Source organism: Equus quagga, chromosome 6 (genome assembly GCF_021613505.1).
Source record: "Equus quagga isolate Etosha38 chromosome 6, UCLA_HA_Equagga_1.0, whole genome shotgun sequence".
In the NCBI taxonomy this organism is placed as follows: Eukaryota; Metazoa; Chordata; class Mammalia; order Perissodactyla; family Equidae; genus Equus; species Equus quagga.
This window is the reverse complement of record NC_060272.1, coordinates 74,211,149-74,355,327: the sequence shown is the minus strand read 5'-3', so window position 1 is coordinate 74,355,327 and position 144,179 is coordinate 74,211,149. Positions and strand designations below refer to the sequence as shown.

General features: G+C 42.7%; 3 protein-coding genes across 3 annotated transcripts; all 3 read right to left on the bottom strand.

Moving 5' to 3' along the window:
* Positions 1 to 15,905: 15,905 nt before the first annotated feature.
* On the bottom strand, positions 15,906 to 21,230 carry CDX2 (caudal type homeobox 2). The gene is made up of 3 exons (XM_046663715.1): positions 20,696 to 21,230; positions 17,057 to 17,202; positions 15,906 to 16,172 (listed from the first exon to the last, which is right to left on the bottom strand). The coding sequence occupies exons 1-3, from the start codon at positions 21,228 to 21,230 to the stop codon at positions 15,906 to 15,908; spliced, it is 948 nt and encodes a 315-aa protein (XP_046519671.1).
* Positions 21,231 to 29,307: 8,077 nt separating this feature from the next.
* URAD (ureidoimidazoline (2-oxo-4-hydroxy-4-carboxy-5-) decarboxylase) lies at positions 29,308 to 38,034 on the bottom strand. The gene is made up of 2 exons (XM_046663695.1): positions 37,860 to 38,034; positions 29,308 to 29,953 (listed from the first exon to the last, which is right to left on the bottom strand). The coding sequence occupies exons 1-2, from the start codon at positions 38,032 to 38,034 to the stop codon at positions 29,469 to 29,471; spliced, it is 660 nt and encodes a 219-aa protein (XP_046519651.1). The 3' UTR covers positions 29,308 to 29,468.
* An 8,562-nt stretch (positions 38,035 to 46,596) lies between these two features.
* FLT3 (fms related receptor tyrosine kinase 3) lies at positions 46,597 to 124,608 on the bottom strand. The gene is made up of 24 exons (XM_046664717.1): positions 124,357 to 124,608; positions 98,713 to 98,834; positions 92,394 to 92,596; positions 88,856 to 88,971; positions 84,487 to 84,616; positions 82,550 to 82,677; positions 82,087 to 82,226; positions 81,836 to 81,989; positions 80,613 to 80,781; positions 72,318 to 72,421; positions 71,516 to 71,624; positions 71,068 to 71,246; positions 70,173 to 70,276; positions 69,956 to 70,088; positions 69,762 to 69,866; positions 66,467 to 66,577; positions 65,411 to 65,564; positions 63,440 to 63,522; positions 62,480 to 62,607; positions 59,567 to 59,689; positions 57,118 to 57,229; positions 54,547 to 54,646; positions 53,955 to 54,060; positions 46,597 to 47,113 (listed from the first exon to the last, which is right to left on the bottom strand). The coding sequence occupies exons 1-24, from the start codon at positions 124,397 to 124,399 to the stop codon at positions 46,991 to 46,993; spliced, it is 2,979 nt and encodes a 992-aa protein (XP_046520673.1). The 5' UTR covers positions 124,400 to 124,608; the 3' UTR covers positions 46,597 to 46,990.
* Between the last annotated feature and the right edge of the window lie 19,571 nt (positions 124,609 to 144,179).

The window sequence follows — 144,179 nt, the reverse complement described above, 5'->3', positions numbered from 1 at the left end:
TATAGCCCACTCCTTCCTCTGTGTTCCGACCTACGGTTCTGAGATATGCTAGGCCAAACAAATGTCTGGGGAACCATATAAAGTATTTCCATACTTTTCTAAATATTTCCTTTTTCCATTTTGACTTTCCTCTAATAGTTTTATCAACGCTATAAATACAATATAGAGTCTTGTGTTTGACAAGGGCTCGGTAAATAGGGAATGACTCATTCAAGGAATGAATACAAGAGTGAATTCAATATAACTAGCATTTCCCTTCTTCGCAGCCTGTCATTGATGCTTCTCACTGTTTTCTCCTTGTTAGATTATAATTTTCTGACACATTTGCTTCCCTCTTCTTTTTCCTCCCCTGATGCAAATATCCTCCATGGATTTCTTTATACTTTTCATTTTATCCACCACTTTTGCCCTCTGATCCTCTGTAATACAACCCCTGGTGAAATTTCAGGAGACCTGTTTAGATTCCCCATTTTGGCTACATCAGTCATGTTTTCAAAATAACTCCTCATACGTATGGTATACTACCACTTATCTCAGAAAAGGGGAATATGAAAAAATATGCATATAGCATGATGACATAATCAACAAACCAGAATGTAGGCTACCCCCATGGGGCACATAACCTGGTTTCTTCAACAAATAAACTGTAAGATTAAAAAAACAAAGAAATTGAGTTAATCTCTATTATCGATTAACAAAGCCATAAAAGACATGCCAACCAATCGTAATTTGTGAACGTTTTGTATATCCTAATTTAAACAAATAAAACTATGAAATAAAAACATTTACAAGACTTATGAGACAATTGTAACTTTGAACACAGACTAGACATTTGATGAAATTAAGGAATAACTGCTATTTTTTTAATTGAGGTATAGTTGACATAACATTATATTAGTTTCAGGTGTATAACATAATAATTAAATATTCGTATATATTGCAAAACGATCACCACAAGTCCAGTTAACATCCATCATCGTACATAGTTATAAAATTTGTTTTTCTTATCCACTTTGTTTTTAAGATCCACTCTCCTAGCTGCTTCCAAATATGTAACACAGTGTTATTAACTATAGTCACCATGCTGTACATTACACCCCCAGGGCTTACTCATTTTACAAGTGGAAATGTGTGCCTTTTGACTTCCTCCACTCATTTACCCGCTCCCAACTCCCCACCTCAGGCAACCACCAATTTGTTCTCTATATACATGAGCTCTGTTTTGTTTTTTGATTTTTTTTAGATTCCACATAAAAATGAGATCATATGGTGTTAATCTTTTCCTGTCTGATTTATTTCACTTAGCATAACGTTCTCAAGGTCCATCCACGGTGTTGCAAATGGCAAGATTTCATTGTTTTTTATGGCTCAATAATTTTCCATTTTCTTTACCCACTCATCCATTGATGGACATTTAGATTGTTTCCATGTCTTGGCCATTGTGAATAATGCTGCAATGAGTGTGACGGTGCAGATATCTTTTCGAGTTAGCGTTTTTGTTTTCTTTGGATAAATGTCTAGAAGTGGAATTGCTGGATCGTATGGTAGCTCTATTTTGAATTTTTTGAGGAAACTCCATACCGTTTTCTATAGTGGCTGAACCAATTTACATTCCCACAACAGTGCACGAGGGCTCCCTTTTCTCCACATCCTCACCAGCATTTGTGATTTCTTGTCTATTTGATAACAGCCATTCTAACAGGTGTGAGGTGATATCTCATTGTGGCTTTGATTTGCATTTCTCTGAGGATTAGTGATATTGAGCATCTTTTCATGTGCCCATTGTACATCTGTGTCTTGTCTGGAAAAATATCTATTCAGATCTTCTGCCCATATTTGAATCAATGGTTTGAGTTTTTACTATTCAGTTGTATGAGTTCCTTACATATTTTGGATATTAACCCCTTATCAGATATATGGTTTGCAAATATTTTCTCCCATCTAGTAGGTTGCCTTTTCATTTTGTTGATAGTTTCCTTTGCTGTGCAGAAGCGCTGTTTTTAAGGGAGGATAATAATAAAAGTGTCCATATCTTTTGAAGATACATTCCAAAATATTAAGAGATGAATTGATATGATATTTTGCATTTTCCTCAGAACATTGGGGAGATGGGAATGAAGCTAGGTTGGCTGTGAGTCGATCATCATTGAAGTTCAGTGATGGGTACAGGGGAGTTTCTTATACTTTGTCTTTTGAATGTCCTTGAAATTTGTCATCATAAAAAGTAAAACATAAAATATTGTTTAATACAAAATAAATATAATTATAGAAAATCCGAAAAATACAGGAGAGTCTAAAAAAAAAGGGAAAAACCAAAACCGCCCCTAATACCACAGCTGTGATTCTCTCCCAATCACTCATGTTTTGGTACATTTCCTTTCAGTCTGTATTCTATGCACGTATGTATAAATACACTTGTGTGCATGTGGCTATTTTAAAGCAAGACCACGTGTTTTTTACAGTCCTTTCATCAAGAAGTCGAATATTTGTCTTCCCTCCTTGAATCTAAAGGGTTTGTGGCTGCTTTGACCAATATAACATGGTGGAAGTGACTCACTGTGATTAGGTCGTTAAAGGCCGTACAGCTTCTGCACTGTTTGCTGGGAACACATGCTCTTGGAGCCCTGAGCCACCATGTAAGAAGTGATTACCCTGTGGCCGTCAAGCTGTGTGGAAGCCCAAGCCACGTGTAGAGATCAAGTGCAGAGATTCCAGCTGACAGTTCCAGCTGAGCCTATACTCTGAGTCGTCACAAACAAGGTGCCAGATATGTGAATAAGGAAGCCTCCAATGACTCCAGCCTCCAGCCACTCAAGGCTTCCCAACTGAGGCCCTAGATATGGCGGAGAAAAAACAGCTACTCTTCCCTGTCTGAGCTGCTGACCACAGACCCCATGAACATATTAAAATAGTTTTGTCTGAGGTGGTTTGCTACACAGTAATAGGTAAGAGGAACAGAATTGAGTACCTAGACGTAGGTTGCTGCCATAAAAATTCCTAAAACATGGCATTTGTCTGGGAACTGGATGGCAGTGAGAATTGGGAAAGCCGATGGTGGGGGCCTGAATAAAGTGAGGAAAGTGTTATCGGAACTGAGGGAGAGAAGGCATTTTTTATGTACTGGCAGAATGCTTGGTGGCACTGTCACCTGAGGTAGCGTGGAAAAGAGGGAATTCGATGACTTAACAAACTTAGTGGACAAGGTATTAAGGGCGCCACCAGCTTATTCTAGCTGCCTATGTAAAATGCGAAAGGATTCTGTTTTCAAGTAGAATTAAGAGGACATGTAAAGGGCTCAGCTGGGACTTATCCAGCAAGGGATCCTCAAAATAAGAAAAGACTTCTGAGCAAAGATCAAACCCAGAGCACTGTCAAGAAAACATGTTTTCAGGAAAAGAATGAAGCCAAGTGTGTGACTTTAAAGCCCTTTGTGGGACCTAAGAAAGGTATAAGGGGTGCTCCATAGACTGTCTCAACTCAACAAAAGATTTTGTCAAGGTAGACAATATTTTCCTCTACCCTCTTAGGTTCAGTGCCTGGGGGAATTCGAATTTAACTGACGAAAGATAGATTAACAGGAGAAAAAGAGCACAAATGTCATTAATATTTTACCTGCATGAAAGTTCAAAGAAAAGAAATGAAACTCAAAGTCACTAGATTCAGGAGCTTATATTCCATTTTAACAAAGGAAGGGGGGTTTGAGCTTCAAGATTTGAGAAATTGTGGGGAAGTGACTAGGAAAATCATGAAGGAGATAAATGGCAGGTTAAGGTTACTTTAGTGAGGTTTTTTTCTGCAGACTCATCTAAGCGCTGACTCCCCACCTCCATGATGAGTTGTGCTCCTCTTCCTGGTACAGGAGACGGGGATGCCTTCACAAAGGGAAAGTTATGCCCCATTTTGAGACAGGAAAGGGTAGGGCAGAGAACTCTCCTTGGATCTGCTGACTCTCAACCGCCTTCAGCTCAAAATAATCTTTATGCCAAAGAGGCATATTTTGAGATGGCTCAATTCGAACCTCTTCAAGCCTTCTAGGGATTTAGGGCAAGGCTTACAAATAATCTCTTTTAAACAACAGGGCTTCTAAAAATCTTAAAGACGTTGCACAACAGCCTCGTGGGGGCTCAAAGTAGGGAAGGGCTTATCTCAGAGAGTTGTGGGCAGCTTTATCCAATGGAATGGATTTTCATAAATTAAAACATAAGAAATCCACAGAGATTTTAAAGGAATTATATTCAGCTTGGATTGAAAGGAACAGAGATAGTACAAAATGAAATGAGGCCTCTGGCTCCCCAAACTTCCAGGCAGAAAGCAGGCTGAAAAAATCGCAAACACTGACTACTTTTTATGGAAAAAGGAAGGATGACTCAGAGAATGACAACAAAGGCCCAGAGGGCAGAGGAAAAAGTCCCAGATAGTCACTCCCAGGGAGCAGGTGGAGTCTTAAGCCATAAGTGGGCAACACATGCTCAGATGGATTCCAGAATTAATATAAATCAGTGACTCTGAACTTCCGTTTTCTCCACTTTGGAAGAGGAGTCTGTATAGCAGTTATCCTTTATCTGTCCCACCATTGTATGTTGGGTCTACTTGAGGGAGAAGTGGCAGAAAACTTGTCTCCTTAATTCCTAAATTTTCAGATCAAGAGGAACCATACTCCATCACTTAACTCAAAGAGCCTAATATCCACCTGGACCTGATTTATCCCATGAGACCTGGACCCTAATCCCAAAGTCTTAACAAGATGAAACTTTAGGAGGAGAGAACTTGGATGTGTCGGAATGTAAATAATACGTGGGCATGGGACTAAGTGTGGCAGTTTTAAAACATGGCTGCAAATTCTTTGATAGTCCTCCCATAGAGAGGTGGATTTATTTCCCTCCTCTTGAATCTGAGAGGGTTTGTCACTGCTTTAGTCAATAGATTGAAAGTCGTGGCGAAAGTGACACTATGTGACTTCTGAAGCTAAGTCATAGTAGGGCCACACAGCTCCCATCTTGCTCACTGGAAACACAAACCTTTAGAGCTCTGAACCACGATGTAAAAAGTCTGACAACCCTGAGGCTCCCATGCTGTGAGGAAGCCCAAGCCACAGGAAGAGAAATTCTGGTTAAGGATCCAAAACGAGCCCATTGTTTGACTCATTTCAGCCTAGGCACCAAATAAATGAGTGAAGAAACCTCTGGATGATTTCTGCCCCAGCCACTCAAGTCTTCCTAACTGAGGGTACAGACACCGTGGAGTGGAGACAAGTCTTTCTTGCTGTACTCTGTCCAGATTCCTGACCCACAGAATCCATGAATGTAATGAAATGCTTGTTATATGACACCGAGTGTGGAGTTGTTGGTTATACAGCAATAAAAACACTGCTGTGTTAGCTTCCTGTGGCTGCTACAACAAATTAGCACAAACTTGGTGACTTAAAAGCACAGAAATTTATTCTCTCACAGGTCTGGAAGCCAGAGTCCAAATTTGTATCCCTGGGCTGAAACCAAGGTGTGAGCAGAGCCACACTCCGGAGACTGTAGGGGATTATCTGTTCCAGCTTCTTCCAGCTTCTGGTGGCTGCTGGCATTCCATAGCTTGGGGCTGCATCACTCTCATCTCCCAGGCCAGCATCAAATCTCTCACTGCTCCTTCTTCATATCACTTGTGTGTGTGTGTGTGTGCGCGTGCATGCAATCTACCTCTGTCTCTTGTAAGGATACTTGTGATGGCCTAGAGGGCCCACATGAAAAATCCAGGATGATCTTTTCATCTCAAGATCCTTAATTTAATCATATCTGCGAAGACTGTTTGGGGTGGGGGTTTTTTGGTGTTTGGTTTTGACTTTGGCTTTGGTTTTTTGGTTTATTTGGTTTTTTTTGCCATACAAGATAACATTCACAGGTTCCAGAGATTAAGACACAGATAACTTTTAGAGGGCCATTTTTCAGCCTACAGCTGCATAGTTACAAAAGATGATACTGTCTATATTCTTTTGTATCCTGCTTTTTTTGATGTATGAATCAAAAGGAGTAAGTACTCCCCAGATCATTAAACACTCTGAAAACAGCAGCTTTAATTGTTATACAATATTCTATTCAATGGGTATATCATAATTTAGTTATGCAAACTTTTAATGTTGGACACATTTCCAACTCACTACTTCTGATTATTTCCTTACATTAGTCCTCGATGTGGAATTACTGAACTTAAGGAGTGTGAGCATTTCAAAATTTGTAAAATGCATTGCCAAATTGTCATCCAAAATATATTAATTTACAATCTTATCAGTATGGGAGTTGCCTGTTTCATCATAACCTCACCAGCACTGAGTATTGGATTTTTAAAAGTTTTGTTATTTGATGATTTTTTTTAGAAGTCTAGTGTTTTTCTTATCATTTTGCATTGAATTCTTTATATATTAAGGATAATAATCCTCTGTCATTTTCATAGCAAATACTTTTCTAAATTTTTTATTTGCTTTTAAGCTTTGGAAATGACATTTTTGATAGCTATCTATTGTTTTCTTTAGAATTTCTCACTTTGTCTTTATACTTAGAAAGTCTGCCTCATTCAAAAATCCGACTCAATAGTGGTTGAAACAGCATGGTGTTTGACGTCAGAAAGGCCTGCCTTAGAATCTATATTATGTGGATGGATGTTGGTTGTTGCAAAGATTAAATGAAATAATTTAAGTTAAAGAATCCAGCACAAGGCCTGGGATGTGTGAGAACTCCATTAAACTAAATTCGTGACCATTTTCTGTCCCCTAGATTACCAAAAACTGTAAAGATAACCTCTAGTGCAAGGAGGCTATGGAGAAAGGGGAGCTCAGTTACGGGCACCTGTGATGGTAGTGTGAATTGCTAAACCCTTTTGGAAAGCAATGACTATATTTATTAAAGTAAAAAAAAAAAAATGAGCATTTTCTTTGACTCAGCATTTCCAATTTAAGTAATCTATTCTTTAAAAATACTAAGATACGAAAAGATATATGTAAAGATATGTTTACCTTTGCACCATTTATAAAGCAAAACGCTGACAACAAGTTGAATATCCTTCGGTATGGAATCAGTTAAATAGTAAATATAGTTTTTTTTTCAGTCTCTCCTGACTAGAATGTAAGCCCTCCAAGAAAAGAGATTTTTTATCTGTGGTCTTAATGCTGTTTTTCCAGCACCTAAACTATAATAACCATTCAAAGAAATTGCTGACTAAGTGAAGGAGTAAAATTCTGGTATATCCAAATTTATAAAATGCATGGCCATTAAAAAGAATCAGTTGGATTTATATGTAATGAGTCTGGATTATATGTAATGTAATGATATATTATTCAGGGATAAAAGCGAGTCACAAAGTAAAGTACGACGTCTTAAAAAAAAAGAGAGAGAGAGAGACCGGAAGAAGATGATATGCAGTATATGCTGTGTAAGCACAAAAACTCTCGGATGATATGGACCAGGGTGTTAACATCGGTATCCCAGAGTGGTGGGACTGAAAGAATGGAGAAATTAACTTTTTTTCACACCTCTGCATTATTTAAATTTGTTGGAAAAGATTGTTTGTGCAAGCCCTTAGTTTGCTTTATCTTGTAAAGGCTTAAACCAAACCAGACCTTGCTATGGGAGAGAGTACGTTTGAATCCTTTGCCCGCGCGTTAGGAAAAAAGTGTCCTCGACACTCTTAGGTATTCTTTTCACGGTATCGGTTTGTAGCCTTTTCTAGTTCGGCGTTTGTTGAACGCTTCACGCTCCCGCACCGTCCCGCCCCCACCTCTTCTTTGTTGGCTCTGCCCGCCCCCTCTCTGTGCGTGTCCCTCCCGCCACTCTCCCGGTCTCAGGGGCCTTAGAGCGGACGCCGGCTGCTGTGTGCCCGCCCGGTCTTTGCGGCGCTCGGGGCTCCTGCGAACCGGAGGAGGACGCGCCTTACCAGAGCCCGCGGCCCAACTGGCCTTATTACAGCGTCCTTATTTCCGAAATGGACCCCAAACTGCAAGGCCCATCGCCAATTAAATAAAAAATACAGGAGGAGGTGGAAGAGGAGGCAGAGGGGAAGAGGAGGCGTTGGAGAAGGCCGTGCGCGCCTCCACCACTATTAATATTAACTTTTATTAAGACTTGGCCTTTCTCTGCCGGGCTTCACAAAGCAGGAAGTCAAGGGCAGCGCTGCAGGCCAGGGAACTGGCAGGCGGAGGAAACCTTGAGTCAATTATTGAGCCGGGAGCCGAGATTAAGAGCGAGCCCGCCCTCGCCCGCTCCCCCTGCTCCTCGCCCCGCACAGGGGGCCCGGTCCGGCGTCAGCCCTCCCCGCCACTACTCATTTCAGCTGGAAAATCCCCGGGCCCTGCGGAGGGCACACCAGGGACGTTTCTCCGCTGGGAGGCGGACCCGGGAGAAAGCGCGACGGCGCGGCCGGGCCAGGAGGAAAGGTGGAGGTCCGTTCACACCGCTGTTCGAGGCGACACCCCTGCGACGGACCCCCGGGCCCGTGCCCTCTGCCCGGAGGGGCAGCCGAGGGGGCGGGAAGGGTCTCCACGGGACGCCCCTCGCCGGCTGGCCTCGCTCGTTCCGCTCTCGGGTCCGCGGCCGGGTCGGGACGCAGACCGCCGTTCCGCCCGCTCCGCCGGAGCAGCAGCGCCGCCTGCCGGGGCCCTGGCGCTCGCTCGGCCGCAGCGCAGGCGGAGACCCGCCGGAGCCGGCGAGGCGGCGAGCGGGGCCGCCCGGCGGAGGGCCGAGCGCAGCTCCCTCCCGAGCCCTCTGCGGGAGACCGCCCCTGCGGCCCGGCTCCGCACCGCCGTCCCCTAGCGGGCGCGCCCTTTAAAACTCGTGGCACGCTTCTCTCTGATGACAAAAGCAACTGTAGAAACCAAGCTGAGCCAAAGAAGGAAAAGAACGTGCCCGGAATCTGAAGGCGCGACTTCGGGGCCCCGGCGCGGCGGGGCGGCCTCCCCAGCGCACCTCGCCGGCCCCGGGCTGCGCTCCCGCTCCCCGCCAGAACTCTCCGGGAGCCCCCGGGCTGAGCGGGAGCGGGGCCGTCGGTCTGACACCGGCTGGCCAGGCGAGGAGCCGGCCGGGCGTCCGAGGGCGGGAACGATGGGGACATCTGCGCCCCGGAGGCGCCGCGGAGCGCTCGGGGAGGCACGTGGCGCCGGGCCGGCCGCTGACCGATCGGGCGGCTGCAGGGCAGGGGCGACGCCGCCGCCGCCGGGGCCGTGGCCTCCCTGATGGCTGCGGCCGCGCTCAGATGCCTGATGCGGCCGAACACTTCCCCCAAGCCCGTTTGAAACAACCGGCCTGTTTGGGCAGGAGCAAAATTTTCTTGTGTTTCTCTGTCTGAAACATTCAAGGACTCAGATCCAGACACTCATTTCTCTGAGGCAGAGGTGGGAGGTGGAAGTGAGCTAGCCCGTTTCGTCCGGCTTCAGGTTTGCGGACGTAGCGCCCAGCTTTATTCAGTAAAATCAAGTCCATCGAAAGCTTTACCTGCTGAACAGCTTCAGACGGCACGATCATTTGGTCGTTTAATTCACTTGGTCATTTGGCCTTTTAGTTCTCAATTCTGGCCAAATGTCCACCCAGGAGGAGCAAACATAACCTTTCAAGACTCTAACCCTGGAAATGAGAAATAAATGGTTTTCTGTGGACTTAAGATCATGACCAAGAACTGTCGTTCTGAATCAGTGTCTAATATGTACAACAATGTATCACCAACAGATATCTGAACGTACAGAGGTGGTGGTATAAAATTCACAGGTCTGGTGAAAATTGTAACAGGAACAAATGAAAATAGAGGAATTTGGATTTCTGAAATTTGCGTTTTTAATAAAGTGGTTTGAGGGGAAAATTGCAGTTTTATTTTATTATTATTATTTTTTTGGTAGGGAAGATTAACCCTGAGCTAACATCTGTTGCCAATCCTCCTTTTTTCGCTTGAGGAAAATAGTCCCTGAGCTAACATTCAGGCCAGTCTTCCTCGACTTTAATGGGGGACGCTGCCACAGCGTGGCAAACCCCGAGTGGTGGAAGCAGCCACGAACATAACCACTATGCCACCCGGCAGGCCCACATTTTTATTTCTGTGTGTGGATTCTAGACAAACACTCTCTTTTTCTTCTTCCTGCCTGCTTCTGTGTTGTTATTTATTGGACAATGGTCCCTTGTTCTTGCTTAATTAAGTCTTTCTTCTGTTTCTGGCAATGCACATACATTCTATCATGATTCTGCCTAAAAAGGAGGGCGGGGGGCGCTGAAGACAGAACCTGTTGAGTTTTGTTGTAGTTGTTGTTTTTAATACATTAGATACGCAGAGTGAAGGAACAACGCACTGTCTTTCATGAGTAAAAGAGCCTGCCCAGGTCATTTTTAACAACTCCTATCTGTGGTTTAGGCACTTAATCTTTGTCACTGATTCAACTAATCGTCAATAAGTTATAATTATTTAAGTGCCACACAACAAGCAATTGTATGTTTGTGCTGCAATGACTTTAGCTCCTACATTGTTTTACACTGTTTGCTTTCCTGAGGTTGTAGAGGAATTTATCAACTGCTACTTGTATAAAACCTCTTATTGTCATACTGCAGATACCAAGTGTTGTGATAGCAGACTGTCAGTCCTGAAAGTCCTGAGATAACACGTGAACAATTGGAAAAGAATTCCTTTCCTAGAAATTAAAACAAATATTAAAATGCACCAAATGCCTGGGTTCCTATTTACCAATAAAATATTGGACACATAAACCTGATACATGACCTGAATATTATTTTTTAAGTAAATGTGTACGTGTGTGAAGGGATGGTTTGGTACCATTTAATCTCAGAGAACTCTTCTTCATGAATCAAAATTGGTTGTGTTCTACTTTATGGATTAGATATCTAGCACAGAATCCCCAGGATCCTGCAGAAAGAAGAACAAACTGGTCATTGAGCTTTGGGGCTCCGGCAATTTAGTTGCTATTATCTGTCTCCACTGAGGTCAATGACAAATTCCAATTTGGAAAAGCTGTTGTTAAAACAAATGCCATGTTTGGGAACCCACAGGTCACCTTTGTGTTTGCCCCCACCTTTTCTAAGCTGGTTCTTCCAAAAAGAATGTCAAGGTAAGTGTTGGTATAGTCTCTGGGACTGACATATTCTATTTTCCTGATTTGGAATTTGAGAGGTTTTTTTTCTAGATCTAATTTCATAACCTTCAAGAAAGTAATGATATGAGAAGCATATATTCCCTCTGGTTTGTAGCTAAGTAAAGAAGACATTTAGTGTTTGTTTGGGCCCACTATCAGCTCGTCCCACAGTTGTCAATAAAACCTACCTGGTTTCCTAAAATTGTATTCATCCTTCTGAAGAAAGGTAGGAGGTAAAAGGAGAAAATTGACCAAATGTAAGAATTATAGGGGTTGGAAGTTTGTATAGTCTAAATGTGATTTAAGAAAATAATTTAAATGTTCACTTTAAATATTTACAAGTTAATCTACATCATTTAGCTATGAATGTTTTCCTGATCCTTCAAAGCAAAACTAATTTAACACAAGATCTGCTGTCGTTTCAAAGTAAGGGAAAATCATGGAGACTAGAATAAAATGTCTACCTTAAAATGACTTCAAGGGATGAACCAGGCAGAAAGAATTAAATCCACAGCAGCTATCCCAGAAGAGTACAGAATTGATATTGAAATGTTGGGGTGGACATTGTTTCAAAATAAGAAACTTTTAACGCTATCTTGTTGGAGTATCTGCCTCTGCCTCTTTTGGCTAAAAGTGTCCGGATGGAGTTTCCCAGCTACGTCCTCAACTAAGCTGACTTTCCTGAGTATGACTAGAAGTGTTGGGGCATATGCTTTCTGGTAGATGAAAGGGCAAGTGAGCTGTGTGTATCAGTAACAACTTCACCTCTGGAATGTCAGTTCGTGCTTTGACTGGAGATTCTTGGCAGATACCTAGGCAGTGGAAATCAAGACACAACAGACTTGAGGCTATTTTGACAAAGTAAGCAAAGCTGAATGCATTAGAAAAACTTCTGGGAAGGGGTTATTGTATTGTGATTTGAGAAAGTATCCTTGTTCGAAGGATAATTGGACCCTTCTAACGATCCTAGAGCACTTTGCAGAAGATGGTCATGATAAAAAGAAGCAGTAGTTCCAGCCGGCCTGGTCGTGTAGTCCTTGAGTTCATTTGCTGGTCCCATCCCAGGTGTGGGCCTACACACCGCTCATCAAACCACGCCATGGCAGCATCCCTCATACAAAGTGGAGGAAGATTGGCACAGATGTTAGCTCAGCGACAATATTCCTCAAGCAAAAAGAGAAAGATTGGCAACAGATGTTAGCCCAGGGCCAATCTTTGTTGCCAAAAGAAAAGGCAGTAGTTCATGTCATTGTTGGGGTCTAATCATCAGTGCATGCTATAACTTGCATTCGATTACATTACTCACTTGCTCCCCAGATTAGGGATGAGGGAGTGGTGGCTCAGTGGTCGTGAACTTCCCAAGGTCATTAAACTGGAAATAGCAGCCTGTCTCTAAAATAAGGTGCAAACAGTGCCCCTAAAAAGCAGATAATCTCTTCTTAAGATTCTGTAGCTGGGATTTCTTTATTTCTGCTTGTTGCCTTCTCTTGTCTTTTCCTGAGTGGTTGTGAACAACAGCAAGAATATTGCTGTTTATGCATTAGGATTTCTGCTTAAGATTAGTTTTCTTGACTATGAGGGCCTCTTACTAGATATTATCAGAAAGAAGTGAAACTCATTGAAACTTTCATTCCTTTCATTAGCAGTCCATCTCGTTAACTTTATTGAATGAGCACATTAAAGCCGTGAATTGTTTATGGGGGTAAAAAAGGACTCAGGCTGTTTTTTCTCCGTATATACCTTTTTTGACATGACTTCCACAATACTGGTACATTTCCTCCCCCCCCCCCCGTATTTATCCTAAGTTCTCAGTCTTTCCATATATTAAGATCGTACCCACATTACTGTAATTTTTTTTTGAAGAAACATCTTGTGCAAAAAGACGTTTTGAGAATGGTGGCTACCTCCCCCAAATTGGGTTTTCTTAAACATTCAACAGACCCAGAGTCTCCCGCGCCTAACTTAGTTTGGACTGAGTTTCAACGGGCCGGTGATGCTCGTGGGGAAGCCTCGGCCTGCCCCAGTTCGGAGCAGCCGGACCGGCAGGCGCTGGAGCTTGCACCCTCCCAGCCGGCGAGGGCGGCACCCCTTTCCGGGTGGGCTCCGAGGTAAAGCGGAGCGCGGGCCCCAGCTCTTCCCAGAGCGCGCGCGCCCCCTAGCGGCCGAGCCAAGGACTGGGCGCCGGGAGGGCCGTGTGACGGCGGCCACCCCACCGACGGTACCCCACCGCCCGGCCGGCGCTCGGAGACCCGAAGTCAGCCCGTCAGAAATAAACCCGGGCGTCCCGGCGCCGACCCCAAGCTTCCTGAGGCTGTGCTGCCCACGCGCGCCAGGTCCCCCTGTCCCCTCCGGCTTGCTCCAGGGGTGCTGTCTCGGCGCGGGCAGCGCGGCGGCCTCAGCGGCCGGCGAGGGCCCTCGCTTCTCGCCGTCGCCGCGGCCTGGAGCCGGGGCCGCAGCTCGCGCTCGGAGCCGGGGCCGTGCGTTTCCGAGGGCGGCGGGCGCCCTCCTCCGCCCGGATGCGCGCGGGCCCGCGGCGGGCGTGGGCGCGGGGCCGAGCCCCGGGAAGGGGAGGAACTTGTAATCGCTTGCAGCAGGACAATGCCGACTTTTGAACCTCTAACCACTAAGCAAACAACCCTTGTGCTCTCGTTCCACTGTCCAAACAGGGTTTATTGACAGGCGTTTCACAGCAACGCGTAGCAACCGCGGCGGCGGCTAGGGGGCGGGCGGTGGGCTCGGCCGGGCGCGGGGCCCGCGCTCCCTCCCGGCACCCACGCCCCGGGGGACGGGGGACCACAGCCACCGTGAAACGGGACCCGCGCCTCCGCAGACCCCCACGCGGCTTTCCTCCGGGGGGCCGCGTATGCCCCCGAGGGGCGGGTCAGGCGCTCTCCGTCCGGCGCCCCTTTCTCCATCCGTAGCCGGACGCGCCCCCCACAAGGGCCGCGGAATCAGGGAGCTGCTGCAGGGGGTGTTATGTCTCGAAGCCTTGCTCATCCTCCCCAGCCCTCAGGGCACCTTCTCCCTCTGTTGAGGCGCTGATTAGGCTCGAAGGTGCTTGTGGGGAGACCGAAATGGAGGGCAAAGCCCTCTCCCTCGGGCCCCGACGGCAGTGTCCACATCGGCAGCTTCCAGAACCAAAACCTCAAGGGCAGCAGCCCAGTCCCCAGCGGATCGGCCAGACAATAGCACCATCACTAAAAGGATGTCCTTATACTGGCCCGGGAATTCTTGTATGTGGGGCTAGGTGGGCGGGAGACGATGGGACAAGGAAATGGCACAGAACAGGGCAAGGAAGGGGTGGAGGCACAAAGGGCTCAAGGAAACGCCCAGCGATTTGCAGAAAGACTATGTTCATGGAACTGTGGCCTCGGGAAAACAGAAAATAAATATTTTTACTTAATGCTTATGTTTAACTCGCTGGATTGTGGGGGATCCCTAGGGAGGAGGGCATCGCTGCTGAAGGGAATGCTTGCAATCTCCTCAGTGTGGATGTGAGGAGATGCTGAGGGGCTCTCTCACCTCCACCCCCCATAACTCCTGGCAGCTGGGAAGCAGCTGACCATTCAGATGTGCATTTCGCCCAAAGGCACCCCCAGGAGAACCATACATTCCACAATCCTAGGCTGGGCTCCGGCTTGGGGGCAGGGAAGGTCTCAGAAGCTGCTCCCTCGGGCTTCTGCCGCTCTGGGGTAAAATGAGGTTGTCCAGATAACCTTCGCTACCCACTCCCTGACTTTTCTAATTCTAGCTTGCAAGTAGAGAAGATACTTAATTCCTTAAAAAAATAATAATTCCAGACAAAATCTGAAGACAATAAATACAGAATCTGAAATCTGGAAAGCTGGTTTATCTCTTTTTCTTTTTAGAAAAAATTCAGCTGTGTTCAAATACCCCCCACTTCCCTTCACCATATCACTTCTCTCCCCGTGGAGCCAGAGGCTTTTTAAAAGCTGGCTTGGATGTTACACAGACCAACAACCCAAACAGCAGCAACAACAACAACAAAAACTCCCCTTCTTCATCAGCCCCAAGATTGTGAAAAGGACAGGAAGTCCAGGTTGGCTCTGGCATTTATAGCACTGACATACATTCAGCCCAGAGAAGCTCTGGTGACAGGCTTTCTAAACAAGGCTCTGTCCTGGGCCCCCTTGTCAGGCCTGGAGTCCAATAACCACCCCCTCACACCATACAGCACACATACACCAGCCAAGCCTTTCCTGGTCTGGGCAGGGAAGAGAAGAAAGACAAAGACCTGGGGGTTCTGCAGTCCTTGGTAGGTCCAGGTTTCTATCTTAGCTGCCTCTGGCTTCTGCAGTTTAAATCTTGCCTGCCCTTGAGGCAGGAGGGGCCAGCTGGTCCTTGGATGGTGAGCAGGCAGTAGCCATCTTGGCTCCAAGCATTGGCGTTCCCTGGAGTGCCTCTCTGCTCAGCTCCCACCAGAGATGCATCCTGCAGAGTTTGGAGGCAAAGAGCTGGGGAGGTGGGGGCTGGAAACCTGGTCTGTTTAGCCAGTCTAGGCATTGCTTCTGCCAGTACCAAACAAAGCCCCCATCATTTACCCTCTCCTCGGGGACAGAAAGAGTCAGACCGGAAAAAATCAAAATCTGGGAGAATGTCTTCCTTGAGGCCTCCAACCCCACTTGTCTTTACTCCTGGCCCCCAGTTTTTCTCTGAGAGCTGGGTAAGTTGGTGTACATTTGTGGGTGGGAAGGGAGGGGTCTCTCCTGAAGATTCTAGCAGAGTCCATGCTCCTCATGGCTCAGCCTGGAATTGCTCTGCTGCTGCAGGCCACTGTAGGTCACTGGGTGACAGTGGGGTTTAACACCCCCCCGGTTGGCCCCAGAACCCCAGGGACAGAGCCAGGCACCGAGCCTTGGAGGGAAGACACAGGACTCAGGGGCTCCGGGACACTTCTCAGAGGACCTGGCTGCGGCTGGGCAGGCTGTGGTGCAGGCGGCGGCTGCTGTGGCTGCTGCGGCTGCTGCTGCTGTTGCTGCTGCTGCTGCAACTTCTTCTTGTTGATTTTCCTTTCCTTCGCTCTGCGGTTCTGAAACCAAATTTTAACCTGGAAATGGGAAGGCGGAGAAAAATGGAAAGTGATGCAGAAGAAGTCAGGGAAAAAAGGAACAGCATTCAGCACCAGCACCACTATCTCCCTCTGCAACCAAAGACAGAGGACCCCCAACCCTTCTCACAGCCTTTCACTGGATACCCCGACACAGCCGAGTGCTGCAGCCCCCCCCCCCCCCCAGCCCGACTCAGCCTCATGAAGGGGGAGCCTTCCTCCCTCCTTGTTCCCTAGATTTCTTTCCAAAGCAGCCTTTATCTACAACTTCACTGGAAAAGTTCAGAGTCTCAGAACCAAGGAAACAGAAACTGTAAGGCCCTTTCCACACAGAGCAAGAGGAGGCCAGTGCTGGAGGGGCTTCAGAATGGTAACCTTTGGCCTCTCAAAGCTAAAGTGTAATGTAATACTCCTCACCCTGAAGCTGAGAATGAGACTTAATGTGGGGCTTCCTGGCTGTGCATCGGGTTTGTTTCTCCTAAACTATGTAGAGTGTTCATAAGCCAAACCTCACCCCTCTAGTTTTTATGGGCAGGTATTGGGGTCTTATGTTAATTCTTTCCCCAGGTACAGTGCTGGGCACAAAGAGAAAAGATCTTTAAATCTTTATTGACCCAAATGGAATTCTGGATTAAACTAATACTCAGTTTTTTCTTGGACCTCCCGGACCCCCCCAAAAGAGAAAAAAATATTCAACATCAAAAAGAGACAGAGGTGAAAGGAGGCTTTTAAAAAGCATTCAGAAGGAAAACGCTCTCTATCCTTTTCCTTTGCTCTGCCCACAGAACGAGGTGGGTTCCCGGGCCCAGCTCCTAACTCTCTGGCGGGACTCCCCCCTACGGTGACCGGTGACCGGGCCCCAGAGGGAGCAGGACAGTGCCCACCTGCCTCTCGGAGAGCCCCAGCGTGGCAGCCAGCTCAGCCTTCCTCCGGATGGTGATGTAGCGACTGTAGTGAAACTCCTTCTCCAGCTCCAGCCGCTGGTGGTCCGTGTACACAACTCGGTATTTGTCTTTCGTCCTGGTTTTCACTGTGGAGGAAGGAGAAGTTGGGGCTGAGCACTGCGAGGCCGCCCATCAGTCATGGGTAATGACAAACCTCCCTAACCCCGGGGCCATTTCTCTTCCTCCACCGCCCTGGGGGGCCGGGGCTGGCCAGTTCCTGCCTGTCTGACAAGACCCCCCAGAGGGTCCTGGGGTGGGGGGTGTGGGGCTATCTCGGACAACTAAACTAACCTTGGAGTTAAGCAGTTTTAAAAAATTAAGGAAAATTAAAACGTCATACACACAAAAGATAGCAGAGCCCAACTACCCTTTTGGTAAAACAAAACAGCACTGAAGCGGCGGGGCCCAAAGGCAGAGGGGCAGATCAGAGTCCCGGAAACAGAGACTTTCAGGCCTACCAGAGAGGGAAGCCCACGCTGAAAACAGCTGGGACTCTGGGTACACGTCCTGGGAGGGGGGTTACTTTCTGGTTGCTTTATTAGAAGTGGAAAAGGGGGTGCGGGAGCTGCCAGGTTCCCTCAAGTCACCAGAACCATCCCCCAGGTAGGGTGGGCCCATCTGGTGGAATTCTCAGCTGGGGTCTGGCAGGCAGCAAACCTCTCCCACTGGGGACACGGTACACCGGGCCCACCCTGGTTTGGCATTTGGCACTTTTTCCCTTTGAATCCCCCCGTTCATTTCTGCGGCAAACGCTGCCAGAGCTATCCTGACCGGTGATCTACGCTCATTGGATTGAGTCAACATATTAAACCTCGGATTGATTGTTTTACTGAAGGGCCTTGACAAATAGTGCCGACGCAGTCGGAGCAGGCCGAGCCTGGCGTCTCCGCCGGCATCGTCCCTCGGCAGAGTGCTGGCCAGGAGATGTTCCCTCCGGGCGGCCCCAGGTCAGGGTCTTCTTGCACCAAAACAGGTTCAATTGCCCAGTGCCCGGTGCTACAGGAAGATCTAAAGGGTCTGGGAGTTGCTTGGAGGTGTTTAATGCCCCACAGGCCGACTTTGTTCAGGTAAAACCCTTTGCAAACCACAACAAAAGCGCCCTGGGAAGATACAGGCCGGATCAGAGGGAGCTCCCCCGAGCCGCTGAAAGGGGAACACAGTCGCAAACAATGCAGGACAAGGCGATCTTATCAAAGAAAAGCCCTTTCAATGCCTTAATAACAACCGCATTCTGTTTGAATTACCACTACTGAGCAAATGGCGGCCCCGGCTTTCATCCCCCTCCCCGCCAGGCGCATTAACATAAACACGGCCGGCAGGCGCATTTGAATGGGCTCAGCGGCCCCGACCCCGCGCCTGAGAAAGGACAGGGAGCCAACGCGTCCCCGGAGCCTCCAAGCGTGGGCGCGGCACACGCGTTAACGCTCAGACCCACTCGAGGCTGCCCGTGGAAGTCGCCCCTCTTTACAGACGAGGAGACTGAGAATCAGACTAGGTCACGCAGCCCGTATAAGGCGGGGCTGGCACTGGAGCCAGGCTGGAACCACACAGGACACCTCCAGGGCTGGGGAGCCGCGCAAAGGAGTTCTCTGAGCCGAACTCTCCTGTAACCACACTCGCCTTGGGGTGCTAGGGAGCAGATGTTTCTCGGGTGCTGCCCCGTATCCTGGATGCGCCGGGACACGCAGTGACCGGGTCCCATGCGCGCACTGCAGCCCACGCTCCAAGGGTCACGGAGGCGCCCCGCACCCCCTGGGAACCAAGAAGGGGGCTGGAGGAGGGGAGAGATGAGAGGGACTTGTCAGAATTCATTATTGACTGCGAAAGTCACCACCCTCTTTCCGGGCCCTAAAAGAGACAATGGCAGGGCTGGGAAGGTGTATATCAAAGCAGGCCGGGCCAAGTACCAACCCCCCCTCGCCCCTTGACAGATGACGCTCCGCAGAGGAGTCGGGCTCCGGGCCCGCGGGCCGCTGGCCTCCCCACATTAACATCACAAGGGCGCCCGGCGCCGACTGCGGCCTTGCCACCTCCGCGCGGGACTTCACAGCGTCCTCTCATCTGCTGACCCCGCGGCCTGGGCTCCTAGGCTCCCCTTTCTCTACCCCCACCCGGGCTCCTGCCCCGCGGTCACTCTCCCGGGACATGCCAAAGGTCTCCCTTAGGCCGCCCCACTCCCCGCCAGGTGCGCCCCAAGGAGGCTCCGGAGAAGGAAGCCTTCTTTGGGAGCGCACTCTGATCAGACGAGGGCGCCTCCTCTTGGGGAAGCGACCAAGCCGAGGTTCCGAGGCTGGCCCTGTGGCCTTCTCCCCAGGCGGCCGCATTTCCCACCCGGACGATCCCCGGCATGTGCCCAGTGACGCACAAACCCGATGCCCAGAGACAGCCCCTAACGGCTGCTCTTGATTTATACGGCTGTAATTGGCTATAAACCTCTGCAGAGTGGTCATAACCTGCATGCATGCCGGCCGGGCTGGGCCAGAAAGGAGGGCAGAAAAAAAAGCGGAAGTGTAGAGAGCTGGGAAAAGGACTTCAGGGAGTAAAAAGGGGACGCCAATAGGACTCTCTCCACGGCACCTATTCGCATTTCCTTTCCACCTTGACACACATCCTGACACCAGAAGGGGCAGACCCCGAACCAATGAGCCCCCCCCCCCCAAGTCCGGCAAACCTAGGATCTTTGTAGGGACATCTCCTGAGCAAGCTTCTTGAACATGCACGCGTGTACACACACAACCCCGAGACCCTTGAAAGGAAGCTTTGGGAGAAAAGATCCCTGTATGGAGCAGCGGCTGACTCTCCACCAAGGTTTCCTTCCCTTCTCCCTCTGCAGACACGAGAGGACTCCCACGGCTTCTTGCCCCTAGCCCTCCAGCTTTCGATTGTAATAGCCCCTTTGCAGATCAAAGGTTCAAAGACCGGGGCGCGCCCCCTTCCCCTTACCTCCTGGGGCCAACACCTTCTTTGCAGCTACAGCAGCTTTGCCCGGTCTCCCTACTTGCTGTAGCTCCGCTCCCTGAAGTTGGCCGGAATGGCCAAACCTGGCCCCACGTGCCGCCTGGACGCCTTCCTGGCCCCCCAGGCCACCACTCTTCTTGAGTGGCTCAGACGGGGAAGGAGGGCGTGGAGAGAAATAGTCTAGAGCCGGGGGCGGCGGAGTTCGAGGCTCCCCCTTCCCGGCGGCTCGAAGCTGCGCACCGAGCTCGCGCGGCAGCGAGCGAGGAGGATGCGATTCCGCTCGCGTGCAGCCGAGCTACACCGACATGCCCGGGAGTCTCCCGAGTGTTCGGACGGCAGGAATGAGGGGCTGTTGGAAAGAGGAAGCGACTACTCTGCCCTAAACTGAACGCGGGTGGAGGCAAAATATTCAGTCCCGACCCCCACCAGCCCAGGTGCAGTAGCTAGAGGGGGCCCGAGGGTCAGAGCCCCCTGAACCGGTCTTCCCGCCCCGCCCCTCCGGGCGCGCAGCTCCGGGACAGCCCGGACGGCCCAGGACGCGCTGGCCACACAGCCTGCCCAGCGGCCCGGCCGTCCGCGCCTTCCCAGGGCGCCCTCCTGCGGGGCGCGGCCGCCGCTTACCTTGGCTTCCGAGGGACGGCTGCGCGGGCTTCCGCATCCACTCGCACAGGTTCCGCCGCTGGCCGCCGGGGGACAGCTGCTCGGCGGCGGCGGTGGCGGCGGGCCCTGGAGGGCCGGGGTTGAGCGTCTGCAGCAACCCCGAGGCACAGGAAGGCGCGGCGGCCGGGTGGTGCGGGTGGTGGTGCGGGTGGTGGTGCGGGTGGTAGTCGGCGGGGCTGCTGTAGCCCATGGCGGCGGCCGGAGAGCCCCCGTTGAGGCCGTGCGCCACGGCGTTGGCCGCTGCACCCCCCGGCGCGTAGCCGTTCCAGTCCTCGCGGAGCGGGGCGCCGTAGGCGGCGGGCCAGGACGGCCCCGAGGACTGTGCGCTGTCCAAGTTCGCGGCCGCGGCCGCCGCAGCCGCCACATGATAGCCGCCGTAGTCCGGGTACTGCGGGGGACTGACGAAGTTCTGCGGGGCCAGGTTGAGGCTGCCAGAGTGGCGCACGGAGCTGGGGTACATGCTCACGTCCTTGTCTAGGAGGTAGCTCACGTACATGGTGGCGAGGGCCCGACAGCAAACCTCACCATGCTGCCTGGGGACGGACGCTGGAGGCTGCCCGGGGGAGCGAAGGGGAAGAGGCGAGGGGGCGTGAGGAGCAGCGGTGGCTGCGCCCCAGCCCGCGGTGCTCGGCTGGCTCCTCGCGGCGCTTCTGCCTCTGAGGCGGTTCCTCCCTCTGGCCTGCCTCCTCCCTCCCTCCCTCCCTTTCTTCCTTTTTTCCTCCCACCTCCTTCCCACTAGGCTGCAGAGGCGGGGAAGACCCGCCACAGGCTGGCGTGCAGAGCCCCAGGCTGGCGGCCTTACGTGATTAACGAGTGTTTACAAGACTTTATTAGTAATGACACAGACACCAATGGCTGGAGACGTCGAGGCGCAGCGCGCACCCTGCGCGCAACCCCCTGAAACACGATTTGCATTTTAAAAGATAAGGGGGGGGGGGAGCTTGGAGAGGACAGCGACTCTATCCCGACTAAATATTCAAACCTTTATTGTCAAGAGCTTCCTCCTTCCAACCTGGTGCACTTTAACCTCCAATCACAGGTTCAAAGAATGAAATCAAGAGACTTGCAAAAGAGAGGGCGAAAGAGCTATCTTGGTGGGAATCTGTCTTGGAGACTGAGGAGTTGTGTCTATGCATTTGCGGGGAAGAGGGGTGGGCGGTCACGAAGCTCTTTCCATCCCAAAGGGAAAAGCAAAGGGAAGCCATTGCTTTGATGACAACGTTTCTGACCCACCCGAGGTGACGAGCGGAGCCAGAAGAGATGGGCCGGTTCCTTCCCGCTCTGCGCGCCTGGCCAGAACGACCGTGCGCCCCAAACAACAGTTACCCAGTCCTTTCTTTTCTTCCCCAGGGAAGCCACTGGTTCTCCGCACGAGATAAATTGTGACCCCAGCTTCAAGCTGCATCTCCGAGTTCATCTCACGTTTGAGATTTAGGTTAAATTAATGCAATTGTTTTAAGCATTTACATTCAAGACTCAAAAGTAAACTACAAACCAAGGAACAGTGGCAGAAGTCAAGGTAGTTAGGAGGGCAGAGACGGAAGGGAGCAGGAGGGGAGAGGTAGAGCGCGGGTAGCGTTTCTTGAGCAGGGTACTGGTCACTGTGTGTTGTGAAAATCCAGGGTGTACACTTATATGTTTAGTATACTTAAGTATATGGTTAAAAATCAAGGAAGAGAGGGCCTAGACTTTCTCCTAATAGGTACCTAGGTATTTATATGTCTTAATACTTTCTCCTTTACAAAGTAAAACGTCCTTCCAAGAAAATTGTTTTTCATCTCCAGGGGATGATGGGGGAGCCATGGGCAATTGCTAATGATGGCTTCTGAAAATCGCCCAGTGGGGAAGGGTTGAGAAAGTATCCTCCGTGGTTTTTGAAACACTGTGTCCACAGGGCCTGGGGTTGGAAGTGGAGGCCTGTTTCAGGAACTGCTGCAACAGGAGCACAGGGCAACCAGATTCGGCTTCTGCCGGTGTCCATCTCTGTTCAGCGCCTGCAGGGAGACAGCCCCGGTTGCCGCCTGCCTTCTCCCCAGCCCAGAGGCGCTGCCAGACTAGGATCTGAGGATCCCAGGGGCCGGGACCGGCGGGCCGGGCAGCCTGACTGGGTGGCTTTGAGCGCTCCCGAACCAGCGGGTGCTTGCTGCCCTCCGCCAGATCTGCACTTGTCGGTTCTCATTGTCAAGCACTCTCTGGTATTTGTCACTTCATCTTGTCATCCCTGGAGCTCTTTCCAGTGTGCTTTATCTCCCCTGATCGGGAACAAAGCTGATGTTGTCATCCTCTCCATTTTACAGATGACACCCACCAAGCTGTATGGTGCAGAGAGGCCAAGCCAGAGCAGGATCAGAACTGCAGGACCTCCTGCTTGCTGGGCCCTCCTGGCCTTGTGTTTCCTAAGGAAGAAGGTTAAAATTGGGGCTGGGTCTGGGGCAGCAAGCTGAGCACTCAAGAGATGGAATATCAGAGCAGGTCCTCCATGTGGCCCCCCCCCCAGGCCTGGGCCAGCCAGCTAAGTGCCATCGGACCTCTCCAGAAATAAAATAGGAAATAAATTGTAAACCCCATTACAGAACTCAAATCACCAGGGGAGGGAAAGGGGTCTGCAGTCCTGATGGGGCGGGAATGTGGGAGGTTAAGTAGTGGGCACTTGGGACTTTTGATCTAGCAAACATCTTCCTCCTCTTCCTGGAGACACAATCCCTCTTTCCGTCCCCCCAACCCCCTCCCAACCCCCGAGCTCTGGAAGCCGAGGCCCAGGCTAGAGCCTGTGTCTTCGGAATGTGGGCATTCTTTGGAACAATCACTTTATTGGGGACAGCCATCCCCTCCGCCCTGCGGTGGCCGCTTCCTGCGTTTTTATGGCCCAGCCGCCGGCCGCTGCCTAATTGTCCCGGTTTTCCAGCTGTGTCTCTGTGCTCTGCCCCGGAGAAAGGGCTCTGGCCTGCCCGCCCAAATGCTTTGGGAGCAGCCAGGGTTGCTCTGGCCCCAGGGGTCACGCCAGGTCCAGAGCTGACCCTACCACAGGGAAGCCTGAGGCTCACTTGGGGTGCGAGGGCTGCAGATAGGAAATCATGGTGAAAACCAATCGGTTTCCTTCATGAAAAAATGGGCCCACTGGCAGTGGCATGGCCCGCCTATGGTCCTGGGGTCTGGGCTTTTTGGTGAGGGGAAAGGAGCCAATAATGATGTCCTTGAACAAGCTCCTCAGAGCAGAAGTGTCCCCTCACATCCGGGTTGCCCTCTCAGCCAAGAGAGGGCCCATCTGGGTCCCTGGAGGGGCAGAGTGGTGAGAGCAGTCAGAGAGAGTGGAAGGTGGCTGACGGGAAGGGAGTCTGGGTGTCTTCTCATCCTGATGGCTTACCCCCTGGCAGGTCTCTGTCGGGGGTCTGTCTTCTGGAGGCCTGCTCTGGGTGGGGGCGGCTCCTCCAGTGTCTGGGTGCAGGTATGCAGCCCTGGAAGGATGCAGATGCCACCTGCGTCAGGACCTCAAGCAGAGCTTTCTCATTCCTAGAGCCAAGGTGCTTAGCAGCTTTCTTAGAGCCTTTTGGCCTGAGCCAAGAACCACCTCAGATGGCTGTCCCCACCTCCGCAGCTCAAGGCTCTCTTCCAGCCAGTACCTGAGGCCCTTAAACGGCTGCTCTGCTAGAGAAGCCTTCAGCAAATCACTCTGGAGAAGGCAAACTTGTTCGGGAAGCTTGGGGCTTGGGTTGGGCTGGGGCTGTGACCCCACGGAGCCAGTGCTCGAGTAGGCTTTAAGGGCCAGAGGTGGTAGGAGGAAAGAGACTCAGGTAAATAAAGTGTCAGGAAGACTACAGGGATAGCCATGACTCGACTCGCTTATAAAAGGGACGTCTCTTTGTTACTGACAGTGTAGAGGCCATACCACATTCCTCGGAGGGGGGTCTCATCTTCCAGGATCCCAGCTGGTAGCAAGGGCACGGGCACAGAGGGGGATGGGAAGCAGGAGACTCCGGAAGGGGCGGGCTGCTCCTCTAGGTAGACACTCCTTGAATCCACAGATCATTGACAGGGCTCCCTCCCTGCTCAAAGGTCCTGGGTGTTTGCTGCAGCTTGGGGAACCCTGCTTTCCCCCATATTTGTGGCTCCCGGAAACTGGGGAGCCTGTGATGCTTGTAACCCAGATAGGGCAGGCCATCTCTATCCACCTTAGCGTGAAAGTCTACTTTCTTTTGGATCAAGGAAATGATCCAAATAGTGCAGCCCTTCCAGACTCCCTCTCCTCCCCTGCACAGGAAACCCCCACCCTGCACTGACCTGAGTCCCCAGGATAATTAGGCAAGAGTGAGAAGGAAGAGAATGTTGTCTGATAAAATTGTTCAGCTTGGCGACCTGCAGCGCTGTGGAAAAATGACTCGATCTCTACTTAATTTGGAGTTTGGGGAGTTCTTCAGCCACTGCACTCAATTGGCAATCCCCCCACACAAAGGACGGCTCAATAATGGGTGGTTTGACCCCGACAAACCCACTCTGCACTGCCACAGCCCACTCAGCTAACATCTCTGGGAAGGAAATCAATCGCAGTGTCCTTTCTGTGGGGCCTCCCCGAGTCCATGGCCTGCTTAGCCCCATCAGGCCACAATGGAGCCCAACGTGTTCAGCCTGCACAGCAGTGAGGGGCCGCAGCTGCCCAGGCTTCCTTCACTGGAGCAGATGTGTCCCTGCCCAATGGGGTCAAGAATGTTTCCTCCCAAGCAAACTGAGTGTCTGGTCCTCTCTACCTGAGGAAAAGCTCCTGTGTTTGTAGGAAGTCACTGGTGGACCAGAGTTTTATCATTTGGGGACCAGGCGGCAGGAATGTGGGGAAGACAGCCACCTCGCTCCTCTCACAGAGGGACCACCATGCTTTCTGATCCAAGGCAAGGAATACATTTTTTTCCTGCTCTTCCATCTGAAATCTATTCTCAAAGCCAGAAGACCTAGGAAAATAAAGAGCCTCAGGACAGGGGGTGATATTTGGGTGCAGAAATCTGGCTTTGCTCACTGAGTGAAAGTTATGGAAATAAATGGTGATTGCCCATTTTCTTCCTTTCTTCTGAAATTAGAGTCCGCGGACATTGTGTGGGTATTGTATAACGCACTCTAATTCTGTGTGATGGGTGAGCACAGAGAATGATTTAAAGCCCGAGGAGGGAGGGACTTGGGGTCTCATCCCAAAGGAAAACCCTTCATGCTGGGGAGAACCAGGCTCTTAGACCAGCAACAGCTAAAAGTTACCACATGGCTTTGATGTGGAGGACCCTCAGTTACCATTTTTTCACTCACCAATGTCTCATGCCCAAAGCGACCTTTATCATATGAAAATGTGTTCCTAGGAAGCCCTACACAATAGGCTTTATGTGGCTGAGTGAAGGCGCTCAGATAAAGGGTCAGCTCTCCTTGAGTCACTGGGCCACTAGGAAGCTCATCTCCCCAGAGGGGAGACAGGGGACTTAGTTGTCCCTGTAGCATTTCCATTTTATGAAGGAGAAATCTGAGGCCCTGAGAGGTTGGGCGACTTTCCCAAGGTCACACAGATAGCTGTTCCAGTTACTAAAATTAAATGAGCTACTACAGGTGCATTCTTTGCAACCCGTAGCAGTCTGTACAGATGTTAATCATTACTAAGGCTGCTGGTGCCACCCTGGAAACAGTGCCTCTGCCACTCGAAACCCACTAGCATGATTCCTGGAATCCAGACTCCCCACCCCCACGCTACACGCCAAATAGTACTGGAACAGTCAGGCTCTGCTGGGCCACGGTGCTGACTAGTTCTCACATCCTATTTCTCCCTTTCACAAGCATGTGCTAACTGCAGTTTATGAGTTTATTGAATGGTGAATTTTCCATAATTTCATCTACTTTTGTCCTGCAGTAAATACTTTCTGAAAAGAGCTCTTCTCTGTTTTTGAGTTGGAACCGCAGGTATGCTGTGGCGGATCTCTGAAAATGTGTCAAATTTAAGATGAATAAAGATTATTCAAAGAAATCGTGTTGTCTCTTTCCCCTTCCCTTCTTCCCGTATCAGTGTCCATAGACATCTTTTGGACACACAGACCAAAAAGCCTACCTTTCTGGGTTAAGTAAAAGAAGGCCCCCGTTCAGTTTCCCGGTTACATAGGTAAATGCCAAGCTCGGATCGGGTTCGTGAATTCCTAGCGGGAACCCTCTCGGGTCCTTTTGCTCACAGCACTCGCTAGGCTAGGCTTGGATGTTTTAAGGGGAAGCGAAATTCGGCTAAGCAGCCCACCACCTCGGGAGTGTGCATGAAGAGGTCGAAGGGTTACGGAAACTGAAATCAGCTGTACGTTCTCCAACTCTTCTTAGCGTTGCCATCGTGCTTTTTTAACGAATTAGTAAGTAAAGTATTAATTATTCACCCTGGAACCTGCGGGGACCATTTCTGCACGTCCCGACACTCGCTGGGCGCGCTTCGGGCCACCCTGCCGCCGGGGCTGGTGCGCACGATGGGGTCCAAGTCGGCGGCCACGGTCCCTGCTATCGGGGTTTGTCGCCCGCATCGTGCGCACCGGAGCGCAGAAACGAGAAAACAGGCGGAGGCTGGCAGAAGCCCAGGGCGTGTCGCTGTTTGAGTTAAGATGTGGCCGGAGAAATCTGCCCTGCCGAACCTCGGCAGCCACAGGGGACCCGCCCGCGCGAGGAACGGCCTCTGCTTCTTTGCTCCTACCGAAGAAGAAAGCAAGACCCAGCAGCTTTTGCCAGGGCCCTTCCCAATCTGGCGCCGACGTCCCGTGCCCGCCATCAGGGCTGCAATTGCTCAGGCGTCTTTGGAAGAGGCGCTGGGCTACCAGCTCTTGCCCTCACTTCAGCCCCCAGCTCCTTTGAAGGGGCGGATCTAGCGTCTTCCCCGACCCGTACCGTCTCCTGCAGAAATAAACCATTTCCCCCACACGCTTTGAACCGTTGAAATGTAACTGTGTAATTGGAGACATTCAGATCGTGCTTGAGAGGTCCAGATCACATCTACACTCCTAAAATTACCGCCGGGAATCTTCGCCCTGGGGATTCCTACCGATCTTAGGCTGAGCACATTTACATAAAGAGCCCAGACTCTGCATTTTGTGGCCCATCTATCTAAGAGCTGGGCTCACCCCAGGGATGGACAGGGTGCCTTGAATGCGGTGCATTAGTCTGAGTCTCAGGCTCAGCCTGAGAACACCCTCTTTACCAAGCTTCAGGTTTCTTGTGTGTCAGGAAAGCCCCCCAGTTACCCTGACCAAAGGGAGACAGGCGTCGAGCTCCAGGCCCAAGGGGGCCCAGCGTACAGAAACTGAGTCATTGAGCTCCCTTTGTGGTGTGCACCTGGTGCTCCTACACCCAGAGAAGTCGTCTGGCCCAGGCCCAGGCCCAGGCCCAGGCCCAGGCCCAGGCCGAGGAGGCCCTGGCAGGGGTCTACAGGGACTCTAGTAGCCACAGCTCACCTTCCTGGCACCCTCCCCCACCTCCCTGCCTCCCAGCTTCTGGCCTTCTTCATAGCATGGACCACCTGTAAGCTGGGAAAGGGGAGCGAGGTTCCTTGATTAAAATTCCTGGTGCTACCACGGTGGTTTCTTTTTGTGGAATTCAGCCCCCAACCAAGGGGCGACTATACAACTTTTATGGAAAGGTTTTCTTGCTGCCGTTCCTGCTGCTAACCCCACCCGGGTTGGACACTCATGGAGGTTCTTGTCTTTGAAAGGGCTAGCTCTGCCTTCTCTTCTTACTCTGCGTTGAAGAGACAAGTATGGCTTGTTTCTCCTCTGCCAACAGAAGCCTAATTCATGTCTGTGAGGGACCATTAGACTTTCCAGTGTATGTGGCTGAAAGAGAATGTGGTGGGTTTTTCCTGTATGAGTGGGCATTCTGGCCACCAGGGCAGGGCGCTGCCCAGTCCGCTGGGGCTCTGGAGCCTCAGGGTTGACGAGCTGCCCAGAGCCGGCCTACTCTGGCCGGGAAGATTTCTACGGTAACAGATATTCCTTTCATTATCGCTTTAACAGCGCTGTGGGGGTCCATTTTCATCCCAGGGGCCACAATACCCAGCGCTACTCAGTGAGTATTGTTCAACTATTTTTTTGTCATATATATATAACTGTTGGGTTTCCCGGGGCAGCCTGAGGTTCTGATGAGCCAACTCTCAGGGGCCGACATCCGGAAGAGACGGAAGGCAGCCCGCCCCTGACCTTCAGGCCCATCCAACTCGGAGACGCCCCCACTCCCACCCCTCCTCTTAGGAGCGCCCGTAGCAGCTACTGTGCCCGCCCCCCGGGGGCGCTTTCCCACGCTGGCCCATCGCGGGGCTCCCTCCTGCCCACCGTCCCCCACACGGCCTTCCCGGGGGCCGCGGACCGAGACCAGCGCTTTGCTTTCCTCATTCGGCTCCTGGAGGAGCCCCAGGGGGAGAAAGCCGCTTCCGCCCCCGTGGAGATGTCGGGTGCAGCAAATGAGGTGGGAGAAGGAAAACAAATAGCCAAACCGTGGAGTAAAAGATTCCTTTTCCGTCCGTTTTGCTTTGCAGCTCGGGCTTAGCAGAGAGGGTGGGGAGGCAACAAGGGCTGGATAAGCGCTTTGGAATCCACAAAGGCTGGTGGTGTCAACAGGCCGCAAAGGGAGTGAAGAATTGAAGCAGTGAGCTGGATAAATCGGGGGCAAAGCGTGAAACTATACAAATATTTTGGCAAAGCGTGAGCGTGTGGGTGTGTGGACAAAAGGGTTCGTTATTCGTATGATTGCCTCAATTCTCCCCTTCCTTTACGCGCGTGTGTGGACGCCGTTCCAAGCTTGCGACAGCCTCCAGCCCAGGGCGCACAGCGCCGGGCTGCGGCCCCCGCGCGTCCCGACGAGCGTCCGGCGCCCCGGGCTCGCGCGGCCGCTGCGGCCCGGCAGGGTCCACGCCGAGGAGGTCCGCGAGACGCAAGTGGCCGATCTTCTTCACCTCGGCCAGGGCGGTGCGCAGCTCCTGCGCGGGCGGGCAGTGCAGCCTGCGCGCTAGCTCTCGCGGCACGGCCGCGCGGTCGCTGAGGCGGGCCGCCAGCACGAAGGGGAAGCCGAAGCGCGCGCGGTACTGCGCGTTGAGCTCGGCCAGCCGGAGCCGCTCTTCCGCGCTCAGGCTCGTCAGGCCCGCGCCGCTCTGTTCCCGCTGCGACTCGGCGGTGAGCGTGCCCCGCTGCAGCTCGCGGCCCGCCAGGTCCGGGTGGCAGCGCAGGATGCCCTCTTGGCCTGCGAAGAAGCACAGACACGGCGGGAGCGCGTCACCGCGCCTGCTGCGCTCCGCGGAGAGGGCACAGAGGGCTGCGTGCAGGCCGAGCCCGGCCTCCTGCCCTGCCCCGAAGAGGGCTTCCAGAGGGAAGCAGGGGCCCCAGGAGGTGACGAGGGGCAACAAGGGGTATCGAGGAGGCGCTGGGGGGCCCATTGCACCCGCCTCTCGAACACATCCCGAAACTTGCGCCCCTCGGTCCCCGCTTCGGCCAGGACCCAGGGGCGGGACGGGAAGTGACAAGTTTGTCCTTTGAGACCTTGGGGCAAGAAGAGCGGAGGGGAGAGGTCGCTGAGGCTCGGAATTTACGACTTGCTCGGGAGGGAGCTGGGACGCGATAAGGAGTCCGAGGGTTTCGTATCTTTTCAAAGTCCTTTGCTCTCAGAGGGGCTTTGATGTCGGAGAGGGCCGGACGCGAGGGCCTGAAGACTTCCTGCAAAAGCCGCGGAATGGGTTTCGTTCTGTTCCAAAGGAGAAGAGCCAGGAGAGTCCATAGGGATGACATGGGGCTGACAAATAAATGCCCAGAATTTTGTGACCCTAAGTGTGAGTTCTGGGCTCCTGGAATCAGGCAACCAAAGAGCCTTGCAGATGATTACCTGCAAAGAAGCCCTCTCTTCAGCAGGAATTCCACAGCCCTTCCAACGAACGTGGCTTTCCTCCGTTTAGGAAAACAGTGCCCACTCACCACCCACCCTGTCTGAGGCTCATTTCCCTCCTCCACCTGCAGATCCCAAAGAGACTGCAGAGAAGAACGTTTTCTTTGAAGACAGCTTCTCATAATCTCCTCGGCCTAAAATTGGAAACCCCTGGGATTGTAAATACCCTGATCCAGGTTTTCCCTGAGACATTCCCAATCACTTTGCTTAGCTCGCTAAAGAGGGAATTAGGATCCTCAGGGCTGGGCAAGATCTCAGATATGGTAAACAGGGGGCCGTAATCCACACAAGGAGCATAATGACACCTAACTTGCTGAGTAGTTGTGAGGATTAAAGACAACGCACCTACCTAAAACACAGCACCTAATGCCAGCGAGCCTTCAGTGAACAGCCGTTATTATTAATCCTAGTAGATGCTGGGTAACTGGACTGAGACGTGGCTGGAAGCGTTTGACTCCTGCACTGGGAGTAGGCATTGGGCTCTACTGGAAAAGGGGATAATTTAACCCCCTTTTAATTACCGTATAAGCCTCCCCTTACTCAAACCTTACAGTTTCTGCCCAACTAAAGGATGATTGGGATTGTTCCAGCTAAGGCATAGACCAGTGTCCTCAGAAGAGGGGAGGACTGGGGAAAGATCTGCATTTAAAAGAGGATTCAGTGGAGGCTCTGAAAGGGTCGGGTGACCTGCCCAAGGTCACTTAGCCAGTAGCCAAGGGCCTGAGCCTGGATCCTGGACTCCAAGTCACAGGCGTCTTCAGCGCACTGGCTGCCCCTACAAAGCTAAAGAGAGTTTAAAACGAGACATGTCACCAATAATCCGATCTCTGCAGCACCACTGTTTTAAAACCCCTCACGGGCCCTGTCCCTCGGGCACTGCAACAACAGGTGGCTCTTTCCCGCTTCATGCGTCCAGCCCCGTTTGGGCGGTGTGAAAATGCAGGTGGTGGTTGTGAAATTCCCGACCTGGGGAGCCCTCAACCCTCGGCCGGGGGGTTGGCTGTGCTGGGCGGCCTCTTGCCGGGCCTGAGCCCGAATCCACCCTGCACCCACCCAGCCTGGGACCGCGAACGACCTCGGCGGGCGAATGGGGAAACCGCGAGTCCTGGAAGGCCCTACGGGCCGGACCCGGCACGACCGCCCGCGCCCCCTACTTTGCATATTCAGATTTTCAAAGCAGCCTCAAGGCGAGGGGGGCCAAGACGCCGTCTTCCCACAGGATTCCCTCTCTCTCGGCTGGCTTCCTTTTCTATTCCTGACTCTAGAGGCCCAGCTCGAGTTCCCAGGGAAGTAGTTACTGGGGGGAGGCCCGGGCGAGGGAGTAGGGTCTGTCCCCTTGCCGCCCCCACCGGACTCCCCTCGCCCCATGGAGCACGGAGTGGCGGCGGCCCGGCAGGTCCCACGCGCGCCGACCTGCCTCTGTCCTCCCCCTTGCACCTCGCTTCTCGCTTCCCGGGGTTTGTCTCCCCTCTTGAAAACATCGCCTGGGGTTAATGTTTGCCTAGGACAGAGCCTGTGTTTTCCACTGTGTGCGGGGAGGAGAGGAGTGAGAGGAGAGAAGGGAAGCCGAGGAAAGGACAGAGCAAAGAGAAGAATAAAAGAAACTAAATAAGAGGAACTGGAATTTAAATACACACACATACACCTCAGCTGCAGATAAAAAGAAAAAGGTGTGGGGAGTCGGATAGGGGGAAGAAACAGAACCCGATCCCGTCCAGCCAAAGACTCCATCTTTATTGCCCCAAACCTTTGGCTCCTTAAGTACTGCCCAGGATGGCACGGACCCACTGGCTGCAGCAAAGCCCCAATTCCCCATCCAATGCTTCCTCCACAAGGTACTCCCAGCCTGGCCTTAAACCCCCACAGGAGGCTGGAGACTGCGTGGGGACATCCCACCCTCCTCACCTCCAGTCCTGCAGGTCCTCCCACCTGGAATGCCCAAGCCCTGGCCAGGTCAGTCGAATGTCCTGTGGTTCGCAGGGCCATTTCAAAGCTGCCTGTTCTTCTGTCATTCCTAAAACCTTAGACTTGCTGCCTGTGCCATTGTCATGTCCCATCTGGAGATGGAAGTGTGGACGTTGTTTGCTGCCACCAGAAGTCGCGCATTTTGCACCTAGAAGAGCTCCTGGCACAGAGCCAGCACTGGTTGTTTCAACAGGAGAAGAACAAGGCAGGCAATGGTGGCCTCTGAAGAGCACACGATTGGCCTAGAATCCCAATAGAGTCCGCCAGTGTCCCTACATCTCTGCCAACTAGTGTGCTCCCGGTACAATGGATTACCTGTCCCTTCTGTTGAAGACCAACCTCTCCACTTGTGTTCTGGAAGCCAGCCCATCTTTTCCGTCTCAAAAACCACAATTTCAAACATTGATTTCTTTCCCCCACCACTGCCTTATCCTCATCAACCCACAAACGTGCCTTAGAATCACTCACTCCCGTAAACAAAATTCACACCCTCCCCTGATTCCCAGTTGTCCTCTAGCCTCTCTGCTTGTCTTTGCTCCTCCTTACAGGAAAGCTCCTCAAAGAAGTTGTCTACCTGGTCTCTCCGCTTCCTCACCTTCCATTCCAGGTTCACTCTATCAAGGGTTCAGCCCCACCCGCCAACCAATCTGTGCTCCTCAAGGTCACAGATGATGGACATCTTGCCTAAGCCCAGTTATCAGTCCTCCTCTCTCAGTCTCTTGGGAACATGTCATGTGGTTGGCCCTCTCTCCTTCATGGAAGATTACCATCACTTGCCTGCTTTTATCACTGGTTCCTGCTCTGCCAGATCACCAACAGTGAAGTACCCCAGGACTCAGGACTCACATCTCTTCCCTTCTGTATTTACACTGATGCCCCAAGTGTTCTCATCTAGTCCCATGGCTTTAAATGCCATCAATTCTTTGATGAAACCCTGATGTCATCTAGCCCACAGCTTTCCACTGAGTTCCTGTGATATGAAGAAACATGTGAACACTCAATATTTTCATTTGGATGATGATTAGGCATCCCGGACTTAACAAGCTCTCGTTCTCCTTCCAGCCCTCTCAATTCCAAAGTCTTCCTCACTGTAGAAAACAACCCCACCACCCACGCAGTTGCTCAGACTACAAGCTTAGGAGTTATCCTTAATTTCTCTTTGTTTCTGACCTGCCTTCCCCCAACAAATCCATCACAAAAACCCTGTTAGGAGCCAGCCCTGTGGCTGAGTGGTTGGGTTCGCGCGCTCCGCTGCAGGCGGCCCAGTGTTTCATTGGTTCGAATCCTGGGTGCGGACATGACACTGCTCATCGGGCCACGCTGGGGCGGCGTCCCACATGCCACAACTAGAAGGACCCACAACGAAGAATATACAACTATGTACTGGGGGGCTTTGGGGAGAAAAAGGAAAAAATAGAATCTTTAAAAAAAAACAACCCTGTTAGCTCTAACTCTAAAATCTATTCTAAGAATCCAGCCACATCTCCCCACCTCTCCTGCTCCCACCCTCGTCCAAATGACCATCACCTCCCACTGTTACCACCACAGCCAGCCCCCTCCCCGACCTCTCTTTCCTCATCTCCCTCCACTCTTCACTATTCTCTGACTGCCTGGGTCTGTCTGTGCCCCTAAAATGTCCAGTCTCTGGCTCCTTTTCTTAGAGCGGCCTTCTAGATCTTTGACTACTTCCTTCTCCTCTTTGGTTTTAAACTCAAATGTCACTTCCTAAGAAAGACCGCCTTTATTACATATTTTCTACAATATTGCATATTTTATTCTATTACTTCTAACATCTGAAGTTATCTTATTTATTTCACTTGATCCTGTCTCCCTTCACTAGAATGTAAACTTACGGAAGGCAGGCACTTGTCTTGTTCCCTGCTCTGTCCCCAGTGCTGGGGACAGTTCCTGGGGCACAGCGGGCACTTGATAGGTATTTACTGACCAACATGTCACTCTCGGGAAGGAGTGCCATATATTTTTTGACTGAACACATTGTAATAGCCTCAACTAAATACATTATAACCTGCATTTAAGGGAATTATTAGTATGCAACTCTTTCATTTATTCAACAACTATGTTCTGAAATAAATATTAAATAATGAATTATGGCATTATTGCTATCATGAAATGCCACAAAGGGATGCACGATTAACTCTATTACAGTTTTTTTGCTCTTTGATTTTTAACACAAATCAGTGCTGAACCGGCTTCTTGTTGGCTCTGTGTGTGATGCATGTGTGGAGGATGTGTATGTAATATATGTGTGTGGTGTGAGTGTATGTGTGTGGGGTGTACATTTGTGTGTGTGTGTGTTTGTGGTGTGTGCATTTGTGTGTGTGTGTGTGTGGTGGGTGTGTTTCAACCTTCTTCCCTTTACTAGCACCATCCCCCTTGCCTGGTAACCAGGAACTGATTGTCTTGAAAGGGCACTTTGCCAAGTAGTGCTGGAGCTGAATGTTAATCCAGGACTGCCACCTACTGACCAGTAGTCATCATAGAGTAACCTAAATGGATCGTCGACCTGGGCTTACTCCAGAAACAGGATTTTCAGTTTTCTGGTAATGGTGTAGGGTTTTCTTAGATCGTCTAAAACAAATCCTTGACCAGGTAGATCGTCATATCCTGAACATCTCTTTAAGTTTTGGGAAGTTTTTAGTTTTAGGATTCAAAGGCCCCGTTACACCCAGTTTGTTCTTTACTATCCAAGGATTAAAGCTAGACTATACAGTAAACCCCATTTTATTTGATTGTTTAAACTACCAAACATGGGATCTGGGACATCAAGAATTAATGTTAATTGAATAAATTAGTGAATGAATAGATGAAATGCCTAGAAACTGTTCCTAGACTTTGCTTCTAATTCTCTGGAAAATCCTTCAAAAGCTGTTGGGTTGACTATTAGGGTTTGAATACCGGTTCTGCCATTTTCTAGCTGTGTGCCCTTGATCAGGTTACTTAATCTCTTTGTGCTTCAGTTTTCTCATCTGTAAAAAGGGGATAATAATGACAATGCTTGTTTTATAGGATTGTGATGAGGATTAAATGTAAATGAGTTAACAAATGCAAAGTGTTTAGAAATTTCCTCAAATGCACCAGTAGTAAGGGTTAAATACATTTTAGCTAGTGTTATTGTTATTCCTACTGCTAACATCACCATTGAGGCTCTGCTCCCAGCCGCCTGTCTAAGAGAAACGCAGATACTAGCACAGGGCTAAGAAGCAGGCTCCACCAGCGGGGGGGTGGGGGTCCCTCCAAAGAAGTGTGCCTAGTGCAGAAGCAAACCACTGTCCAGGTGGCCTGAACTCTCTCCAGTCATCTTGTCCCACTGACCTGCCATGAAAGTCACCCCAGTTAAAATGTGTGGGGAAGGGGTAATATCAGGATCCGTCATCTTTTAAAGTCATCTTAGGAACAATTTCATTCATTCATTCAGCAAACCCTTCTTAAGTGCCAATATTCTATTCCCTGAGTGATATAGGATTCTGACACTGGCCAGAAGACAGAAGTTCCACTGAGTCTGGAGGGGGATCAAATACAAGCCTGGGGAGTGAGGGAGTGTATGCCAGACCTGCCCCAAATCCCACTTTGCTCAGGACTGTGATTAGATTTAACCTGAACTAGGTCTTAACTAACCTTAACTAGAACTTCTGGTCAAACTGGTTGGAGTGACTGCTGGTGGGAAAGAAGACAGAAATAGGGACATTTTTATTGTATTATCTAAGTTCCTGGCACAGAGTAAACCCCAAATAATGTTTGTTGAATAACTGGATAAACCAATGAATGCTAGAGTTAAATTCTTCACACTATCACAGCTTTCTCTCAGTGCCTTCCCTCCGCAGCCCCACCACCACTTTGGGTATCGAAACAGATCCTGGGATTTTCTTCCTTAATGACATAGAACAATGTCATTCAGAAGGCATTCACACCCTGGAAAAGTCATTTCCCCTCTGGCCTAGCAGGCTTTCATTCAGCCTCCTCTGTTTTCCTGTCAGACAATCCGACCGTGGGCTCCAGGGCCCCTTGCTCTTTCCAGCTTGCTCTGCAGGCTTTGGGCCGACAAGCCTGAGTCACCTCACCCGTGGAGCGGGGCCCACTGTTCCTGTGAGTCATCAGTCAGAAGGCTCGGGGTCGCCAGCTGCCCCTGTGCCGGAGCCCAGTGGTGGAGCTGAGTTTGGCTTTGGAGCGAGTGAGCATCAATGTGGCCCAGACGTTTCTGTCCATTTGCTTTTATAACACTGTCTTCCCCTCTTCCTTGACGAGCCTAACATGAGCTCCTTATTTGGGAGACGCTCATCTGACAGACAGAGACCATCCAGTGTGAAAGCCCTGGACTGAGAGCAGGACTTTATTTGTTGGCCTCACTATGGAAGAGAAGAGAGCAGCCGTCCCCCCTCCCCACCCCAGACCCCTTAGAAGGCCCTCTGTGAAGGCAGCCCTTCCTTGCCCCTGCACCCCTTCAGCTCCGTCCAGGCGTCCAGGCGTCTCTGGAGAGTGTCAGGACAGCCCAGGAGGCAGCTTCCACTGCTAACGCTTGGCAGCTGCATCCCAGAGAGCCTGTGTGTCATGCTGAGTCACTTGGGGTCAGCCCAAACCTCCACGTCCGCCTCTCCCACCCCGCACCCAGAAGGGCCTCCTTTTCCCTCTCTAACCATGGGAAATCAACAGTTTCTTTCCTTTTCTCCAGAAGAATTCCTTCAGATTTTCGTCTTTTCCCTTGAACTCCCCCAGGGAGTTGCTGATCTGGGTGAGTCCCCTTTCCTTAGCAGTCCGGTCCAAACTAGCTCCTTCTGGTAAAAAATATCAGCCATTTCTCCTTTCCCCTGGGCTCCTGAGATATTCTGATATTGAGCTGTCTCCTGTCTTGCATATAGGACGTTCCCAAAGTGAACACACTCAGTGGAGAGAGGGTGGGCCCTCAGCCTGACCTTTGGCCTCCGAGCTGCTGGGAGGCCCGAGGAGAACAGCGCCTGTTCCTTTTTCCTCGTGACCTCATGGCTTTAATATTTAACAGCCACTTGACCTGAGCCAATACACGTTCTTTCATTCCACCTTTGGCTTAACACCATGTAAGTGCTTGACTCTTGAGTACTAAGTCTGAGGAAACTTACTACACCTTACCATAAAAATAACTAAATAAATATATCAAGTATAAGCAAGTAGTCTAAAATGTCTAAAAATATTTTGATAAGCATATTTGAAACCCCTCTGTGGAGAATCTCGGTGTCTAATACTGCAGCCTTACCTGACTGTGGAAGAGCATCAATAAACGCAAAAAAGTGCTTCTCTAAATCTTCCAAGTCAGAGAACGGGCGCTGGGACCAAATGGCGGCTGCAATCAGAGGACATCTCTCCACGACGTTCCCGAACACATCCACAAACTCCCCGAAGTCCATAGAGTTGACCTTCTCCATGTCCATTGCCGTGTTCAGCCAGAGGCTGCAGGACGCTGGCTCCCCTATCGGTGAATGAGTAACGTCGCTCTGCTCACCAGGTTATATTTGCTGAATGCACAAGCTTGCTCTTTATGCAACACCAGCTTGGCACGTGTAAAAAGGCCTCTGGGAGAAGCAGACCCAGACTATCTGTGTAATGGACAAACACAGACTTACGGTTCTAATCCGGGGAGCGAGATCTCTGCATTGTAAACGTTTCCAACCAAACTGTTCCCGTTATCAAAGCCAGTAGGGGCCGTATTCCACTCTCAGCGTTCAAGCCAGATAGACTTTTGGTGTCATCAACGTTTTAATGTCAGCATTACCCCAGGGAGGTCGTCCCTGATATCTCAAAGGCAGAGCATGAGTCAGCGCACTTGGGGTTTGATTTCCCATCTGTGGGTGCTGCCTTCGAGGACCAAATGGTGTGTTTCACTCTCTCTCTGTATCTCAAACTCTGAGTACAGTATGTATTTAATAAATGCTCACTAAACAGCAAGCCGTTTCTAAGGAGTGATTCTGCCCCACTCTCAGTTGTCTCTCAAACACTGTTATGTATTATTTTCTTCCTGAATATGCCTATCTCTATCTGAAATCACTTGCTAATTGTATTTATTTACCTGCATATCACGTCTCAGCCCGACTTATTCCATGAACCCGGACACAGTGTGTCTTGCTTGTTTCTGTGTCCTGGGTGCCTGGAAGGGTGTCCACAGCAGGCCCCCCATGAACACCATGGGGTGACTTAGTTGACCAAATGATCACATAGATTAAATTTCTCACCCTACTGTGTTTCATGTATACTCAAACAAAAATACTGTGGAAGATAAAATCAAAAAAAAGGAGGGGTCGGAATTTAAAAATAAAGACAGAAGTTGTTGCTATCTCCTTTTAGTACTAGAAATGCAAACATATTTCCAAAAGTCATACTAGCTACGCATTTGCTTCCATCTGAATTGAAATTCAGTGAGAGAGCAGCCTCATTAGCATTAATAAATCACTCACGTTTGCCCTGTGGTCTGTGAGAAGCAGGTGACAATAGTGCCTGTGACAATCTACCAGCAGCCACAGATTTTGTCCCAACTCTGTCTGTAGACAATTCCCAGCCCGGGACTCGCTCGGACTAACTAGGCCAAAGGGTCATGACCGAGCCCCCATCCTTTGAAAAGAAGCTGATGAAATTTACTTTTCAAAGAGGGTTAGTCAGGTGCTAGAAGTACCACCATCGCCAGCCCTGTCTTCACATATGAAGGAAGACATACAAGATTAACACTTACACGTCATATACCTTCATATATGTGAAAACACAGTGGATCCTGTCACGTGTGTGCAGCGTCGGGCACAGTGCACAGAGCACCGACCCAAGAGTTCTGATCCCGGCTCTGCCACCTACCATCTGACATTGACGCATTATTGAACTCTTCTGTAGCTAGCTTCTTTGTCTGTAAAGTGGGGATAATAGTATTTACCTCATGGAATTTTTGCAAAGATTAAGTGAACTAATATTCCAAAGTGCTTAAAATGGTGCCTGTTACATAGCACTACATGGGTGCTGGCAAATATAACATTTTCTGTGTACAATCTTCCTGTTGGGCGAACCACAGAATTTTCTCTTTTTTTCCCTTCTGCCACCAGAGTCACATAGTCTTTTCCTTGTCCCTGCAGGTTTTGCCTCAGACCCAGTTAACAGCCCACTGTCCATTTCCTCTGCTTCTCCCTCCACCACTGCCCTCAGCCTTGGTGCATTCTAGTGCTGACCTGACCACTTGAGTGCAGCGGCCACAATGTCAGAATAAGACTGTGGGAAAAGGGAAGGTGTGGTCTGTCTAGGGTCCCACGATTGGGCTGTCCAGGCCTTATTCCCACCCTTGTCCCTGGACCCTCAGTGAGTGGAAAAGAAGGTGGAGCTGAGGAAGAAGGGGTTCTTGGCTCCCCTCTCTTCGTCCCCCATCCCTCTTGCATGAGGCCTTACCAGTTCCTTCTGTTACCTCTGCACACCGAGATGATCCCCCAACCAAAGGTGCTCCTGCCCTGGGCTTGGAGCCTGGGGGTTCTCAGTTCCTCTGAGAGCAGCAGGAGATAGACATCTGAATTTGCAAATAGAAACTCCTTCAGCTCCTGGAAATGCTGATTCACGTGGCAGGACAGACCCAGCTACTGATAGTATTGCATTTCTCGCAGAGACTGGAAAACTAACCTCCTTTTATTTTGTTGTATCTATTGCAAAATAATGGAACTCCAAATAACCTACTAACATGTGAACCTTTAAGACACAAAAAGTTGAGAAATTAAATAGTCACGGATATAGAAACAACGTTCACAGAAAAGCCAAACAGATGCCACAGAAGCACCCTGGGGCTTAACTTGTCCTGTTTTGATGCTCACCAATCAAATCAACCAAAGAAATGTAGGGTGGTCAGAAGGTAAGGCAATATTCATCCAATCAAAAAGCTAAGTTATTGAATTGTGCACTATAACTAGGTGAATTGTATGGTATATGAATTATACATCAATGAAGCTGCGTTTCTTAGAGTTAATTTATATATGGATGTAGCCTCATAATTTGTGTTTGACCATCCAAGATATGATTCTTATGTTCTGGTTGCTGAATGTATTATATGTGACTTTATTATAATTTTTCTTTTGAAATAAGAGACTTTTAGCAGTATGCGGAGAAGATTCTTAAATAGGCACAGTCAAATTTTTATTTCATTTTTTAGTTGAAACACTTCGTGCACCTGCCCTCTTCAGCTACAGCCATTAACGTTTCATGACTGGAGCTTATGCAGAAGTGGCTTCTCAATAAGATGCCACAAAGGCAAATTGCTTTCCTCCATGTGCATTTTTAATTTGAGATAAACTGGGAGTTGGAACCCTTATAACCTTGCTGTTACCAGACCCTCTTGACTGGCTGAGGACTGAGCCAAAGAGGCAGACGGCACCCAGGCAGCCACAGGGGTGGCTGTGGCTGTGAGGAGGCGGCAGGCGTGGGTTCCAGGACACCTGCACCTCGTACCTCCGTGTGTCTGTAAGTGACTTAACCTTCTTAAGCCCTGGTTTCCCTGTCTAACTGCCACAGGACAAGCTCCTACTTTACTCTTTGTTAAATGGGGCAATCCATGTGAAGCCTTTAGTGCAGCTCTGGAGTACCATATGTCATCAATAAATGTTAATATAAAGAATTCATCAAAGTGAACCTTGAAGACATTATGCTAGGGGAAATAAGCCAGTTACAAAAGACAAATGCTGCATGATTCCACTTGTGTCAAGTTCCTAGAGCAGTCAAATTCATAGAAGCAGAAAGTAGAACGGTGGTGGCCAGGGGCTGGGGGAGGGGGAATGGGACAGAGTTTCAGTTTGAGAAGATGAAAAAGTTCTGGAGGTGGATGGTGGTGATGGTTGCATAGCAATGTGAACGTGCTTAATGCTACTAAGCTGTACACTTAAAAATGGTCAAAATGGTAAATTTTACATTATGTATATTTTTCCACACACAAAAAGTTAATCAAAGCCTTTTCTGCCTCATTAAGATAATTTGGAATTTAATACATGTTGGACCTCTAGGGTCAAAAAAGATGTGGTTTTTTCAGATAATTTTTCCTCCCTTTTTTTTTCTGTTGTTGCTGATGGTGATTCTGGCACAGACAGAAACAAATGTGAATACTGATATGTCATTTATTTTTGACAAAAATGACAGTGGGAGTGGCAGAGGAGTTCAGATAAGTCTGTTATGGAGAAAGTCCTGCATGATGAGCTAAGGAGAGAGAAGAAAGATCAGGAAGAAACAAGTGGCAGAGGTGGGGGAATGAGGAACAGAAAGGCAGGTGGACCATCGACGGGCTGGAACTGCGATAAGAGGTCACGCAGGACATCTTCCCCCTGCAGGCCAAACTCCCCTGGGTGTTTCTCTTACTCCTAAAGATCTCTAGGAAACAGACCCTTTGTTTTCGATACAGGAAGCCAGCCCCAGCTCAGACAATACTCAACACAGAAGGTGCTCCAAGAAGAATAAGTTCAAAAGTCAGTTCCCTGTGCAGATGAACGCACTGTAGAGAAGACAGTGGTGAAAACCAGGTGCTATAAGAAAACCTTACATCAGCCTGCTCAGTGAGGTCGAGAATGTATAAATACTGCACGTAAAATGCACAATCATTGCCGTAGTCAAAGAATGGATGAATTGAAGTTACTTACATGGGGGGTTGTTTTTCCTTCTAATCAACTGATCGATCTTTTCTTTACTCTTGCTTCTTAAAGTTTGCCTTTCCAGGGGCCAGCTCAGTGGCATAGTGGTTAAATTCTGCGCTCCACTTTGGGGGCCTGGGGCTTGCAGGTTCGGATCCCAGTCGTGGATCTACACACCACTCATCAAGCCGTACTGTGGCCGCATCCCACAAACAAAATGGAGGAAGATTGGCACAAATGCTAGCTCAGGGACAGTCTTCCTCAAGTAAAAAGAGGAAAATTGGCAACAGATGTTGGCTCAGGGACAATCTTCCTTAAGTAAAAAAATTAAAAAAAAGAGGAAGATTGGCAACAGATGGTAGTTCAGGGACAATCTTCCTCATAAAAAAATAAATAAGTAAATTAAAAAAATAAAAGCAAAGCTGTATCTTATTATTTTTTTTTAAATTGCCTTTCTGGAGAAGGGTGTAGTACTACAGAAGTCAGGCTACAGTAACGAAACACAGTGGTCCTAGGGCGCCACCTACTGGCAAGATCGCGGCAAAGGCCTGGCGCAAGGGGCTGTCCACGCAGCAGGAGCGACGCTCCGTAAAAACCAGCGCTTGTAAGTCGTGTTCTTACAGGTGTTAAAAACGTGTAGCTATGTCAGGGACACAGCTTGACTCACGGTAAATTGGAATCTGTAAGAGCTGGATTTAATAGAGTCAAATCTCATTTTCCCCTAAGTGGTTTATAAACCCCATCCTTCCTCAGAGTAGGTTGGCTTTTTTAAATATCATATTTGGTACATACAGAAGCTATGTTAGTAAATACAATGATATAATGAACACCTGTGAACCCATTATTCCACCCAACCCAAAAACCTTCCAATGTCATCAGTGTGAAAATAAGTAATCCTGCTATCTGTATCTTCACACAGTCCCCAGTGAAATGAAAGCGCTTCAGCTCCGTGTAAGACCATGAGAAATCTTGGAGGCATACAGTTGATTTTTTTAAGAAAGTAGGATCTGGAAGTCTGCATAGTGTATGGTACAATTTTTGCAAAGCTCATGAACAATAGAATATTCATTCTCAGAGAAATTACATTCGTGGTGCCTTAAATGCTGCAACAACACGGAGTGTGCTGTGTAGGGGATCCCGCGTATAGACACATTTGTTTGGCTCCATCCACAGTGAAGTCATGTTTACAACGTAAGCATGTCTTGACCAAAATCTCTTTGGCAGAAGGAAATGGAGAACACTCCTACAAATGTTAACTCACTTTTATTTTTCTCCCTATATCACCAACAAACATATTTTGACGAGCATTTTGAGAGGGCTTACCAAATGCCTGTGACTCTACGGCCTCCTCGAATCCCATCAAGATGACGGAAGAATAGACAAATGAAGTCAGGTTAGCACTCGACGCTAGAAAGAAGACAACTGGCTGACCAAAATAGAGAGACCTTTCTAGAAAAAGTAAAGCAGATGAAATTCTCAGTTGAGCCGGGGAGACTGCGAGTCAGTGCATATGTGTGCGCCAAGGTTCTCTGGTTGTAGGCAACAGAGGCAGCCTTGGGCTCACCGCATCAGAAGACGATTTACTGGAAGGATGCTGGATGGCTCACAGGCCTAACAGGAAGGCTGGAGACCAAAGGCTTGGGCAAGAAGAGGGAGCAAAGCAGCTGCAGGGCTGTAGGAAGTGGGCACTGCTTGTCACTCTTGTCAGAGACTGGTATCGCACGAATAATAAGATCCAACTCCTGCTTTCATCCTTGCCTGAATCCAGTCAAGGTACAAAGTTCCAGAACAAGAGAGGAAGTTTATTGCCTAGCTTGAGTCAAGAACCCTCCTCGGCTAGGGGGCAGAGCTCCCTGACTAAAGTCCCACCACTCTGCCCACAATAGGGGGAAGTAATACCTCAGATCACGGTGCCGTTACTGAATGAGATGGGAATTGACACTGGGTGGCCAAGGAGGCGCACCGTCACTACAACAGGGCCTTTCACGGATGAACGCATGAGCGAAATGTGTTACCTACACACCAGGGACTGTGATTCAGCCTGAAAAAGAAAGGAAGTCCCGTCACAAGCTACGACGCGGATGAACCTCGAGGACGTTATGCTACATGAAAGCAAAATGCACCAATGCCGTAGGATTCCATTTATACGAGGTAGTCAAATTCACAGCAACAGGAAGGAGAAGGATGGTTACCAGGGGTTCGGGCGAGCGGGAAGGGCGAGTCGTCTGGTGGGGATAGAGTTGCAGATTTGCAAGATGAAAAAGTTCTGGAGGTCTGTTTAACAGCCAAGTGAATATGCTTAACACTACTGAACTGTATTCTTGAAAATGGTTGAGACAGGACGTTCTATGTTACATGTTTTTTTTTTTTTTTACCACAATTAAAAATAAATACATAAATAAATGCAATAAATAAAACAACAGTAGAATCCAAGAGTAATCACAAGGCGAGTGCTAACAGGGGCTGGAAGACCACAAGTTATTAACCTAAGTTTCAGTTTCCTCAGGAAAAAAATTGGAATAATTTTAGAACTTCCTCCATGAGGCAGTTGTGAAGGATAAATGAGATAAGGCATATGTAGTTCTCAGCAAAATGTTTAGCGCATAACAAGTGCCTCGCAAAAAGTTGGGAAAATATTGACACATTGGGAAGAACTAAAGGCATATTTGACAATATGGCTAGTGTAATCCCACTGACGTACAAACAAAGAACTCTGGGTGTGTTTGTGTGTGTAAATACGCCTGAACAATAGAAATGTATTTAAACAAGATGGGAAAAAAATACCTGAAACTTTAACAGTAGCTCCCCTGAAGAAGCGTTTTGGGATTTGAGTGCATAGAGGGCAAATTTCACTTATTACTACAAGTGAAAATACAGAATTATTTGGATTTTTAACAGCAAGCATATTTTATGCTCTAAGTTGAGTAGGTAAAAAAATAATTGAATATATATACTTATGGTGTCCCGACTGTATGCACAAAGAAGTTAGGCATACAACTGGGCATGAATCATATCTACTTTCAGACTGATTAAAATGTGAGCAAAAAGGATGTTTACTTAAGAAGATAAATAACAACATAGGGTAGACTCTATGTTAAGACTCTATGTTAAGAGCCAGTCGGATGGTATAGATAAGAAGGCTGTACAAGATTTCAGTGGAGGAAGCCATCACTGTTGGCTGGTGGAGCTGAGAAAGACCTGAAGGGGAAGATGGAGCTCAAGTCTGGTCACGAAGCAAGGACTTAAATAGGGAGAAGAGAAGGGAGTTGGCATTCCAGGCAGAGGAGGGTGAGGGAAAGAAAAACTGGATATGGGAATGCCCGAGACACAACCACCAAACACAAGTAGGTGGTTTTGGCTAGAGAGGCAGCGTTAACGCGCAGAAATGCAGTGGAGCCCGTCGTGGTGGGCCCTGAAAGCTGGGAGGAGAATTTGGCTTTAGCCGCTGGACTTGGGGAACCACTGAAAGCTTTCCAGCCAAGGAGTGATATCTGCAAATCAATACTTTAGGAAGATGAATCTGTCAGTGGCTTAAAGAAAATTTTGGATGGCAGAGAGAGTGGGAGACGGGTTAGATGAAGAAGGGATTGGTGTAATCTGATTTATGGTGACGTGGTCTAAAGCAAGGGATTAAAACCAGAAAGGAAAGTGCAAATGACAATATTAGGTTATACTCATGGGCCAGGCATTGATCTAAGTCATTTATAGATTTATGTAACATATGTATATATTTATGATATACATATATTATATACGTCATTCATCTAATTCTTACAACAACCCTATAAGATAGGTGTCATTATTATCCCATTTTCCAGAAGAGAAAACTGAGGCCTAGAGAGGTTGAGGTACTTGCCCAAGGTCACATAGCTAAGAGGTGCTGGAAAGAGAAGTCCAGCCTAGGCAGATTGGCTTAGGAGCTCTTATCTGTAACCACTACACCAGAAGGGAGGATGAGAAAAAGAAAGAAAAGGGAGAGCTTCGAGTTCTTCACCAAGAACTACATGTAAGGGGACGAGGACGAGTCCAGGTTTACAAGCCTGTGGGATGGAGGGTGCTAAGCTTCAAGGAGGAAGGGGACGGAATCCCAGCAGTTGCTGCCAAGAAGAGAGCAGACGCCCAACGTCGGCTGCTCTTCACTTCGTCTCGAGGGCAGGAGTCACGGGTCCTTTTAAGAATCTGATGGAAGAGTGGGCCTTCTCAGTAGGAAAAAAAACCACAGGCACAAACAAAACACTGCACACAATTCCATCGGGTTCACGAACTCCGGTTAAGTCTTGCCCTAAATATGTCACGTAAACAATTCAATAACGGACATTTCTATAGTAGAAATTTTATTTCCATTCATAAAATATATCACTAAATAGCTGAAAAAGTTACATATTATTTTAAAACATAGATTTAAAAAATCATATTAGCTTCTCCTTAGCAAAATGCTTGTTTTACGTATTTACAAGGATATACTATACTTCAGGTACACGATTTTCACTCAAGCCAGCCCGAGACGGCCTTTGGATGTAGGTAGATGCTCCAGCAGAGTTAGTTATCCGCTCCCCCCTGCCTTGTGCAAAGGATGATTCGATTTTACAAAAGTTCCTTTGAAAACAAGAGTAAATACAGAGAGCTTCTAGAGAAAAGTCCAGCAAAGCAGTAGTTGAGAATGTATTTCCTTTTAGTGATGAAATTAACCTCGTTTTGGTGATCTACAGCCTGTTTAAGGTGGGCAGGGGGGTTGGGTCCTTAAGACTAAATGGTTTCTCTACGAATCTTCAATGTGAGCCTGTGGAGAGGGTAGCCCTGAATCCACCTCTCTGCTGTAAGGTCGCCTGTTTTGATAGACAGAAGGACGTTCCGAAACATGACCATCCATGTTCTGATACATCTGAATACGGAAAGAGACAGAACATTGATTACCATCTGATAAAGACTTACATGTCGTGTGCCTATATGGCAAATTATTACTGACTTTTAGCTACCCACAGGTCTCCGAAGATATTCTACGTGTTAATTGACAAAGCAATTTTGGTCCTTTTACTAATGGAGAAATCAAGTCATAGTCAAGTATTTTATTTCATTATTGTTTCTACCTTTAGACATAAAATCTCAATCTAGAAATCTTAAAGCCATGCAGAAAAACCATAAAAGAGTAAGGACACAAAAAGAGATCCGTTCATTACGCAATTAATACAGGAGACTGATTCCTGAGTTTTCACTTGGGAGTTTAGTGACTTCTAAATAATTTTCCCAGATGAAAACAACTTTATTTTTTTTCTGTTTATAAAGTTAACACACATTCATATAGATGATTAAGGAGTATAGAAAGATACATGGAAAAAAGCTAAAATCATCAGAGGCACCCGCTATTATGGATAGCTTGCTATGGACACAGGTACACAAGATTTTGTGTCTGTAGGCTCAGATCGTAGATTCTGTTTTAGGACCTTATTTTAAATTACTAATATATCGTTTTTATGTTGTTCATATGTTACATATTTTCACTATTCACTAAACATGAGCACATATCATCTTTTTAACGGCAGCCTAGGGTTCCACAGTAGTGATGTCCCATGATGAAGCTTTTGATGGATTGCTTATATAATATAAACTGAAAAGTGCACAAGTGGCTTTGCTTGTCTTTGGGACAAAATAAAGGCAGTGGAATCGCTGGTTCAAAGAGGATGCACATCTGAATGGTGGTCCATGTGACCAGGCTGCCCTGCAGAAAGGTTTACTTATTTCTACTCCTATCAATTGTGCTGGGAACACTATTTTCTCCAGAGCCTCACCAACAGTGGGTATTAACAATCATTCACATCTCTAGCCCTTTGTCAAGAAACAAGTTCTATTACCTCCTTACCTGCATGTTTCGTGATAAGCAAAGGTGAGCATCTCTTTCTATATTCAGTGGCCATTTGCATTTCATTGTGAACAGCCTGCTTACCTCCTTTGCCCTTTTATATTGGACCATACATGTTTTGCCTGTTATTTATAAGGACTCTTTGTAACATAGGGATCATGTATTCTGTTTGACAGACTCCCTCCCTTCCCCCACCCCTCGCTACCGTTTATTGCTTTTTGTTAGTGTATTTTTGACAGTCAGTTATAGTGCTAACTGACGGGACTGTCTTCCACTCTTAATTTTTCTTTCTAGAAAACAAAAAAATATATATTTCCTTTGGAACCTGGTCTGTACAATGACAGTAACTTGAGGATGGGTAGTAACAATACATCTTTTTTGTGAAGTGGACAGAGCAGTTGGTTATGACCTGTTGGACTTGTTGATTCCAAATGCCTATCTCTCGCGCTGAATTTCTAACCATCTAATAAAGCCTGTGACATAAATACCAATAACACCTCAAATCCAGCATCTCCATGCCTGAATTCATTATCTTTGACCCCCAAACCTTCTCTTCCTCCGTATTTTTGTAGCTGTAAATTGTATTTGCAATTTCACACCGCCATTCATCCAGTCCCACAGGCAGAAGTTTCCGAATCATCTCAAGCTGTCTGCTCCCACAGCCAATTGGTTATGGGTCTAGTTCTGATATGTCACTTTTTAATGTTGTCCTTTCCATTTCTTTAGGTGATTTTTTTTTAAAGATTTTATTTTTTCCTTTTTCTCCCCAAAGCCCCCCGTACATAGTTGTATATTCTTTGTTGTGGGTCCTTCTAGTTGTGGCATGTGGGACGCTGCCTCAGCGTGGTTTGATGAGCAGTGTCATGTCCGCGCCCAGGATTCGAACCAACGAAACACTGGGCCGCCTGCAGCGGAGCGCGCAAACTTAACTGCTCGGCCACGGGGCCAGCCCCTCTTTAGGTGATTTTTAAATGACTTTTTTAATTGCACAAGTAATAGATGAGTAGATTTTCCTTATAAAAATTTGGAACTCTAGGTTTTCAAATGTATCAACATAAAGAGGTACATAAGATTTTCTTATACTTTTTAAAATGTTTTTTCTATCCTTAGTTATGTTCTCCTTTAATTCTGAATGTTACCTATTTGTGCTTTCTCTTTTTGCTTCATTGTTCTCTTCAAAGTCAGTATGCTGTAGTGGTATATTTGTTTAGTGCCTTGTTAATACGCAATATTAATATACAGTGTAGACCAAAGCCAGACTGCCGTATTCAAATCCTAAGTCTGACACTTACTGTGTTACCTTGGGCAAATTACTTAACCTCTCTGTAGGTCAATTTACTAATCTGCAAAAGAGATAATAATAGAACCTACTTCATGAGACTGATGTGAGGATTAAAGGAGTTATTATGGGTAATATATTGGTAGAGTGCATGATAAACACTCAAAAAATGTTCGCTATTACATTGCTACTATTATTAGTTCAAAAAACAACTTTGGGTTTCCCTGATCATCATTACTATTTTATTTTTGCTGCTGTCCTCAGTTTAATTTATTCTGCCTTTATCTCTATTACTTCTTCCTTCTGCTTTGTTCATTCTCTTCCTTCTCTCCCTCCTCCCTTTTCTTCACTGCTTTTTTTCTTTGCATCTTGAGTTGCAAGTTTAGTCATCTATTTTTTTTCTTTTTTGTTTTCTAACAAATGAATGTAGAGTTATATATTTGGCCAACTTCCACAGGTTTTAATATGCAGTGTCCATGTTAATTTCTTTTCCCTGCTCTTCCTTTCCTCCTCGTCCTTTGTCTTAACTACGACTTCTGTAAGAAGCGTGATTTTTAATTTCAGACATATGACTTTGGGGGCTTTTTCAGTTGCTGTTGGTGATTTCTCATTTCACTACATTACGGTTATGGATGTGACCTGTCTGACAATTTTATTTATTTTGAAATTCTCTTTCTCAAGTGGGTTTACTAATTCCTGCCATTTTGTGCTTTCTATTTCCAGGAATTCTCTTTGTTTCTCTCTTCCCCATTTTGTTGGGTTGATCATGTTTTCTCAGGTCCTTTTTTTCTTCTATACTGAACTTGAGGTTATATATCTCTCTTTATTTTACCGGTGGTTATACTTACGTTTTTAACACCCATATTATTCTTATGTTTATTTAACAGGGTGGCTGCTCCCACTGCAGAACTTCTGCAGAATCCCACTAGACGTCTTCCTCCCTTTTATGAAAGCACTTTTGTTTTTTTCAAAGCATCCTCTGTTGTGAATTTTCCCTCTTCACTCCAGTCTTAACTGCTTTCATTGTCTCAGGGATTTTCCACAGTTTCTGGTCCAAAAAGATCTCCTTCTTGCTTTCAAAGACAATTATGGCCTCACTTCTTTTTTTAAAAAATATATATATATTTCCTATAATTTTGGGGGCTGATATGAAAGGAGAGATGATGTGAGTTCAGGCCCCTTCCTTGAAACAGGAGGTGTGGGTGTCCCTTCCTTCCATCATCCCCACTGCCACCACCTTAGTTCACCTCTTCATTGTTGCTCCTCTCTACTGCTGTAGTCGCCTCTTAACTGATGTCCTTACTTATTTTTTTTTATTTTTATTTTGGTAAGGAAGATTTTCCCTGAGCTAACATCTGTTGCCAATCTTCCTCTATTTTGTATGTGGGTCACTGCCACAGCATGGCGCGATGAGCGGTGTGTAGGTCCATGCCCAGGATCTGAAACTGTGAACCCTGGGCCACCAAAGCAGAGCATGTGAACTTAACCATTACACCACTGGGCCGGCGCCCTGATGTCCTTACTTTTAACCTTTTTCCTCTTCTTTCCCAAACTTACTTTTATGTCTCCTTTCCTTCCTTTCTTCCTTCCTTCCAGAAATATTTGCTTAGCTTCTTCCATATGCCAAGCATTATGCTAGCAGTTGGGTATGTAAGAGTGAACAAGACAGATGTGGTCTCTAACCTACTTTCATGCTGACATCCATTCATTTATTTAATAACCAGTTATTGTCTCCTGCCTCTGAGACTACTCCAGGTGATATAAGATGAGCAGCGCATCATCCTTGCCCTCACAATCAGTCTAGTGATGAGAAAGACAGACCCATAAAGCAAAATTATCATACAACATGATCTGAGTCTCACATAGAGAGAGGTATGGGATTTCTCACATAGAGAAAGTGCTATGGCATTCAGAAGAAGGAGACTGAAACGTGACTAGGCGAGTTAGGGGAGTCTCTGCAGAGGAGAGAATAGTCACTCTGGGCCTTTACGGCAAATATTGAAGCATGTTTGTCCATTGTGAAAATCTTCACTGATTTGCCATCATCTAAATAATGCCTTAGACTGTCGTTCAGTGGTCTCCCTGAGCTAACTCCATACTGCTGGGGCTGGGTCATATCTAAAGCTATTAGCCTGCGTTTCTCTATGTGTTTCCCTTCGCTTCTTTCTTGTTCTCCGAGGGCCATTTTCCTTCCCTAGTCCATGATGAAGCAGAAACAGAGAATCTACAAAAACCATTCTCACGAGTACTAGGAAAGATTCCCCTGGGCATGCTAGCAAGTCCCGTTTTCCCATCCAAGAGACCAGATATGACGGTGCTCAGGGAACGTGAGGGGAAAAGATGGAGTGGCACCAGAGGAGGAGCAAGCTCTGCTCACAGCGGGCAGGGCTACCTGAGATGATTGTGTAGATTATGTCTTGCTCAAAGGTGCCCAGCCAAGCAGGCAGGTGGGGACTGAAACTCAACCTATGCTCTACTCCCCAGGCTTCTAGACTGGAGCGTGCTACACCAGCCAGGGGTACAGAGTTCCTCTTGGTGTATTCATCCTGCCCATAGCGGGGCGCCATTTTCTAACTTAACTAAAGAAGCTACAGCTTGCTACCTGTAGCTGATACTGATAGGGAAAAGAGCCTTCTGTCACAAAGGGTCAAGGAGCAGAGTGGACGAGATGGGGGAAAAATGTTGGAGAAGCATCCTTGGGCATGCATACCCTGACCTGAATCATCAGCCATGGAGAACTTGCCATTCAACAATTCCTGATACCCCTAAGGCCCCCTGAACAAAACGAAGGGTATCTGGACGTCCTGGGGGTGTAGAGGTATGAAAGGAGAACCGCACACCAACCCCAGGTGGTCCTGAACAAAGCCAAGGGCTCTTTAGCAGCAGCGGACGCTCCCCCTGGTTACACTATACTCAGTCTTGTTTTCTTCCACATTCCCCCACTCACTGTATAGTTTAGCCACACCATTTATTTTCCATTCAACATTCTCAACTTTGAACCTTTATTTGTCTTACTCATTTAGCCTGGAACACCCTACTAACCCCCTCCCTACCCAACAGCCAAAATACCACTCATTCTTCACAGCCCAGCTCAGATAACACCTCTGGGAATCCATATCCAACTGCCCAACAAGCAAAAATTACTCAATACTTTTTCTTTATTCCAACAGCTCATTTCTTGTTTCTTCATATAACTCTTCTTTCAGTTTATCTTATAGCGTCATTAACTGTTTAAGGGTCATCTGCCCAATAGCCTAGAAGTCCCTTGGGGGCTTTTCATCTCCCTCAACATTTTTGACCCAATTCCCTGACAATAACTTAATTTCCGTATGTGATTTAAAAAAATAATAACAGGAGAAGAGGACACACATCATCTACGCAGCTCTCTGGAAAGAATGCAGAATTGAAAATGGACTCAGTAATTTAGAAAAGAGGGCAGACAATCCATTTAAAGAATCAGATTCATATTTAACTAACAATTATTGAGTAACCACTAAGTGCCCAGTAGGGGCTAGGTCTTTTCACAGATGTCATCTTATTTATTCCCTATAACTCCATGAAGTGAGATTTGTTAATCCAATATTTCAGATAAGGAAGTTGAGATCTCAAAAAACGTCAAGTGGAGCCAGCCCTGATGGCCTGGCAGTTACAGTTTGGCATGCTCCAGTTCAGCAGCCCAGGTTCATTTCCTGGGTGCAGAACCACATCACTCGTCTGTCAGTAGCCATGCTGTGGTGGCGGCTCACAAAGGAGAACTAGAAGGACTTAAAAGTAGAATATACCACCATGTACCAGGGCTTTGGGGAGGAAAACAAAAAAGAGAGAGAGAGGAAGATTGGCAACACATGTTAGCTTAAAGTGAATCTTTCCCAGCAAAAAAAAAAAAAAAAAAGATTAAGTGATTTATTCAAGTCATATAAGAAGTAAATTATGGAGACAAGATTTAAATCTAGGTACTGGGAGTTCAAGGTCCCATCTTTTGTTCACTTTGTCTAGGGATGGCTCCTTTCACAACACCAGGTGGTGTTGATGAGGGAAGAGTCAGCAAAGTAATTCCAAGTCCCCGAATCATCTAGTTTAGCAACCCATTTCACAGATGAGAAAACTGAGGCCCAGAGAAGTAAAGTGACTTGCCATCATTGACATAGCTATTAGGAGGGAGAGCAGCTGAGCCGATGTTAGACCCTCATGGCTTCAAGTCAATGCTCCTTCTGTCTACAGTATCACATGACTGAGTTGTATGATTATTCCACACTAAAGCCTCATGTTGAATTAGGAAAGGTCAGTGGCTTCTGGAGGTCGGGGATTAAGTTTTATTCAGTTGTCTGTCTGCACTGGACACTTCAAAGCAGGTAATTTCTTAATCAATTGGCTGAAATCTTCAGGAAAATTTTTTTCCTCTTTTTTTCCTAAAAACACTTATCAACAAATATATCTAACCCATACAACTTTTAAAGGGCAACCAAAATAAATTGTGGTGAGAAAGACAACTTGGGATCTTTGGTTTTTAAGAAATCAGCAACCAGTGTTCTTGTTTACTGCTTTCCTTTACGATAATGCTTTATAAAGCGCTGTGCTGCTACATACCGCTTCTTCTGCATCTGCCAGCTGACAGCCTAAAAACGAAGTCAGATTAGGGAAGGATGGTCGTTTCCTTGAGTCAAAAGCCCAGCAGGATTGCATTATAAAGTATCTGTAAAAGCAACAGAACGAGGAGCAAGATGAGGAAATCTGAATGAAGCAAAATGCATCGTTTTCCACATAATGAAGCACCATGTATTGCGGTGGAGATATTTACGGCATGTTTGTTTTGTGGCAAGTACTCAACTAGATTTTGAACTCATATCAGAAAGGACAAATTAGATGCTGGACAGAAATGCATTTAAAGAAACATGATGTGGCCCAGAAATCAGGAGATGGAGTCTTGTCACCTTCTCGGATCCTTCGAGCAAAGGAATTGAAACCCAGAAGCAAGAGTCTCTCAGGGCAGAAAGGTTCAGTTTTGTTCAGAAATCCCCCCCACCCCCAAAAGGAAGAATTTCATTTTCTTTTCTTTTTCTAAGAGGAATCATATGAACTTTGCATTACAGAAATTTTATTTTATTTTTGTCATGCATTTGGAACTAGATGGACTGTAAATTTCTGATTCTAGCCGATTTACAGTCTGATTTGAACTTACATTTCTTCTGTAGCATAAAATGGCTGATCCATTTTAAATCCACTCTGAATGAGTTTATAGAAGTTAGCATCAACAGGAATACCAGGGTAAGGATTGACACCTGAGAAAAACATTAAGAAGTATGACCATTCATTCATTCTTTATTCGTTTATTTATTCATTCAACTAACAAACATGTATTGAGAGCTCCCATGGCCCAGACACTGCTCGGTGCTAGGGTGGCAAGTGGGAAAAGTCACAGTTCCTGCTCTCAAGCTGGTTATAGGCTGGTGGGGAAGATAGATCTATAGACAACAGCAAATAAAACATAAAGTTCCCAGCATTACCCTGATACCAAAGCCAGACAAGGACACCACAAGAAAAAAAAAATTACAGGCCAATATCCTTGATGAACATAGATGCAAAAACTCTCAACAAAATATTAAGAATCCAAATTCAACAATACATTCAAAGGATCACAGGGCTGGCCTGGTGGCATAGTGGTTAAGTTCGTGTGCTCTGCTTTGGCAGCCCAGGGTTCTGATTCCAGGCATGGACCTACACACGGCTCATCAAGCCATGCTGTGGTGTCATCCCACATACAAAATAGAGGAAGATTGGCACAGATGTTACCTCAGGGCCGATCTTCCTCACCCCCCCCAAAAAAGGATCATAGACCATGATCAAATGAAATTTATTCCAGGGATGCAAGGATGGTTCAACACCCACAAATCAATCAATGTGATACACCACATTAACAAAATGAAGGATAAAAATTATTGATCTTCTCAATAGATTCAGAAAAAGTATTTCACAAAATTCAGCATCCATTTATGGTAAAAATTTTCAACAAAGTGGATATAGAGGGAATGTACCTCAACATAATAAAGGCCGTGTATGACAAGCCCACAGCTAACATCATACTCAGTGGTGAAAAGCTGAAAGCTTTTCCTCTAAGGTCAGGAACAAGACAAATATAGCCACTATCACCACTTTTATTCAACATAGTATTGGAAGTCCTAGCCAGAGCAATTGGGCAAGAAAAAGAAATTAAAAAGCATCCAAATTGGAAAGGAAGAAGTAATACTGTCACCATTTGCAGATGACATATTATATATAGAAAATCCTAAGACTTCACCAAAAAACTATTAGAACTAATAAATGAATTCAGTAAAGTTATAGGATACAAAATCAATACACCAAAAATCTATTGCATTTCTATACACTAAGAACAAACTATCAGAAATAGAAATTTTAAAAAATCCCATTTACAAACACATCAAAGAGAATCAAATGCCTAGAAATAAATTTAAACAAGGATATGAAAGATCTGTACACTGAAAACTATAAGCATTAATGAAAAAAATTTTGGTAAATATCTGATAAGGGGTTAATATCCAAAGTATATAAAGAACTCATACAACTCAACAACAAAAAAACAAACAGATTAAAACATGGGCGGAAGATCTGAATAGATATTCTTCTAAAGGAGATATACAGATGACCAATAGGTAGATGAAAAAATGCTCAACATCACTAATCATCAGAGAAATGCATATCAAAACCACAATGAGATATCACCTCACACCTGTTAGAATGGCTATTATCAAAAAGACAAGAAATAACAAGTGTTGGCAAGGATGTGGCGAAAAGGGAACCCTTGTGCACTGTTGGTGGGATTGTAAATTGGTGCAATCATTATGGAAAACAGTAAGAGTTTCCTCAAAGAATTAAAAATAGAACTAGGACATGATCCAGCAACTAAAAACTAACTCAAAAAGATATATGTACCCCCATGTTCATTGCAGCATTATTTATAGTAGCTGTAAATATCATAGAAACAACCTAAGTGTCCATTGATGGATAAACGGATAAAGAAAATGTAGCATATATACATATGTAATGGGATATTATTCAGCCATAAAAAAGAATGAAATCTTGCCATTTGTGACAACATGGATGGACCTTGAGGGTATTATGCTAAGTGAAATAAGGCAGACAGAGAAAGACAAATACCATGTGATCTCACTTATACATGGAAACCAAAAAAAAACCCCAAAAAACTCAAGCTCAGAGATACAGAGAACAGACTGGTGGTTGGCAGAGGCAGGGGGTGGGGAGTGGGTGAAATGGGTGAAAGTGGTCAAAAGGTACAAACTTCCAGTTATAATATAAATAAGTCCTGGGGATGTAATGTACAGCATGGTGACTATAGTTAATAATACTGTACTGCATATTTGAAAGTGGCTAAGAGAGTAAATCTTAAAACTTCTGATCCCAAGAAAAACATTTTGTAACTATGTATGATGATGGATGTTAACTAGACTTCTTGTGGTGATCATTTCACAGTATACACAAATATCAAATCATTGCGGTGTACGCCTGAAGCTAATGTAATTTTATATGTCATTTACATCTCAAGTAAAAAAGTAATTAAATAAAATGGCACGTGCCTCAACAGAAGGAAGATGACGGAGCTCTGGAGCATTCGAGGTGCCATTTCACCCACTCTGACTCAGGGGGTAGCAGAGCGGGGGAGGGGTGCAGAGGGAGCAGAACATGTGCCGCGAGGACAGCAAACTGGGAAACTTACCAAGCGAGAATATTTCCCAGAGTAATATTCCGTATGACCAGACATCACTCTTAATGGTGTAGATCCCTTCAAATAAGCTTTCAGGAGCCATCCACTTCACAGGCAAACGGGCCTGTGTAAAACCCAAGAGGAGATCGAACGGTGAATTTTCCATATTACAAACATTACATCTTTTCTCCCGTTCACTAGATGATGACATTTATTATCTTCCTAAGGTCATTTTTAATGCTTAATTGAGAAAATCATATTCCTCAAATGGAATTTTTTCACTTTCAAATTAACATTCTAACAAAGTAGCCTTAACAAACAACCGCTCCTATTTCTTTAAGACTCAGCTTGAACAAAGGCTCGTGGTTGGAATTAATAAGTTTAACCGTAGATAGTCAGTTTCCTTTAAGGAGTAGCTAGTCAGTTCCCAGAAGTAAGTGGATACTAGTGAATTAGCGAAATATTTTGTTAAAGCATTTCTTGGGAGAACATTGGTGGAAATGCCGTCCACAAGAATGTGGTGAGGGGAGCGTATGTTGTCACTTCCAGAAACGATACCAGGCTGGCTTCTGTGGTTTTAATAATTTCCAGTAGCATGACAGGGGGATTTTGAATTAGCGCAGCCTCAGATTAGAATCAAGACGCAGGGATGGACAGGTTACTGGGGCAGAGCACTTTGTAGTAGTTTCTTTTTCTTGGGTTGAGGAACCCTTCACAGGGCACGTTTAATCTGCCAAGTAAAAATCAAAGCTCAAGAAAGAAACCTTATTTTATCCTATACAAACCTTATCCTATACAAACTGATGAGCTGATTGAATCAAGCAAGCCGGTCTGGTTAATTTGATTAATTAAAAGAATTACTTGTGGTTCCAAATAGGATTTGCCTTCCCACATAAGAGACCAGCAGCTGGTAGGATAGAAAGTGCATAGCCATATATGAGCATTCATCATATTTATGACTTCAGCTACAATGACTGAGGCATGGATCTAAAATCAGCTAAGATGATTCTTTGATTCTAGAGGGAATACAGTTTAATTTGATTTTTAACATTTGTTGCACATGTGCTTTCATGCTGGTTTAATGGTTTATTCCCATAACAACACTATGAGCTAAGTGTATAATTCTCATGGGAAATGCTATATCATAGTGGTTATGCACAGACTGGGGGCTCAGACCGTTCGTGTTCCAATCCACGTGCTGTGTGACAGTGGGCAAGTTACTTTCTGTGCCTCGACTTCCTACCCACAAATGGGTAGATTGAGGACTAAATGAATTAACATATGTAAAGCCCTTAGCATAGTGCTTAGCACACAGGAAGCATTCCCTAGCATTTGTCGTTATTATTATTTCACAAGTAGGGACAATACAGCAGAGAGAAATCCCAAAGATGAACAACTAAAAAGAAGAATAAGGGTTTAAATCCAGGTGTTGTAATTCTTAAAACCATACTCTTTCATCTACACAATTTTATCACCTAGTATTTCTAATAGTTCCCTTGTAAATAACACATCTGTCCTTCATTTTTTAACAAGTAGATTCAGTCATGTCTCAGGTTTCCTTGTGTAACTAATAGGATGACAAATATTCATTAACTAACATTTAATTTAAATTTTGTACCTTTCAAAATGTATATGTAATATCTAATTCTTTATGTTGTATTTTTTAAAATGCTTTGTTTTAACTATTGTTGTTGTTAGTACCATTGAATCGATTCTGACCCCTAGCGATCCTGTGTACCGCAGAGCAGAATCCTGCCTGGTCCTTCTGAGACATCCTCTCACCTCCCGGTGCCCTATCAGACGGTGCTCCACTGCCATTCACGGGGTTTTCATGGCCAATTTTTTTGGAAGTGGGTGGCCAGATCCTTCTTCCTACTCTGTCTTAGTCTGGAAGCTCTGCTGGTCACCATGGGTGACCCTGCTGGTGTTTGAAATCCTAGTGGCACGGCTTTCGGCATCACAGCAACATGCAGCTGCCACAGTATGACTGACAACTGACAGACAGGTGGTGTGGTCCCCTGACCGGGAAATGAACCAGGGCTGTGGCAGAGAGAGTGCAGAATCTTAACCACTAGACCACCAGGGCTGGCTATTATAACAATTACCTATTCCCATAATTGGAAACATAACTCAATAGTCACTTTATAGCTAAGGGAACTGAAATAAAAGCAAGTAACGAGGTTTTGTTTAAAGTGTGGATTGTACTCAAAAGCCCCTAATTGCTCTATTCTGACTAGCCCAAGGATAGATGTGATGCTATTTTGCTCAACTTTTATTACAGATGGAATATTCCCCGAAGCTGCAGAAAAACCTTTTAAGCATAAGAAAGCAAATTGCTGCGAGGGAGTGTTTTGATGTTACCATAAATCAAAAATGTATGACGGTGAGTGCAGATGTTTACCATCACAAGGACAGAACACAAAATAGCAGTATAAAAATATGTCAGAAATAGCAGTCTCACATTGCCCCTGATAACATAGTTGGAATCACTCATAATATCTCGAGCCAGTCCAAAATCACATATCTTCACCACCTTCCCGTGGGTCACGAGCACATTCCTGGCTGCCAGGTCTCTGTGAACACACTAGAAAGATTGAAATTGGAGTGTTATTTACTGCTATGTATATTATCACAGAGCGCAATCTTTCTTCTAGTTTCAAGTTCAGTAAGAGTTACAGATGACAGAAATGTATAATTCTTCACGGTTCTTCTATCTTTGCTGGGCTGAGAACGGTCATCACAATGGGTAACAAGTCAAGTGAACGTGGGTGGCCCAGCTCTTCAGCTACTGTGGCTGTAGTCACTTGTGCTACTTTTGGAACATTCCAGAGGCCAAAGGGTTCTTAGAAAGGAGCTCAAACCCAGCGGGATGTGGACTCTTGAAATAACAAGAGACAACAACAGGGCCCTCTGCTGAGCTCCCAAAGGGATTTCCAGAGGCCTTCTTCCAGCACTCTTATAATGGGGTGGAGAAAACAATCTTGTTTCTGACTGGAAAATAGCTTTGGCAATAAAATGGAGTAATATCAAAGAAAATATTCAGAAAAAAATAGTAAATTTGGGAAGGTTGACTAAAGTGGAAATAGAAGGAATCCTTGAGTTGAGAGATGGCATGACACTAATCCGAGTGGTCTGGCAAGAAAATCAATTCTATGAAGGAGGATTTAAAAAGGAACAGAGTACTAGGATAGCAAAGATCCAAAGGACTCTCTTCAATCTTTAAAAAATAAAAGCCAAAACCATAAAGACTAAAATCTCTCTAGCTCTCCTTTCTGCCCACCCCACTCTCAGTTTTCTGAGAGTCTTGTCACTTGCAAGCTCCATTTACATTTCATCCACTTTATTTCCGGGCCCGTGCAACCTGCCTTCCACCTCCCACTTGTCTGCCCAAGCTGTTTTGGCTAAGCCCCCAGTGACCTGCACAGCACCAACCCAGCGGAGATTTGATTTGACTGCTCGATGGCATCCGGTACTGTTTGCAGCCTGTCTTCCTTCAAGTCCTTCCTTCTGTGAATTCTGCACACCACTCGCCCCTGTTTTCTTCCTACTCCTCCAGTGGTCCCCATTTCCTCCTGTGGCTCTGTGCATGAGCCTGCTCTCATCCCCAGGGCCACACCCTCTCATTCCACATCCTCCCCTGAGTCATCCAAACCCAGGGATGCAACTACCATCACCAAATCTCTACTTCCAACCCAAACGTTTCTCTTGAGCTTCATATAGGAATATCCAAATACCTACCGGACTAAGCTCTACTTTGTTGCCAAATGAGCCTCACGTTCAACGTGTTTAACTTATGACCTTTCTTATCAAACTTCCTGCTGATTGCATGTTCTTTCTTCTATCCCAAGTTCCGTTCTGGTTTTCCTTTTCCTTCAAAAATCTCCTCCAGCCCAAGCATGAACTTCAGAAAGCCTTTTCTTTAGCGCCTCTCCTCCCCCAGGTCTGACGTGCCTGCCCGTCCCCTGGGTTCCCAGAACTTACTCGAACACAATATTCATCACAATACAGCGCAATCTTGGATTTGCACGTCTGCTCGTCTCTTTCTCCCCATCAATGATAAGATCTGACTCTGTGTCTCAGCACCTACCGCAGTACTAGGCACGTAGTCAGTGCTCAACTAATGACTGATGGAGTCAAAGAGCCCATGGAGGAGACTGAGGAGCACCCAGAGAAGCAGGGAGAAGAAGCAGGGAGACATGACGATTCAGAGGGAAAGGTCTAAAGGGAAAACGAGGGGCGGAGTCTAAGAAACTGGACAGTCTTCAAAAAATTCATATTCTTACAAGCCCAGGGGGGAAAAAGCAGTGTTCCTTGACCCCCAACTGCAAGTGGTTTGAGTGTTTACTTAACTTTAGGCAGCAAACGGGCCAGATGATCTAGGGAGATGCCCTCCAATGTCTGTGAAGACATTCATGAAAGCTCTACTGTGGACGTGTAGGTGAACTATAGTAAAGAAACTTCAGAAAAGGGGATCCCATAGCACACGGGGAAGATGAAGAGAAGAATGTGCCTTAGAGATGAGGGGTGGGAAAACATAACAAGACCGTGAGGTTTTAAAGAAAAAAATACATTGAAATTAGTCTCTCCAAATTCAGGAGGAAGGAGGAGAGAGGAGGCAGAGGGAAGGAAGTGGAGGGGAGAGGGAGGAAGAGACCGGGAGACTCAAAGAGAAAAGAGGAGGGAAAAGTTTGGGAAATAAAGAGAAGGTGATGGAAGGCAAGAAAATGAGGAGAGAAAGTAGCCAGAGGAATGGCTTTAATCTGCTTACAGGCAGGAGACATGTGAAATGTCAGAGAACCGCAGGACAGAAAGGCCAATTAGAGGGAGAACGCAGAATTGAGATAGAGTCCATGGTTCGAGGCAGGCTCCATGGCCTCGGCATCACAGCACCAACGGATCTGGGATTAGCAGCGGAGGCAGTAGGCCTACAGGGCTGCTGCTGGCCCACAGCATGACGGTGTGGATTAGGCAAAGGTGCCCAGGGTGGCTGACTTGGCAAGCAGAGCACATGGATCTGAGCCTCCACTCACCCGCTGGGTCAAACCCCCATGTGAGGGCACAGCCTGAACAACCTGAACTGACTGTCCAGGGAGGGGCTGACACGGTGCAAGTGATTTCAAGGAGGGACTCTGGGGAACTTCTGTCTGGAGGTCTGTGATAACCATCATCTCAGGAGGGATCCCAGGCCTCTACACCATCATCAGCCAAGAGCTGAGGTAACTGACATTCGAGGTGACTCCCACAGTGAACAGTGAGGGGAGAAAGACAGACTCTAAGGGACACAAGTTAAAATAAACAAGAAAAAAAAAATCACATCTCTTTTTCAAAATCATCTTTTTTACTTGTTGCTAGTCTCTCCACTAAAGGAGCTTACCGACTTAAATTCCAGAAATTCCATTCCTTTGGCAACTTGGTATGCAAAGCAAAGAAGGTCTTCAAACGTAAGCACGTTCAAGTCCTCTTCTTCCTCCAGCCTTTTTTGGTTTTCATATTCAATTTCATCTATAAAATAGAACTGGTCCTCATTTTTGCCAAAACTCTAAGAAATTGCCTTATTAAATGTCTATAAGGAGGTTATTAAAGCTACAGTTAGGTGAGGCGCTAAGACATACACAGGAAGTTATCCCATCATTTTCCTGGTAGCACCAGGGTCACCCTGTGTATGCGGAGAATGGCGTAGCCTAGGAAGGGTCACCCGAAGATTTTCTTTGGTTAGAGGAACAAATTCTCTAGCTGCTCTGGCGATACATGGCCTCCCAATTAGTCAGGATTTCAGATGCTCTTCTTTTGCACTGGGTAGTTTTGTCACATTGGGAAAAGAATTAACACTAATCTACCACATCTTATGAACCACATTATGCACAATGTCCTTCCATTTAACCCTTCTAATAGTCCTATGAGGAAAGTATTATTAGGCCCATTTTACAGATGAGAAAATTGTGTCTCAGTTGGTTAAAGAACTTGTCCAAAGTCACCCAGCCAGAAAGTGAAGGAAGCAGAAGTTAACCCAGCTTCTCTGTCTGACTCCAGAATGCTTCATCTTTTCCACTTATTAGGTAATAGGACGGCTCTAATTAATTTATGACTTTAAAAAGAATAACCTGACCAGATAAAGTAGCTGTCAGTGCTTATCAGTTGAACATTAACGTAAAATTCACAACATACAAACTGTTGGCTTTAACTACCTTCAAAGCAAATCTGCATTAATACAGCCTACAGATGAATTAGCAAGAAAAACACGCTTTTTTTAACACGCAATTTTTAAAAATAGCTAACACAGAATCCTTGTGTCTGTTTCTATTTTAAAGTGCTACTAATTAGAAGAAAATATTACCTTCGGATTGAAATGAATTCCCAGTGAACCCTGAGATATGATCCAAGTCCTGGTGTATCTGAACTTCTCTTGAACCAGGCATACTATTAAAAAAAATATTTCATTATTTATGTTCTTCTGAGTAGACATTTTATAAAAAATACAAGTCGTCAAAGAAATGAATTCTAATTACAAATTGGCTTTTAAATTAAAAGCACATCATCAACTTGTTCTTTTTTGTGGACATTAAAAACATCTGTTTATTTGAGCTCGCTGGTCTAACTCAGATTAGGAGTGATGCCCTTACCTGTACGGAGCCTCATGGTACAAAAAGGACCCTGCTCAATCCTGGCAACCCTATGGGCTGGGTGTCAAAGGGACACTTTATAAAAGAGAGATTAGGCTTGGTGGGATACATATGATTTGCTGACACCACAAGCTAATACACAGTGCAACTAGGACTCACACCTCATTCTTCTGTTTCTAAACTCAGCCCACTTTCCTTATAAAAACTCATGTAATACAGATCTTCTATAGAGACCTACGTGTTTTATTATCCTTCTTTTTTCAAGTTCACCTTTGTAAAGCTCCTTTCCTTTTCCTGTGAAATTAATAAATAGTAACAATGAAAGTGTCCTCTATGGTATATAATATAGAACTCATCACTGAGAAATTTTGGATGCATTACATACAGAAAAAGATTCCATTTATTCCACCACACAAGTTTAGCCCAATTTACAATTTCCATACCTTTGGGAAATCGCTTAATTCATTCAGACTACAAATATCCCAAAAGTAATTGCTTCAATGTGTTTAATACCCCAGTGACTGAAATGAACCAAAGGTGCTAAGTTTACCAGCATCAGTTGTTACCAACCGTGGAGTGCTGATGACACACATCTGATTTACTAGGATGGACTCTATTCTAGAATATGGATGACATTATAGAATTTTCTCAGTTTTAGAATATGAACTTAGAAATGAGTGTAAAGGGAAGATTGGTGTGACGGTATGAATTGGTTAAGGGCAACCGCACAAAGATGGGCATGGGGATCTCCACCGGGCCTTCCGGCTTTAAGATGCTGGGTCTCCGTCTCAGACCTTAGAAGGCCAGAGGCCTGCACTGAAACTTACATACTAGGAAAACAAGGCTGGAATTCAACGCACCCTCCAAAAGTCCCCCAGCAAAGATAAAAGTCTCTAATAAATCTGCCTTTAGAATAAGGGACAGCTTTTGCATCTGTGGGAAAATAGGAATGCACTGTGTTTGAGTCGTCATTCTATCAGAATGCCTGTGAATTCATTCAAAGAAAGGTGTCATAAGAGCTACGATGTTCAAGTAATTAGCAAGAAATTTCCAAACATGAGGACAAGCATCCCACCAAACTCCTACAGCCCTCATTTATGCATGCTAAAACAAGAAATCCCATCAGGACCGAGAACCACTCAGGACCCCACGGATGGCAGACTATACAATGCAGAGCATAGAGATGAATGTCACCACTACTTTATCTTGTCCCCATCACATTATGTCAATCAATGCACCCTAATTTTTCAAAATCCAATTTACAAGTTTAGAGATCTTTTGTGCAATTCTCCAAGGACCTGAGCTACTCTCTAGAACTGTGTCAAGGACTTTGGAGAAAGTGTTCATTCTTTCTACCAATATCTATGTGTTACCCAGGAAGCCTGAAAGATCCGATAACGCAGCTTTCCCAAAATTGGCTCTGTGTCTAGGGTGTGATTTAGGCCCAGGTGGAAAGAGACTGGCTCAGCTGTAGGACTCGTACTGTAGGAAGGGAAAGGCTTCATTGCTCCAAATCAACAGGGAAACTAGAGCAAAGATAAGTGACGTTTCTAGGTCTTAGAGCCCACAGACCACCCAGCGCTGGACTACGGCCTTTGGAAACTAGCCAGTGAGGTGTGTTTTACCGCCATTCTTTGTCTGTGTTCTACAATGTATAATTATGAAACCTTGACGCAGTCTCTTACCTGGAATTTTGATGTGATTGGAATGTGGGGTAAAAACTGAAATTGTGTTCCTTGAAAATTTCCGTCCACGTCCTGTGAAATTTTTCTCTTTTACTTCTTAGATAGTTGAGAAGATCACCATAGCAACAATATTCAAAAATCAAGTAAATTGGTCCTGAAATAATGACAGTTTTAATTATAGGTACACAAATATCAAATAATTTTTTCAGACATCTCTGTAGTAGAGAACATGCTCTATGAGAGCTCACTTCTCCTCTGACTTTGGCAGAGTACAATTTTTTCTGAGCCTATATGTTCTTATACTTTAAATTCAATTTCAGCTTTTTGCTCAAACTCCTTTGGAATGCAGTGACTTCTTGCCTTCCACTTTGGCTCTTGTTATCCATGTGGCCTCACCAATAACGCTGGCCACCTGGATTCTCATGTTTGCAACAAGTAACGAAAGGTCAGCTACATTGTGAGCTCTTGGTAATTATATGCTGATTTGTTGCTTGGCTGAGGAGGGAGAAATATATCCCCAATTTCCTCTTAGATCCATTTTCTCTTCTTTTAGTCCCAGTCCCAGTCTGGTTGTCACAGAAAGAATGACCCTTGGGCACATCATTCAGGTATTTCTAGGCAGAAGTGAGAGAATCAGAGCACACGGTCGATTGAATTCTGGGAAAACAAAGTTTGAAATCCTCCCCTGGTTGTGCCTTATTTGAAGTAGCCCAATTGGGGCAGTGACCAAGCTTTGCAGCCATTCTTACCACTGCATGTGCCAGCTCCACAGCTGGGGGAGAAGCTCCATCTAAGTAGGTAGAGTGAGAAACCACAAAATGTGCTTGCGGAGTTGTTACTGTTGGTCAGTAGGTTAGGACTATGTGGAATATCCCAGCGAAGAGAGGCATTCTCTACACTGACCCACCTGATTATAGAGCGTTCAGTGTCTAATTCTACTTGGGCTTGAGGGCCCACATTGAGATGGAGAAAAGACGAAGAAAATGAGAACAAATGTCCTCTTTGTCTTCAGGCTAACATATATTTCATCAGGTGTTTTCAGTGGGAATTGATTACCTGACAGCGTGCACGCCCCCAGCAGATTCACAATATTCTCATGGTTTCCCAGGTGAGTCATCATTTTGAGTTCAGACATGAGAGCCTCTCTTTCAGAACTGTCTGCTTTTTCTGTCAATGGAAGAGCAGAAAAAATGTAAAATTAAAGTAAAATCAGTATTTTAGATTATTTAATAAGTTAAAACTTTCCTCAGTTCAGAGCGGATTTGCATAAAAATTTTAAAAATACATAAAATAATACCTGAATTTTGAATAATAATAATATCTTGTGTTTTAAGACAGAATTTCAAAGACTGTAGTATGAAAGTTGAATCTAATAACGTGCCTTTCTACTGGATGTTCCCCTACCTACCGAATAAAAACCCTTATAATTGACCCTCAAAAACCAAAATAAAACAAAACAAAACAATAATAATACATGATTTTCCTCCACAGTAGAAGTTAATACATATGCTGAAGGGAGAAACATACTCTTTTTTTTTTTGACTCTTGCATTTACTGAAGTCATAGAGAGACAAGATAGGAATGTCAGGGAGGATGGGTGGCTCCAGTCTGTGGCCCTCATGTCTACAATCTTAAATTTGTCAGCGGATCCAGTGGTGGGGAGGTCAAAAAGGACCAATTTCCAGTAACCAAGTTCTCAAGAGACTCATTAATTGATAATGAGAAACATAATTGACGAGTAGGCTAGAATGTATCCATTGGCCAATGCATTCTCTCCCCAGAGAGAAGTCTAGATAGCTTGGCAAAATGTATTCATAATCTTGCTTAGAAGCATAGCATGAGGGTCGTAATCGATGAACTCAAAGGTCTCGTGTCATTGAGGCTGATGTTCCAGTTGGTCAGGGCACCCCTGCCCAGGTGGGTGCTGGAGCCCTAGAGGCAAGCACAGGGGCTTTGGACTTCCCTCTCCAGGCTCCAGGCTCCAGGCTCTAGGCTCCAGGCACCCAGCCCTCTGTTAAATATTCTTTCTTGCAGACATGGAAATTTTTCCTTACATTCAATGAAGAATTGATTAGATATTTCCAGGTCTCATTATTTTGTCCTGGAAGACACTGACTTGAGTGAGCTCTCAGGTGTACCCTTATTTCCAACATCTTAGCTTGGGAGTGAGATCCTTCACTGTGTGCCCCGCGATCCACTAGCACTTCATGTCTTCTGCTGCTTCATGTTTCATAGGGATTCGTGGCTTTCACTTGTCCATGTCTTGTTCCTCATGACCAAAATAATACATTTTTATGGCATGCTTAATTTTTTCAAATCACTTTCATATACCGTTATCTGACTTTCATTCATTCACTCATTCATTCATTCATTTCTTGAGTGACTACTGTGTATGAGCCAAAGTGCCAAGCATTGGGGGAATGAATGATAGACAAGACACAACCCCTGTCTTCCTGGAGTTTAGAGTCTCCTGGAAAAGGAGACATGTAAATAAACAATTACAATATAGTGTGATAAATGCAACATGGCAAATGAATGTAGGGGTGCTGTGGGGTCACACAAGAGGACCACCTAACCTAGCCTCAGGAGGGGTGAGGAAGGGCACACCAAATGTCTATGCTGAGACCTGAGGCAAAATAGGAGTTAACCAGGTGAATTCACAGTGAGGAGAGAGGGAGAAGAAGAACATTCCATACTGAAGAAACAGGGTGGGCAAAGACCAAGAAGAAAGAGAGTAGCACAAAACAGATACAGACGCAGCCCTCATGAGGCTTACAAAAGAATGTGGCAGATAAGACATTAATTGAATAATTAAACAAATATGTAATTACAATTGTGATAAATTCTGTGGAAAAAAAGCCCACAGACAGCTAAGGATTGCGTATAGCAGGGAACTTGATCTGGTCTGTGGCGTGAGAGAAGGCTTCCCTGAGGAAGTGATATTTAAGCTGAGATCTGAAGGAGTGGGAGATGACTACGTGAAAGGGGAAGGGTAAGCAGAAGGATCAGCCTGTGCAAAGGCCCTGAGATGGGAGGGAGCATGCTGCTCTGGAGGAACTGAAAGGAGGCCAGTGGGCTGCTGTGTAGAGAGTGCAAGGTGGAGACGTGAGCAGCAGCTCAATCATGCAGGGCTGTGTAGACTATTTCAAGAGTAATTGAAAGCAACTGGAAATGCTAAGCAGGAAAATGATATGCTCTGCTTTGCATTTCCATAACCATCACTTATGCTTCAGTATAGAGAATCCAAAGGTTATTGCAGCCATTAGGAAGAGATGGACGTGGACTAGGGTGGTAGTAATAGAGAAAAGAGAGAAGAGGATGAACTCAAGAGACAATAAGCAGGAAACCTCACAGGAACAGCTTATGGCGTGTTAAAATGAGGACGGCTTCAAGGACGAGTCCAAGGTTTCTGGTTTGCCCGATTGTGTAAAATGTGGCTTTTTTAGTCTTTGGCACTCGTAACCAATCACTGAGAGAGGGAGCATTGAAGGAGGGTCCAGGTTGGAGGAGTTAATCTGGATAAACTGAATTAAAGGGACTTTTGAGATATCCAAGCATTTGGACATAGGAACCTGAAGCTCAGAAGGGAGACACAATCATGAGAACCAGTGGTACATAGGGTGAAGTCACAGGTGTGGTTGGGATAACCTATGATGAACATGTGGAGTAAAAATGGAAGGAGGCCCAGGAGCAAGCCTTTAGGAACTCCACATAAATAGCTGGGTTGAAGATGACAAACCAGCAGACGACTGTGAAGCAGGCAGAGAGATAGGAGGAAAACCAGGAGAATATGGTAACATGGAAACCAACAGAAGAAAGCATTTAAAGATGGAGAGAATAGTCAATCATGCTAATTTACGGTGAAAATTCAAGTAACATGAGGACTGAGAAACGCCTGTTAGAGTTAGTTTGTTGGTGATCAGTGACTTCCAAGAGCTGGAGGTGTTCTTGCTCAGTGAGTGATACTAGGGGAAGGGATGGCAGGGGATGCCAGAGGGAAGTAGATGGAGCAATGAGTGGGAAGTGATACAGAGGGCTCCAATTTTCTCTTCTACCCAGAGTCTGTATCAAAATGTAAGAAACAACATCTACCTGTAGCAACAGTATCCCCAAATACTGAAGCCAAAAAAAAACTAAACAAAAAGAGAAGAGGAAGAAGAAGTGTTTTGTATTCATGACTTGTATTTTGTATTCATAATTTGGTTGACACTAACCCCAACTCACTCCCTTTTTAGCCTTGAAACACAGCAAGCAGTGAGCACAAAAATGATGGAAAAGAGAAGGGGGGAGGTGGGAGACTGCGCCTCCCATCTTTGTGCCTCTTTGTGGCTATCGTTCCACTTTACTGTACCTTTCAGCATTTTGACTGCAACCTGGATTGACACCCCTGTTTTACTAATTCCATAAGCTGTTGCATTCATCACTTTTCCAAAAGCACCCGATCCTAGCACCTTCCCTGCAAGAGAAATGGTGAGTGAGTGCATGTCAAAGATTTTCCAACAGAATGGAAATGCTACAGAAACATTTAGAACATTCCGTTCTTACCAAATTCTAAATTTTCTCTTGGAAACTCCCATTTGAGATCATATTCATATTCTCTGAAATCAATGTAGAAGTACTCATTATCCAAAGAACCAGTCACCTGTACCATTTGCAGCTGGCTTTCATACCTAAATTGCTTCAGAGATGAAATAATGTCAATTAGCAACAGGTAGTTCTTCAGAATTAGGAAACGACAGTGAATTGTTATCTTTGTTTTTACCTTTTTGTACTTGTGACAAATCAGCATGGTTAAAATGGCAATGAAGGGAAGACAAATCCCAATTGTTGCATAGAAGATGTTGTCCTGGATGAAAGGGAAGGTGCCTGCAAGGAAAGAGAGTCACTGAGCGATGAGTTAGAATTCCTGGCTGATATTATGTTCAATTACCTCACATCCTGTTTGAGTAACCATTATTTGCAGCCCTTACAAGCACTCTACAAATACGCTACTCCCCACAGAAAATCAGGCAATGTTCACATAAAGGACAAGTTTCCTTCCTAGAAAATTTTGAGTGATTCCAAAACCATTTTTAAAAATAATTTACTAGGGTTATAAGAATTACATCTATTTAAACCCACAGGACGCACAAATTAGATAAAGAAGGTTCTGTTTCCCCTGTGAAGATATCACATGAATGTGGAGAAGTTTATTTTGGGATGCTGGTGATTCTAAACTATTAGTGTAAGTGGCCAGGTTTCAGAATTGTTTAACTTAGGACGGCTCTAAGAAACAAACTACAAATTATAAAACAGCAGGCTAAAGGCAAATAAGGAGATTAAGCAAAAGGGGAAATGACAGAGACTCTAGATTTACTAAATCTGTTTCTCTAGAGTTGGATGTTACAGTAGGTATTCACTGCACTGCGAGTTTAGGGTTCTACCTACGTCGCTCAAACCCGTGAGTCATAAGAACCTAAATAGAAGTCACTCTGCTCCTGAACTCCAAAACAGTATAGATTCAGTGGGGATTCTTGCCTGACTCAAAAAGCCTTCTTGTCTCACACACTGAACCTATACACCCTTGTAAAATTCCCCAAACAAAAGCCAACGGCAGGGACTAACAGCTAGTGGGGAATTCCTGAAGGGGGTGCATTGCAACAGCAATTGCTGTATACCTGGTGAGTTTAAAAGGATTGTTTCACAAGATGTGCCAAGGGAATTGTATGCACAGCACTTCACCAGGAACCCTTTTATGGCCTCACTCATGTTGAGAGTACTGCTCGAGACCCACTTTCCAAACACTTTTCTGTTAGCCTTTTTATTCCAAATTCCTTCTGTGATTTCTTCTGTGCAGCTGAAAGGAAATGGCAGACAGAGAGGTTAGATAGGTGGGGCTGTCATCAGATGGGAAGTTAGGGTTTCTCTAGTGAACTCTTAAAGACCCTAATCTATTACAAGTTATCAGAAACAATCTATGACCATTTAGAATTATGGTTGACTCAGAGGGAAGCATTTTAAATATTTCATCATTTCTCCTTAAACTGGCTTCATGGGAAAGAGTCAATAAGCCACAGTGTGAGTTTTGTGCTCTTCCAATACAAAAGACACCAATGCCCTTATTACTTCAGAGACTTGTCTGAGCACTTCTTCCAGGTCCACGATGGTAATGGGTATCCATCGGAGGAGCAAGAAGCCTGACTTGCTGACGCCTCGGCTAGCACTTGAGGTTTCCCTGAAGAGAACAATGTGAAAAATAAGCTCATGTTGTATGGTACTTTCCAGAAATGGTTTCCAAGCTGGCTTCATATAGGCTGCCATTCACTGTAACCAGTTTGTGCTTCTGGGAGGGTCTCATGCAGGATGACTCAAGATCTCTGGTTTTTCCCTCTTTCCCGCCTGTGTTGTAAACTTCTGTACCAGCTGCCCTGCCACCTATCTGTGCAACTCCACTGTCCCACTGCTAGCCTTCTCCTTTAGAGAGCTGTGGTGTGGGTCTCTATGTACCTGCACACCCCAAAATTATTCTTAGCTCAAGAAGTACCTGCAAAAAGTCCAATGAAGTGTGCACTCATCTTTTTATACACCACAGAAACAAAAATTATTAAGACAAATAAGTGGCAGGTACTATGATTTTCAGCCTTTCCTTAACACAATCCTTCAAAATACTAAAGTTAAAAAAAAAAATCACAATGCTAAAGCATATTGAGAGAGGACATGGAATTCTTAGCCTCAAAGGATGAACACAGAAAAATATATATATAAACAAAGCCAATAGACATGAAAGTAAAATCTCATAACACTTCAGCATATAAAAACAGTTTTATAGCATTCCTTCTAAGCCATTACTTAGCTCTTTCTGGTCATAGTTAATAAATAATTAAGTAGTTATGAGAATAAAATTAAACTTCTTGACAATTTAACTTACTTCTTATATTCAGTGTGAACATTTTTGTGAACTGGGCGTCATCATTTTCTGCATGGAATACATATTCTCCTGGCTGGTGTTTGTGGTTGCAAAACTTAGATATGCTGTTTGAAAAAGAATTAAAGATAGGCTTAGCAAGATTCTTAGAGGAGACGCTGAAATGAATGACAGTGTGTGTGGGAGGAGTCTTCCTTGAGACATTCACTCCCTAATGTTCAAGGGACAAGAGGCGTCTGTATGCTAGGCCCTTGCTACTCAAAGTGTGGTCCACGGACAGGCAGCATCAGCAATGGCATTCTCTGTGAGCTTGTTAGAAACACAAAAGCTCAGGCCCCACCCCAAACCTACTGACTCAGAGTCAGCATTTAAGATGATCTCCACGTAATTCACACGCACATTAAAGGTTGAGAAGCACTGATCTAGTCCGGGGCTCCTCGAAGTTTCCTGTCCCTACTGTTTTATACATTCTGGATTAGTCTGACTTCCCAGAACCACAGAAGAACCTCTGTAGGTGGAGGAGCCCATAACTCCCCTGCTTCCTGAAAGGAGGGCTCTCTGACGTTGGTCCGAGGCAGGACCTATGACCACCCTTGACTTACACTGCAATTACCAATGACGAGGGTTCAAATCCACTGAGTTTGTACAGAAATATTTGGGTGGTCTCAGCATGCTCTAGTAGTTACTTGGAGTGGTCATCAGCCACTCAATACATTTTGACATGAATAACTTGATATTGGGGATTATCCACCGTGCCTACCAAGTATATGGGATGCTGGATATTGTAGTGGGATGTTGGATAGTGTAGGAGAGGTAGGGGAGCAAGGAGCTGTGGAATACACCCTCATGTATTGAAGAAATAGAAAAAAAAATTCCTTGGAATAAGAATAAGAAAATCTAAGGTGTGTTCTGAAAATATTTAATTAGGCCATCTCTGTATAACCTACTTAAAGAAAAAAAAAAAACCCAAAAAACAAAAGACTATATATGGGCAGGGTAGAAATGTAAACAGGAGGACCTGGAGTGGAAGCCAGCCTTAAACTAGGAGCTACGTAGGATGCAAAACACCTATAATATGTGGCTGCTGCCCTCAGAGATATAATCCAGGTCAGGGGACAAAACCTACATAAGTAGAATAGTGAAAGTATTAAACTGAAGGCCAATAGAAGATGAAAGAAGGCAGGGGCCAGGGTAAGTGGGAAAAGTTCAGAGGGCTTCATAGAAGCAGGACTTGAGTGAGGTCTTTGCAGGATGAGTTGGTTTTAATGAGAAGGCAAAAGAAAAGATAGCCAAGGAGGAGGCAACAGCGTGACTTAAGACACAGGCAGGAATTCCTAAGCTCACAAAGGAGAGGAATGGAGAAGCCTCTTGCCTGGAGCAGCGTGCCTATGGGGTGTAGCAGAACAGAGGGCTCAACACGTAGGGTGGGCCCACTGATCAGGGGCCTAATTATTTAGGCCTGAAGGAGAAAGCAGAAACAAGAGGCTGTGGGTTCCTGAGCAGGAGACAATACCATGAACAGTATTCTAGTTTAGAGTGATGGCAGCAGGAAAAGTTTATTGGAGAAAAGCCTGGAGGCAGTTATTGTAGTAACCCAGGAATTCATTCATTCATTCATTCATTTCATTCACTCATTCGGCTGTCAATGGTAGAGCCTATTTGTGGAGGAATCAGGAATACAACAGTGAGTTAGGAAAATTAGATTTCTGTTCTCACAGAATTTACAGTTTGGTCGTGAAGGCAGGCAAGTAAGTAACATTTACAGTATAATGTGGGAAGTCCTATGAGAGGAGAAGTAAATGTTCAGACTTGAGAGTTCAGAGCGTGAAAAGACAAGCGTTGTCTAAGGTAGGGAAAATGGGAAAGGAGAGGAGAGAGCAAACCCAAGAAGAACCAGGAAAAATGAAACAGCAGGTGCTGGATTGGATATGGAAGATGAGGGAGAGAATAGAATCCCAATTGATCCCTAAGATTCAAAACACACACCTAGCAACTGACAGAACAACTTTTGAGCCCATGTTTATCTGACACCAACGTTCTTTGCCCTTAACTCTGAAGCTAAAAGGCAATTCTGAGTATGTAAAGTGACGTGAGAATTTATTTCTCTGACCTATCAAGAGAGCATTTAACAAGCTTTATGTTTGCTTCATTAACAAGAAGTCTGAAGAAGTAAAAAGAGGAATTTCTTATCCTGACCTACTTCTGGACAACAAGAAGGAAATGGTTGGTTAAGCGGAAGTGATGCAAAGATTGGGGAAAGCCAAATTATAACCTAGGAAGAAAAGTAAATACAGCTACGTGCGATTTCCAGAGTTTAGGAAGGCAGCATTTAAGTGGTCCAAGAAGAGAAAGATGTGAGCTTCTAAAAGGGAAAATGTAATTCTCACAGGACAATAGCAAAGACCCTGAAAAGGAAGAAGAGAGGAGATAGAAAAGAAGCCAGTGTGGCTAGCCAAGGACCATGCCAAAAGCACCTATCAATTTGATAGAAAAAAGAAATTCCCAGTACAACTACTGACTCTTAGGCACCAAAGCAAAATGTTTTGTAAACTTTTCCCCTCCTAAGTTTCGTGTGCTGCCTTAATGGAGTAGGATCTGCCAGGGTTTAGACAGGATGGCATCTGAAATGTTCTCAGTCTTCCAGATGGGAGATGGGTCACATAAGTAGACTGAACACATAAGTGAATATCCAGGCCATTTTACACAGGTCGTCCCCTTGTTTGTGACAGTCACCCCTAGCAAATAGCAACCGCATCGCTGAAAGGCCTCTGGAAATTCCAAGGGGACTAACCAATTAGGTGACTGGGAGATTCAAAGCTTCCTCTTTCCCCTAGGGTTTTTCTAAAAAGGGCAAGCTGGCATGAGACAAGACATCAGGAAATTGGAGTTTACAGTGAAATAACATCTTGGTGACAAAGAAGATGTATTCTCATTACAACTCTGAAAAGAATTTTCTCCTCTGTATAGTCAAAATGCAGGTCATTTTTATTGTCCATTTAGTGCCTGGATGGGAGGAGGTGGGAAAGGGCAGGCTCCTTCCAGTGGCTCGGGGAGTAATTTTACACCATAAGTAAAGAATGCTTTATTCAAAGAGCAAGGGATCATCAAAGTCAAATCAGAATGCAGAGAGTAATCAAGCATGTCCTGGGGATGCTGAGAGCTCCTGAAGCTGGAGAGCAGAGCTGACTAGACTGAGGTGCTCTAGGCAGGACCGACAGTCACCCCCTGGGGAAGCCGGCCATCCTATCTCCCTCAGCCTGCAGTTTCGATGGGGCAGAGAGGAACACAGCCCGGCTCAAGCTGAATCTGATCTGTTCAAATTTCTGCCCTGAATGAGATAAAGATAGTCGGGGGGCGGGAGAGAGATGCTGATGATTTTATATTACTCTATATAAAACCATGCTCATTTTTCTTTTATTCCAGGGGAGCCGACAAGCCTGGGGGAGGGTGACCATTAGAAACTCAATAGCAAAGTGTGGCACTCTCCTCAGGAGGCACACTTTTACTTTTAAATAACCGAACAGCATGCTTGTATTTTGTTTCTTCATACACTGTGTTTGAGAATCTCACACTTCTGAAATGAGTGGGTGTCAAGGGGCAGTACAACGGTGTGGTTAAAAACACAGGCTTTGCAGCCAACTGTTTTTGCTGGAATCCCAACTCTGCCATTGCTCAGTGGTGTGACCTTGGGCAAGTCATTAAAGCTCTCTGTACCTCAGTTTCCTTATCTGTAAAATGAAGATAGTAATAGTATCTACCTCATATGGTTGTTGGAGGAGAACTCGGTGTTAAGTTTTTATTAAAGCAATTTTGTAAAAGTGTCTATAATAGTGCCTAGCATGTAGTAAACACAATCTATGTGTTAGATTATCACTACTATGAGGCTTAGTAAGTCTGGTAAACATTTTGAAAAAAGACATTTAGAAGCTTTACTCTGGAGTATACAGTAAGTGGGAAAATCACTTTCAAATAAAAAAGAAAGATGCAAAGGAAAAAAGCTAAAGTAAATGCCTATCAATAGGAGCTAGGTGAAATACAGTTTTCTAAAAAGTGGAATACTATACAGCCACTAAAATGATAATGTAAATAATGTAAGATATAATACTATACTTATTAACATAGACAGAAATGACATTTTTAAATGAAAAATCAGGTTACAAATGGCATAGTGCGTTTCTTGTTTGTAAAAAAAATCTATATTTATATGTTTCTATCATGGTGGTTACATAGAAAAAATCTGAAACATAACCTCTAGAGGTGGAATTATGGGTGTTATTTCGTTTTTTTTAAAGGCAATTTCAGAAAACAGGAGTGAATGAAGGGAATTGACCTTGTCCGAAGTGATTGGGCAAGTAACAGCCTGTTTCCATATTTCACAAAAGGGGATTCTGAGGAGTAACTGAGGTAATCCATATAAAGGACTTTGCACTTTGTCTGGCACATGGTAAGAGCTCAAAGAAGTTTCTCTGATTCTCAGTGAGTGGCCTCATACGATGTGGTTAATACCTTACAACTGAGGGGGGCCGGATGTGGCTGGGGGCTCCAGGTACTTCACTCTATCCAAACATCTTTTCCCTCCTTTCTGTATATGGACGCTCCAGGCTCATCTCCTTCAGAAAAAAAACCCATCCTCCCAGAGAGGCTCAATACGCTTCATTGATCTGACAGCCTGCATTTCTGTTTGTCTGTCCCTGAGAAGGACCCGCCTCACCACCCAGAGCCCAGATGACCACCACACTGCCGCTTACCAGAAAGTGCTCAGTTAATACCCCTATGAGCAGAACTTAGACTCACAGATTTGGGAAATTAAATATTTCAGGGAAAAGGAAAACACAAGGATTGGGCAAGCCTAAGGAGAGTCTTTCAGAAGAAATTGCTAATAATTATAACATTTTCATAAGTTGTTTTTTTTTTGTCTTTTACCATGAAACTGGGAAAAGCTAAGGTAGATTTGGTGTTTATAATTAAGTCTATAGAGATGGGAAATTACGGAAACTAACAGATGAAATATCCTAGAACCTTTTCTCAAGACCAGGATATCAGGACTGCTGGAAAGTTATAATTTAATAAAATGCAAACACATAAAGGCAAGCCCTAATAAACTTTGGTGTAATATTTGAGGAAGTAAATTGGAGAAATGAAGCTGAGAAGGTGGGGAAGCTGAAAGACTTCTGGCACACACATCATGACCGCACTAAAGCTTTTTCAGGAGTAGTGTTATAACACAGACCTTTCAGTTATACGTAAAAAACTCATGTCACACTTATAAAGTCATCTCTGGCAACATGATTAAAATACTGTACTTCACATGCCACAACTAGAAGGACCCACAACTAAAAAAAATATATACAACTATGTACTGGGGGGATTTGGGGAGAAAAAAAAAGCAGAAAGAAAAAGAAGATTGGCAACAGTTGTTAGCTCAGATGCCAATCTTTTAAAAAAAATACTGTACTTCACAAAACAAACTCAGTTCGGTTAAATTATTGAGTCTAGGTGGTGGGTAAAGGATGCTCACTGTCGCAGCCCTTCAGATAATTAGTAAGTTTGAAACTTTTTATAATAAAAAGTTGAAAAAAACTCAGATTATAATTTAATCTGTCCCCTCATCTCAACAGAGCCTCCTGTGGAGAGCAAAAGACATTTAGAGCGTCCAGAGGTGTGCTCAAATTTTTCATTGTTCATTTTTTGTTCAATATTTTGAGGCTTTTTTCATGAAGAAGGAGACTCCATCTTCCCTTTGCACTGTATATCAAGTGGCTCATCACAACTGGTGTAGCATTGTTACCAACAAACATTGTAGTTCTCCAAGAACTTTTTAAAAAAAATCAACACTGGGTGTTGGATGTTGCGGTAAGTGCCTCGTGTGTGGTCCTTGCAGTGCAAAGAAGATACCATTGACTCATCTCAGGCCCAGGCTATGCACTTTGAGTTGCTTTCGAGGGGTGATGATGAATTCATTCATTTATTAACACCTGTTGACTGAACGAGGCATTGTACAAAAACAGAGAAATGATGGAGAGCCTATCCTTACAGCGCTTGCAAACTCACTGGTGAGATTCAACACAGAAAGAGGTTAACCACATTACCAGGTAATTACAGATGACAGAGGTACAAAACACTACAGGAATCAGGACCTTCCCTGATTTATTCATTTGGCTACGTCTATAGGATAACTACCTGGGGTCAGGGGTGCAGATTGTGGCCATGGAATGAAACCAAATTAACTAGCCCACTAGATTGGCCCATGACCCATATATCAGAGACATGGTCCTCTAATCAGTAATTCTGTAAGATCTAATGTCAAGAAGTTGTGCCAGATGTCATCAGCACTGTAGTAATGATCTCCAGAGTGGCCTCCGGCACTTAAACGTGCCTGTGTAAATTAGGGGGGCTTGGGGTAGGAGATATTACCTTATTCACTGTTATAGCCCCTCACAGTATCAAACTGATCAAGAAGACATTAAAGAAATATCTGTTGAACTAAATTGAACTGATCCTCTATCTCTTTGAATCAGCTTCAAAAGAGAATCCCATAGTGTTAGGAGCTTCTCTGACACTGGGTCACAATACAAAGGAGGGAGGGGATCCTTCTCAACACAGGCCTGTGGTAGTCAGTTCAACCAGGCAGACAGGGCTGACTCCCTGGACATCTGCTTTCAAAAGGTTGATGGTTCAGAATAAGGGCTTATGACAATGGAGTGATCCCTCTAAGGCAGTGGTTCTCAACCATAGGCAATTTTTCCTCACCAGGGGACGTTCGGCAGTGTCTGGAGATATTTTTGGTTGTCACAATGGGGGTGGTGATGCTACTGACCTCCAGTGGGTGGAGGCCAGGGATGCTGCTAAACATCCTACAATGCGTAGGAGAGCCCCCAGAACAAAGAATTATCCAGCCCAAGATGTCAATAGTGCTGCTGTTGACAAACCCTGAGTTAGCGGAGTGTGTATCACTCACAGTCAGCTCACAGACCAAAGGCTGCATTCTTAATGACCTGAAAAACGAATGCTTCCAACATAAGGAGGTTTGGGTGGAAGAGGAAAGAAGGTTCCTTGCAAACTGCGCTACAACAGTCTTTTAAAATGCAAACGAGGATCAGTTACAAATCACTTTCGGGTATGAAGGAGGCTGCATTAATCATGAAACAAACACTGAAAAGAATCAAAGTGAAAAAAGTTTAACTCTTATTCTTCACCTAGACAGTGCTATCCAATAGAAATATAATGCAAAATTAAATTTCCAGCTAGCTACATAAGAAAAGTAAAAAGAAGCAAGAAGTAGTAATAGGCTTTAACTCAATATATCCAAAATACTATCATTTTAACATATAATCAATATAAAAATTATTAATGATATATTTTACCTTTTTTTTCCATGTAATTCTTCAAAATCTAGTGTGTATTTTACATTTACAGCACATCTCAATTTGGACCAGCCACCTTTCAAGTTCTCAGTAGCCATATATGGCAGGTAGCTACAGCATTGCACAGCACAGATATAGACCTGTGATAGGCATTTTCTCATGAAAAATGCAAAATCTGGGCATTTTGCCTCAATTTTGGTTCAGCATGTCTGAAATTTGCCTAGATGATGCCTATATAGTTGGTTTATGAACCACGTGTTGAGAAACAATGATTTATTCTAGACTGTTGACTTGCTTGAGAGATGACAAGTACCTCCGAGTCCCTCATGGTCTAGGCTGAAACTTTGTTACATAGGATTAGTTTGAAGAGATAAGAGGTGTCATAGCCATAGAAAATACAAGAAAAAAGTCGTTTTTTGTTTTCCAATACACTTTGAAGGGAATGCAGAATTTCTCCCATAAGAGAACCTTGAGGACAGTTGTACAAATCACCAGGAAAATGAAAGTTTCCTTCAGCACTTATTATTGGGCTATTTCTGTATCTACTTTTTGAAAATTTAAGTCAACACACCTATAGATAATGTTTTCCTGTCTTAAGGGGTTTTACTTCCTCAGTCATCTGCAATGTGCTCAAGGAGACTCGGCGTGCTATGCACGTCCCCTCAATCAGGAAGGAACAGGGTGGTGACTCAGAAAACGCCACAGAACCAAACTCAAACTAACACAATTCTTTCTGTTTTTTCGTGCAGTGGGTTACACTATCTGAACTGATTATAACACTGTCACTGTGTCCTCACATCTGCTGTTTGTCTCCTCATCTTCAATGTCAACTCAATAATATGTAAACCCATAATACAAAACTGCTCTTCTCGAGCGCAACGGGAAGAGTCGCGCTATGTATGCTGGTGAGGCCCAGGGCTCTTTGCTGTCTCACCTGTACCCGTCGTCGAGGCCAGTTTGCTCACAAGGAAATGATTTTTGAGAGAAGGTCCACGTACATCTGATTTGTGGGTATGCTTTAAACCTGACAGAAAAGCAAAACTCTTCATACTGGTCAATTTCATAATTTTCACTTGATTTGGAAGCATTTATAAATCCTTTTTCTGTAAAAAAAAAAAAAAGAAAAAAGCACTTATAAATTATATAATGAGATTCATATGCAAATATATTGAGAAGATAAATAAACTTTTATTCATCAGTTTATCACAAGAAAACTCAGATGTGGGCATGCCGCAGGTCGGATCCGATAGTCCAACAAGGAATACAGGAGTCCTGCCCCCAGCCATAAGCCTGAGCTCATCACCTTCTGGAGTCAAGCTTCCGCTAGGAAATGGATGTAAATAATTGACTGTCCTCCAAAGAAATGTATAAATAAACCTACCAACTTTGCAAACAATTTCAAGAGACTGAAGGGCTCCCCCCGCCTGGCCAACCATGAACGCAGTAGGGGTCCAGTGACAGAGTCTGGAAGCCCCTGTTCTCAGCCAGAACACCTCTTGTGACACATCCAACATAAAACCATCCAGGGCACAAATAAAAGAATAATCTAGCCAGCAATATTCAGGACTTCCTTATAGTCCACTTCCTTATTAGTTTGATAAGAGAATCACTTCATTTCATTTCAGAATCATTTCATTTAGCCTTTTCATTATGGCTGAAGGCTACCACCTAATCTGAGATTATTAAAGCCTGGTTATTTTCAGATCCTTCGTGGTCCACCCAAATTCCAATGCATGCAAGTGCTTGTCTGTTTCTCTCGATCATTGCTCACTGCCCCCTCTCAGTTAGTTCTAGAACAAGTATTTATTAAGAGCCTATTTTGTGTCAGGCTCTCTGCTGGCTTCTGGGACTACAAGGATAGAAAGGGTTATCCTCGTCCTTGGGAAACTTACAGTCTATGGAAAGACAAAAATGCACGAACAGATGGTCACATTACAATGTGGTCAGTGTAAAGACAGTGGCATTCCAGGGGGCACGGTTTAACTGGAAAAGGAAGGAGCGGGCAGCCGCTATTTGAAAAGCTGTTCTAACTCAGCTTCTTTCTCAGTTTCTTGATACTAGCATTATACTGAAACCAGAATTTGCAGTACATACTTCCCATTCGACAGGAAAGCAACTAAAAACGTGAATAAAGATCACATGGGCAGCCCACATTACCTAGGATGGTGACCAACGCTGATTTACTGGGATGCTTCGAGGAGGAACAAGTGTAATATCCAGTGTCGTTTCTTCCCACTGATGACACAAAAGCAAACAGAATCCGTATCATAGTCCTGTTTGTGGAATAGGTGCTCATCTCAAAGTAGCTGCCCTAGATTTTAACAGAACAGAGTTGGAATTTAATGATTTCAACCTGCACTCTTAGCTCCTTGTTCCTGCATTTTCAGAATGCAGACTCTCCATATTACCTCCTCCAGTGCTCTATGCTCCAGCTCCCAGGTGAGCCCAAATCCATGGTTTATATGAACAGCTTTGCATCTTATCCAGAGGGGTTCCCCTACTTTAAGAAATAATTGTGGCAGTGTGGTCTGAGGAGTTTGATTTAGATCTAGAAGATGAAAACATCCCGAGTCAGAAAAAAAAAAACGATTTTTCCTCATCACAAAATATATCCTGAACACTCTGAAGAACAAAGCTTTTAACGTCATCTCAAATGTTACGAACCACTTTTATAAAAGAATCTTTTAGAGATTTCCTGCTCTTTTATGAAGAAATCATCAGTTACAGAATCCATAATATTACATTTAAAACGGTATAAAGAAATTATGGAATTTCTGAAGTTGAATGATTACCTAAGCAGTCGCGATTAGTCCCAGATCGTGTCTAAGGGATCGTCACTGAAAACAGAAGGACATAATATCATGGTCTTACCTATTGTGAAGAGCTTGGTGCATTCCCTGCCCAGCTCATTTCTTGCACAGCACCTTATGTCTGTTCCAAATAATTCATGAAGTACGCTTTCCTCCTTTCTAACAACAGCTGGACTCTCTCCTTTACAGCTGCAATGAGAAAACAAATGTCATTTGACTAAACATGTTTTAAAATTACAAATGAATGCTCAGGACAAGAACAGAGTTACAGGTTCTAGAGCCTGTTTTAAGCCTGTTTAAGAGTGCCAAGACAGAGGCAGGTCAAAAGGTGAACAAACCCCAATCTATGGTTTTGGCAGAGTTCATAAGGGAACTAGTTAGTTTCTCATTATCTCAATCAATTAGAGTAACACGAGAGAACTACATAATAAAACAGTTTAAAAGTTTTTGTGTTTGGTGACCTCTTTTTTAGTTGTTGTTTAAAGAGAGAGAAGAAAAGGAGAGTTGAGAAAGAAGACAGAGGAGACAGAGGAGGGGAGAGAAAAGGAAGGCATGATTAGGTTTTAATACAGCTTAACTCTGTGGGTATCCTGAAGCACGGAAGAGGACTACCAGTGAGAGGGAGAGGCTCAAGTTGCAAAAGTCACCAGAGTCCCCAGGGCTAAGAGAGGACAGCCGCGTTGTCACTCGTGAGGGCGGTCGGCCACATCTCGGGATTTGCCCGCACACCCTCCCCTCGCCCCGCCTCAGCAGAAAACGGACCTTGACACTCCTGAGAGCTCCCTGACCAGGACCTCTCCCAAAGCAGACTCTGCTCTGGGAGTCTGAGTAGAGCCACTTTTCTCCTCTTTATCAGTTTATGCGAGTGTATGCTTTTCTTTGTTCAGGTGTCTTCCTTGAGATTTTTTTCCCTTATTATAAGACAATAATACTTGGGTTCATTGTAGGAATTTTTGAAAATAGAAAAAACATCCAAGAAAAGAACTTTTAAAATTTTTAAATTAAAATTAAAGTTTTAAATTGCCCATGTTCCTACCACCCTGAGATACAAGCTGCTATTATTTTGGTGTGTAGCTTTCCAATCTTTTTTTTCTGTGCACATGTTACATATATACCTACAGGTAATCTCTTTTTCTTTTTCCTCTAAAATTTGGGATCACGAATTCATATCACTTGGTAACCTGATTTTTTACTTTTTCTCCTTCTATTTAGTCCCATTTTTTGATAAAAGTTGTTTAGTAAATTTTAACTAGTTCAAACTGCCTAAATTCTTACTTTATGAGAACTTTGCTATGACACATATAAAAGACAGAGTAAACATCATATGGCACTTCCTATCTGCCAGGCACTGCTCTCTGTGCTTCACATTCTGTAATCCACTTCATCCTCACAGCACTCCTGTAAGGAGGCAGTTAATATCCACATTCTTCTGATGAGGCAGGAGAGGTTAAGTAACCTGCCCAAGGCCACACAGGTAGTAAGCAAACCAGGGTTCGAATTGGGCTAGATTCTACATCTTTAAACAACCATATTAAACTGTTTTTCCAGAATAAACAGAATAATGACAAATTATTCACAGGGAATCTCTTACTTATGGGAATTATACACTAAAATCAGTACCTTTCTGGTTCCTCAACAAGATGCTCCGGGAGCCAACAATTCTGTAACTTAAAAGGGCTTTCCTTTGTGTGGTGTAATGTCCAGGGAGGACCCTGCAGTCAAGTGACGTGAGTCATTTGAGGAGTTCCACAAGACGCCCTTCTAAAACATCCCCCTTACCCTCCCTGAGAAGTCCATACTCTCTCTTTAAGGAGCCAAAGTTTCCTGTTAAAATGGTAATAAATTAAATTGTACATACAGCGTCTATAGGTAATCTCTTTTTCTTTTTCCTCTAAAATTTGGGACCACATTCCTATCATTTGGTAACCTGATGTCAACTATATTAGAAAAAGACCAAAAAAAGTAAAGTAATAGCAGTTATCTTTATACATGTCATACCTGTCACTCTGTGAATCGCAAAACACCCATTCCACGATTGGTTCTGGAATGCTCTCAGATACGCAGACCAGGGCGTCCTGATTCTCCATTTTTCTAAAGTAAGGTCTCCTTAATGTGTAAAGCAGTGTATCTAAAGCATCATAAATTATTAACATTTTAATATTTGAAAAATAATTGTCTTAGCAGCCCCCTCAAAAAAAGAATCCTACATCATTAAGAAAAGTTAGTATTTTATACCATAGCAGTGTCTTCTGCTCTTCTCCAAATATATATAATAATATATCTTCTCCTCACCAGAATATTAAATTTAACACTGGCTGAAGTGCCAACTTTAGCATTTATCCTTGTAGCCAATTTCTTTGGGTATTTCGTAAATCCACAGACAACTAAAGTAAGCGGAGTGAGGCCATGTAAAAATACAAATATCGATATGCATAAGAGAAAGAAAACTAGAAATAATATAAAGTTTAAAACTCATACTTATACAGTTTAACAGCCAACTTTCTTCCCATAATTTTATTTAGAACTAGGCAGAAATATACTGATCTAGAAATGTAGAAATATAGTAGGATCGACTTAGAATTGGAACAGAATTTAGAGGTTTAGCTTAGCCTCCCATTCACGTGGGACCAACACACTTTGCCCCTCACCCCACAATGCTTAACATACAAACTTTCTTCCTGCTTCTGCGTGGACCCCTCTAGGGACAGGCGTTCACTACCTCCCAGGGTAAATTGTTCCATTTTTCAACAAACCATTTCTTTTTAAGGAAAGTTTCCCTCTACTGAATTCCAATCTCCCTCCTTATAATAAATTTTGTTTAAAAATATTATGTAATTCTTTATACACACACACACACACACACACATATACACAAAAGTATATATGAAGTGTAAATTTTGAAGCATGAGAATAAAAAGGAATACCCATGGACCTATACCCAACTTAATAACCAGAATATTAATAAATACCTTTGGAATCTACTTTTGTGCTTCTTCTCATCTCTCAACTCTACGTAACTTTTATCTTGAATTTTGTGCTTATCATTCCTGTGCTTGTATTTATTTATTTTGGCAAGGAAGATTGGCCCTGAGCAAACACCTGTGCCAATCTTCCTCTGTTTGGTAGGTGGGACACTGCCACAGCATGGCTTGACCAGCAGTGTGTAGGTGCGTGCCCAGGATCTGAACCTGCAAACCCTGGGCCACCAAAGCGGAGTGCACAAACCTAACCACTACACCATCAGGCCAGCCCCTTTCTCTGCTTTTAAAAATGTTTTCACCACAGAGATGTGTGGACCTAAACAATATATTGATTTGTTTTGTTTGTTTTTGAGCTTCAACATATGGTCTCATTCAATATGTAGTCTTGCATAATTTCATTTTTTCATCCAACCTCATGTTTTTAAGACTCATCCATGGTTTTGCATGTAGCTATACTTCACTCATTTTTTACTGCTATATAGTATTCCATTGGTGAATATATCACAATCTTACTATTCCATTTTCTCGCAGTGGACATTTGGGTTGTTTCCAGCTTTTATATTACCAACAATGGTGCTATGAACATTTTGTACATTTCTAAGATATTTCTAAGGTATGTAAGTTTCTTTAATACTACACCTAGCAGTGGAATTGATGATTTATACGATATGAGCACGTTCAGCTTTACACATAATGACTGTTTTCCAAAGTGATTATAAGAATTTCCACTTACACAGCAGGCAGACATTCACCATTGCTCTATATACTCACCGAGACTTCTTAATTCTCAACAATCTTGTGGGTATAAATGGTATCTTGTTGTGGTCTTAATTTGCATTTTTCAATTATTAATTTAATCTGTTTATTGACCGTTTTTAGGTTTCATGCTCTGAAAGTGAAATGTCCACTCATGTCTTCTGTTCATTTTTCTACTGCTTTTTTTTTCTTATTTATTTATGGAAGCTCTTTACCTACTATGACTATTAGTCTTTTGTTGATTATGTGAATTGCAAATATCTTTTCCCACTTTTCTGGTGGTTTTTACTTTCTCTCCCTGTAATTTCTAACCACTGGTCCCAATTCTACCCTCAGGAACAATATTTTTTCAAGTGTAGCTTTGCTTCCACATGAAAATCTTTCAAATATTTAAAATCAGAAACTGAGGTCAAAGGAGATAATTACTATCCAAGGTATTTTAATTAGTTCAGCCAGGTTTCCTGACTCATATGCGAGAAGAATTTCCTCTACATTATCCTGCAATCAATCCTCTCCTTTCCTCAAAATATTTCCTTCTCTATGCTAAACATCCCCAATTCCTTCAGCTGCTCCTAATTTAAGGAATTTCAAGTTCTTCACTATCCTGGTTGTTCTGTTTTGTCAATATTCTTCTGAAAAGATATAGAACTGAAAATAGTAATCTTCCATTAATTTCCTTCACTTAGACTTTATGTTTTCATGAATGCTGCCAGGGTTCAGATTTCCCTGTTCAGTAACCACGCCACACTGTTGGTTAATAGTGAACTTGTGGTTCACTAAACTCTTTCCTCTTTTACACATTGACAGTTGCCAGGTTTCTTCCACCTGATTTTTTTGAACCCCACCATCCAGCAGAAAGCTAAAAACATGTTATAATCTACTTGAATGATTGTCGTTATCCTTTTACATTGCAAATCTTAAGTGAAAAGAAGGTACCCTTAATATCATAGAGACACAGCAGATGCCCACTTACCTTATACAAATTCAACTATAAACACTTGGCAAAAAAGAAAAAGAGAGAGAGGGAACCAACAAGAAATCTCTTATTCTCTTCCAACCCGAGGCGCACAGACTCCGTGTGCCTCAGAGCGGGGCTGCAGACTGGGGACGGGGCAGGGAAACCAAAATCAAAGAGCAACACAAGGTACCTCTTGAATTTTGAGCTTCTAGGGCTCTGGTCTTGTAAGTTTCAGAGTAATTGAAGGGCTTTTCAGAACAAATTTTAACTTTACCCGATTCTGCCTTCCCATCCCCAAGCCCAGTAAGATGACACTTCTGGGAATCTAAACAGCCGCAAGTGCTCTTCCTTAGCAGCTTTGACTGTGAGATGCAGTGCAGTGTGGTGCAGGAAGTGTAGACCTGTCTAAACTGGCCTCTAGCTGTGCGCATCGCTATTCCTCTCACACCTACGTGTAGGCAGGATTGCTGGGAGGACCTGAGATGGTACATGCAGAATGCCCCCAGCAAAGGGTAGCTGTGGTTATCCCCCTGTGGGCTGCACCCCATGCACCCCCACCCCTCAGGCTTTCTGCCTTCAAGTCACTGACAAGCAAAGGGGGCCAAGCAAGTCAGACCAGTGTATAGCCAGGGAACTTAATTGAAAATGGAATATATTTATATAGTGTTATAGACCAACGTTACCTCAATTAAATAAAAAATAATTTAAAAATAAATTTGAGTAAAATTAAATTTAATTAGTTTTTTAAATGTCAAAAAAATAGAAGTAAAAAAGCATAGACTTGGAGTTTCTGGAGCACTGCCTGGGCCCCTACAGGCAGTAGGATCTATGTGAATGCACCAACCTCTCGTCCTTGTTTGTCACAGGAGGTAAAGCGTTCAGGGTGTACAGCACTGAATCTGTGCAGTCGTTAGGCTTGTGCATCACTGGGAGGAAACCAGGAGAAGCCGGAGGGCACACACAGGTGCTGATTCCGCGACGCCCATAGCTGCCTCCCCGGGGAAGAACATCTGATCTGTTCCTTGCAGTTTGCATAGTGATGATCTGATATTTGCATAAATACAGCAGCCACTAGCTATCTGTGGCTATTTTAATTTTTAATTTTATAAAATTAAAACTGGTTCCTTAGTCACACTGGCCACATTTCAAGTGTTCAACAGCCACATGTGGCCAGCGCCTACCTTATAAGACAGAGCAGACACAGACATTTTCATCATCTCAGAGAGCACCACTGGATAGTGCTAAGATCTTACAATCCTGTGAGGTATGTATTTTTATCTGCCCCTTACAGATAAGAAAACTGAGGCTCAGAGAGCTTACATGACCTGCCCAGGATGGTAGTATCAGATCCAGAACAAGAGCCCACATCTTCTGACTCCAAGGTCAAACTGTTTTCCATTTCTTCCCTGTCAGCCATCTATCACTGAAAAAACTGGGGGGGGGGGGGCCTGAACAGAGGATGTCCTGGGTTTTTAAGAGCACTCATTCTGGTAGTCCTTGGGTCATGTCAGAGAGTCTGAATAGTTACATGGATAGTTGAAGTGAATTCAATCAATTCGACCACATATTGAGAGAAACCTGAATAACGAATCCAGAGAGCTGGTAAGAAGCTCACGGGTTCCACATCACTCCTTTGGGATACTGTGAACACCTAGTAGCAAACTGCACTTACTTCTTATACTCACTGTAAACAATATTGTGTAATTGGCAGCTTCACTCTGAATAAAAAGTAGGTATTCTCCAGCTTGGGTTTCTGTCATTTTCAAAATGACCATGGAAACAACTCCTCTGAAAAACAAGAAAGAGAACTGGTTATTTTGGAAAACGTGTGAAACTAAAAACATAAAATTTCATACTGACTCAGAAGGCAGGTTGGTGGCTCCTGCATTCCATCTCTGGCGGGCAGGGAGGGCCGCTCTGTGGAGCAGAGAGCTTCTCTCGTGTGCCCAACAGTCAGCCTGAGCCTTGTGAGTTTGACCTTACTGTTAACATGTCCCTCCCTTGACAGCAAGGGAACTCCATTCCAGCACCTTCTCCTCATGCCACCTGAGCCCCTTGGAGAAAAACCTCCCACCCAAAAAGGCCCAGGCTTGGTGGTACGCTCCCATCAGCGGGGCGGACCATTCCCTTCGACCGCAAAGCTCCCTCCACAGTCATATCTGCCCAGTCACCTGGCCACCAGCCTCAGTTCCCCATTTGCTGTACCAGATTACTGTATAAGCAAGACACACTGAGATAAAGAACAGTCTGCTTTGTGCCTCTCTCTCTCTAGATGAAAGACTTCGAGCAAAATCTGACACAAGGCATTTTCCTGTGAAGTAATAATTACACTGACATATCACAGAGATGTAAGGAGGAAGACGCCTCAATGTTAGCATTTTTAACTTTTGAGATACTTGGTCAGATAAACTTGGCTAGCGGCATTCTCTGCAAAGAATCAACTTTGATGGCTGTTTGGTGATACTCATTCTCATTAAAGCTTAAAATATTCTCTCGCAGTTTGCTGAGTAATGTTGCATTTAAATTTACACTTTCTGACCTTTAGACCCTTACTAATCAGAGTGCCGTCTTTCTCCAACAGTGTTAGCATCAACTGGGCATTGACAGAGATGCAGAATCTCAGGCCCCATCCAGACCTACTGAATTAGAACCTGCGTTTTACCAAGAAGGCCACACAACACAATTGCACATTACAGTAGTCGCCCCTTATCCTCGGAAAGTGACTTTGCTCTCCGAGGTTTTCCTTACCTACACTTAACCATGGTCTGAATATATGCAATGGGAAATTCCAGAAGTAAACAATCTGTAAGTTTTAAATTGCACATCATTCTGAGGAGCATGATGAATTCTCGCACCATCCTGCTCCGTCCTGCCTGGGGCGTGAATCATCCCTTTACGTCTTTGTCCAGTGTATCCACGCTGTGTACCCTACCCACCATTAGTCACTTAGTAGCCTTCTCCAATACCAGATTGATCGTCTCCATATCACAGTGCTTGTGTTCAAGTCGCCCTTATTTTACTTAATAATGGCCCCAAAGTGCAAGAGTAGTGATGCTGACAATTCAGATACACCAAAGAGAAGCCGTAAAGTGCTTCCTTTAATCGAAAAGGTGAAAGTTCTTGACTTAGAGAGGAAAGAAAAAAATCATATGCTGAGGTTGCTAAGATCTACAGTAACTTTTATTTCAGTATATTGTTATAATTGTTCTATTTTATTATTAGTTATTGCTGTTAATTTCTTACTATGTCTAATTTATAAATTAAACTTTATCATAGGTATGTATGTATAGGAAAAAGCATAGTATATATAGGGTTTGGTATTCTCTGTGCTTTCAGGCATCCACTGGGGGTCTTGGAATGTATTCCTGGTGGATAAGGGGGTCTACTGTCTATTAAAGGAGCTCAAGAGTACATGTGCTCACACACCTATAGACGTAAATCAGCAGGGTTAATATTTGATTTGCTTCTGCAATATTTTGGTTATGCGTCTTCTTTCTCTGAACCATTCACTCTCCTAGTACCATCTGTGAACTCTTGGGCATGTCAAACAAAACCCTAAGACAGTTATCAAAGCTTAGGTGTTCACTCTTTCTGGCTATGAGTCCGAGTCCAGATGTAAATTTCTGCAATTCTCTACTGTGAAAAAGTCACTAAAAATGTTTTGGTACTGAGCTGACTAATCCACATAAGACCGATGACTTCGGCTCACAAACTGGGCCGCCTGTCCTAAAGCCAAAAAGCGAACCTCTCATGGAGTGAAAAGAACTCTACTTTTTCACTTTGATTTTTGGTCTCAATCCAAGGAGAACTGTTGTGTTACCAAATTTTAACAAGATTACAAGAACATTTCTTCAAGCCAAAATTCTTAATAGAAGAGCGTCTTGGTTTGAACCCAAGATAAAAGTAACTGAAAAACAGAAGTGAGTAATACTCAAAAGAGGAAAGGAAAATGAATGTGTTCCAAGATTTAGAACCAAACTTCAGAATTATAGTCATTGTCCTGAAAATTACTTACCCATTTGTTTGACCTTAAAGGAACAAATACAGATACTTGGGACAAGTCAGTCACAGAGATGTTCCCTCATACCTCAGTCAAGCAACACGGCACCCCCTTAGGCCATCTGGATGCCACTTACTGCACTGTTCCTGGAAAGACGACGCCTCTCCTACAGCTATGAGGCACCAGAACGCCCCCCGGAATTAGCGAGAACTGGCGGCCTTAGAATCCTTAAGTGGGCATTTGAATGGCCTGTGCCCCTCGCTTCCTGCCCCTATGTGGTCTCAGCGAGAGGACAAGCACAGCAGAGGGCAGCAATCCGCACAGAATTAGATACAGGCCTGGACGTTAATCCACAAATCTTGGCTAAGATATTTTTCTGGATTGTGAGACTCACGTTTGTCACACACAGATCAATTTCTTACTAAAATATTTTATGGCAATTCTATTTTATTTTTTTATAAATTTTATTGCATTTTATTGCAATTCTGTTCATTGTACTTGAAACTAAATAGATAAAACCAAATGTTCTTTCCCTAGGCAGTTCCCGGAAAGAAGCTTCTTAATCATACTTTAACCAGGGAGCTTCTTGCTACTTTACCTAGAAGGTAATGAAAACTTTCTAACTTTTCAACTTTAAGACAAAATCCAGTTACAAAACAAGACATCTTAAAAATCTCAAATCTTCTTTTCACTATTTGTTTTACATTTTGCCAGCCACTCACTGCTTTCTTAGGCCCCACCTGTGTCTACATATCTATAGATAATTTTTTTAATTCATAGGCTTTATTTTTTAGAGCAATTTTAGATTTATAGAAAAATTGGACAGAAGGTACAGAGAGATCTCATATATGCCCTTCGCCCCCGCCCCCCCCACACACACAGTGTTTTCCCGATTAGTAACATCTTGCACAGGTGTGGTGTATTTGTTGCAATTGATGAACCAATATTGATATTAATTTAAGTCGACGGTTTACATTTTTGCATTGCACATCCTATGGGTTTTGACAAATATATAATGTCATGTATTCATACCCTAACTACATTTTTGGTTCATTATTGCCCTGGAGGTAAGACTCATGATGAACATGGACAGAACTTTGAAAAAAAACCTCCAAATGATGCACATTTTATGGCAATAAAGTATTTCTCCCCAAATCCCGTGGTTGCGCACACACACGCACACACACAAATACATACCCACACTCCTTACCTGTTTTGCAAATCAAAGTGTGGCTGGCAGTTCAGGGAGCTGTGTTTAAAGACCCAGAGACAGGAAATGTTCCCCGGGGTGTTGACCAGCACTTGCAGTGTGATGGAGGCAGATGTGGCCACTTCCACGGTGGCTGCTTTGTAGACTGCCTCTGTGCTCTCAGGCCGCAAGGCACATCCCAGGTCTTCCGGGGATTCTGACACCTACGTTGTAGATGAAACAATGTGAATTTACTGCAAGTGCAGGTTCAACGCATCCTTTTCTTAGCTGGAAATTTTATTAAATATATACATGTTGATATACTGCACATGACACCCAAGCATGTCATAACCCATTGAGAACATACTGCTGACTGAAAAGCCTATTAACAATAATTCTCTAAAGAAAAGATAGATAACATTAGGCTGCATTTCAAAAATGATTTACAGACTGCTATGGGTTGAATTTTGCCCCCCCCAAAATTCATATGTTGAAATCCTAACCCCCCAGTACCTCAGAATGGGGCCTTATTTGGAGATAGGTAATCAAGTTAAAATGAGGCCATTAGGGTGGGCTCTAATCCCATATAGGTGGCGCCCTTGTAAGAAGGGGAAATTTGGAAAAGACACGCACACTGGGAGAACACCATGTGAACATGGAGATGGCCCTCCACAAGCCAAGGAGAAAGCCTGGCACAGATCCTTCCCTCACACCCTCAGAGGCAACAAGCCCTGCCAACATCTAGGTTTCAGGTCTCCAGCCTCCAAAACTGCGAGACAACAAGTTTCCGTTGTTTAAGTCACCCCGTCTGTGACACTTTGTTATGGCAGCTCTAGCAAACTAATATACAGACAGTCATCATAAAATTCATGTTTTTGTGGTTATTGGTATGTAGATAAGAATCTACATAGTAATAGTAAATTGGTATCCATGTTAGAGGAAATTTAAAAACCAAAATATTTTCTGGGCGTATATCCCCATAGACTCATTGCCACCACCGCACTCCTTGCCTGCTTTAAATAATTGAAACATATTGAGAGGAGGGTGTGGTGGCAACTTCTGCTGCTAAACCCCTCACCTCCTGCCCCCTCTGACATGTGGCATAGCACACGCACATGCGTATGCACATGCACACAAGTTTCTTCAGACGAAGAGCAGGATCGCTCTTCTGCTACTGATCATAAGCCGTATTTCTGGTTTTACTTGTTCATTTATTCAGTTAGCATCTGATGAGTTCATTTGGTCAACATCTGGTTATTGCTAGACCATCTGCTGCATACCACGGACTAGAAAGAAAAGACACTGATCTTGTCCTTAAAGAGTTTTGAGTCTAGTAGGAAGAAGTAACCAAAACATAAGGTGACATATGATGTGCCCCATAAAAAAGATACAAACTATCTTGAAAGGAGAGTTTAAGTGCTCTGGAACTTCAGAGGAGGGAGAAGTGATTTCCAAGCTGAGATTGTGGGGATGGGGATGCTTTCCTGAAGTCCAGCAATTGAGCTGAATCTTAAAAGATGGGCATAGAATACAGTAAAAAGAAGGAAATAGTTGCAACACATATTACAAAATATTCACAGAAAATATTTGCAATATACTACAAGAAAATATTTGCAATCTATATTACAGGCAAAGAGTTAATATCCTTAATATATATTCTTTTAGATTGAGGGACACAGGACCAAAACACTGTAGAAACATGGGAAAAAGAAATGAATAGGCAATTGACAAAAAAAGATATCAAGAATGGCACTCAAATATATGAGAAAATATTCAAACTCAGTTATAATTAGAAAAACATAAAACAACACTGAGATATCTCTTCTTATCTTTCAACTGGCAAAATTTTAAAGTATAACAACACACTTTGTTGGTGAGGCTGGGAGGAAACAGCTACTCGCATACATTGCTAGTGAATACAAACTGGTGCAACCCTTCTTGAGGGGAATCTGGCAACATCTGATAAAACTACATATGCACTCACCCTTGGAGCTGGGAATCCCAATTCAAGGACTATACCTCCAACAATTAATTGCAGCATCATTTGTAATTGCAAAATATTGAAACCACCTAAAGGCTCCTGCACAGGAGAATGGTTGAACAAACTATGGTACATCCACACAATGGAGTACTATGCAGCTGTAAAGAAGAATGAGGACAATCTCTATGAACTGATTTGGAGTGATTTCCTGGATATGCTGTCAAGTGAAGAAAGCTAAGTGCAAAAAGTATCTACTTTCAATTGTGGTACACTTCATGTGAGAAAGAAGTGGGTTAAGAAAATACACATGAGGGCCGGCCCAGTGGTGCAGTGGTTAAGTTGCACATTCTGCTTCTTGGCGGCCTGGGGTTCACCGGTTCGGATCCCGGGTGTGGACATGGCACCGCTTGGCACGCCATGCTGTGGTAGGCATCCCACATGTAAAGCAGAGGAAGATGGGCACGGATATTAGCTCAGGGCCAGGCTTCCTCAGCAAAAAGAGGAGGACTGACAGTAGTTAGCTCAGGGCTAATCTTCCTCAAAAAAAAAAAAGAAAGAAAAAGAAAATACACATGAATCTGCTCATTTTTGCACAAGAAATACAAGAATAATATCAAAAATTTAAAGGGACTGGTTAATTATAGGAGGTAAGTGGGAAAAGGATGGAAACTTGGTAGCAGGGATGAGGAGGGAGTGATACTTTTTTGACTGTATCTTTTTATATAGCTTTGGCTTTTAGGACCATAATCATAGGACACACTCAAAAACTAAATAATTAATTGGGACTGGCCCAGTGGCGTAGTGGTTAAGTTCATGCACCCCACTTTGGCAGCCCAGGGTACACAAGTTCAGATCCTGGGTTTGCACCTACCACTCCTCATCAAGCCATGCTGTGGCAGCATGCCACATAAAATAGAGGAAGACTGGCACAGATCTTGGCTCAGTGACAATATTCCTTAAGCAAAAGGAAGATTGGCAACAGATGTCAGCTCAGGGCTAATCTTCCTCATGAAAAAACAAACAAGAATTAATTAATTAAAACTAAGATATGGGGGAAACTCAAAATGGACTACAAACCAAATGAACTTAATTGTGTTACAAATAAATAACCTAACCATAGTGAAAGGAGTGGGAAAGAAAAGAACTAACCTAAGTAGCTTTGGAAAATAATACTTTGGATACTATAAGGCTAAAGATAAAAAGAATTGCATGCAAATACTGTACTCTAGTTAGTAAATCTTTTTCTCACTGGGATATGGGTTAGCAATTCTGAAACTAGTTTATTTATGGACTAAGATGAATAAATAAGTGAGTTACTATAGATATTGAAAGCCAGATTTCTTACCATCAGAGAGAGAAGCACAAGTAAGGAAAGAGAGAAAGCTACAATGAACACTTTCATGCTGAATTGAAATCAGAATTATCAGCATGAACTTATGGTGATGATAGATGATAGATAGATAGATGGATTATAGATATAGAGATGAGAGAGAGAGATAAATACAGTGGAGGGGTTGGTTAGTAAACATGAATACATTTCCTAGCTCTGCCTGCTGAAATGGCTTAGAAGAAATGGCATCCCAGTGGCAACAAGCACACTCAAGCCCTCAGATCTTGGTTTCTAAATGCTATTCTCCAAGAAACCAGTGTTCCATGGATAAGTGGTTAACTCCAAGGCTGAGGAAGGAAAAATACAAAACCACCTATGATGTAGTGCCAGAAAGTAAGGAAGTGCTTGAAAAAAGATAGGGACATGCTGAAAGGACCCTGGAGCTGACCTGAAGCAGCTCCCAATGGCCACAGCTGGAAAAATTTGAGCAACAAAATAAAAATGATAGTTTTGGGTTATAACCCATAGAATAAAATAAATAGCTATGAGTCCATACTGATATAAATAAATAACTGAATAAATAAATAAAATGGAGAGAAGGGATAGCTCTTCCTCACAGAGAATTCCAATTAATAAATGTAGAGGGAATCAGGGAAAAATAAAATCACCATTAGGCAAACACCGTAGTAACGATTGTTGAAGGTAAGATCTGCCAATGGATGCTAAAATCAGTTAGCTGAAAATTGGAGGAGAAACAGGATATTTGCATCTCCCCCCAAACACTTGTTAATTACAAAGGAAAAATAGTAACTTTGCAGAGGAGAAACCCAGCACACGCTATCTTAATCTTCAAATAGAAATGACAGATGATGGAAATATTCAGATTTTAAACAATAATTAAGTGGATTGTGAAAACAGTAAAACCATCTTGTTTTGGTTCAGGATATACTGGTAATATAACTAAAGATGTAGTTGCTTGTTTATTAGAGTTACATTGACAAGTTTAGTCTACTCCAGAGTGCTTCGTTATTCACAACAGCCCTGAACTATAGGATTTCTAGAAAGATGTCTCATTGGAGAACTGTGAACTATAGAAGAAATAAAAACCAATTTTTTAAAAAGCTACTGACAACCTAACAACCCACTTTACACTGAAGTGGGAAAATATCCAAAAGGAGTAGCTTCAACTTCAGGAAGGTGAAGGCATGCTACGAAGACAGCTCACACGTGTAGCGTTAGGATTCGTTTGCGTTGTCTGTTTCATGCTGTTTAAGAACTGCTGGTTGGGGTTGGCCCCCTGGCTGAGTGCTTGAGTTCGCGAGCTCTGCTTTGGCGGCCCAGGGGTTCACTGGTTCGGATCCTGGGTGCGGACATGGCACCGCTCATCAGGCCATGCTGAGGTGGTGTCCCACATGCCACAACTAGAAGGACTCACAACTAAAATATACAACTATGTACTGGGGGAATTTGGGGATAAAAGCAGAAAAAAAAAGATTGGCAACAGTTGTTAGCGCAGGTGCCAGTCTTTAAAAAAAAAAAGAACTGCTTGGTCTTAATACAATCCTGAATATCACATAAGAAAATAATTCATACTACATGAAAAAGTAATGCAGGGCTCAATGCTAGGAAGCGAGGCCAATCTTCAGTAACTTTTTTAAGATTGTGTTTTATAAGAAAACACTTAAAGGCGTGCAGTTATTTTCTTACATTGAAAAGATGCTAAAAGTTTAAAACATATTAGCAAATAATACTAAAATTTTTTGTCCACACTGAAATACTGTGTAAGCAAAATGCCTTAATTATTAATAAGCCAACGTGTTATGATACCAATATCTGTTAAAAAATTAAAACCAACCATGCTTCTGGCATAAAAAAAATCACGTATTAAATTGAAGTTTTATATTCATGTAGAATATTGTTATTAAAACCTATTTCACACTGTTTTTAAATGTTGAGAATATTTTCAATATCTCTGATTTTTTTTTGGGGGGGGGCGCTGGTCCAAGGCACCGTGTCATGTGTTTATGTATTATACTTAGTAAAAGAAAACAGAATGACTATATATTTGTACAAATCCTAAACTGGAAACGTCCACAGAATTGGCTAATTTATGTTTACTTTTTGTTGTATGTAGACTTCTAATATTTTCAGTTCTCTATCATTTAAGTTTCCTGTATTTGAGTAAATAGCTAGGTTCTGTTAGATGAGTAGCATGAAGGAGAAGAGTAAAGAAAAACAAGTTGGAACTCGAAGGAGTTAGAGGCAGATTTGGGAGCAATTTGTATGTCAGTTTAAGTAATGGGAAGTCACTGTAGGTTCCAAGCCAGGCAGTAAAGGATGTAGCTGTGCCTCGGGAAGAATAGTCAGGCAGCCCTATGTGAGATGAACTTATGATATTATTGTGATTATGAACTAGTTAATGAGGGCTTGAACTAGGGAAGTGGCAGTGAGACTAGAGAATATAAGGTGATTACATGAGAACTATTAAAGGTGAAATTGACAAGACTTGGTAACTGACCGAGTATGAAAACAAGGGAGAGGAAGTAGTCCAAAATGACACTGAGATGTGGCTTTCAAGCCTGGGAACTAGACAGGGCCATAAATAGAAATTAATTCCTGCAAGAATAGGAGCAGGTTTGGGGAAATAGAAATGAAATAAATTACATAGGTGTATTTCAATGAGCAAATGGAAAATCTATTTATCTATATCCAGGAAGCAGTTGGAAGTTAGAGACTCAGGTTTGAGAGAGAAGGCTGGATTCTCTTGAAGGAGAAAGGGAAACTCTGTTACTTATTCATGCTGAGTACCAGTGTCCTTCCTGAATCCAAACCCAAAGAGAACATGACTCTTGATGGAATGGCGTGCCAGGTAGCAAGGGGTATAAAGGCCCGTCTGCACCAGATATGAGGACATAATATACTTAAATACAGAAAAAGAAAAGCCCACATTGCCATGGTAGGTCTCAGTAGCTTACACAGTATGGTCTCTAGAGAAAATAGCTAAAGTTGTAATTTTAATATTACTTTACCGTGGGATATGATGATGATATCCCCACTGAGGAGTCATTGTTCTTGTGATTGATTAAAACGCACTTGATCACAGGCAGATCTTGATTTGTAATAGTCTCAAATATCATTGTTGAAAAAACAACTGTAAAACAAAACAAAGACAATGATGTTGATACATGTACACCTTAAAAAGGAAATATGGATTCATCTTACAACAAAACAAAGTGTAATCAAGGAAAAGTGGCCGACAGGAAAGTATGTGGGAAATATAATTTCAAAAAAGGCAAGTCTTACTATAAGTCAGGAGCAGAAATACTTAGAGCAGTGCTGTCCAATAGAACATTCTGCAGTGATGGAAATATTCGTAATCTGTGCTGTCCAGTACAGTAGTCATTAGCTACACGTGGCTATTAAGTGTTTGAAATGAGGCTGGTGCATCTGAGAAACTGATTATTTGTATACAGGCCACTTTTTCTTCTTTATGGATGCCTGTACAATCTTTTCTTTGTGCACTAAAATTTTCAAAATTATGTGTAGTGTTGAGAGTCTATTTTCATCCACTGTGCCGGATATTCAATTCGTCTTTTCAATCTGGAAACTCATGTTTTTCTCTTTGGAGAAGTTTTCTTGACTTATTTGATTCCTTCTCTCTCCTTCACTTTGTGTTCTCCTATTTTTTGGATGTTTTTCCTAAATGACTGATGATGCTTGACAGTCTGCTCATATATAACATAAAAATGAAACATGACATGTTCATCGTAAGCTCTGTGCACATGGTTTGACCTGCTGCCCGATCTTCTCTGTATGGTTGTCTTTAGGTTTTCTCACGAGCTGGTCAGATTCCCCAGAGAAGAGTTTTGTCACTCTTGGCTGCTGCCCATGTTCTGGGAGCTGGTGCTGGCAATTTACACTCTTCTGGGTATAAGATTTCCCCAAAATTCCCGCAGTGGAAACCATGCTGCTTCTCAGCTTTCTCAACGTCCACCTTATGATTCTCCTTTCTTCATGTGCTTTATAGCTCTCAAAATTTTATTTTCTCCCCTCCATCATCTTTGTCCGTATATGTTTATGTCTTTAAAAACATTATTTTACTGTCATTTTAGTGCACTATTGGTAGACAGGAGGTAAATGGCTATGTTCAACCATTTTTGTATCTTGTAATCTGCTTAAAAATCTCAGCATTGCACCTATGGGAACCACACAGTAAGACACATTCACTGGTTTGTTTTAACTGTCTTTCTTATTTTATTCTTTATTAAAGAAGCCACACTATACCAATACAAGTGGAACTATAAGTGAAAATTCATTCTAAATCCTGACACCCTAACAAATAAACCATTTTCATTTCTCTAGAACCTTTCCCATCTGTAAACATAGTTTTCAACTAATTGTATTGACAGAGTAGAAATCACGTTATATTTTATATTCTGATTTTTTTTTGGTTGAGGAAGACCAGCCCTGAGCTGACATCTGTTGTCAATCTTCCTCTTTTTGCTTGAGGAAGATTGTTGCTGAGCTAACATCTGTGCCAATCTTCCTCTGTTTTGTATATGGGATGCTGCCACAGCACGGCTTGATGAGGGGTATGTAGGCCCATACCCCGGATCCGAACCCGAGAAGCCCAGCTGCCAAAGTAGAGTGGGTGAACTTAACCACTATGCTGCTGGGCCAGCCCCTATTCTGATTTTGAGCATAATACCTCATAAGCATTTCTTATGATACTACATATAATTGTTTTGCATTCTTTTTGTGGACATAACAAAAATGACCTAATCATTCCCTTGCTATTACACATTTTATATTTTTTCCCCTGCCATTTAAAATACTTCACACTGAGCCTTTCATTTTTAAAATATTATTTCCTTAGTATAAATTTCTGGAAGTGGAATTAGTGGATCAAAGAATATAAACATATTTAAAAGGTTTTTGATATGATTGTCATTTCGTTTTGCAGAGATGCTATACCATTTTATGTCACCACGTGTAGGGTGAGAATGTAATAATTTTACTACAACCTCATCAGCATTTAGTTATTACGTATTTTTTATTTTCCTTAACATAGCCCCCAGTCTTCTAAAGGAAACTAAATGAGCACAACTGCAAGGGCAAGGGAAGAGAAAAACAAGTAAGATTAAAGAGAATTTAAGAACCTTTCCTGCCCTATTCCCTAATGGTTTTTTCTCCCTACTCTTTTTTTAAAGTTTTACTCAGTATAATTAACGTAGCATAGGTTTAACATATTTAAAGTACATCATTTGATAAGTTTTGACATAAAGACATATATATCTGTAAAACCAACACCACTGTCAAGATAGTGAATTTATCCATCACCCCCAAAAGTTTCCACATGCCCCTTGGCAATCCCTCCTTCCTGGCTGCCCCACTCCTGCATGCCAAGCAACCTCTGATCTCCTTGCTGTCACTATAGATTAGTTTGAAGTTTCTAGAATTCCATACAAGTGGAATCATACAGTATGAACTTTTTCTTTTTTTGTCCAGCTTCTTTCATTGTATTTTTTCTTTTTGTGAACTTCATCCACATTACAGTATATATCAGTAGTTCACTCCTTTTAATTGCTCAGTAGCAGTCTATTATACAGATGTAACACAATATTTTAATTCATTCGTCTGTTAACAGAATTTGGATTGTTTCTACTTTGGGGCTCTTACAAATAAAGCTGCTTTGAACATTTGTATTCAGGTCTTGGTAGGGACATATGCTTTCATTTTTCTTGAGTAAATACCAAGGAGTGGAACACCTAGGTCATAAGGGAGGTGTCTGTGTAACTTTTTACGAAAGTGCCAAATTGTTCTCCAAAGAGGTTGTATAATTTTATATTCCTATTGTCAGTGTATGGGAATTCCAGCTGTGCCACATCCTCACCAACACTTGGTATGATGAGAATTTTTAATTTTAGCCATTCTAATAGGTGTATTATATCTCACTGTGGTTTTAATTTGCATTTTCCTACTAATGATGTTGAGTATCCTTTCAGATGCTATTTGACATCCTGTATATTCGTCGGTACTGTGTCTGTTCATATCTTTTGCCCCAAACAAGTCTTTTTAAATTGAGTTGTTTCTTTTCTTTTCTTTTCTTGCTGGGAATGAGCTGGAGATGAGCTGACATCTCCCTTTTTTTTTTCTCCCCAAAGCCCAATTACATAGTTGTATATTCTAGTTGAAAGTCCTTCTAGTTCTTCCACGTGAGCCACCACCACAGCATGGCTATTGACAGACAAGTGGTGTGATTCCATGCCCAGGAACCACACATGGTCCCCTAAAGAGGAGCACCCCAAACTTTAACCACTAGGCCATCAGGCTGGTTCTTGTTTATTTTCTTATTATTAAGTTTTGAGAGTTTTTTCCCCTGAGTTTTACTGAGATGTGGTCAACATATAATATTGTATAAAGTTAAGGTATACAACATAATGATTTGATATATGTAGATATTGAAACTTGATTACCAAAATAAGTTTAGCTAACATTCATCACCTCACAAAGTCACAAATTTTTTTCTTGTGATGAGAACTTTTAAGATCTGCTCTCTAAGCAACTTTCAAATATACAATAGAGTACTGGTAACTATAGTCACCGTATTGTACATCATATCCGCAGAACTTATTTATCTTTTCACTGGAAGTTTGCACCTTTTGACTACCTTCACCCACTTCTCCCACCTGCTACCCCTACCTCTGGCATCCAGCAATGTCTTCTCTGTTTCTATGAGTTCATTTTTCTCAGATTCCACATATAAGTGAGATCATAAAGTATTTGTCTTTCTCTATCTGACATTTCACTTAGCATAATGCCCTCAAGGTCCATCCATGTTGTCACAAATGGCAGGATTTCTTTCTTTTTTTATGGCTGAAAAATATTCCATTGTATATACACACATCACATTTTCTTTATCCATTCATCCATTAATGAACACTCAAGTTGTTTCCATGTCTTGACTACCAGAAGTAATGCTGCAATGAATACAGGTGTGTAGATATCTCAAGATGGTGATTTTGTTGCCTTCAGATATATACCCAGAAGTAGAATTGCTAGATCATATGGTAGTTCTATTTTTAGTTTTTTGAGGAACTGCTATACTGTTTTCCATAGCAGCTGCATCAGTTTACATTCCCACCAACAGCACACGAGAGTTCCCTTTTCTCCACATCCTCGCCAAAACTTGTTTCTTGTCTTTTTGATAATAGGTGTGAGGTAATATCTCATTGTGGTTTTGATTTTCATTTCCCTAATGATTAGTGATGTTGAGCATCTTTTCATTACCTGTTGGCAATTTGTGTGTCTTCTTTGGAAAAACGCTTATTCACTTCCTCTCTCCATTTTTTAAACTGGATCGTTTTTTTTTTCTACTGAGTTGTTTAAGTTCTTTATATATTTTGGATATTAATCCCTTATCAGATATATGATTTGCGAATGTTTTCTCCCATTTTGTAAGTTACCTTTTCATTTTGCTGATGGTTTCCTTTGCTATGGAAAAGCTTTGTAGTTTGATGTAATCCCACTTGTTTATTTTTGCTCTTGTTGCCTTTGTTTTTGATGTCAAAAACCAAAAAAGACCAATGTGAAGGAGCTTATCCCCTATCTTTTCTTCTAGGATTTTTATGGTTTCAGGTCTTACATTCAAATCTTTAACTCATTTTGAGTCTATTTTTGTGTATGGTGTAAAATGGGGGTCCAGTTTCATTCTTTTGCATGTGGCTGTCCAGTTTTCCCAACACCATTTATTGAAGAGACTATCATTTCCCCATTGTATAAACTTAACCACTTTGTCATAAATTAACCATAGGTGCATGGGTTTATTGCTGGGCTCTCTATTCTGTTGCACTGACCTATGTGTCTGTTTTTATGCCAATATCTTACTGTTTTGATTACTGTAGCTTTGTAATACTGTTTAAAATCAGGAAGTGTGATATCTCCCATTTAGTTCTTCTTTCTCAATATTACTTTGGCTATTTAGGGTCTTTTGTGGTTCTGTATAAATTTTAGAATTGTTTTTTCTATTTCTGTGAAAAAATGTCATTGGAATTTTGATAGAGATTGCATTGAATCTGTAGATTGCCTTGATAGTATGGATATTTTAATAATATTAATTCTTCCAGTCCATGAGCACAGAAATTCCATTTATTTGAGTCTTAGTCAATTACTTTCATGAATGTCTTATACTTTTCACTATACAGATTTTTTTCACCTCCTTGGTTATATTTATTCGCACCTATTTTATTCTTTGTGTGTGTGTGTGTGTGTGTGTGTGTATGAGGAACATTGGCCCTGAGCTAACATCTTTTGCCAATATTCCTCTATTTTGTATGTGGGATGCCACCACAGCATGGTTTGATGAGCAGTGTGTAGGTCCATGCCTGAGATCTGAACCTGTGAACCCCAGGCTGCCAAAGCAGAGCACACGAACTTAACGACTATGCTACTGAGCCTGCCCTGGTATTTTATTCTTTGTGATTCAATTGTAAATGGGATTGTTTTCTAAATTTCTCTGATAGTTTGTTGTTAGTGTAGAGAACTACGACTAATTTTTGTATATTGATTTTATATCCCACAACTTTATTGAATTTGTTGATTAGTTCTAACAGTTTTTTGGTGGAGTCTTTAGGGTTTTCTATGTATAATGTCATGTCACCTGCAAATAGAGTCAGTTTTACTTCTTTCTTTCTAATTTGGATGCCTTTTACTTCTTTTTCTTGCCTAATTGCTCTGGCTAGGACTTCCAGTACTATGTTGAATAAAAGTGGCAATAGTGGGCATCCTTATCTTGTTCCTAATCTTAGAAAAAAAGCTCTCAGCTTTTCACCATTGAATATGATGTTAGCTATGGGCTTGTCACACATGGCCTTTATTATGTTGAAGTACATTCCCTCTATAATCATTTTGTTGAAAGCTTTTTATCATAAATGGATATTGAATTTTGTCAAATGCTTTTTCTGCATCTATTGAGATGATCATATGATTTTTATCCTTCATTTTGTTAATGTTGTATGTCACATTAATTGATTTGTGGATGTTGAACCATCCTTGCATCCCTGGAATAAATCCCACTTGATCATAGTGTATGATCCTTTTAATATATTGTTGAATTTAGATTGCTGATATTTTGTTGAGGATTTTTGCATCTATGTTCATCAAGGATATTGGCCCTGATAATTTTCTTTTCTTGTGGTGTCCCTGTCGAGTTTTAATATCAGGGTAATGCTGGCCTCATAAAACAAGTCTGGAAGCATTCCTTCCTCTTATATTTTTTGGAAGACTTTGAGAAGGATTAGCATTAATTCTTCTTTAAATGTCTGGTAGAATTCAATAGAGAAGCCATCTGATCCCTGGATTTTCTTTGTTGGGAGATTTTTCATTACTGATTCAATTTCCTTATTAGTAATTCAGTTCAAGTTTTCTGTTTCTTCATGATTCAGTCTTGGAAGGTTGTATGATATTAGAAGGTTATCCATTTCTTCTAGGTTGTCCAATTTGTTGCCATATAATTCTTCAGAGAAGTCTCTTATGATCTTTTGTATTTCTGTGGTATCAGTCATAATGTCTCCTTTTGCATTTCTAATTTTATTTGAGTCCTCTCTCTTTTTATTGATAAGTCTAGTCAAAGGCTTGTCTATTTTGTTTGTCTTTTCAAAAAACCACTTCTTAGTCTCATTGATCTTTTATATTGTTTTTTTAGCCTCTATTTCATTTATTTCTACTGATCTTTGTTATTTCCTTCCTTCTGCTAACTTTGAGCTTAGGCTTTTTTTCTGGTATAGTTATGTATTTGAGCTCTTTACTTTTTCTTATTACAGATATTTATTGCTATGAACGTTCTTCTTAGAACTGCTTTTGCTGCTTCCTCTAAGTTTTAGTATGCTGTATTTCCATTTTCATTTGTCTCGAGATACTTTTTATTTCTCTTTTGATTTCCTTTTTGATCCATTGGTTGTTCAGTACCACGTTGTACCTTCACATATTTTTGAACTTTCCACTTTCCTTCTTGTAATTGATTTCCATTTTTATACCATTGTGGACAGAAAAGATGCTTGATATGATTGCAATTGTCTTAAGTCTTATTAAGACTTGCTTTGTGTCCTCATGAATAATCTATCCTGGAGAATGTTCCATGTGAGCTTGAGAAGAACGTGTATTCCACTACTGTTAGATGGAATGTTCTGTAAATGCCTCTTAAGTCCACTAGGTCTAACATGTAGTTTAAGTCCAATGTTTCCTTATTGATTTTATGTCTGGGTGATCTATCCTTTGTTGAAAGTGGGGTATTGAGGTCCCCTACTATTATTGTATTGTTGTCTATTTCTCCCTTCAAGTCTGTTAATTTTCACTTTGTATATTTAGGTGCTCCTATGTTTGGTGCATGAATATTTACAAATGTTGGATCCTCTTATTGGATGACCCCTTCATCATTATATAATGTTCTTGTCTCTTATTACGGTCTTTAACTTAAAGTCTATTTTGTCTGTTATAAGTGTAGCTACCCCTGCTTTCTTTTGGCTTCTATTTGCATGGAATATCTTTTTCCATGCCTTTACTTTCAGTCTGTGTGTGTCCTTAAAGCTGAGTGAGTCTCTTGTAGGCAGAATATAGTTGGGTCTCGGTTTTTCATCCATTTAGTCACTCTATGTCTTTTGATTGGAAAATATACTTCATTTATATTTAAAGTAATTATTCACAGGTATAGGCTTATTATTGCCATTTTGTTAATTGTTTTCTGGCTATTTTGTAATTCCTATGATCTTTTCTTCTTCTCTTTGTCAATTTGATAATTTTCTATAATGTATGAAAAGACTCCTTTCTCTTTACCTTTTTTATTGTTTATAGGTTTTTGCTTTGTGCTTACTGAGGCTTATAAAAAAATCTTATGTTTATTACAATACATTTTAAGCTAAAAACAACTTAAGTTCAAATTCATACTAAAGCTCTACATTTTTCTTCTCCCACACACACATTTTATGATTTTGAAGTAACAATTTACATTTTTTTATCTTGTGTATCCATTAATAAACTATTGTACTTATAGTTATTTTTACTACTTTTGTCTTTTACTCTTCACACTACATTTATAAATGATTTAACCACCACCATTACAGTGTTAAAATATTCTGAATTTAACTATATATTTACTTTTACCAGTGAGATTTATATATTCATATGTTTTCCTGTTACTAGTTAGTGTCCTTTTGTTTCAGCTTAAAGAAGTCCCTTCAGCATTTCTTATAAAGCCAGTCTAGTGGTAATGAACTCTTTCAGTGTTTGCTCATCTAGAAAACTCTTTATCTCTCTTTCAATTCTGTTCTTCATCTCCAGCATTTCTGTTTGTTGTTTTTAGAGATTCACTCTCTTTTGTGAAGAATTCCTTCTGCTCATTGATTTTATTCCTGAGTTAACTGAACTGTCTGTGTCTTCTTGTAACTAGTTGAGTTTCTTTAAGACAACTATTTGGAATTCTCTGTCTTTTAGACTGTAAATTTCTGTGACTTCAGGATTGGTTTCTTGAGACTTGTCATTTTCCTCCTTCTCTGGAGTATTAACAGTATTTCTTCATGGAGTTTGATGGAGTGGATGTTTGCTGGTGCATAGTGGTAGTATCTGGTCACAGATTCCCCTGCCACCATTGGTTGAGGGGGGAAGGAGCTGTGTTTTCTGACCCTACCAAGTCCGATGGAAGTTGTGCCCATCTGTTGGAAGTTGTGCTGACAGGGTCTATCTGCATTTGCCTGTTGGCCACCACTGCTTCATACACACAGATGCAGGTGCTCTGGCAGAGAGCTGCTGCCCTGGCTGGCTGGCCAAGCTGGTGTGCCAGGTGGGAAGGGAGAGGCGCTTTCTTTTGTGTGTGTGATCCTGTGTGATCCTGCTCTGTATTCACTGGCAGCCTACCTGGGCAGCTCGGCTTGGTGGGGGTCCCCTCCTGGTGTCTGAGTCATCTTGGCGTGGAGCGTTCCCATGGGCTGGGAAGCAACTCCGAGAGCGAAAGTATTCCCATTGAGGCCTGACTGTTCCCTCGTCTCCCCTCAGAGTCCTGTGCCAACTGCTGTGAGAGGTCCTGTGCCCTAGATAACTGCCGCTGGGGAGAGGGAGGAAACCCACTTACCTCTTTCCACTGCTTCCTGGGGATCCAGACCCCCACCTTCATATGTATGGCTGCATGGATCTCTCAAACATCCTATTGTGCTGTATGAATTTAGTCTGTTGGTTAATAATGTCCTTTTCATCATATCTTACAGGGGAGAGACTAAGGGAACAGCTCACTCTGACATGATGCTGACGTCACCTCTCTCTTTCAATTCTGAAGAACAGTTTGCCAGGTAGAATACTCTTGGTTAGTAGTTTTCTCTTTCAGCACTTTAAATATATGTCACTCCCTTCTGACCTGCAAAGTTTCTGTTGAAAAATTTGTTGATAGCAATATAGAAATTTCCTTGTATGTAATAAGTTGTTTTTCTCTTGCTGCTTTTAATTTTTCTCTTTGTCTTTAACTCTTGACAGTTTAATTATAATGAAGCTTGGTGTAGGTCTCTTTGGATTCTTCTTATTTGGAACTCTCTGAACTTCCTGGATCTGGATGTCCATTTCTTTCCCCAGGTTAGGGAATTTTTCAGTCATTATGTCTTTTAATAAGCTTTCTGCCCCTTTGTCTTTCTCTTCTCCTTCTGGGACACCTATAATGCAAATATTGGTCTGCTTGATGGTGTCCCATAAGTCCCCTATGATATCTTCACTCTTTTTCATTTTTTTTTCTTTTTGTCCCTCTGATTGGATCAATTCCACTGCTTTGTCTTTAAGTTCAATGACTCTTTCTTCCACTTCACCTAGTCTTTTGTTGAACCCCTCTTTTGACTTTTTCAGTACAATTACCATCTTCTTCAACTTGGTGATTTCTCCTTAGTACTTTCTTCAGTCTTCTATCTCTTTGTTGAAATTCTCAGTTTATTCATTCATTGCTCTCCTGACCTCAGTGAGCATCTTTCTGACCATTATTTTGATTTTTTTTTCTTTTTTTGGTGAGGAAGATTGGCCTGGAGCTAACACCTGTTGCCAATCTTCCTCATTTTGCTTGAGGAAGATTGTCCCTGAGCTAACATCTGCACCCATATTCCTCTATTTTGTATGTGGGGTGCCACCACAGCATGGCTTGATGAGCAGTGTGTAGGTCTGCAACGATGATCTGAACTCATGAACCCCGGGTCAGCAAAGCACAGCACATGAACTTAACCACTATGCTACTGGGCTGGTCCCTACAGGTAAATCACTTAACTTTGATTAATTAACATGGTTTTTCCCCCTCCTTCTTCCCAAAGTTCCCCCCCACCACCACCAAGTGCATCATTGTATATTCTAGTTATGAGTGTCTCTGGTTGTGCTATGTGGGATGCCGCCTCAGCATGGCCTGATGATCAATGCCATGTCCGCGCCCAGGATCCAAACTGGCAAAACCCTGGGCTGCTGAAGTGGAGCGCACAAACTTAACCACTTGGCCACAGGGCCAGACCAATAATTAAGGTTTGATTTTGGAGTTTTCTTTTGTTCTTTTGTTTGGAACATATTCCTTTGTTTCTCCATTCTCCTTGACTTTCTGTGTTGGTTTCTGTGCATTAGATAAAACAGCCACCTCTCCCAGTCTTCACAGAGTGGTCTCATGTAGGAGATGAATCTTATTGTTCAGCCCAGGCTCAGGTCTTGGCTATCTCTCAAACCTTTGAGATTGCCCAAGCCATTTCTTTGTTCTTATTGGCTCCCAGTAGTGAGGGTGTGCCAGGACCTGTCAGTGCCTCAGAAGGGAAGATCTCAGTCAGCATCTAGATACAGAGTGATTGGAAGCTGGACCCTCAGGGAGTAGCTTTACAGTATGCAAATAGACCTCTTTCACGGAAACATGGGAGCTAGGGACTTCTGTCTTCTCCCTCTGCACTGAGCCCTGGTGGGTAGCCAATTAAGAACTGTTTCTTTGTTTGCTACAGTCCTACAGGATCCACAAATGCAAGTCCTGCTGGCCTCCAGAGCTAGACAATCAAGAGGTGTGTCCTCTGAGTGGCAGCCACAAAAGCCAGGGCTCCAGACATGTGCACAGGCTCCTTTCAGGGAGATGGTGACAGAGGGAAAATGTGGAGATGCTGCTTGCCAGCCTCCCCAGTCTTGGGCAGGATCACAGTCAGCTCCTAGATGCATGCTAAATTAGGAGCCTGACCCCCAGGCTGCAAATATGCCTCTTTAAGAGAAAGACTGAGAGATGGGTGTTTCTGTCTGTTACCTCAGCACTGAGTGCTGGAGGTATAGCCTCAGTGAGTCCTTGCAAGCCCATTAAGAACTGTTTCTTTCCTATAATCTGGTGTGCTTTGTAGACACGAGACCCATTGGTTTTCAGAGCCAGGTGTTTGGGGGCCTGTCTCTCAGGTGGAACTCTTAATAATAGGAATGCTAGATGTTGGGTCGAACCCCTTCACTCCTTTAGGAGAAGCTGGGAGTTGTGAGTTCCCTTCCAATTGTACGTTGCTGTGCCAGCGGTGGGGTTATAGCAAGATTGTGTCTCAGTCTTTCTATCTGTTTCAATGTGGCTTTTGTCTCATTTGCCTGATGTGTTGGAGTCACTCAGCTAGTTTCCAGATTTCTTGTAGAGGGCACTGTTCCATGTGTAGCTGTAGATCTGGTGTATCCATGGGAGGAGATGAGCTCAGGAGCCTCCTATGTGGCCATCTCCAAGTTTTGAGAGTTCTTTTAAAAGTATATTCTGGATATAAGTCCTTTATCAGATATGTGATTGACGAATATTTTCTGCCAATCTGTGACTTGTCTTTTGAAGACTAGAAATTCTTAAACTTGAAGATGTCCAATTTACCGCTTTTTCTGTTATGGATCATGATTTGGGTTTTGTACCTAAAAAATCTTTTGTCTAATCTAAAGTTAGAAAGGTTTTCTTTCAGAAGTTTTGTAGTTTTAGATTTTACATTTATGTCTTTACATTTATATTTTAGTTTTACATTTAGGTCTATGATCCATTTTGAGTAGACTTTACGTGGTAAACTTTTTATATGACATAAGGATTAAAGTTTTTCATATGAATATATTTACATATGAATATCTACTTGTTTCAGCCTCATTTATTGAACGATTGATTTCTCCACTGAATTACCTCTATACCTTCATCAAAAATAAATTGACTGCATATTTCTGATCTATTTCTGGAATCCCTATACTTTTCCATTGATCTATTTGTATATCTGGATGCCAGTTCCACATTGTCTTGGTTATTATTGCTTTATAATAATCCTTGAAATCAAGTATTATAAGTTTTCCTCCTTTGTTCGTCTTTTCAAAGTTGTTTTCCGGGGGCTGGCCCCTTGGCTGAGTGGTTAAGTTCACCTGCTCTGCTTCGGGGGCCCAGGATTTCACCGGTTCGGATCCTGGGTGCAGACATGGTGCCACTCATCAGGCCATGCTGAGGCGTTGTCCCACGTGCCACAACTAGAAGAACCCACAACTGAAAATATGTATACAACTATGTACTGGGGGGCTTTGGGGAGAAAAAGGAAAAAATAAAATCTTAAAAAAAATTGTTTTGGGTATTCTAGGTCCCTTTCATTCTAGGTTTCTTTCATAAATTTTAGAATCAGCATGTCCATTTCTGCAAAAGGGTCTACAGGGATTTTGATATGAATTGTGCTGAATCACCAGATCAATTTGTGCAGAACTGACATTTAACAATATTGAATCTTACAATACATAAACATGGTATATCTCCTTTTATTTAGGTCTTTAATTTCTCTCAGCAATGTTTTGTAGTTTTCAGTGTACAGATCTCATCTATCTTTATCCCTATTTCATTTTTTTATGCCATTTTGTATTTTTTTACTTCAATTTCTGATTGTTAGTTACAGAAACATAATTGATTTTTCTACACTGATCTTGCATACTGCAAACTTACAGAACTTACTTATCAGTTGTAGTTAATTTTGGACGACTTTCTACATAGATGATAATGTTGCCTGCAAATAAAAACAGCTTGACTTCTTCCTTTCTAATCTGGATGCTTTTCATTCCTTTTCCTTACCTAGAATCCTTTCTATTCCCAATTTGCTGGGAAATTTTCTCAGGAGTGGATGTTGAATTTTGTCAAATGCTGCTTCTATGTCTATTGAGATGATCATATAGGTTTGTTTTTGTTTTTTAGGAGCTTTTCTTTTTTATTCTGTGAATATGGTGAACTACATTGATTGATTTGCAAATGTTAACCAACCTTGCCTTCCTGGAATAAACACCAGTTGGATACAAGGTACTATCTTTTTCATGTACTGTTGAATTCAATTTGTTAAAGTATTGCTAAGAATTTTTGCATTTATATTCATGGAAATTATTCATCTGTAGGTTTGTTTTTATTTTTTGCTTTTAACATCTTTGTCTTGTTTGGGCATCACAGTAAAGCTGGCCTCATAGAATGAGTTGGGAAGTGTTGTATTCTCTTAAATTTTCTGGAAGAGTTTGTGCTGAATTGGTATTATTTCCTCTTTAAATATTTGGTGGATTCCCCAGTGAAGCCAGCTGCTCTGGTGGTTTTCATTGTGGGAACATTTTTAACCACAAATTCAATTGCTTTAACAGACATAGCATTATTTAGGTTATCAATTTTTCTCAAGTGAGCTTTGGTAGTGTCTTTCAATGAATTTTTTCCATTAAATGAAAGTTGCCAAAGTATAGGCATAAAGTTGTTAATAATATTTCCATATTATCTTTTTCAATATCTATAGATTCTGTAGTGATGTTGCCTCTTTTATTCCTGATATGGGAAATTTGCATCTTCTCTCTTTTTTTCCTGATTAGTTTGGCAAGAGGTTTAGCAATTTTATTGATCTTTATTGCTCTTGGTTGCATTGATTTTCTCCAATGTTTTTGTTTTGTTTTCTATTTCATTGATTTTCACTCTGATTGTGTTTGCTTCCTTTCTTTTGCTGACATGGGGTTTAAATTGTTATTTTTCCCCTCTTGCTTGTGCTTGAATTCAAGATCATTGATTTGAGATCTTTATCTAGTTTAATTTGTAACATCTCTCTATAATTTGTAGCATTATGATTTAATGCTACTAATCACTTACTAATTAATAACTTGATACTATAAATTTTCCCTTAAGTACTGCTTTAGAGGCATCCCACAAATTCTTAGTGAATTTTCTTTCCATTCAATTCAATACACATTCTCATTTATCTTTTGGTTTCTTCTTTGACCCATGGATTATTTAGAAATGTGTTACTTGGTTTTCAAATATTTGAGGATTTTCCAGTTATCTTTCTGTTATTAATTCCTAATATAATACCACCATAATCACAGGATATACTTTGTATGTCTTAAATCTTTTAAAATTTATTGAAGCTTGTTTTATAGTCCAGAAAATGGTCTAATTTGATAAGTGTATTGTGTGCACTTGAGAAGAATGTACATTCAGTCATTGGTGAGTGGAATATTTTATAAATGTGATTCAGGTCAAGAGGATTGATATTGTTCAAGTCTTGTATATCTTACGGAGTTTTTTTCTCCTTCTTCTGTCAGTTATTGAAGGAGTATTGAACTCTCAGAATGTAATTGTGGATTTGTCCATTTCTCCTTGCAGTTCAATCAGATTTTGCTCCACGTATTTTCAAGTTCTGTTATTAGATGCATAAATGTTTAGGATTTTTATGTCCTTTTGATGAATCGAGCTATATAGCACTACCAAATGACTCTCTGCCTCTAGTTACACTCTTTGCTTTGAAATAGACTTTGTCTGAGATATTTTAGCCTCTCCAGCTTTCCTTTGATTAGTGTTTGCATGGGATACTTTTCCCCCATCTTTTTATTTTAACTTATTTGTGTCTTCACATCCAAAGTTGGTTTCATTCATGCACCATACAGTTTGGTCTTGCTTTTTTTTTTAAACCAAATCTGATAACCTCTGCCTTTTAATTGTGATATGTAGATCATTTAAATTTAATGAGATTATTGACATGACTAGGTTTAAATCTACCATGTTATTCTTTGTTTTCTATTTGTCCCATCTGTTTTTTTCTTTTTTAATTGAGGTAACATTGGTTTATAACGTTATATAAATTTTAGGTGTGTGTCTTTATATTTCAATCTCTGTGTAAACTACATCATGCTCACCACCCAAAGACTAATTACCATCTCTCACCACACACATGCGCTCTGTTACCCCTTCAGCCCTCCTCCCTCCCCACTGTCCCATCTGTTTTTTAATTCCTTTTTCCTCTTTTTCTGCCTTTTTGGGGAATAATTGAGTATTTCTTGTTATTCCACTTCATCTCTTTTCTTGGATTAATGGTTATAATGCTTTTGTCTTGTTATTTTATCAAGTGCTTTAAGGTTTACAGGACAGTCATGCACCACATAATGACATTTTGGTCAATGATGGACTGCATCTATGATGGTGGTCCCATAAGATTAGTATCATCTAGCCTAGGTGTGTGTGCAAGTATATCTAGGTTTGTGTAAGTACACTCTCTGTTGTCCACACAATGATAAAATTGCTTAATGATGTATTTCTCAGCATGCGTCCCAGTCATTAAGTGATGCGTGACTGTATGCATCTTCACTGTAACACGGTCTACTTGGAAGTGCTCTCTCACTACTTTATGTATAATATAAGAACCTTACAGCAGTACATTTCCGTTTCATCTCTCTCAGGCTTTGTGCTATTATTGTCAGACATTGTACTTTTACATAAGTTATAAACCCAAGTCACTGTTATTATTTTTGCTTTAAACAGTAAAGTATCTTTTAAAGTTAAATGATTAAAAAAAAGTCTTTATATTTTACTCACTTTCAGTGGCCAAATATACATGTAATTAGAATCCTTGAAGGAGAGAATGGAGGAAAAGAAGGCAGAAAAAATATTGGATGAAACAAAAGAGGAAAATTTTAGAAATCTGATATAAATGATAAACCTACAGATCCAAGAAGCCCAACAAAACCCAAGCACATGACTTGGGAAGAGGACTACAAAAGGTCCTTTATAATCAAATTGCTTAAAGCCTATGATAAAGAAAAACTCTTAAAAGCATTCAGAGAAAAAAGATACATTCATATGCAGATTTACATGTATATTTGACCACCCAAAGTTCTCCTGTAGCTCACTGATTCCCTGTTCATTTTATTTTGTCTTTTTAATCTGTTCCTTTTGGAGAGTGTCTATTGCTATGTCTTCAAGTTAACTAATCTTTTCTTCTGCAGTGTCTAATCTACTACCAATCCCATCCAGTGTAACTGTAATTTTCATTTCTAGCAGTTCAATTTGTGTGACTTTTTACATCTACTATGCCCCTGCTTAACGTGTACAATCTTTCCTCTGGCTGCAGGAATATATGGAACAGAGTAGTTATAAATCTATTTTAATGTTGTTGCCTACTAATGCTATACACTATATCATTTCTGGATCCCTTTTGGATGATTGATTTTTCTCCTTATTATGGGCTGAATTTTTATTCTTTGTTTGTCTGTTAACTTGTAATTGGATGCCAGACATTGTGAATTTTACCTGGTGTCAGATATTTTTGTATTCTTTTAAATATTCTTGAACTTTTTTCCAGGATGCAGTTAAGTTCATTGTAAACACTTTGTTCCTTTCAGGCCTTGTTTTTAAGCTTGGTTAGGTGGGACCAAAGCAGTATTTAGTCTAGGGCTAATTTTTTTTCCACTAGTGGACTTCATCAAAATTAATAACTTATGTTCTTCAAAGACACTGTTTAAAAAATGAAAATACAAGCCATAGACTGGGAGAAAATATTTCCAAAACATATATCTGATAAAGGACTTATATCCAGAATACACAAAGAACACTTTAAACCTAATAATAAGAAAACAAACATCCTGATAAAAACATGGGCAAAAGATTTTAGGAGACACTTCACCAAACAAAATATAAAATGGCAATTAAGCATACAAAGAGATGATCAACATCTTTACTCATTAGAAAAACGCAAATTAAAACCACAATGAGATATTGCTACACCCCTATTAGAATTGTTGAAAAACAAAAACAGCCAAGATGTGGAAGCAACCTAAGTGCCCATCAACTGATGACTGGATAAAAAAGATATGGTATATACATACAATGGAATACTACTCAGCCATGAAAAAGAATAAAACCGTCCCATTCACAACAACATGGATGGACCTTGAGGGCATTACGTTAAGTGAAATAAGCCAGATAGAGAAAGACAATCTCTGTATGACTTCACTCATATTTGGAAGTTAAACACATAAACAAAGAGAACAGATTAGTGGCTACCAGGGGAAAGGGGGGGTAGGGAGTGGGCACAAAGGATGAAGTGGTGTACCTACAACACGACTGAAAAACAATAATGTACAACTGAAATTTCGCAAAGTTGTAAAACTATCATAATCTCAATAAAAATTAAAACAAAATAAAACAAAAACAAAAAAACTGATCATACCAAGCTTATGATGCTGAGCAACTGCAACTCTCATATACTGCTTGCAGGGATGAAAAATGGTAATTTCACTCTGAAAAACCGGCAGTTTCTTATAAAGTTGAACATTCACTTAGCATACAATCCATCAATACAATACCACTCCTGGGTATTTACCCAAGAGAAATTAAAACCTATTCTCTCACCAAAATCTATATTCAAATATTATAGCTGCATGCCCAGTCTGGTGGCCAAATGGTTAAGTTCGCGCACTCTGCTTCAGCGGCCCAGGGTTTCACTGGTTCAGATCCTGGACATGGACATGGCACCACTCATCAGGCCATACTGGGGTGGCATCTCACATAGCACAACCAGACTCACTCACAACTAGAAGACACAACTATGTACTGGGGGGCTTTGGGGAGAAGAGGAAGAAAAAAAAAGAAGACTGGCAACAGATGTTAGCTCACATGCTAATCTTTGAGAAAAAAAAAATATATATATATATATTATAGCTGCTTTATTCATAATTGCCAGACAAATGAATTCAGCTGGTTAATGGATAAACAAACTGTGACACATCCATACAATGGAATACTACTCAGCCATAGAAAGGAAAAAAGTACTGATATACATAACAACATGGATAAATCTCACATAATTATGCTATGTGAAAGAAAGAGACTCAAAAGGCTACATATTGTAGAGTTTCACTTAAATGACATTCTGAAAAAGGAAAAGTGATAGAGACAGAAAAGAGATTACTGGTTGCCAGGGGCTGGGGTGGGCAGTGGGAGTGACTACAAAGGGGCATAAGAGAAGTTGGGGGAAATGGAAATGTTCCATATCTTGATAGTGGTAGTAGTTATGTGACTATATGTGTTAGTTAAACACAAGGAGCCATACAGTAAGGGTGAAATTTATTATATGAAAAATTGTGCCTCAATAAACCTGACTTTTAAAAACATCGAAGAAAGAATTTGCCATAATCAATATTAAGGTTTTTTCTGAGAATCTCTTTCAAAACCCTAGCAGCACTTCCCAGAGTCCAGTTCCAAAACCCTTCTGAGTAAGGAGGACAATGGTGGAATTGGAAAAGGGCTCCCTAAGTGGTCTACTTTGAAGGGACAGGACTGGCGTGGGAGGTGAGGGTTGGCGGAAAAAACAATTTGGCACCAATTTAAAATAAATTTTATGTAAAAGTAAAATCTACTCCACTAAAAGTGTGATGGATTTAGACATTATAAAACAAATCAAGAAAGTCAAGGCACCTCATTTTCAAATCCTCCAAGTCAGGTCTCCTGTGAGGCAAAGAGAACTGGATAAGACTTGGAGACTTGAGTTCCAAGTCTCTCTTCTGAGAGTTATCAATTTTGATAACTTTGAATTTTCTCAAGTCATTTAACCTCTTTGGGCCCCATATTCCTCAACTGGTGAAAGAGAGCAGTAGACTGGTGCGATATAACAAACATATAGTTGGTCTCAGTCCCGTTCCTGGCACAAAGCTCCTAAAACCCCTGGAATTTCCTGAGTGATGGAGTGTCATTTGTTAATCATAAGGCATCCCCTTTGAGCACACCTGAGTTTATGTTAATGAGGTGAGCTAAGGTGGGGCCCCGCAAAGAGCCTCAGGATGGGGCTGGTCACCAGAAAAACCAAGTGATTAGAGGGTGAGAACTTTGAGCCCCACCCACTGACCACTGGGAAGAGGCAGGGGCTGAGAATAAGCTCTACAAAAATTCTTCAGCAGAGATTTGATGAGCCTCTGGGTTTGTGAATACATGGCGTTGCTGGGAGAGTGGCTCCTTGAGAGGGCACAGAAGCTCCACAAACCTGCCCTAATGCGTCTCTTCCATCTGGCTGCTCCTGAGTTACATCCTTTTATAATAAACCGGTGATCTAGTAAGTAAAATGTTTCCTGAGTTCTGAGAGCTGCTCTAGCAAATTAATTGAACTTGAGAGGGTCCTGGGGACTTCCGATTTACAGCCTGTGGACAGAAGCTCGGCTGACAAGCTGGACTTGCAATTGATGTCTGAAGTGGGGGAAGAGGGAGCCTGAACTCAGCCTGTGGGATCTGACGCTATCTCCAGGTAGATGATGTCAGAATTGAGATAACTTGTAGAACACTCAGCTGGTGTTTGAGAATTGCTTGGAGTGGGGAAACCCACACCCAGCCACACCCACCCACCCACCCACACATACACACACACATACATTGGTGGCCGGAAGTGCCAGAAGTGTTCAGTGTGAGTAGTGCTGTGAGTAGAGAGAAGGAGACAGACACACATGAGTGTATTTTTCCTTAGAACTGGGCAGCCCTAAGGTCATATCCTCTCCACTCCTTCTATGTTCTTTTTCTGTAAATTCTCATGATTCTAACTACAGTCTATTTGCTCCTGATTTCCAAATTCATACCGCCTCTGTGTACAGCTCTGTATCTGGGTGGCCCCCTTGGAACCTTAAACTCAGATTAAACTCCATTTTTTCCTTCCTAAACCTACTCCTTCCTCTATCTTCTCTCTTTCTCAGTTAGTGGCAACACATCCACCATCACCAAAGCCAGAAACCCAGAAGTCATTTTTGAGTCCTCCCTCTCGCTCACTTCCCATTATCCTGGCAGTTGCCAAGCCCTGACATTTGAACCTCTTGATAATTCCCAAATCCATCCACAGCTCTGCATCTCTATTACCACTGCGCCGATTCAAGCCCTCATCATCTCTGGCCCGGACTACTGCCAACGACATCCTAGCTGGCCTCCCCGCCATGGTCCTGTCGGCCTGACATCCACCCTCCATACAGACACCAGAGTGTCTTTCCAAAATACTACCAGAGTGTCTCACTCCTCTGCTTAAAAACCCTCAACAACCTACAGCAATGGTCCTTACCCTTTCTTGAGTTGCAGACCCCTTTGAAAATCTGATGAAAACAATTAATCCTCTCTCCAAAAGAATACCATGCCTGTGCACGTGCGTGTGCACGATACACATGCACCCTGAGGGACACAATGGACCCCCTGAACTCCATCCAGAGTCTCCTGGTCTACATGATAAAGTCCAAGCCCCTTACCGCACTACTAAAACACTCCTTACACATCACACACTGTGCCTCTGGCAACCTTGAATTTCTTAAAACTCTCCACTGAACAGTCTTCAAACAACTTTCTGAGTTACAACTCTCAAAATGGTAGTTACTCTAATTGTGGAGGCCTTCCAAATTGTGTTCCAGCAACCTGGAATGTAAGAGTTTTCCATCCACTCCGTGTTTCTGACCTCTGTACCTTTTTCTTTGCTGTCCTATTTGCCTGGAATGTCTGATCCTCTCTTTTCCCTGTCAACTCTTACTTATCTTTCTAGTAATGGCTCTGGCATTGCCTCTTCTTGGAAGCCTTGTCTTATTTTCTCAGTCAGGGTTAGAGGCTCAACTTCTGTGCATATTTCTAAAATTGCACTGCAATTTTCCTTTTACAAGCCTGACCCTTTCCTGCCGAGACCCCCAATATTAGACTGTGAGCTCTTAGATGGCAGGAACCAGTACTCTGTGGCACTTAACACAAGTCCTGGACAGAGACAGTGCTCAAAAGTGTCGAGGAAGGGAGGGAGAGAGGGAGGAAAGCCCTGTGACTCTAAATCCTAATGATTTCTTCAGATTTTATACAGCTCTCTTTCTGCAAATCACCTGCCCAGCAAGGAATGCAGCTGTACTTTACAGGCATTATCTGATGAAGGGGTGAGATACTGCTAATCTCCTTTTTACAAATGAGGAACTTGAGTGCAGAGAAATTCCGTGCCAGAGCAGAGAACACATGTTTCCTAACTGTATTGTTAGCCCTAATATATCTCTCTGCATCGCCCCCGAGAACGGAATCTCTAACATTAGGAAAATCGTAACTCAAATAGCAACGTATTTGAAGACTGAATTCAGTGGATAGCTTAATCAAAACACAATAGTTTAAAGAAATAGTGACAATATCCAGTTTTAGTGTAGACTACATAATTCTTTAGAGGGTTCTTGGCTACCAATTGACCTTATAATGACAGCAGTGAAAAAATATTTTTACTGTTTAACCTAAAAAATAACAATAGTTCCTCTTTTAAGATCTTATGCAATTCCTCTAGCCACAAAAGAACAGTGTGTGTGTACTTTATATATTTTTAAATTTCCTCCACATGTGTTGGTACCCATAGGACAGAATTGCATGATTCAAATTAACGACCATCAGCGAGTTCCACAGAAGCTTTTATCACTTGAGGACCACTGATGATATAGACAAAGAAGATATCAACCAAAGGTAATTAAATCACTAAGATATAAAGCTCATAGACCCCTAAAAGACAGAAAAATCTTCAGCCACATAACTACAGCTACCTAATTGAGCGGTGGCTAAAGTTTTTGGAAGTCAGGGTAAAAACCTTAAGATCACAAAGTCACCTGATGAAAACCAAGAAGCTCTACTCAGACAAAACACCTACTGTGAGATTTGCAAGAGTTTGCTACTTCAGAGTGAATGAAGGATACAGCATAGCATCAAGACCAACCTAAGCAGATTACAGAGCAGGCGAAGCTAATTTTCATCCCTCAATTTCCCCTCTCCAATTTCTTACTCCTATTCTCTGCAAGGTCCTTTTAAAATCAAGAAAAATGATAAAATACAATACTTTTGAGATTATTTGCTTTGTGTCAAATCAGTCTTTACCCAAAGATTAAGGCAATATCTGGCGGGTATCTAGGAAGTCAACAAGATGGTAATCTTGAACAGTGAATTTATCAATAAGAGCTCTTGTCACACTGTTTTCTGAGTTTCATTAGAAAATGACCAGATAAGAGAAATGAAAGCAACTGTGAAGAAAGCAATGAAGGTGAGCCATCCTGTGGGGTTCTCAAGCAAACAGGAATGCTCTCTGGGAGTCAACTGTAGTCAACAAGTTTGTTCAAAGAACCATTTAGAAAATTACTGCCTCCCAAATCCTAAAAGATGGTCGTATTTAACTCTGGAACAGTCAATTCGTTTTATTTTAAATAGAAGAGCAGTTTCTTTCTCGCAACTATTAAATTCAGTATACCCATGTTTAAGTAGCTTTAGGGGACAAAAAATCTGGGATTCCTCTTCTGACCTGATTGAAGCTTCCTTCATTGAAGCATGCTATTTTTAATTTATAGATATTTAGTGATCATAATAACTGTGTTGGAAGGTTTAACTGAAAGCAAGCTTCGTGCTGAAATGCTTTTCCTGGGGAAAGGCAAAGACCATGAGCATGCATTTCCTAAATAGAATGGAATTAGCTATTTATACGTAAGGTCCCCCATCCTCAGCTCTTTCATCTTCTGTGGCTAGCACAGAAATAGGTATTCAATAAAAGTTTGTCAAGTAAAAATTTTTTTTCTTTCTCATGTATGCTTCCTCTTCATTTTTCTTATCTGATGTCTTCCCTGGGATCTAGGTCAGTCTTCCCCCTCCACACTTAAGATCTCATAGCCTGGCAGTTTTTCAGTTAAACAACAGGAGAATTCAATAACAACAACAAAATCTTTACTGATAACTAAGAGTTACTGAAAGTGCCTTTTTAGTTATGCAAAGTAGAGTTATTCTTTAACGGAAGGCAAGTAGTTCACAAGTAAGCCTAAGAGGATAATTTACTGTAGATAGATGTGAAGTACCTAAGAAGAAATAAACAGCCAATCTATGCTTGGATGACAGCAACAATTAGAACTAGACTTTTAAAATTGAAGGGGACCTTAACATCAGGTCACCAGATCTAATGTCCTATCCAATCCAAACCAGTCTTTCTCTAGCATCCCTTCCCTCCTCCTCCTCCTGAACCATTCCCCCTTAGGCTAGCAGTACACAAAAAGGCAAATAAAGTACGATAGGCAATAGGGCAGGGGATGGCAACTGAAATGTGTGATCCGAGGTTCTGAATGTGAGTTTTCTGACACTAATAAACAAGGTAGTGTCATAGTTACGGAAATATTGATGCCCTCCTCCTCCTCTCCAGTATCAATAAGGAATGCAATTAAGGCCAGGGAGAATACGTTTCCATTCTTGAAACACTACTTAGAAAGCTTCACCATTATTCATGAAAGGTAGAGCCCACAATATAAGGGAAATGGGGATTGCCTGCTATAATTCAAGGAGTTCAAATCTTTTAAACATTTTAAACTGCTCCTTTTTAAGCTTCTCGCTTTACGCTTCTTTACTCAAGAAACTCTGTAATACCAAGGATTGGCAAAGACGTGAGGAACTGGAACTCCCATACGCTGCCAGTGGGAATGTAAATTGGTACAACCACTTTGGAAAAGTGGCAATATCTACCAAAACTGAACATACGCCTTCCCCTGTGATGCAGAAACTGTACTCATAGATATAATCCTAAGACAAATGGGTGTTTATGTCCACCAAAAAAACATGTAAAAGAATGTTTACCGCAGTATTATTCATAATTACACAAAATTGGATGCCATCCATATGTTCTTCAACAATAGAATGGATAAATGAGCAGTATATTCACACTAAGGAATAGCACCCAAGAATCAAAAAAAAAAAGAAAAAAATAGAACCACTGCTACTGAGAACAAGGTTGAATCTCCTAATCACAACGTTGAGTGAAAGAAAATGGACATAGAAGAGTACGTAATATGGTTTGGTTTACACGAAGTTCAAAAACAGGCAAAACTACAGCAATAGAAGTCAGAATGGTGGCTCCCTTTGAGGGGTATTGACTACGGGAGAGTGGAGCTAGAATTGCTCTAGATCTTGATCTGATAATGGTTATGTGGGTATATACATATGTAAAAAGTAATGGAGTTGTATTGTTAAGATGTGTGAATGTTTGCTGTATGCAAATTATACTTCATTTAGAAAAATCTGGAGATGTAGAAATTTCTGACATCGTTCCTAAATATAAAGGAATTCAAATGCAGCTTAAATATAGTTGCAAGTGCTGATTTTTATACTTTTAGAAAGTCTTTGTATGCTACTGAAAAATTCACCTACTGCTTAATGTCATACATAACAGAAAGCTAACTTATTGTATTAATAGACTCTGAAAAACATATTGTACTATACATCTGAAGTGTACATATTTACCAACTAGTAAAGATAAAGTTTAAGAAATGCAAAGGGCTTTTTTCCCCCACTCATTTTCCCCTTACGTTACATTTCTCACTCTATAATTCAGAATTATTTGTAACAAAAACTATTGGAAATAATTCCTGCACGTCTATATTGCAAATATTTTTTCTATTTACCACAGAGACTTCAAGTTAGAATCCTAGAATTCCGGAGCTGGTGGAGACACAGCTGGACTCCCTCACTGGACAGAAGAGGACACTGAGGCCCCGGCAGTGAGTGTCGGTCCCAAGGTTGCAGAGCTAAGACAGAGAACCGAGGCGCCCAGCTCCCAGAACTCTGACTCCTTCACCTCAACTGGACCCTAAGGGAATTTTTTTTTTTTTTTTTTTTGCAGTAACAACTATAGTACCCAGTAGATTACTTGGGTACAGTCCTCCGAGTCCTTGAAAAACCTCTTGGGGTTTAATGCCAGGATAAAAATCAAGTATAGGCGGAAGGGGCAGCCAGTATTTTAATATGTAAATCATGTTTGCATAACATTTCCAAAGCAACTATTCTTTGCTCCAACCGAAATTCGGCCGAGGTGGGGGTCGTTATTCGGGATGGCTCGCTGTGGGGGGAGAACGCGGGCGCATTTTCCCATCAGAGTTCACTCCATAAATCAAAACCTCAAAAGAAGAGTCACAGGCGCCACCCGGGAATCTACGGGATGCAGGGTCGGGCCAGGCGAGGTCTCGGGCACCTGGCGCCAACCTCGGGGCCGCCGCAGTCGCCGGCCGGCCCACCACCCGAGCGCGCGGGTAGGAGAAGGGCGGTGCGGCCCCGGCCCCGGCCCCGGGCCCGGGCAGCGCTTCGGTGAGGCCGCCCGCGGAGTCCGGCCCGCCGTTCGGGACCGCGGCCCGAGCCCAAGCAGCAACGACAGAAAAGAGAGAGGAGGAGGACATGGGGTGGGAAGGGAAGGGAAGGGGCCGCGGGCAAGTTCTGGGCGAGTCGGGAGGGCGCGAATGAGGGGAGGGGCGCGGGAGCGAGGGAAGGAGCGAGCGCGGGGAGGAGCGAGGCGGCGGGGACGGAGAAGGCGCGCGCCCGGGTCCACGGTGCGGGGTGGGGGCCGAGGGCAGCGCCGGGGGCTGCAGGGGCTTCGAGCGGGCGAGCAGGGCCTTACCGAGCAGCGGCAGCCGGCCGCCACGGCGCGCCAACGCCGGCATGGCCTCCGGAGCCCGGGGTCCCCAGGCCGCGCCGGCCCAGCCCTGCGATGCCGCCCAGAGCGGCGCGCCCCGCGCTGCAGGTGGCTCGCTTAAGGATGCGCGTCACCGACCGCAAATTCCCTCGGACTGGTGCAAAGTGGAAGGGGGGAGGATCTCTCTCCCCACTGGCAGGGGCCGAGGCGGGAGCGGAGAGGTTGGGCCGAGCCGGGGAGCCGGTGCCTGGCGCAGCGCTGCGGCCGAGCCCACGTGCCCGCCGTGGTCCGCAGCCCGCGCGCGGCGGAGCCCGGGGCTCCCCGACTGTGGCGGGGGAGATTGGGCGCGGTTCCGCCGGGGAAGTCGCATCGGCTCCGCGGCTCTGGCTGAGGAGGAGAGCTGCCTTGCCCCCTGGAGTCCCCGAACTCTCTCGTTTGGATCCCAGAGTGTAGGGACAGCAGAGAGCCAGAAACCGTCCTCCTGGCGCGCGGGGGTTTCTGAGGCCCTAGGATGGGAGCTAAATCCGCGCCACACACCGGCGGCTCCGGCCGGCGCGCAGGCGAGCAGAGGGTCCACGCTCGGTGGATCCTAATTGCGGACTGGATTTCTTTGTCTTCCCCTCCGTCTCCTAGGATGCCCAGGACCCAGTGAGCAGCTGCAGCAAGAAAAACAGGCCCGGTTTCAATGTTAACCACGGGAATTAGAGAGGCTAAAAACCAGCCGTAGAAACAAAAGCAAAACACTGCATCGCAGAGGATGTTTTGAATTAGCTACTCCGTAATTCTTGTTCTTCATCGCATAATATTTCAAGTTGAAAATTATTTTCTTTGCAATCAGTTGAATATGGGAAAGCACCGGAGGCCAGTTCTGATTCTTCCCTTAACTAGCCTTTTGACTTTCACAGGCCACCTGACAAGTAAATGAAGGGAATGGATCAAATGGTTTATAATATGTCTCTAAATGCTAGGAATTCCATTCTTTCAGTTATTTTTAATAATTTTCTAATAAAGCATAATAATTGGCAGTGTTCATTCTTGGCCGTACAATCCTTTTCCTTGACTATAGTCTATAGTACAATAATTTTTCCTCTCTAGAGCATGATAGAAACTTTAAAGGTGTCTACCATGGTGCAGCCACTACGGAAAACAGTATGGCAGTCACTCAAAAATTTTTTTAAAAAAAGTACCTCATGATCCAGCAGTTCCATTTCTGAGTATACACCCAAAAGAATTGAAAGAGGGCTCATGAAGAGATACTGGTACACCCAGTTCATAGCAGCATTAATCGAAATAGCCAAAAAGTAGAAGCAACCCAAGTGTCCATTCATGGATGAGTGAATAAACAAAATGTGGTCTATAGATACAAGGGACTGTTATTCAGCCTCAAAATGAAGGCAAATCTGACACGTGACAACATGGATGAAACTTGAGGACATGCTGAGTGAAATAAGCGCGTCACAAAAAGCCAAATACTGTATGATTTCACTTATATGAGTTACCTAGAGTAGTCAAATTCATAAAGACAGAAAGTAGAATGGTGTTTGCCATGGGTTTGGGGAAGAGGGAATGGAGAATTGTTTAATGGGTACAGAGTTTCAGTTTTGCAAGATGAAGAGTTCTGGAGATTGGTTGCATAACAATGCGAATGTACTTAACACTACTGAACGTACACTTAAAAATGATTAAGATGGTAAATTTTGTTCTGTGCATTTTTCCACAATTAAAAGTTAAAAAAATTTTAAGTGTCTACCTTAGGTCAGCCACAGAACTAGAGGAAGAGGCGTGAATTAAGTGAGACATGAAGAGATGGAAGCAGTGGGGCAGGCTGGTAATGGTGAAAAAAGTGGGCTAGTAAGACTTCCAATTGCCAACATCTAATGCATACCTTTGATTTATAGCTTGATGACTGCAAACTTTAGAAGAAACCGATGGTTGCAAGTTTGCAAAATATCAGCTTGGGTGGAGCACTGTTCAAGGACACAAAGTCATGAAGATATTGCTGCTTTTTCAAAAAATCTTAGACACAAGGCAGGAAATCTTTGTGAGAAGAGGTGGTAAGAAGCTAGAAATTAGGAATGGTTGCTATGTGCACTTGATTCTCCCTGGAAAATGGTGGAGAAAAATAATTCTAGAAAGAGCAAATTTTATGGACAGAAATATTTTGGAGTATAAGGTATAGGCTGACATTTAGAAGGTGAGATAATGCTCATCATTGTTTAAGGTGTGCCGAGAGTCATACCTAATATGATACCTAATTTATTCCTCATGGCAACACTCTAAGGGAGGTACATTATCTAGAGCCCCGAATTGCACAGGTAGGTGGGCACACCACAGTGTAAAATTTGGTTCCAGAGCTCATCATATGAAGCCTATTATAAAGAAGCTCATAAAGGGGCAAGATGCAACCAGGAGGAATGAGATGAAAGAAGAAATGGGAAGAGAAGAGTAAGTTTGTTTCTGGATTGAATGGAGTGTCTTGCATTAGCCATACCAGGGATATATTTTATCTAGATTCTCTGCATCGTAATGCTTAGCTGCTACATAGCTGTGAGTAAGTGGTCATTCATCTTATGAACATCTTTGCAAACCTTAAATTACACAAATATCCCCCTCTCTCACTTCAAAAATCGTGACATATTTTCAGTGACAACCTATAGGTGAAACGCTTTTATGTCATTTTTAAAATACAAAGCTTTATGTTTTCCTGAAAATAAGGGACAAGCAAAAGGAATATTGGAATAAGATTCCTGTGAATTCATTTTAAATATCAACTATATAGTACAATTTTACATATCTTTTATTAATAGAGAGTTTGAACCCATCAATTGGCAAAATCTGACAATACCAAGTGCTTCAAGAATTCAGAGCAATGAGTAACTCTCATCTACTGCTAGTGGGAGTCTAAGTTGGTATAAGCACTTTGAAAAATAATTTGAAATTACTTACTAAAGGTGAACATGTGCATACCCTACACTTGGCCCTAGATATATATATATATAAACACACACACACCTTGGAGAAACTCTACACATATGTACCAGAAGACACATGCAAGAATGTTCATAGCATTACTGTTTGTAATAACAAAAAACAGGGAACAATCTAAATGTCCACTAACAAAAGAACAGATAAAATGTGGTATAGTCATACACTGAAATACTATATAGTATAACAGTGAAAATTAATGAGCTGCAGTTACCTGAAACAACATGGAACAATCTCAAAAACATAATGTGGAGGGGGGAAAAGCAAGTCATAGAATAATAGGCATAGAGGCAAAACCAAACAATATTCTCTCTAGGAAAATATTCATAAAATATAAAGAAAGTGAAAGAATAATCATCACAAAAGTCAGGATATTGCTTGCCTCTGGTATGGAGTGGGAAGAAAAAGAGGTTACGTAGGGAAGGCAAACAGGATTTCTAAGGTAGTGGCAATGCTCTGTTGTTTTTTTAACCTCTGTGGTGAGTGCTGGATTTTCATTTTATTATTATTCTTTTAAACATGTAATTATTTTTATCCACTGCTGCATGAAGTATTTCACAGTAAAAGAAAAGGAAGTTTGACACAACACTTCCACCTATGAAGTAGTCTCATCCAAACAACATTTTAATCTGATTAAGATCCCAGATCCAACGATCAATTTATAGGAAATATGCAGACAGTGGAACATGGTAAACAATGACACAAGAATACAATCAGAAAATTCCAGACCCCAGGAAACTTTATAGAACAAATACCTAATTTCTTCAACAAAAATTTGCAAGAAAAAAAGAGACAGAGTTGGAAGGATAACCTATAGATTAAAAGAAATCTAATAGGTATATCAAGCAATCGCAATGTGCAATGTGAGGATTTCATTTGGGTCCTGATTCAAGCAAACAGATTGAAAAAATACTATATAAAATGATTGGGAAATGTGACCACCAATTTTATCTTTGGCATTAACTAATTATTATTTTAAAAAATTTTGTGTTAAGGGTATTATGTATTTTTCAAATAGTTCCTATCTTTCTAGAAGTGCATATGAAATATTTACAGATAAAATGATAGGAAATGGGAAGGGTGAGAGGGGAATAGGGAATGACAGCTAGTGAGTACAAAGTTTCTTTTTGGAATGGTGAAAATGTTCTAAAATTAGATTATGGTCATGGTTGCACAACTCTGTAAATATACTAAAAACCATTAAATTGTACGCTAAATAGGTGAACTATATGGCATGTAAATTAGATCTCAATAAAGCTGTTAAAAATCATATAGAGTCTGAAATTTTCTTCAAAATAATTTGATTTGGGAAGTTTGAGTGGAGGAATCAGAATTTACCATGTGTGACTAGTATTGAACTTGAGCAATAGTTAAATAAGCTCATTGTACTTTTCTTAGAAATTTTCTATAATAAAAAGATTTTGAGGGAGAAAAAGACTGAAATGATGGATTAGTTAAGACAGCCTGAATTTCAGAAGATAACTATCCTCCCTTAGATATCATCAGCTGCTCTTTACTGTCATTTTATTAACTCACCTAAATGGGATGAACTATAGCATAACCCTGGAAACGGTTTCCAAGATGCAAACTTGGCGGCACACAGGTGAACTGCAAAATTCCAATGGCAGAATTTTGTGCCAACTGACAGTTCTTCATTTATGTCTAAGATGATTTCAAAATAATCATCTCTTAGAATTCTTGGCAACAGATAATGTATTAGTTTGTTAAAGCTGCTGTAACAAAGTACCACAAACTGAGTGGCTTACAAACAACAGAAATTTATTGTCTGATAGTTCCAGAGGCTAGAAATTCAAGATCTAGGTGAAAGTTGGTTCCTTCTAAGAGCTGTGCAGGAGAATCTGTTCCATGCCTCACTCCTAGCTTCTGGTGGTTTGCTGGGAATCTTTGGCGTTCCTCAGCTTCTGCTCTTCACCCATGACCTCATTATAACTTGATTACATTTATAAAGACCCTATCTCCATATAAGTTCACATTCTGAGGTACAGGGGTTTAGAATTCCAAAATACCTTTTTTTTTGGAGGGGGACACAATTCAACCCATAACAGATAGCTTTCAAAATCAGTACCTAGAAATTAATCCATATGATTCTCCTAGAGATCAGTTATTTGCTATATAATAGATTTCAACTTGATATTATGTTTTTATAAAGAAATATAACATGGGTAAATTTTAGAAGTTAACACAAAAATGGGGGGCATTGAAAATTATGCTTTCAAGGAGTTTAAGGTAAAAAAAGATACAAAACTATGTAGTATGACTTGTTTAGATTTTTAAAAATTATATATAAATATGCATACCCAAATGACTGAAAAGCAGCACATGTACACCCAAACACAGACTGGTTATCTCTGATTTGTGGCCTGAGGAGTGAGATGGACCTGTTTCCTCTGGTGAGAAATCTAAGCCTTAGAGCTATGAGGTGGCACGTGCAAGGCCTTTCAGCTAATGGAGACTGACTGGGGTTGGAATTCAGATGGGCTTGCATCCATAGCCCATGCTTTTGACCATGATGCCTCAGCATAATAATTGCTACGATTGGAGCAGCTACTATGTGCCAAACACTGTACTAATCACTTTACAACCATTCTCTCACTTAAGCCTAGTAATAATCCCATAGGTTAGGTATTATTATTCCCATTCCAAAGAAGTCTGATAAGAGCATAAACTTTGAAGCAGAGAGAGATGGATGATTCAAGAGGCAAAAGAAGGAGTTCACAAAAAGACAGCTTATGAAGATGGTGGTGTTTGTTGTAACAACTACTTGGCCCATCTTAAATTGTCAAAAAAAACTAAGGGCATAGAGGATTTGAAGTACATAATTAACAAGGAAAAAGTTAACATATCTTTATTGAATTTATATCCTACAAACAGAGAAAATATCTCCTTTTTGGACTTCTATGACATGTTATAAATATTGATCACATACTGGGCCACAGAAATAAATCTCAAAAAGCATGTTATACTCTCTAACACACGACCGCAAAGCAAAAATTAATAATATAAATTTAAATTCAAAATCTTGGAAGCTTATAAACATTCTGCTAAGTAATATTGGGCTCAAGGAAGAAATCATGAATTCACTTACCACGAACATATAAAATAATGAGTATAAAAACAAAACTGAAAAGAAAGGGTAGTGTTTTAGCAAATCAAGAAAGTCTTAACACTCAGCTAATTAACACACTTCAGACAAATGGAATAGTAAAGAGTAGGCCTATGAGAAGGGGACTGAAAGAACCAACCTAGACCCATTTACATTTCCAGGAAGACACTAAGTGATACTACTATCCTGGGATCCAGCAAAGGGGAAAGGACTTTGAGGAGCCATGAGACTGAGGGGGCAAGGGAAATAAAGAGACTGACGGGGGAGTTGGAGGGGAGGGGCACATAGCATCATAGCCCCTTCTTCCCTTAGGGAACCAGAGAAAGAGGGCTTAAGGAAGGGTGAAGTCAGGCATGCCAGGTCAATGCAGGTTGGCCCAAAGCCTAGGAGCAGAATTTTTAGGGACTGAAAAAGGACTTGCTTTTCTTGTCCACAGGGCTCAAAAGTACAAGACGCTGCTAAAGTGTAGAAGAGCACTTTAGCTGGGGTCTATAACCCATCCAGAGAGAAGAGCAGAAAGCACTGATCAAAAGAAGCTGAGAATCAAAAAGACAGCTCACAAGTGTTGGTGAGGATGTAGGGAAATCAAACCCTCAGACTTTTCTGGTGGGAACGTAAAATGGTGCGGCTGCTTTGGGAAACAGTCTGGCAGTTTCTCACAAGGTTAAACTTAACCTTAACTTAAATGACCCAGCAGTTCCACTCCTAGGTATATACCCAAGAGAAATGAAAACACACAACCACACAAAAACTTGTACACGAATGTTCTTATCAGCTTTATTCAGAATAGCCAAAAAATGGAAACAATACAAATGCCCATCAAATGATGAAAGAAAAACAAAATTTGGCATATCCATACAATGAAATATTATTTGGCCATAAAAAGGAAAGAGAGATGCTACAACGTGGTGAACCTTAAAAATAGTGTGATAAGTGAAAGAAGCCAGTCACAAAAGACCACGTATGATTCCATTTATATGAAATGTCCAGAATAAGCAAATCAATAGAGACAGAAAGTAGATTAGTGGTTTCCTAGGGCTGGTGGAGGTGCAGGCGGGTGCATGTGAGGAGTGACTGCTAATGGGTCTGAGGTTTCTTTTTGGGGTGATGAAACTTTCTTAATTTAGATCATGGTGATGGTTGCACAACTGTATGAATATACTATATCTACTGAATTGTACATTTTAAATGGGTCACTTTGGTGGTATGTGAACTATATCTCAATAAATATATTTTTTTAACCAAAAATAAAAAGGAAGAACGAAACCAAGAATTGTATGGATGCAAGATTCAGCAGCAGAATTAACTTTGGATTTTAAAAAGGAATCATTTGATTCAGGGCCCAAACTAAGGAAACTACCCCAGCATCTCACAGGGTCCTCAGAGAAGTGGGCTGGGAGAGAGCTATCCTAGACTCGTTCACTTTTCGAGGAAACAGTAACTGAAGAACTGCTCTCCTACTATTTTTGCAGACTTCTTGTGTCTCTATTTCACTCACTTTTTGTTTTGTTCTCTTTATTTCTCTTCTAGTTTCTTAAAGTGAAATATTTAAAAATATAAAAATGTGTTTGTGTTTGGTAACAAGATAATAAAAGTAAAGCTGGCAATGTTTAGGGAGAGCAGATCCTGATGGAAGAAAGGAAATAATCTTTTTTTTTTTTTTGAGGAAGATTAGCCCTGAGCTAACTACTGACAATCCTCCTCTTTTTGCTGAGGAAGACTAGCCCTGAGCTAACATCCATGCCCATCGTCCTATACTTTATACACGGGACACCTACCACAGCATGGCTTTTGCCAAGCAGAGTGCCATGTCCACACCCGGGATCCGAACCGGTGAACCCCAGGCCGCCGAGAAGTGGAACATGTGAACTTAACCACTGCGCCACCAGGCCAGCCCCGGGAAATAATCATGAGGGCCCATGGAGAAATAAAAATAGAGTGGCCCTAGCTCAGGACCAAGAAGTTGATGGAGGAAAAGGGGATGCTAATTAGCTATACATTGCACATTCTTCCTGCACAAACCTGTTCCCTCTGGGTCTTCGTGCTGCTTCTTGACTACCCAGGCATTTGTGGATTTATCTTTCTCTACTCCCCTCCACTCCCAGCAAAACTTTTAAGTCTTATGTTTCTATCCCTTCAGATTTCTCTTAAGTGGTAGCCAGCTAATCTGCTAATGTCTTATTAACTACAACCATCCTCTCCTGACTGTCCTGTCTTACCTCTCTGATCATACCTTCTCATTCTTCTTTGCTGGTTCCACCTCCTCTCCCTCTCCTGAAACACTGCTGTTCTCCTGGGTTGAATTCTCCTCTCCTTTCAGCCCTCCTAGTGATCTCCTCTACTCCCAGTACCATCTTGATGCCAAAGATTCCAAGTTCTCTATCTACAGTTTATACCTCTCTCATCAACTACACACCCATTTTCTATAAAATAACCAAAATGTGCTCCTCCTGAAGCACACTGTCCTGGTCACTATTCACCCTCTTATTAACTTATTCTTCTCTTAAATTTCCACATTCAATTCATCATCAGGAGATTAGGAGCTATATCCTAAATATCTTTTTTTTTTTTCAAGGAAGAATTTGCCCTGAGCTAACATCTGTTGCCAATCTTCCTCTTTTTTTTCTTCTCCCCAAAGCCCCAGTACATGGTTGTATATCCTGGTTGTAAGTCCTTCTAGTTCTTCTGTGTCAGCTGCTGCCACAGCATGGCTACTGACAGACAGGTGGTACCGTTCCACGACCAGGAAACAAACCTGGGCTCCTGGGGCAGAGAGTTTGGAACTTTAACTACTAGATCATCAGGGCTGCCTCTAAATATCTTTTTAATATATTCGCTCCTTCGATTCTACCCTCAACTGCCAATTGTCTTGCCTAGATTATTACAGTCACACCACTATCACCATCACTGTCCACTTCGCACTGAGATTAGAATGGCTTCTTTAAAACACCAGTCAGATCACAGCACTGTTTCAGTAAAGTCTATAATGATGCTGCATTTTGCGCTATAAAGTGCTATATTTGGCAACCTTCATAGAGGTGGTTGATTCAGACAGAAGTCATCAATGAATGTCTAAGGCAGATGGTAGATATTTGATGAGGAATAGAATATTGGTGCAATCTCAGAATACCTCCCTAAAATATCCTAATCAATTACAAAATGGAAAATGATGACACCATAGTAGAGCAAACCAGCAGACACAAACTCGACCTGGTGATCAAGGTTAACATCACCCACAGGATGGGTCAACATGGAATGTCTCTTGATAGGATGCACTAAAAGAACACAATGTCATTTCTGTGGTATTCCTTCCAAGAATGCATTACCGGAGTCTGGTCATGAGGAAACATGAGACAGACTGAAGTTGAGAGTCATTCTACCTAATTTAAGGCCTGTATTCTTCTTTTTCTCTTTTCTCCTTCTTCTCCCCAAAGCCCCCCAGCACATAGTTGTATATTCTAGTTGTGAGTCTTTCTGGTTCTCCTATGTGGGACGCTGCCTCAGCACGGCTTGATGAGTGGTGCTGGGTCTGCGCCCCGGATCTGAACTGGCGAAACCCTGGGCTGCCAAAGCGGAGTGTGTGAACTTAACCACTCGGCCATGGGGCCGGCCCCCGTAAGGCCTGTACTCTTAACTGTCAAGGACACAAAAGACTGAGGAATTTTTCCACAACGAAATACTCTGAAAAAGTACAACAATGAAATGTAATACATATTCCTACATAGGATCCTGGACCAGAAAGGAAAAGAGACATTGTTGTAGACAAAATTTGAATGATATCTGTGAACTAGATAGCGTTTGTTCTAATGTTGATTTCCTGATTTGGAGGGTTTGCATCCTAGTTATATGATAGACTATCTTTACTTGGGGGAAATACAAACCAGAGTGTTTAGGGACATGTCTGTCTCTTTATGTGCGTATATATAAAGAGGGCATGAATATAAGAGAAGAAATGCAATAAAGTGTTAATTGGAGAATCTAGGTAATGGAGATACGGGATTTTTTTCTTTTTGCTGTTTAGAAAATTTTTCTGTAAATTTGAAATTATTCCACAAAAAAATTTTTAAAGGAAATTTCTTGCCTTCCACGTATGCTTTTTCTTTCCTCTGAGCTGGAACAGAGATATGACAGTAATCCTGTGTTGATGATGCAGACAAGGACAACATCCTAGGGGATGGTGGAGCAACAATATGGAAGGTGTTTAGGATTAAAATGAGCAATGCTGGAAGCCTGCACTACCTACACGTCTAGACTGCTACTCGAGAGAAATAAACTTTGATCATATTTAATCCATTGTATCTTGGAGTCTCCTTGTAAAAACCATTTAGCCTGTACTCTGACTATTTTTATTCCCACCACTCCTCCATATAAATCCAAAGTTATAGTCATAGGAAACTAGAACTCCAAACTCATTGTGTTCTACTTGATTTCCATGTCTTGATACTTGATGTTGTTTCTGTCTGGAATGACCCATTCTCCCTTCTCACCATTTCTCTTGCCCCTTCTAGTCTGCCTAACTCTTATTCACCTTCTAGATTTATCCTGGACCACTCCATCCGTGCCCTTACCCTGCCCCAACTGTCAGTTAGGTATATCTTCTTGTTTCTCATGTCTGTATACAGCACTGTATGTCTTTCCCACTCCTACCTACACCCCATCCACATTCCTAACATTTATTCATCTTTGTATTCCTAGACCTTAACACAATGACTAGCATATGTTATGCTCTCATAAATCATTAACATTTGTTGCATGAATTTTTGATTTTTTTGACAGGTTTCTAAAACACTTTTTTTTTTTAAGGTATACTTTTTAGGGTGAGGAGGATTTGCCCTGAGCTAACATCTGTTGCCAATCTTCCTCTCCCCCCTGCCTCTGCCCCACCCCCCCACAAAGCCCCAGCACATAGTTGTATATCCTAGTTGTAAGTCATTCTAGGTCTTCTATGTGGGATGCCACCACAGCATGGCTTGATGAGCAGTGTGTACGTCCAAGCCCAGGATCTAAGCCTGCAAACCCCAGGCCACCGAAGCAGAGAGTGTGAACTTAACCACTTGGCCACGGGGCTAGCCCCCAAAATACTTTTCTAGTATAGAAATTTTCAAACATACGCAAAAGTAGAAGGAACAACTTAATGATACACGTATCCATCACTCAGTTTCAACAATCATGAACATTTTGCCATTCTTGGGAATGGATAGAGTTCAAGAGTAGAGTCTTCAGAGATAGTGCTTTAACTAAAAAAGGTTACTTTATTGGGGAGAATTTCAAACACTGTGGCAAGCTGGTAAGGAGATATTTTGGAGCACGTTGGTTTTTGTTGGGGGAGAGGGTCTTCAAATTAAAGCATGCATTTTCAATTGGAGAGGCAATAAGAGAAATAAAGAGTTATTCTTCATTCCATCTTTCCACCAACACTTATTAAATGCCTGCTATGTGCTAGGCACTGTGGTTATGTAGGTGAGGAAGACAATTCCTATATTCAAAGAGGTACGTAACCTAATATGGCTTGACAGTCACATAAGCAAATACTTGCACCAGAAGTATGATAGAGGTTTTGATAGAAACAAATGCCAGGCATAACAGGGTCACAAAGGAAAGTATGGTCAATTCTCTAGAAAACGTTCCCTCCACCTCTGGGCCTGAGAAACCTGGCTACACCTCAAGGAAACTGTTTCCTCTGTAGCCCTCTCAAATACTATTTATTTCCCCTAATTTCGTGTATGGTGGAGCCTGGAATGAGAACATTCTTCTAGTGATCATTGCTACTTCCACACCATTACCTCTTTTTTTTCTTTTAAAAACAATATTCTTTTTCTAGCAAAAGTATACATGTTCAATGAAAAAAAAGGAAAAGTACACACTTATACACAGATATCTTTAAGTACCAACTGTTAACAATTTGATGTCAGCCCATTCAGATTTTTCTCTATGCCTGTATGTAGATATAGATTTTTTTAGATTAACATCTTTAAAAAATAAGATCATCTTATAATGTTCTTTTATAGCTTACTTTTTACAAAGTCAGATGCTATCTATGTTGATTTTTCTACAAAATTATTATTCGTAGTTAGAAATTCTGTCATGTGGATGAATCATAATTTATACAACCAATCCATGCTGTTGGCCATTTTACAGCCATTTTTATTTTAATTAATATTCAGTTATGGTTGCAAATTTTAGAACTTAGTTTTTTGAGGCTTTTGAGCTCAACTTATAAATCTTATTTCATTTATAAATCTAGTATAGTTTGTTTTAAAATTTAAAACACTCATTTTTACTTGTACTTGGTTAATACTGTTATCTTATAAATTTAAATTATTAATTATAAATTTATTACTAAATTTTCCTAAATATTTAACACTTTTACTAATTCTCTTAGACATTTCAAACTATAAGTCATACATTTAGTAAATTTATTCCTCTTTAGCACTTCAAATACCTCATAAAGTCTAATGAAACTTCCTCACCATTTAAGGAGTATTTACATGCATAATAAAGCAAAACTTGTAGATTTAATAATCAAATTCTCTTAAATGCTTAAGCATTGATTATAAATTTAGTTAGGTAAATATTTGTAAGTATTTCACTTAAAAACATACATCTAAAATGTCAGATTCTCTTAAACACATCAAATATCTCAAGTCATGAACAAAACATAGAAACTACAACAATGATTAAAAAATTATTACAACACCTGTAAAAAATATTAACATTGTAATTTGGCACCAATTTTTTACCATTTAAAAACTTATTTTTATCTTTTCTCAGAGTTGCCAGTTTGCTTATGATGCTAAGTGAAGCTCAGACTGGCTGTGATATGTATTTAGGATCATAGGTCACAGGTTTGGCATCAGAAGGTAAAAATCTGGTGGACCTTCCAAAGTAATTCACACAGGCCAGTCTTTACTTGGCTGGCCACTTCTTCAAATCATGTTTTGTTTTGTTTTTTTTAAATTAAAATCCGTTCTGTACATTGTGTATTTCTCTTAGCCACTGCCACTCTTTTTTTTAACTGTAACCTCTTATGCAACTTTCCATTTCCTGAATCAAGTTGAGGGGATGTTGCACCCCCATCTAATTACTCTCATCATTCATTTGCAGCTCTCCACCCAACCGTTATCATGATGAGGTACACCAATCCAACCGTCTACCCTCAAAGAACATAAACACCCTTGCTGCCAACAACTTTGATCACAACTTACCAGTCCATTCCCATGGTTACACCTTGAAAATTCTCTACCTTTGAAATCTTAAATTTCAATGCACTAATCTAATAGCAACTCCCAATCCCTCTGTGGTCTGCACCTTAATTCAAGGCTAATTAGATTTGTGTGATTAAAAACCTGCCGAGGTTTTAGTCTGGAAGGTGCGCTTCAGCAGACTTTTACAGGAAGGAGAGGGAAGGATGTGGTTTGATAGAGAGAAATATAAAAGATCTATTATTAATCCGGATGATTGCTGTGTGATCGCCCTGTAGGGAGAGGTCAGTAAATGAGTTCAGGTCACAATGCAAAACTCCTGTTGGGGTATAGTGAGAGATGAGTTAGTTAAATGAAACGAGGGGGATCAATTTTATATGAGGACTTTAATTTAAAATGGGAATTGGGTGTCATTCTCAGAGCAGCACAAGTTTTCATGCTGTTGAAAAGCAGCAGGAATACTTAAAACTTCTAGGTAACATGGAAAAGCCTTCAAGAGTGACTAACCATTACCTGCGTATGAACAAAACCATTTCTGAGCACTTCTGGCTATGGATTTTTAAAATACAAGTTTTAGAGAATTTTAATGATGCTATTATGATTTTAAGGGATGGACCACATTTCATATGTTTGGGGGGGGGTTCCCCTCAAAAATCGTGAACAAAATCCTAAAAATCTAAGCATCCCAGCAAACAGTAACCAAATGTCTTCAGTCAGTTAGAATTACAATACGTGTGTGTGTATATATATATATGTATCAAAAACATTTGATTACATCTCTAGATTTATGGTTAACACTTTAAAAAGAGTCACTTTAATTAAAGACTTTCTTTGTTTGAATCAGTCTCAATTATTCAAGGGATCATTAACTGATTTTGGTTAAAGTTAAAATGGTTCTCGACTAGCTTATTCCCTGTGGTAGGCACCCTTTAAGATGATCCCAAGGATCCCCACCTCTTGGTATTCATGCCCTCGCGTAATAACCTCTCCTGTGTGTAGGTTGGACCTAATGACTCACCTCTAACACAGAAAATGGTAAAAGTGACAGGATGCCATTTCTGAGATTAGGTTACAAAAAGATTGAGGCTTTTATCTTGCTTGTCCTCTATCCTCTCACTCATTCTGAGGGAAGTCTGCTACCATGTTGTGGGTTTCCCAGTGGAGAGGTCCATGTGGCAAAAAACTAATGTCTCTGGCCAATGCCCAGTGAGGACATGAAGTCTGACAACAGCCACATAATGTGAGTTTAGAAGGCAATCCTCCCCAGTCAAGCCTTGAGATAACTGCAGCCCTGGCTTTGATTGCAGCCTGTAAGAGACTGAGAGCCAAAGGGACCCACCTATGACACACCCAGATTCCCAACTCAGAGAAACTGTGAGATAACAATTGCTCCCTGTTTTAAGCTGCTAAATTTAGGGTAATCTATTAAGCAGCAATAGATAACTAATACATTCCCCTTACTTTAGCCTATGTTCAAACCTTAATGAATTGCTTTTCAATTTTGTTCAGCTAGATGAAAAATTTTCTCAGCTTTCAGCAGGTAATTTATTTACTTTCTGAGAAAAATGTTTGTTGATTTATTGGTTGGGGGTTCAAATTAAATAAACAGAGAAAATATTTTTCTTTATAAATCTAAATCTAAATTCCCAGAGTTACTTTTAAGAAGTGCTATGTGGAAAAACCACAGACATCAACAACTCTGACTTGCAAAGTGATTCAGAAGAGCTCTAAAAGTGAAGAAATTTTAGGAAAAATTAGCCAATTAATTTTTCTTATATTTTCTTTTTTATGTATGCCAAGAGTGTACATAATTTCTAAAAAAACTCTGTCTAAATAAGTCTAAAAGAGCTCTTTCAATGAATATAAAATAAAAATCCTAATTGATAAAAAGACATTTTTTCTTGGTCTTACATACAATAACAGTGTATCTTACAATCAATGACACCTTATATTTGATGGAATATAATAATCCAATCCACATAGTTGTTTTTGAATATAGAGATGTTCTAAAATATATTATCTGAATGAAGTTTTATATATTCCTATAGGTAGTTTTTAAATATTAAAATGCTCAATTATTACAGAATAATATGTGAAAGTTCTTTTCTTTGAAGTCAATGTGCTCAGTTACTATAGACTAATATCTGAAAAGTTCTTTTCGTCAAAGGCAATGTTTACTAATCAGACTTGAAAATGTTTTGAAATATTATAAAGGTAAAAATTATAATTATCCTACAATATTTTTATTAGCCTGCTTAGCATTTACAGTTCCGTGTTCTCCCCCTCTCCCACAGCTCATTACTACCTCCTAGTGAAAAAAAGTCACCGATATGGCAGTTATCAGAAGATCCGGTGTCCTGTCCGAGCTGTGCCATTCACAAACCGTAGAATCTTGGCAGACCACAACTTCTCTGTTTCTTTATCCATAAGGCTACTTCCACCTTTGATAATGTTTTTAACTCTAAAGAGTCTACAATTCAACAGAGAGTCAATATTATTAGGCTGAGAAAAGGCAAATCTTTGGCATTGAGATGCCTTACCAACAATGTTGACATGAAAACCATACCAAAAAAATAATAGAAGGAGCAGAGATTATTTTCTTCTAATTCTGTACCATAACTTCAGTAAGCTTACTCTAATTTTAATTAGGAATCATATTGCTTACTCGTTCATTCAACAAATATTCATTGAAAGTTTTTTGTGCCCCAAGCGCTGAGTTAGATAGAAACAGTCCTTGCCCTCATGGAGCTTATAGCACAGTAGGATAAATAAACATTAAACAAATAATTTATAATTACAAATTATGATATATGCTAAAAAGGGTGCTAACGAGAGACTACATCATGAAGACCTGAATTAAACTGAATGGTAAGGGAAGGCCTCCCTGAGATTTTTTTTTTCTGAGGAAGATTAGTCTTGAGCTAACATCTGTGCCAATCTTCCTCTACACTGTATGTGGGACACCGCCACAGCATGGTTGGTGAGTGGAGTAGGTCTGCACCACCGATCTGAACCCACAAACCTGGGCCGCAGAAGCAGAGCACATGGAACTTTAACCACTATGCCATGGGTCCAAGCCCCTCTCTGAGGAGATTTAAGTTAACACCTATAGAAGGATTTGTGCAAATTAGTTAGACAAAGTATGTGTGGGTGGGCTGGGGCTGCACTCCAGGCAGAGAAAATGGTATGTATAGAGACCCTGAAGTAGAAAAGAGTTTGGTGTGTGAAGAATTCAGATAAGGCCAGCGGGGCTGCACTGACGGGAGATGAACCAGGCAGTACATCACACCACGCAAGGCTTTGACAGTCATACGGAGGAGTCTGGATTCAGATTGAGTTCAATGGGAAATGAATGAAGGTTTTAACGGGGAGTGGGGTGGGGTGATTTGATCCTCCAGTTTACACTTTTTATTTTTTAATTTATTTTTCCCCCAGCTTTATTGAGATATAATTGACATATAACATTGTGTAAGTTTAAGGCATATAACGTGATGCTGTGCACAATGATACATATATATATTATGAAATGATTATCACAAGAAGGTTAGTTAACACATCCATCACCTAACATAATTACAATTTTTTGTGGGTGGTGAGAAAATTTAAGATCTACTTTCTGTGCAACTTTCAAGTATATAATACAGTACTGTTAACTATAGTCAACACATTGAATATTAGATCCCCATAACTTACTCATCTTACAACTGGGAGTTTGTACACTTTGACAATTTAGATTTTTAAAATGTTGATTAGCTGCTCTTTGGAGAATGGATTGCACAAGATAAAGGAGGAGGCTAACATAATCATCTAGAAGAGAGATCATGAGAACATGAACAAGGGTCTTGGCAGTGGAGAGAAAGAGAAGAGAGTGGAAGTGTTTTGAAGGTAGGAGTCAAGCGAGTTAGGGAGAAAGGGTGCTCAGGATGACTCTCAGGTTTCTGCCTGAAAAAACTGGGTGTTTGGAGAGCCCTTTACTAGGAAGGGGAAGGCTGGCAGAGGAAGAAGTTTGGGACAAGAGTGAGAGTGCAGGTTTGGATATGGTAAGGTTGAAATGTTTGTGAAAATTCAAGTGATAATGTCAGCTATGCATTTTGATATACAAGTCTGGAGGTCAGAAGAGAAGTCTGGGTTGGAAATATAAATTTGGGAGTCACCAACCTACAGATGGTACTTAAGCCATGACACTGCTGAGTGAGATCACCTAGAAAGACAACACAGAATGAGGAGCAAAGAGAGCCTAGAACACACGATGCCCAAGTGTATTTGTGTGCTCTGCAAGAAACTAGTCTTCTGAATGCTGGACTACAGCAGTGAGCAGGCATCTCTTTCCATTGGTTCATTATTTTATTAATTCACTTATTCTGTTATGCGTATCTATATCTACCTTCTAAGTGAATCCTAAATTAAAAGGTTCTGGGGTATTTTTTTCCTTGCTGGCAGAGCCAAAGGAAAGACCCCGGTTTTTGGGGGACCCGAATCATAGGTAATCTTGGGAACTTTCTTTTTATAAAAAGAATACACCTTTGTAAACATAAAATTAGGCACAAAAGTAAATATTTATTTAGAACTGAAAAAGATATCACAACAGATTACAGATTTTTAAAAGCCGACCAATACCAGAGATGTCACAAAATCAAAACAAATAATTTTATTTCTATTTTTAAAGTATTTTAATTAATTCATAATTAACTGCCTGACATATCTCTATAATACTTTCTTCCTACCTTTTCTGGCTGCATAATTTTTTATTGCTTCTTCTCATGACATTGCTTTTAGAAAATCATTCTGTATTCTATAGAGAGAATAGAAAGATAATTGAGTCTTTTATAAAGCATGGTCAATCAAAATTTTTTACTATTAGTTGTTTGATATTGCTGCATCAAAACTCATGATTACCTATGCCATGTCAATTTTTAGAACTGTTGTCAAATTTTGGAAAATCTTGATTAAATTTCTATCACATACGAGCAGTGAGATTTCAGGGCCATTTCACTGCCTTGGTGCCAATTTTACACGCCATCTTGTCAGGACAAGATGTGTTAGATACACTAAGACAGCATCCAATCACAGAAGCATAAAACACACAACTTTGCACAAAGACATGCTTGCTGTTCTTAATACTGCTACAGACTTGGCCCTACAAACACAGGAATTCTGAAAAATTCTATTTTGTACATTTCCATTTTTAAAAACATGAATAATTTGTTTACAGTTGTATATATTGCATTACTGAATACATTCATGACAGGAGAGGACTTCCCTTTTGTCTAAGTATTGAGAAGAACCAAAGCTTCCAGCTTACAATTTCACATTTGATGACTGGAAGTGTTTTCTACAGACAAGGCTCTAGCTTTGCACATCTCTAATCTTGTTTCTCCTCCACCACTCAGAAACTGAATGCTTGTATTGCAATACGACCTCTGGTTCTAGATCTTTGTGTTATTGCTCACGGTGAGTGGGCATTGGGCGGTAGGAGTGCTCTTAGAAGACATTCCTATAACCTGAATGACTATCAATGATTTAACTATACATGGAAATGACTATGAATCCTGTAAATACATTCCAATGAGCACAAACTGAATACATATATTCCCAACTCAACATCCCCAACATCAACCAACACAAGGGGAAGTCTGAGTGGAAAGAGACAACAGTTTTAACCAGTTGTAGTTAAAATATATTACTTTTGAGAATTTTACAAACACATATGATCATGAGAACACATTGCTAGGGGCCCTTCCAAGGCAGGGATTAAGTCTCCAAATACAAAGATGTTAACTGCCCACAACTGGATACATTTTTTATCCTCCCCTTGATGGCAGAAGAGCTATTTCCTTCTCCTCACACTTTCCTGTGAGTTAGTCTTGGGGAAATCTCAAGGTGTTGGTTTGAGTTGCTGCTGTGGGGACACCAATGACTGCTATTTTAGTAACTATACTTTTTTTTAGCATATGTGTACCAAGAAGGACCACTTTTGCTCTCGAGTATAAGTTTTTCTCTTACAAATCTTGATTTTGAAAAATTGCCATTTTTTAAATGGTACCAGATCACATAGTTCAATAAGCATTTGCTTTTGCCTCGTATGATTACTAAGTGTACATAAGCCTGTTACAGTTGTATGGTGAGGAGACAACAGTTCTAGTTGTAAGCATTAGCTTTTAAGAAGATATCTTGGTGATTCTTTACCTTTGAAAACTATGACCTAATTCTAATATGGTTCTTTAGCATGCAAATAACTTAAGTGAGGGATTATGTCTTTTATGCGACGTGCTCGACTTTCCTTAATACTCTAAGAATATTTGGCCTAAACAAAAAATTTCCCAGTTACATACTTGTCTAGAGAACAGTTACTCCTACCTGGGAAGGAGAGAACAGAGAGGGGAAAGTGGAGCTGGGTGGGAGGGGTATATTCGGGGAAAAAGAATAACAAGATTCATTCTGCTTGAGAGAGTATGGGGTACTAAAAAAAGAGCAGAGCTCTTAAATTTATATGATCT

Bases quoted from the DNA above. Each gene is read 5' to 3' on its own strand.
- CDX2 (XM_046663715.1), bottom strand. From the start codon at position 21,230: ATGTACGTGAGCTACCTCCTAGACAAGGACGTGAGCATGTACCCCAGC. The intron at 17,203-20,695 runs GTAAGCGGCGGC...CTTCCTCCACAG, and splicing joins GCCGTCCCTCGGAAGCCAAG to TGAAAACCAGGACGAAAGAC. The intron at 16,173-17,056 runs GTGGGCACTGTC...TCCCATTTCCAG, and splicing joins TGGGGCTCTCCGAGAGGCAG to GTTAAAATTTGGTTTCAGAA.
- URAD (XM_046663695.1), bottom strand. From the start codon at position 38,034: ATGGACATGGAGAAGGTCAACTCTATGGACTTCGGGGAGTTTGTGGAT. The intron at 29,954-37,859 runs GTAAGGCTGCAG...GCTTCTTCGCAG, and splicing joins TGATGCTCTTCCACAGTCAG to GCCAAGAGGGCATCCTGCGC.
- FLT3 (XM_046664717.1), bottom strand. From the start codon at position 124,399: ATGCCGGCGTTGGCGCGCCGTGGCGGCCGGCTGCCGCTGCTCG. The intron at 88,972-92,393 runs GTAAGGAGTGTG...CTTGTTTTTCAG, and splicing joins CACTTTGATTTGCAAAACAG to AGGAGTTGTTTCCATGGTCA. The intron at 69,867-69,955 runs GTAAGAACGGAA...TTTCTCTTGCAG, and splicing joins AAGAGAAAATTTAGAATTTG to GGAAGGTGCTAGGATCGGGT.